At 40.1% G+C, this 144,179-nt stretch overlaps 7 protein-coding genes across 8 annotated transcripts in view; 5 read left to right on the top strand and 2 right to left on the bottom strand.

Annotated features, from left to right (window-relative positions):
- Positions 1-3,787, top strand: part of LOC139478099 (acetylcholine receptor subunit alpha-type acr-16-like) — an 11,121-nt gene extending 7,334 nt beyond the window's left edge. The window contains exons 3-6 of the mRNA XM_071260414.1: positions 959-1,003; positions 1,334-1,443; positions 2,130-2,668; positions 3,405-3,787. Of these exons, the coding sequence (XP_071116515.1) occupies positions 959-1,003; positions 1,334-1,443; positions 2,130-2,668; positions 3,405-3,787 (1,077 nt within the window). The remainder of the gene's footprint in view (positions 1-958; positions 1,004-1,333; positions 1,444-2,129; positions 2,669-3,404) is intronic.
- A 5,731-nt stretch (positions 3,788-9,518) lies between these two features.
- Positions 9,519-18,594, top strand: LOC139478141 (acetylcholine receptor subunit beta-type unc-29-like). Its single transcript, XM_071260472.1, has 6 exons — positions 9,519-9,682; positions 11,068-11,210; positions 12,058-12,102; positions 12,827-12,936; positions 17,304-17,842; positions 18,181-18,594. The coding sequence occupies exons 1-6, from the start codon at positions 9,625-9,627 to the stop codon at positions 18,567-18,569; spliced, it is 1,284 nt and encodes a 427-aa protein (XP_071116573.1). The 5' UTR covers positions 9,519-9,624; the 3' UTR covers positions 18,570-18,594.
- Positions 18,595-24,667: 6,073 nt separating this feature from the next.
- LOC139478103 (neuronal acetylcholine receptor subunit alpha-7-like) lies at positions 24,668-32,021 on the top strand. The gene is made up of 6 exons (XM_071260418.1): positions 24,668-24,726; positions 27,321-27,463; positions 27,919-27,963; positions 29,486-29,595; positions 30,604-31,139; positions 31,624-32,021. Exons 1-6 carry the CDS (start codon positions 24,675-24,677, stop codon positions 32,019-32,021), a joined length of 1,284 nt encoding a protein of 427 aa, XP_071116519.1. The 5' UTR covers positions 24,668-24,674.
- Positions 32,022-43,783: 11,762 nt separating this feature from the next.
- LOC139478102 (keratin-associated protein 16-1-like) lies at positions 43,784-45,696 on the bottom strand. Its single transcript, XM_071260417.1, has 2 exons — positions 44,839-45,696; positions 43,784-43,855 (listed from the first exon to the last, which is right to left on the bottom strand). The coding sequence occupies exons 1-2, from the start codon at positions 45,694-45,696 to the stop codon at positions 43,784-43,786; spliced, it is 930 nt and encodes a 309-aa protein (XP_071116518.1).
- A 4,271-nt stretch (positions 45,697-49,967) lies between these two features.
- Positions 49,968-75,228, top strand: LOC139478121 (zinc finger protein ZFAT-like). 2 transcript variants are annotated; one of them, XM_071260444.1, is made up of 18 exons: positions 49,968-50,052; positions 56,660-56,821; positions 58,487-58,675; positions 59,300-59,371; positions 59,748-59,843; positions 60,333-60,464; positions 61,234-61,323; positions 61,724-62,110; positions 62,944-63,139; positions 64,843-65,612; positions 67,775-68,215; positions 68,459-68,672; positions 69,450-69,553; positions 69,872-70,148; positions 70,915-71,254; positions 72,710-72,815; positions 73,124-73,203; positions 73,848-75,228. In XM_071260444.1, exons 2-18 carry the CDS (start codon positions 56,668-56,670, stop codon positions 74,073-74,075), a joined length of 3,876 nt encoding a protein of 1,291 aa, XP_071116545.1. In that variant the 5' UTR covers positions 49,968-50,052; positions 56,660-56,667; the 3' UTR covers positions 74,076-75,228. The 2 variants fall into 2 exon arrangements, with proteins under 2 accessions (XP_071116545.1, XP_071116544.1); XM_071260443.1 differs by having other exon boundaries at positions 61,231-61,323.
- Positions 75,229-80,168: 4,940 nt separating this feature from the next.
- Positions 80,169-117,248, bottom strand: LOC139478111 (ranBP-type and C3HC4-type zinc finger-containing protein 1-like). The gene is made up of 13 exons (XM_071260427.1): positions 115,901-117,248; positions 109,149-109,386; positions 107,227-107,491; positions 106,137-106,230; positions 104,397-104,571; positions 102,541-102,582; positions 100,840-101,249; positions 98,939-99,115; positions 89,531-89,712; positions 87,213-87,324; positions 84,409-84,687; positions 83,267-83,410; positions 80,169-82,669 (listed from the first exon to the last, which is right to left on the bottom strand). The coding sequence occupies exons 1-13, from the start codon at positions 116,246-116,248 to the stop codon at positions 82,589-82,591; spliced, it is 2,547 nt and encodes an 848-aa protein (XP_071116528.1). The 5' UTR covers positions 116,249-117,248; the 3' UTR covers positions 80,169-82,588.
- Positions 117,249-132,392: 15,144 nt separating this feature from the next.
- LOC139478114 (repressor of RNA polymerase III transcription MAF1 homolog) lies at positions 132,393-142,329 on the top strand. Its single transcript, XM_071260429.1, has 7 exons — positions 132,393-133,014; positions 135,259-135,405; positions 138,229-138,388; positions 138,842-138,966; positions 139,529-139,648; positions 140,686-140,763; positions 141,668-142,329. Exons 1-7 carry the CDS (start codon positions 132,932-132,934, stop codon positions 141,684-141,686), a joined length of 732 nt encoding a protein of 243 aa, XP_071116530.1. The 5' UTR covers positions 132,393-132,931; the 3' UTR covers positions 141,687-142,329.
- The last annotated feature ends 1,850 nt before the right edge of the window (positions 142,330-144,179 follow it).

The following is a 144,179-nucleotide window of genomic DNA, read 5'->3' as shown; positions in this document are numbered from 1 at the left end:
ACCTGTAACGATTTTACTGCAGTCTCCCTAGAAACAGCCACAACAGAAGCTGATAATTCTGGCTGGCTTAGTGCAGGGTCAGTTATTTTCTTGGCTAATTCAGTTAAAATATCATTCTGTCCTTCACTGACGTTTTCCCCTGTTGCCACAAGCCTAACAGCTGTCCCCTGCCTCTCAATCTGCATTGCCTTCTTTACTAAGTTTTCAAAAGTAACATCATCTGCAGTTATCCGAGATAATTTTTGTCTCACCCCTGGATTTAGTGCTCTCCTGTGGTGTGTTATTCTGAGTGCTGCTCTAGCAACAACATCAGTGACGTTAGGAAATGCCTTTGACACAAGATCTGTTATGACATATTTTAGTTGCATAGCCGTTTCACCGACTTGAACCTGTCTAGAAACGCCTGTTTCATACCCGAGTACAATTGCTGCTGCTCCTCAGATAATGTTGTGAAAAATCGTTTGGCTTCTCCCTTCAGCGCTAAGTGAACGCACGCCACTGTCTTAGCTTCATCAGTGATGTCTCCGACGACGAATAAACTTTCCAATTGACTCAAATGACTCTCAATATCCCCCTCTTCACAGTCGCCCCACTGTGATACTTGAGTTCCTGTATATATAACATGTGCTGTTGGCCCGTGGCATCTCAATAGCAGATATAAATGCTACTGTTTGAAAGCTTTAAATACCAGCCACAAACACCTTTCCATAATCATGAAATCTAAAGGCAGAATCTTTTGTGCTATTCTGACTGTAGTATAAGCATATATTTATGAATCACAATCAAATAGTGATGATACCAGATATTCGCTAAAAGGTGAGCGTATCCTACCCGATGACTTGACTATCTGCATTGTTACAGAAAAGACTAACCACATGGTAACTAGCTTAATTCCCATTCTTACCTTCCATAAACATGCACGATTTAGATGAATGAATGTTTTGATTTTCAATTTCAGGATCTAAAAAGTCAAAAACTGATATGGAATGGGTGGCTTGGCCTTGTAAGTATACAATTTTTTCAAAAATAATCTGAAACAAGATGACCTCATGACAAGCTTAAAAAAAGCTTATGGTTGCTGTTTAACAAATGGCATAGAGTAACATGATCATCCTTTGCCACACGAGATATATTGGGCCACAGTCGCCACTATAAATGAAACAAAATTAGAATTGAGCGAATGTAAATTTGTGACATTCAAAACAGCACGAGTAAACATGTTATGACGTTGCAAAATATGTGACAAATTTTATTAAGATGAACATATTTACTGTTTCATTCTATTTTGTTTGTGTTTTTTGGTCGATATAAATGCCACATATGTACTTGGCAGACATGGCATGATATGCTTCTGACCTGGAACGCCAGCCAACATGGAGATCTTGACTTCATTACGGTGCCACAGACGAAGATCTGGCTCCCTGACTACGTCATTGACAATGAGTATGTATAACCAGAGATGCGTACAGTCAAGTGTCATTATTTCTAGACTATAGAGGACATCATTTGGATATGTTGGTGGTAGTTACTGAACCAATTTGTAAAAGGAAATCATGTATAAGCTCAACAGGGCACAACGCTCCAATGCTAATTGGTTCACGTTGTGTCAATTTAGGCATCGTGAAGACTTCTTTACCATACTGTTACTACAATGAAACTTAGTAACTTGGACTTTATAACTCCATGTATCGTTTGAGTCTTTAAAAGTTCATTGGCCCAAATGCTATTTATTCAATATTTTTATTTTAATATTTTAAAATTGGTTTGATGTTAAGCTTGGCTAGTTCCCTGGCCGACATATTTTATGGGTCCCCACAAACTGAGGTTTTGTTGTATTTTTATTGTTAACGTATTGTACAATCTTTCATAGTGGCCTGACCCCATTTTCCTTCAATACAGTTCCTCTTTTTCTTAAAGGTTACATATGCCTTCGAATATATAGTGCGTGAGTATAACTTTACGTCGCATCAGCATTAATCCAGCCATATAGCGAGCGACTATTAGGCCTTTCTATTAGTCGGAATCAAACAATTGACTCTGCTTTTGACAGAGATTTGTTATGACTAAGAGTGAATAGCCATGGTCAAATATTTCCTAGTCAAAACGCTTTAAATGTCTTTCTCCATCAGCGTTTCTGAGAAAAGATTCTTGGGAAACTCGGACACTCTCGTATTTATTAGGAGCAGCGGATTGGTCACTTGGGAACCAGGGATGGTTAGTGAAACAAGCTGCAAAATTGACACCAGAAAGTACCCCTTTGACACCCAGACCTGTTCCTTTGAATTTCTTCCCTGGATGACAACAAGCAAGTTTTTGAACACTACAGTTTCATCCAACAAGATCCGAATGTCAGGTTTCATGCCACATGGAGAGTTCACAATAGCAGGGTCATCAGTTGCGTTGGCTCGCTTTCCGACAACATTTTCAGATGATGATTTGGTGGGGATAAGCTTCTCTATTGTGCTCAGCAGACGTCCGGCATTCTATTGGATGATCATGGTATTTCCAATGGTGACATTTCCACTGCTGAGTCCAATCAGCTTCCTCGTACCTGTAGAGTGTGGGGAGAAGATAACTCTGTCAATCACCGTGTTGTTGTCCTACTTGGTATTCATTGGGTCACTGAATGATGCGATGCCAAAGTTGTCCGATACAGTCTCTTTGATGGGTATGTATAAATGCGGATCCTACAAAGTGAAGATTCGATTTAAGGAGTTAGGGCCACTGCCACTTTTAACAGTTAAATGGTAAACCTCGGACAATTGAAAACTATTTCACGCGGGGGGGGAAATCACCAAAAATAAAATATCCTGTAGAAAACGTTCATTCAGTATTTTAATAACCTCATTAAGTGTCTCGTTTTGGTTAAAGTTTCTTTGTTGTTTAACGCCGCATTCAGGAATAATCCAGTCAATAATCTGTAAATAATCGAGTCTGGACCAGACAATCCAGTTATTGACATCATGAGAATCGATCCACGCAATTGGGATCGATGACATGAATCAGCGAGCCTGACCACCCGATCCCGTTAGTCGCCTTTTACAACAAGCTTGATTGCCCTTTACGGCAAGCATGGGTTGCCGAAGACACATTTTACCCCGGATCTTCGAGATTAAAGGATTTGATCTAATAACTGAAACGTGATGTTTGTTTTGCCTTCAAATTATGGTTGTACAATGAAGATCCGCTGACTTGGTTGCTGCATGTCATTGTATCTTGATTGCGTTGATCAATGCTCATGATATATCAATCACTGGATTGACCGCTCCAGACCCGATTATTTACAGACCGCCGTCAAGCTGGAATATTGCTGAGTGTGGCGTTAAACAACACTCAAACCAAAATCATACATTTGCACTTACTGAGACTTATATGAGTAACGTTAACAAATACATTCTTTTCAGTAATATATGCCTCCTTACAAACAACTGTCAGCATCCTCATAGTCGTCGCCAATGGGATCATCATATGTGTTCACAAACTGCCCTCAGACTTTCAAGTCACATTTCCCAAGTTTCCCAAGATGTCCCAAATGCTTGTGGCAATAGGGGAACAGAAGAAATACCTGGCCAAAGGAGAGTCCCTTCAAAGTGTTACGGGTAGCTCAGTGGTGTTGTGTCCAGATGACCAAAAAACAGATGGGGCGTTTGAAGTAGAAAAGAATGCTGTGTCCAGAAGTGACAACTGGATTCTATTTGCTCGTAGACTCGATAAGATTTGTTTCTCATGCTTCTTGTGTCTTACTATATTGGTGTCAGTTATATTCGGGATTCTTATTTCCCAATGAGTGGGTGAGTAAGTAAATGCTGGTTAAGACTGTAATCTGCAATACCCCGTCTTTGTCATAGTGGTCTATACAAATAATGGAGCCTGGGCCTTGCCGACCAGTGTTCGATATCCACAAGTACTGGTCAGAAGCTATGTTTGTATGCCACTGGGTTGATGTCATGGGGAATGGTCAACGGTGAAGACGTACGAAGTCACAAAATTAGAATGATATTCGAACACTGGCAAGCTTTTTAAGTCACCTAATTATCATTTCAAAATGATTGATCAACTCGTGTGGATTCTGGGTAAGGAAATATGTGCCCATCGATTAGGGGTTGTGGAAAGAAGCGACTGAATGGATCGAGAGGTCAGACTCGGTGGGCAACGGATGGTCAGCTCGCTGATGCATTTCATCGCATCCCAATTGTGTAGATCGATGCGCATGTCAATCACTGGATTGTCTGGTCCAGGCTCGATTATTTTCAGATCGACGTGATATAGCTGGAATATTGCTGAGTGCGGCGTTAAACAACAAACAAACAAAACTTAGTTGATTACATTTATCATGATAACAATCACTGGATTCGATTATTTACAGAACAAGACGAAAAAAAAAAAGAATGAAATATTATTGATGAATTTTCCCAAATCAGCCCACTGAGATATGTTGATCGTGAATTCTCATCATACTCATCTGTGTGAGTAAGTATTCTCTGTGAAGATCCGGGTTAGAATTGGTCTTCGGGATCAGGTGGTCTGGCTCGTTGACTTTATTGATGAAGACTGCTGTCATATTGCTGGAGACCCGTGAAGATCCGGGATCGAATAGGTTTTCAGCAACCCATGCTTGCGATAAACGGCGACTATGCTTGTCGTAAGAGGCGACTAACGGGATCGGATGGTCAGACTCGCTGACTTGGTTGATGCATATCATCGATCCCAATTGCCTGGATCGATGCTCATGATGTCAATCATTGGTCCAGTCTCGATTATTTACAGACCGCCGTCTTATAGCTGGAATATTGCTGTACTTTCTTTTGCCCAGCAGTTTTTTGTTCCTGAGTTAAACAAGCATGAAATACACACATCCGCCGCCAATCTGACATGTCCGGTTGTGTGCAATGCATTAGCTCCTGTGAACTATGTTCACTGGACCTTTTTTAAATGGCCTAATTGCAGCACTAAAAAAAGTTGTTACTGATGTTGTTTGCCATCTGTAGTTGTAGTTTATGATAGAATATGTAACTGAATTTGTAATGAGTAAGGATGAGACATATGGACGAACAACTTCTTTATTACTATTAGGAGCGATGGTTTCGGTGTAGGTTCTGTAGGACCCTTATCTAGCAAGTGAAGTACAGAGTATAGTTGACAAGAATATATAGTGTTTATACAGTTGAGTAGGTTTAAGATCAGTTACACTGTTGTACTTGTAATGAGTTGTGTTTCTGCATGAAGTTAGTCAGTGAATGCAACAACTGTGTCCATGACACTTTTGGAGGAACATACACTCAAGCAATACGGAACTTACCAACAAGAAAGGAAATGTATTCAATTCTGTGAGATGACATTATGCGCCAAGTTTGGTGAAGAAATATGGTACGATTTTCAAGATCTGCTCCGGTAACTAGGACTACCGCCATTTTCGGTCTAATTCAAAGTCGTTGCCATGGAAACTAGAAAAAATAACTTTTTTTTAAATCCATAATTATCAAAAGGCACCAGTTCACCACTAGACCTATCAATGTGCCAAATATGGTGAAGAAAAATGGTACAGTTTCCAAGATCTGCTTCGGAAACGAGGACTACCGCTATTTTCAGTCTAATTCAAAGTTGTTGCCATGAAAACTAAAAAAAAATTGTTTTTAATCCCAAACTATCAAAAGGCACCACTTCACCACTAGATCTATCTATGTGCCAAGTTTGGTGAAGAAATATAATACGTTTTTCGAAAACTGTTTCGGAACGAGGGCTACCGACATTTTCAATCTAAATCAAAGTCGTTGCCATGGAAACTCAAAAAAAAAAATTAAATCCCAAACTATCAAAAGACACCAGTTAACCACTAGAGCTATCTTTGTGCCAAGTTTGATGGAGAAATATAGTACGGGTTTCAACATCTGCTCCGGAAACGAAATGTGACGGACGGTAGGATGGAAGGACGGACGGCACCCATTCCTATATCCCCCTTACACTTCGTGGCGGGGGATAATAATGTCATAGATACGCGAAGGTCCGGGTTAGAGTAAGTCTTCAACAACCAATGCTTGCCTAAAAGAGCCAAGTATGGGTCGTTTTGTTGTAAGATCCTTTTTTTCTATTTTCACCGCTCTCTCAGCAGCAGCCGTTGGCCTTAGGATAGTGCTGGCTTCATGTTGTCCGTGTAAAGTTATATTCTCTGACGTCAGACGACACAAACTGTGTACAGGCACCAGTTCCTCTGGCACTCCCTATCGTGCGAACATTGCTTTCATCTTCCCGATGACTTGTTTGCTTGACATGTTGCTGTGGTCTGTTTGGATTTTGAAATCATTGAGTCCAACTAAGTAGCGCTCAAAATTTTCACAAGCCCATGTACGAGCCGGGTACTCTTTCTCAATCTGGGCATACTTCCGTACAGCTCCAGTTAGTGAGCGAGATGCAAAGGCGACCGGCTTCAGTTTGTCACCATGCAATTGAAAAAGTGAAGCACCGAGTCAATAGCTGCTGGCATCTGCAGCAACTATTATTGGCAATGAATGATCATAGAAGGCTAGAACGGATGAACTTGTGATGGCTGTTTTAATCTTGGCAAATGACGCCTCTTGATTTGGGCCCCTCGCCCACACAGTCATCTCTCAACAGCTCTGTCAGTGGCTTCATGGTGGTAGCCAGATCTGGTAAGAACTTGCCTAGATAGTGTACCATGCCTATTATCCTTCGAAGTTCCTTTGCGTCGGTCGAGGGTTTCAGATTGCATATGGCTGCCACCTTGGCAGGGTCAGGACTCATACAGTCCTTGTTCATTTTGTGTCTGAAATAGGAATTTTCTTCCTGTGACACTTTGCACTATTGTTTGTTCAACAGTAGGCCTGACTTTCTGACAGTTTCTAGGACACGTGTGACATGCTCATCATGGTCCTCCTGATCCTTTCAGTGAATAAGGATATTGTCCATAATTGCTTCTGTACGTACCCTGATGGTTCGACAGCAGTTCATTAGGTCTCTGAAATATCTCAGGTGCTGACGTAATACCAAAAGGTACCCTCTTGAAGTAGTAACGCTCAAACGTTGTCATAAAAGTTGTAAGCTTCTGACTGTCTTTGTGCAATGGAATTTGATAAACTCCAATTGCGGCATCAAGGGTTGTGAATATAGTCGAACCAGATAACGTGGGTGCACTATCCTCCAAAGTTAGAACCATGAATCTCTCACGCTCAACAGCTGAGATCAGTCTTTTCAGATCCACACATACCCTTATCTGTCCTGAGCTTTCCATACTGGAACCATAGGCGCACACCATTTCATTGGCTCTTTCACTTCTTCTATGTCAGCATCTATCATTCGCTTTAACTCCTGTTCCACTCTTCCCAAAAGCGGAAATGGAATTCAACGTGCTGTGGAAATTGGGTATGGCTGAGCATCTTCTCGCAACTTGATTTTAACTGCATCACAATCCAGCAATCCATGTGTTCCAAATAAGTCACTGGAAATCTATGCAACATACTCTATCAGTCCCATTTTCTTACAAACATCTCTTCCGAAGTAAGGTTTCATGTCCCCTGATGACAACAACACGGAACCTGCAAATGTCCCCTCAGTATGATGTAAGTGGACAGACCTGGCCAAGGTATTCAATTTTTCCCCAATACCACACAATTTTGTTGTTGCGTTCTCCACCTTTGGAACAATGTTTAGTTTCTTATAAGTTTCCACATTGATCACTGTCGTATCAGCACCAGTGTCAATCTTCAGAACCACACAGGTGTCTTGAATCCTTAATTTTACGTACCATGGTTACTCTGAATCATCACAGTCCACAGATCCAAGGAAGAAATATTTTCCTGACGCAGGACATCTCCTACCAATATGATGACGAGTACAACGTCCACATTGTTTGACATCTGTAGATTGCCTCTGCCAATATCCGTCACTATGGTAACGGATGTAACGGGCCCGTAAAGATTCAGGTTAGAATAGGTCTATAGCAACCCATGCTTGCCGTGGAAGGCGATTATGCTTGTCGTAAAAGGCGTCAAATGGGATCGGATGGTCAGGCGAGCCTACTTGGTTGATACATGTCATTGATCCCAATTGTGTGGATCGATGCTCATGATATCAATCACTGGATTGTCTAGTCCACACTCGATTATTTACCGACCGCCGTCATATGGCTGGAATATTGCTGCGTGCGGCGTTAAAACCAACCAACCAACCACTATGGTAACGACTTTTGCCACCAAATCCAGGATTTCCATGGAAACCAGGATAAGTCCTTCCACCACGTGAACCTTGTGAATGACTGGCTCCTTTTGTTGGCTCAGAGCGACTTCTTAGCTCCCCTAAGTCTTTCCAACTGTTGTCCTGGTCCTTAATCTGTGATTTGATCAATTCAAACTGTCGAGCAATTTGTTTTGCATCTTAAGTTTTAGATTAGGTTTCAGCTGCATTTTCTCTGACCCTTCCTTACCGAGAATGACGATAACTATTCTGGCCCTGACTGCTTCCCCTTTCTTGTCACCGAAATATCACTGTTCAGTTAGTTCATATAAGTTCTTAATAAAATACTCCGCAGTCTCTCCCTGTTTCTGCAAGCGTTGATAGAATTTGGCACGTTCGTGAATGTTATTCCGCTTTGGAATGAAATCTGCAATAAACTTTTTGACAGGATTATTATAAGTCTGGTCCTCATCAGCTCCCGATGTAAAAGAGGTCAGAATTGTGTATGCTTCCTTTTCCATGGCATACACTAATGATGAGACTTGTACATCCTCGGACTCCTTGTTCAGTTTCGTGAGTGAGGGTGAGTGAGTGAGGGTGAGTGAGTGAGTATGGTTTTACGCCGCTTTTAGCAATATTCCAGCAATATCACGGCGGGGGTCACCAGAAATTGGCTTCACACACTGTACCCATGTCGGGAATCGAACTCGGGTTTTCGGCGTGACGAACGAACGCTTTAACCACTAGGCTACCCGACCGCCCTTTCAGTTTCGTGGCGATACGAAAACGCGATAATGGCTGTCGCCAGTCAGGCCATTCTGCGGGATTCGTGAAATTAGAGTTCTCTGGTGGGTGAAATTTCGCCATACTTATCGTTGACAGTCCCCTTCTGACACCATGTCATATAACGAGGCCGTTGTCACAATTGAATGAACTCTATTCTTCAAGTGAGCTACACGTTTTCATGTTTCGCGGTCGTGCTCACGTGCTCGACCCTAACATCCCATAATTCATTCAAGGCGGCATAACTCCTGAATGGACAACCGCTAAATACATTTGCCAATACACGACAGCAACCGTCAGGAATGATGCGAATGACGCTGAAAATAAATCTTTATACATTTACTGGTGCTTTAATTGGATTCTGTGGACTCATTGGAATCGCTAATAATGTATGTTTAGTGCGAAGGACTATATTGTTGGCGTCAGTAATACTCCCCCTGTTAGATCAATATGTTGGAGTCAATAATTACTGGATACGGTCACAAGAGACACCGTGCAAACAAAAGAGAATCGAATGCGTATATGAACGAACTGAAAGCAAATGTTCATCTGACGGAATAGACGTTTTTTGTTGCGATGGTCACAGAGACCTTTCATGATTCGTTCGTTATGGAACCACGAGGAAGCGAATATTAGAAAGGACCTGAAGACACGATGGAAATGTGGCGCCTACTTCTAGCTTGTCTGTTCTGTGGCTTACATCGTTTGTGTGGTAAGTATTCCCTATTATCTGACGAATTCATTAATGTAGATCATAGTCAACGAAATATCTTTGATGTCCCTTCCTTATCCAAATGCTGTATTCAGACATCCGTTCAAACATCCTTTTGTCTTTTTGCATACTCAAGTTTTTAGCTGTTGTGTGAGAGGGATTCAAATTTCCAGCTGTTAAAACCCGTGGAAATTACGGATAAACGTGTAGGTATGTGTAGGTATGCTTGTCGTAAAAGGCGACTATGCTTGTCGTAAAAGGCGACTAACGGGATCGGGTGGTCAGACTCGCTGACTTGGTTGATGCATGTCATCAATCCCAATTGCGTGGATTGATGCTCATGATATCAATCACTGGATTGTCTGGACCAGACTCGCCTATATACAGACCGCCGTCATATAGCTGGAATATTGCTGAGTGCGGCGTAATACAACAAACCAACCAACCAACCCTTCCTTATCCAACTGTTGTATTCAGACATCCGTTCAATCATCCTTTTGTCTTTTTGCATACTCAAGTTTAAGCTGTGTAGTGAGAGGGAATCAAATTTCCAGCTGTTAAAACCCGTGGAAATTACGGGTAAATGTGTAGGTTTGTGTAGGTATGCTTGTCGTAAGAGGCGACTAAACGTATCGGCTGTTCAGACTCGGAGATTTGGCTGTTTGCATGTCATCGTATACCAAATGCGTGGATCGATGCTCATGATGTCAACCACTGGATTGTCTGGTTCAGATTCAATTTTGACAGACCGCCGTCATAAGGCTGAAACTTTGCTAAGTGCGGCGTTAAACAACAAACAGTCAATCAGCTGTTAATTATTTCCATAATAACACAATGTCTCAGTTTCACACATAACAATCGACCCGTGAAGATCCGGGGTAGATTAGGTCTTCAGCAACCTATGCTTTCCGTAAAATGCGACAATGCTTGTCGTAAGAGGCGACTAACGGGATCGGGTGGTCAGGCTTGCTGACTTGGATGATACATGTCATCGCATCCAAATGGCGTAGAGACACGTGAAGATTCCGGGGTAGAATAGGTCTTCAGCAACCCATGCTTGGCATAAGAGGCGACTATGCTTGTCGTAAAAGGCGACTAACGGGATCGGGTGATCAGGCTCGCTGACTTGGTTGATGCATGTCATCGTTCCCAAATGCGTGGATCGATGCTCATGATATTAATCACTGGATTGTCTGGTCCAGACGCAATTATTTACAGACCGCCATCATATAGCTGTATTATTGCTTAGTGCGGCGTTAATCAACAAACAAACAAACAAACACTGATGATGACTGCAATGTTTAGGCCTAGCTTTGATACCCTGTATCCTTCTCGACTTTGTATGGTACTTAAATGCTTACAGTGATGTGAGTACTTTGTTCCAGTCAGAGGCGCTAGCCCGGGGGACATCATACAGGTGAAGAAGCAGATCTTTGATGGATATGACAGATACGTTCGTCCCGTTCACAGCCATGAAGCACCAATACAAATGGATATGCTGTTTTCTCTTACCAGCATCGATTCCCTGGTAAATATGTTTGCATAATATATGTTCAAAGTACTACTTACATTATTTGCATGAAATGGTGAAAGATTCACAAGATTCACTAACTGTTACAAGGGCCATCAACGTTAGATAATAACGCAATTAGGATAGATGACATGCATCAACCAAGTCAGCGAGCTTGACCACCCGATCCACACAATTGGGATATGATGAGTGAGTGAGTGAGTATGATTTTACGCCGCTTGTAGCAATATTCCAGCAATATCACGGCGGGGGACACCAGAAATGGGCTTCACACATTGTACCCATGTCGGGAATCGAACCCGGGTCTTCGGCGTGACGGGCGAACGCTTTAACCACGAGGCTAGCCGACCGCCCCTTGGTACATGATGACATGCATCAACCAAGTCAGTGAAAATTAAAACCGCGAACCCCTTTTCATTACCATAAGAAGTCTAAAAGCAGAGTCCATTGTATATATAATATTGTTCTGCTCAAATATGTTTGATAAATTGTTTCTAAATATATTATTCTCAAATATGTTCCACAACTTGTTTTTAAATAAAAAATTGCATTAAAAATAACTCAATTTTGAATATATTAACTTGGTCTCTTCGCTATGTAGCTGAAATAATGCCGATGCGACGTTACATTTTAACTCACTCACTCTATTCCGAGTATATCATGAGCATGTTTTAATGAATCCCCATGAACTAGTGATGATACCAGGTGTTTGCGAAAGATGAGCGTATACTGCCATATAGCCGTTTCAGAGAAACTAATCAGGTGGTATCCAGGTAACTCGAACAACGTTCATTCAACAAGCATGCACGAATAAGAAAGGAATGGTTTGATTTTCATATTTCAGGATCTGAAAAGTCAAAAACTGAAGTGGAATGGGTGGCTTAGCCTTGTAAGTATACATCTTTTTCAAAAATAATCTGAAACAAGATGACCTCTAAAGAAGCTTTTTTTTGCCGTGGAATAAACAGCAATAAAACCCTCTGCCAAGAGCAGTATGAACGATTCCGATTACAGCATGAGCTTGTGTCTACGAATCACAATCAAATAGTGATTATACCATGTGCTCGCGAAAAGGTGAGCGTATCCTGCCCCACCGATGGCGCCCCTCACAAACACATGCAAAGGCAAGTCAATTGGTCGCCTAATAAAAACACAGGAACATATGGTGCAAGTTAAAATAGGGAATTGCACCGGACATAAGTTTTGTCACCGATGCGTCAAATTTGGAAATGTCCTCCACTTGTCCACTATGAAACCTTTTGAAAGCTTTCCTAAGGCCTTGGGTGTTGTAAACTTGATCAAACTACTTCTGAGAAAGAGTCTTATGACGCTCTTTGAAATATTGGTAGAAAGAGCATGCTCGAATGTTTGTCAAAAATTATGAAATGTAAACACCAAAAGCTGGAGCAGCAAATGGCATACCAAATGGCTTTTAACAACATTATCTTTTTACTACACTAGATAAAGAGTAGGAACAGCTCCCACAATATGTGAAACCTAAGACCTTTGTGAATGTAAAGATGTGACATTTAATACATGAGTAAAACATGTTGTGACGAAAAGTATGATAAACTTAAATAATATGATAAATGTATTATGTTTTTAAAACACAGACATGGCATGATATGCTGCTGTCCTGGAACGCCAGCCAACATGGAGATCTTGACTTCATTACGGTGCCACAGACGAAGATCTGGCTCCCCGACTACGTCATTGACAATGAGTATGTACAACCAGAGACGCGCACAGTCAGCTGCCATTATTTCTAGACTATAGAGGACATCGTTTGGATAAGTGGGTGGTATTTACTGAACCAATTTGTAAAGGGAAATATAAGCTCAACAGGGCACAACGCTCCCATGCTAATTGGTTCACGTTGTGTCAATTTAGGCATTGTGAAGACTCCTTTACCATACTGTTACTACAATGAAACTTAGTAACTTGGACTTTATAACTCCATGTATCGTTTGAGTCTTTATAAGTTCATGGACCCAAATGCTATTTATTCAATATTTTAAAAATTGGTTTGATTCGTCGTTTGTGGGGAATTTTAGTTTCTTGGACTTGATAACTTGATCTATCGTCGTTCAGGGGTCGTTGTAAATTCATGGACCCAAATGTTACTTTCAATATTGATAATTTAAACGTTGGTTTAATTTCAAGCTCTATTACTGCTCCTGTCGACTTATTTTACAGGATCCCAAGAACTGAGGTTTCATTTAATAACAATTGTCAAAGCATTTTATAATAGTCAATAGCGGTCAGATTCCTTTTACTCCAATAGCGTTCAGACCCATGAAGATCCGGGGTAGAATAGGTCAACACAACCAACCAACCATCAATCAATAGCGTTCAACCTTGGGGATAGTTTTTTTTAGGATATATGTATAAATAACAGCGTCAAAAACCTGTCCATATTCATAAGAAACCTCTGCCAATAGCAGGGCCAAATGTATTATTCCGACCATACCATGAGAAAGTGTTCATGAATCACTATCAAATACCTGTTACATCAGAAACACATGCAAAAATCAATTGTTCACCTGACAAAATACGGGATCATACAGTACAAGTCTATAGTGAGTGAGTGAGAGTATGGTTTTACGCCGCTTTTAGCAATATTCCAGCAATATCACGGCGGGGGACACCAGAAATGGGCTTCACACATTGTACCCATGTCGGGAATTACAAGTCTATAGGGAATAGCTGCGGACATCATTTTGGTCACTGATGGATCAAATTCTGAAATACCCTCCCCATAGCTACCATAAAACTTTTTGAAAGCTTTACTGAAGCCTTGAGTGTGAACCTTGATCAAACAACTTCTGAGGAAGATAAAACTCATTTGCTTTTATTGAAAGTTGATCTGCATTCATTGGAAAGGGATGACACAAAATGGCTAAGCATGTATTGTTGTCCCTGGTGTTCAATAAACATTAACAAAGATATGAACTGAAAAGACGTTTCGATTCGCGTTTTGCATCCTGGAATATCTATATGCCTTCGAATATAGAGAGGAGAAGCAGGCCTAAAGGGGCATTCACCCGGTACAACTAGTTGAACACAATTTGTTGCATATATATAAAGTGACAAAACCTTTTCCATATCCAATAGAAATGTCTGCATAAAGCAGTTGAGTGTACAATTCGGACTATATCATGAGCATGTGTTTTTGAGTCACTATCAAATAGTAATGATACCAGGTGTTCGCGAAAAGGTGAGCGTATCCTGTCCAACCGATGGCACCATCACAAACACATGCAAAGGCAAGTTAATTGTTCACCTTAAAAAAAACGTGTCTACCATAAAACATTTTGAAAGCTTTACTGAGGCCTTGAATGTTGTAACCTCGAGTAACTATGAACAAAAGTCGTATGACGCTCTTTGAAATCTTGGTAGAAAGAGCATGCTTTATTGTATTCCAAAAGTTGTGAAATGTAAACCCCAAATGCTGGAGCTGCTGGAATATTGCTCGACATGAAGGGAAAGATGACTATTGGAAAGTTGAAGTGATCCCTCTTGTCTTGTGGAGAGTGTTTTGTCATTCTGAATCTTTATGCTTAGATCTTAATATGAAACAGATGAGGCGGTCTCACTGGTCTCCTTTATTTCATGTTCCGGTTGGTACATCAGTAGAAGGGAATTGGCCATTTGATTGTTATTGAACGATATCAGGTCATCGTGAGTTGTACGAAATAGGACCAGTTCTATTTTCATGCAACAAGTTGTAAACAAGTTGAGTGACTCCAATCCACGTCGGTAAATTTTGCTATTCGGCATCCTAAGTGTGACCACTCAATAATGGACCTATGAATAGCAGGTACGTAGAAAAGCCCTGTAACAAATTAGACACAAAGAAAAAAGTTAAGCACACCCCTATTTCTGGGCCATTGTAATTGGACTTTGACGTCATAGCGGAACTCATATTTTTGCCTAATAAAACAAGTACGTTTTTGTATCGAATGATCCACGTTATAAATAACCGTACAATTTCTAATATAATATATTATCTGTTATAATGTTGTTCGGGTATATGACAGTATTTTATTCGCTCAGAGTTTACATAAAGTTGTCAAATATGACATTTCGCCGCAATGTACTTTATACATGTATGATAAGATGTGGCTACAAATTTTCTAGGCTTCTTCGTTAGCAAAACAGAAGCTTGGACATTTAGTACTTTTGACTTTTCAAACCTTTCTTTAAATTTTCACCATGGTGTAGAATATTCAATAATATACAAGTCCGTTATTTTTCTTCCCGGGGCAAGAGAGTTAACCGACTTAAAAAGTCCAGTTTCCACCCTTGCCGAACTAGGCTGGAATTTCTGGGCTCGATCGTAGCGCCACCAGTGGCTATTACGAGTTATGTCCCTTCCATGCCTCTCCGATGGACCAATCAGATTCCACTCCTCGTATCACTTGCAGTTGCTTCAAACAAAATGTCGGCGCCCAGTCAAGACGATCTGATCGATAATCAAGATCTATATTGTGATAACACGGAACTTACATCGTAAAGTGCATCAAATCACGTGAGCACCTTGATTAAAAACATAAAAAGATTATCTGTTAACACCGAGTTGGCGGTGCACATGCTTTGCAAATCCTGCAATCGGCCGAAATCTGCATGACAGTTTAAGAACCGGATTTCGATTTCATTGCACGATTTTGATTGGACTAAGCATAGACTCGTTAGTCCAGCCAAAATCTAACTCCATCATACCAGCCTTGTTCGGCAAGGGTGGAAACTGGACCTTAATAGCAGGTTAACTCTCTTGCAAGATGCAAAATCACATGCTGGCCCTGTATGGCGCGACCGCAGTTCTCACACAGCCTTGATTTTTCAAAACTGTCTGAAAATTAACCCCTTCAAAGTATACCTGGGTAGATTCTGGGGCCTACCCCGGGTTATAACTATAATGTAGAAGCTCCCAGAATCTACTCATGCCCTGTTTAATTTAAACATTATTTTAATTTCATGAATGTACATGAAGTTTTCTTGGGGGGGGGGGGGGGGGGGGGGGGGGTCTAACTCAGTCTTGATCTCCCCTGGTCAATTGGTGTAACAACATTGTCATCTGAATAAGTTTACATAAACGCCTATTCAGTACACATCTAATCAGTTTAAAAATTCATATCCTGTTATTTAAATTGCCACAACAGTTCAAATATAAATAACATAAAAACTCGGACTGAGAACGTGAAATTTATTACACCCATCTAACTATATTTATAAGAATAAGAATGTAAATGGACAAATAATCAGATGCTTTTAATGATTTGATGTCTTCTACAGTCAAAATTTATTCTTCATACTGTGATACATGCCTCCCCAAACAAAGGTACTTACAGACACAAGTGCATACCGCCGTCATATAGCCGGAATATTGCTGAGTGTGACGTTAAACAACAAACCAACCAACCAACCAGGTTAGTTAGGTCTATTCACAAAGCATATTGGGGGCGGTCGGGTAGCCTAGTGGTTAAAGCGTTGGCTACTCACACTGAAGACCTGGGTTCGATTCCCGACATGGGTACAATGTGTGAAGCCCATTTCTGGTGTCCCCCGCCGTGATATTGACTGCTGGAATATAGCTAAAAGCGGTGTAAAACCTTACTCAATCACTCACAAAGCACATTAAAGCTTATTTAATAACATAAGTGTAAGCCATTTCCTCACACAATTCTCAACACCAACTTTCGAACTTGTCAATGTGATTTGTAAGATATTTTTTATTAGATTAAACAGTTTTTCTTTCTTCTTTGCATGTTTAAAACAACATTTCGAATTTTTGGATTCGATAACAATTTATTATTTCTACAACGGGATAGAGAACTTCCCCAAAATATACCCCGGGGTAGATTCTGGGAGCTCCCAGAATCTACTCAGGTATACTCTGGGGGTAGATTTTAGCAGCTTACACCGGCAACCAGGATTCCAGCAAAATCACAAGCTTTTAATCAGAGATCTCGCGAGTTGCTGGGACCTACACACTTACCCGTAATTTCCACGGGTTTTAACTCACTCACTCACTCACCGCATAATAAAATGTTTTTTTTTCAAAACACTTTTAATATCTTTATTCACCAGCGTTTCTGCGAAAAGAGTTTTAGGAAACTCGGACACTCTCGTATTCATTAGGAGCAGCGGTTTGGTCACTTGGGAACCAGGGATGGTTAGTGAAACAAGCTGCAAAATTGACATAAGAAAGTACCCCTTTGACACCCAGACATGTTCCTTTGACTTTCTTCCCTGGATGACAACAAGCAGGTTTTTGAACACTACAGTTTCATCCAACAAGATCCAAATGTCAGCTTTTGTGCCACATGGAGAGTTTACTACAGCAGGGTCCTCAGTTGCGTTGGATCGCTATCCGACAACATTTTCAGACGATGATTTGGTGGGGATAAGCTTCTCTATTGTGCTCAGCAGACGTCCGGCATTCTATTGGATGATCATGATATTTCCAATGGTGACATTTCCTCTGCTCTGTCCAATCAGCTTCTTAGTACCTGTAGAGAGTGGAGAGAAGATAACTCTGTCAATCACGGTGGTGTTGTCCTACTTGGTATTCATTGGGTCAATGAACGACGCGATGCCAAAGTTGTCCGATACAGTCTCTTTGATGGGTATGTATAATCACATGCAACAAATTTAAGATTCGGTTTAATGAACTGGGTTAATAGGTTAACCTCGGACAATGTGAAAATAATTTCACTCGGGAAACTCCTGCAATATCCCATGGAAAGTGTATATTCAGTATTTTACAACCTCTTTAAATGTCTCGTATTGATTAAGGAGAACTTGGCACGTGATGTTTGTTTTCCCTGCAGATTATCACTGGGGAATGAAATGATACCATCTGCATGAAGCTATTACAATGCCAATAATCAGATATTAAAGATGATCATGCATTTGCAGTAATTGACACTCATATGAGTAACGATAACAAATACATTCTTTTCAGTAATATATGCCTCCTTACAAACAACTATCAGCATCCTCACAGTCGTCGCCAATGGACTCATCATATGTGTTCACAAACTGCCCTCAGACTTTCAAGTCACATTTCCCAAGTTTCCCAAGATGTCCCAAAGGCTTGTGGCAATAGGGGAACAGAAGAAGTACCTGCCCAAAGGAGAGTCCCTTCAAAGTGTTACGGGTAGCTCAGTGGGGTTGTGTCCAGATGACCACAACACAAATGGAATGTCAGCGTGTGAAGAAGAAAAGAATGTTTTGTCCGGAAGTGACAAATGGATCCAAATTGCTCGTAGACTTGATAAGATTTGTTTCTCATGCTTCTTGTGTCTTACTATATTGGTGACAGTTATATTCGGGTTTCTGATTTCCCAATGAGTGGATGTAAAAGTAAATGTTTGTTGGCGATGAGCCTTACGCTTGCAGACAGGTGAGTGATATTGCAATCTAAGTCCCAAGCTGTAGGGGTAAGATTATTTACAGACCACCGTCACATAGCTGGACTATTGGTGCTGAGCAATAAACAAAATTATAAAAACATAAAATCTTAAATTTGTTGATGGCGATTTTCATAATTAAGTGATGACTTTGGGGTATAAAATAATGGAACAGGGGTATTACCTTTCGTCAAATAATTTAAAAGTATTATCCCGTCTTGTAACTAAACAAAAAAGTTCCTGTCGAAGCATTTTTGTCGATTATCCTTTTTTTGTTTCTCTATCTGCAGTACATTGCTCAATACCCACTAGTCGTGTAGCATTACCAGTACACTTTCCTTGAAGGTTTTATGTCTAAATAATGTATAAATAATCATGTAAACTTTTTTGTTACCCATAACCCTATTCTCGTATTGTGCTGGTTATATAACGATAACACCGACCTTTTAATTTGTTGGTAAATATCTTCGGGTGGGATTATTTTTTTGCTGTAAAATACTCAGCTGAACGGGGTTTTTTCGATTCTCGTTTCTGAAATACACTTTAGAGCAACTATTTCCATATTCATAAGAAATCGCCTCTGAAAACAGAGTTCATTGTCCGAGTCCCACTTCATCATAAGCATATGTTTATGAATCACGATCAAATAAAGATGACACAGGGGTTTTCGCGAAACGATCAGCTTGTCCTGCCTCACGTGTTTATATTATCAAAGGGTGGCTATAAATGTCGTCGATATATTGATTACGAAAACAATTTGCTATTTGAATAAATAAACAGGTAGCTCCTCGACCTTTCGCATTGACTTGGTTAGGAAAGATGTAAATATCAATATTGATTAATTGTAAAGGGATTATGGAGACATCTTGAAACAAGCTTATTGAAATGGGAGAAAAACACACTTCGTTCAATCAACTTTATCAGAAAATGTTAACGTATATCTTTAACAGCTGAGCTTACAGTACATACACAAGTAAACTCAGGGAGAAAAGAAAGTGTACCAAGTTTGTTTTTTATGTTATTGAAACTAAAAGAACTAGTGATAATTTGATTATGTCTATGTAATCATCACTCATTCCTGCAACAATTTGTAAACAGTAATCTGTTGATAGGTATTTTTGTGTAAAAATAAATTGGTTCAATGAAGACTGGGATAAAAGACAAATATGCAACCACATGACCACTAGCATATTTGAATTGTTATAATATTGTGCCGGAAAAAGCAAATTTATTGATTTTCAGATATGTCTCAGATACCCATCAGCGGTTGTGTATGTATTATGCGAGTGTGTTCTCTTTAATCTTTCAAGTTTTAAATCAAATTATTACCGTATTCGACGTAATAAGCGCCCCGCTCTAATAAGCGCCCACGGCGATATTAGCTAAGATATTGGCAAGTGAACAATCCCAATTAGCACCCCTTCCGATTGATCAATGTACACAAGACTTTATTATTCGCGTATAATACGCACTCGTGTGTTATATGCACCCTTAATTATGTGCAATTAAATTCTGGAAAAATATATCTGTCGTACATAAACAGTTCAGACCGTCAGCATAAACCACGAAATTTATCTTTCAACTCTGTTTTTTTCCACCAAAATAATATTCTGATAAGAGCCCCCTATTTCTAATTTTGAGAGCGCCCTAGGAGCTTATTACGTCGAATACGGTATTTCAAAAATAAAACCATGTAGAAGTATTCCTTGAGTGCTGACAAAACCCCAGTCAGTTCATTTTGGGGAGTATCGCTAAATAAGATATTTTCAAATGAAAATCAAACATATGATAAAATCAACTGATTGGTATAGTTGCTTTTGCTTCTCAGTTTAGATCAAAAGTTTTCATATTGCATGTCATATAATGGCTGTCTTGTCATAGTGGTTCTGCAGATATTATTTTATGTTGATTTTTCTTATGAAATACATTTTTGATATTAACATTACTTGCAACACCATTAAAGGATAATGATGAGGTTACTGAATATAGGAACTAATGTAGTAGTCTTTGGTTGTGACTGATTTTGTTCATCAGATATACATCATCATGTTGAAAATCAACAAAAATGGAGTCACATTTACCTTATTTATCAAGTATAACCCCAAGGAGGTCTCCGAGCTTTGGTTACTGGTGGCCTATGTTCTGTATATTTAATATTTTTATGCTTAAATATGTTTCATAAATTGTTTCTAAATATAGTATGCTCAAATATGGTAAACAAAATGTTTTTAAATATAACTTTGCATACATAACTCAATTTTGTGATTATATTAACTTGGTCTCGTCGCTATATGGCTGAAATAATGCCGATGCGACGTTAAATGTTAACTCACTCACTCATTCAAGTATAACTTCGTTCATAAGATAAGACCCGTGAAGATTCCGGGATAGAATAGATCTTCAGCAACCAATGCTTGCCGTAAAAGGCGTCAATGCTTGTCGTAAGAGGCGACTAACGGGATCGAATGGTCAGTGAGTGAGTGAGTGATTTGGGTTTAATGCCGCTTTTAACAGTATTCCAGTTATATCGCGGCGTGTCAGCTAAATGTAGGAGGAAAGCCCGCAGTGATGCAGGTCTCAGACGTTTACCACTTCGGTGAAACCCACGAGCACGGGTATGGTGCTGACAAACCTAGAAACATAATCGGGGCGAACCGGGATTCGAACCCACAATCATAGGTTTCTGGTGTGCCCAAGGGACGCAACTCTGCACAGCGAATCGCGGCGCCGTAGACGACTTGGCCACCCGTGCCCCCTCGAATGGTCAGGCTCGCTGACTTGGTTGATGCTTGTCATCGATCCAAATTGCGTGGATCGATGCTAATGATATTAATCACTGGATTGTCTGGTCCAGACTCAATTATTTACAGACCGCCGTCATATAGATGGAACATTGCTGAGTGCGACGGCTAACCAACCAAACATAAGATAGAAATGTTGCATGTTTCCAACGTGTGTTTTATGTAGTATTTGTATTGTGTAGTAATGTTCTAATCTGATGTGTAACTTCTGATAATATGTTAGAAAAGTAAATAAATTTAATTAAATTTAGAATTCCTTTGTTGGTTCGATCACTCCACTTTAAATGTTGGGATATCAATAGCCATCAATGGACACTGAAACATCGCACAAAGCAGAGGGCTAATGTCTACAAATATTGACCTTGGTCCCTCTGGAACAAAACTACTGGCCACATGTTTGGTCTAACTTAATGATCCTTTGACGCCTGTTTGAACTGGTTGGATGACTGGTAGGGAATGATTATGGTATTGTTTGTAGAATAGGTCTTCAGCAACCCATGCTTGCCGTAAAAGGTGACTATGCTTGTCGCAAAAGGCGACTAACGGGATCGGGTGGTCAGGCTCGCTGACTTGGTTGATGCATGTCATTGATCCCATCAATCACTGGATTGTCTGGTCCAGACTCGATTATTTACAGACCGCCGTCATAAAGCTGGAATATTGCTGAGTGTGGCGTTAAACAACAAACCAACCAACCAACCAAACCTGATCGCAAATCCATACCAACCGAAGGAGATCAGTTTGAAACATCAAAATCGACAGATTAAGTCGAAACACACATGCGTGATGGGGACGATTGACACAGGTCCTCGTTTCATCTACCACCCTTTATCTGCTTATGGATTACTTACATACATATAGCATACCATAGATCTGGGCTTGTCCTAAATACACATACATATTATTCGTACTCTGACATTAAAGGTATCAGGACAAAAAACATTGTATTGACTGTATTGATTTTTCCATCACAACGGATATATATTTCCACGTTTCATCCATAAAGGATCTTTTTTACTGTATGTTCTCGTTTAATTCTTGGATTTGTAAAAGAAATTGGGTTAATAGGTAAATTTTGATCATATGTAATGTAAAAAGTGTGTGATTTTAATTTGGTAGAATGATTATATAACTGTGATTGTGAGTGGATGCACCTTCAAAGGGGGTTGAAGTAACGTAAAATAATTGTCCCTGTGAGAGGTTCGTAAGTCCCATTTCATGTAAAGTATTTTTGATTTTCCATGGTTTTAATTGCGGAATACTTGTTGGTTTTAAATGCTTTGGCTTAAACTTTCTAACAATCACCAGTAGCCAGAGGGATGGCGTAAATCCTGCTGGGGTACCACGCAGGAAGCTGATGTACCGTAAGTCCCCGTGGTCCCTTGTATGGTGGCTTAACTTTGGTTGCTGGTGATCTCTAGCCCATATTTATAATGTATTGTTCTGGACAGTCAAAATTTTTAATTTTTAATGTCTATGTTTATGTATTACTACTGTACAACTTGATTTAGTCACGATATAGCTGAAATATTGCCGGTGTGACTATAAATTTGAACTCACTCACCCACTCTTATGGAAGGCGCATTTGGATAACTTAAATACACATAACGTATGTTAGAGATCTTGGTTAGTTCAAAATGCACTTACATATCATTTCTAAGCACTCATTTAATAAAAAAGGAAGTACAAATCAAGAATATCATCGATCTCGGCTATTTCAAAATGCATATACATCTAATGCAATATTGTTTCTGGAATTAAATATTTTCTCACTGCCATCAACAAACCTACACTGGAAAACAAGCTCGCAAGAATCAACACCAAGTGTCAGCAGCATACAGTAAACTACGTTTATAACGAACACGCTTATAACGAACTGACGGATATAACGAACTTATTTTATAATCCCGGCCATTTGATGTATATATGCTGTATATATGCTTATAACGAACTACGGTTATTACGAACTAAAATTAGTGGTCCCTTTGAGTTCGTTATAACCGTAGTTTACTGTATTTAGTTTTAGAAATAGATTCTTAAAATGGACTATCGAGTCATATCTGTTATTCCTCTGTGTCAGCAGATGACCAAAACGTTACAAGAAACGACCATCATCAGCGACAACATATTAAACAAGGTCGTTTTTCAACCATTGGTCGCAAAAGTGGGTGGGTAAGATGCCTGATTCCTGCTGTTTCACGGCGGTAGAGACCAGAAATGGGCTTCATAGATCACACACCTTTAGGGAATTGAGCAAGAATTGATTGGTTGTCTTCTTTTGATGTTGCTGAAATATCGTTGTAACTGTGGTTAAAAAGGAACTTTGTGTTATTAACTGCACATTTCATGTATTCTTGATAACTGATATTTTATTAGTCGACTTCAAAACAAAACAAAAAACGCTGGGTAAAGTATAACCCTTCAGACATGTACCAGTGTATCCACTGAACCGTATCCTATCGCACTTATTCATATTGGTGAACACCTGGTGTCATCATTAATTCTCAGTGATCTATTCATATATTTTTCATCACAGTGGAATCTATTTCGCCCGATAATTGTGACTGTGTTTTCTCTGGCGTTGACGCTTTATATTTAACATTTTGAAATACCATCATTTGGTGATGTTTCATTCCGGGTGAGAATGGGTCTTCAGCAACCCATGCTTGCCGTAAAAGGCGATTATGCTTGTCGTAAAAGGCGACTAACGGGATCGGGTGGTCAGACTCGCTGACTTGGTTGATGCATGTCATCGATACCAATTGCATGGATCGCTGCGCATGATGTCAATCACTGGATTGTCTGGACCGGACTCGATTATTTACAGACCGCCGTCATATAGCTGGAATATTGCTGAGTGCGGCGTTAAACAACAAACCAACCAACCATTCCCACAGCTCACTCCCATCGATCAGTTCTAATGGTTTAAAAGTACAATACTAACTGGGTTGTTCTTCTTTAGTCAATTCGAGACTCATGTACTGATCATTAGGTCTAATAATACTGTTTCCAACGTTCATGAATCACCATCTAAGCGATTACCATCAAACAGTCGTCAAATATGTGAACAATGCATGGCAATGTTCAAATAAAAACGTATGTCTTTGTTCTGTTAATCGATTTGTCCGCAGACACGGGTAAATATGTTCATTGATTGGTGGACACACTTCGTGCATGAAGTTGAGACTAGACGCTGTGTCACACGGCTACTTTGTCGACGGAATTGGAACCCGGCACGAGGGAATATGGCACAAACTGTTTTTGCATGTGTCCTTCTACTCATACACCTTTTTAATGGTAAGTTCTTGTATTCTGGTGACGTGTACTTTACTAATCAATGTTCACAGGTATAACGTATAAAATACCCGTCGTATTGATCAATATGCTAGGATGGCAGAAACTATTGATGTTTCAATACTGATACAATTGTCCCCAATATCATTTAGTATCGAGGTATATATAATTAAAATCGTTGTGTGATACTGTTTGAGCCGTATGTGTTGTCTGTTGTCTTCATTGAATGTTTTTGGTTGTTGTCTTTGATTGTTGTAACACCACACTAGCTAGAATTTCAGCCATATCCATGTTCTCTCTGAAATATTCATGAACGCAAATCTAATCTTGAAGCTACGATTCATCCATATGTAATTAAGGCGTGTGTGTGTTATCCCTCTTTCGGGGGGCGGTCGGGTCGCCGAAGACCCGGGTTCCATTCCGGACATGGGTACAATGTGTGAAGTCCATTTTCTGGTGCCCCCCGCTGTGGTATTGCTGGAATATTGCTAAAAGCGGCGTAAAACCATACTCACTCAATATCCCACTTTCGCGATTCTGATTGGCTGACATGGAGACAAAATTGAATGTTATTTTTCGATAACTACAGAAAAGAGTTGCGATCCGGAACTACTTTCTCAAAAGGGATTCCCGTGTCCACCGTCCGTGCTTCAAATTGCAACATTCGAAACAATGTATAGAAATAGTATCGGGACCTCCCATATATCGGGCTGCCAAAAAGAACGATGATCCTGTTATAAGCTACCAATGAATCACTTAAATATACTGTTCAGAGAATATGTTCTTGCGGTAAAGCTGAAAGCACCATACACAACATGTTTTCCTTGCAGTCATCATATCAGTCCAACGGCCTTCTGTTTCGTTTCTGGGTCCAACTTTGATCGGCTGGGTGCTGTTGACAGCCGGTCTGCCACTCTAGGCCAGTCTCTCTTCCCCCCAACTCTGCTTGAAACAGGCCTTCGCCTCGTGACTGTCATTCGCATACAGCCCAAACTCCTTGCGTTAATCATGCGTTAATCATGCGATGCTCCATCATACCAGCAGCCTTTTCTCTCTGTTGTAACGTTATTTGGGGCGGTCGTGTAGCCTAGTGGTTAAAGCGTTGGCTCGTCACGCCGAAGACCCGGGTTCTATTATAATTGTCATAATCTAGATGTTATGAACGTTATCATGCCAATGGCGAACTTAACTAATACAGAGATATCCTTTCTGCTTGGTGGGGCTATACAGCCAGTCTTCGGAAACTACCAGCAGTAGTTTAAAAACCGGAAATATCTGGCACAATGACCTAGCTGCTAATTCCCAAGATGGAATGAAAAGGGAATTCGATATATAATTGATATTTTAGATACATCAGGACACTTTTTGACCTGTCAAAGTTTTCTAAATAAGTAACAATTAAAAAATATCTTTCTAGAATACGTGGGAGCTGTGAGCCCAATCATAAAGAGCTGTTATTAAACTCTATTGTTTTTTTATTGTTGTTGTTTAACGCCGCACTCTGCAATATTCCAGCTATATGACGGCGGTCTGTAAATAATCGAGTCTTGACCAGGCAATCCAGTGATTAATATCATAGGCATCGATCCACGCATTTGGGATCGATGACATGCATCAACCAAGTCAGCGAGCCTGACCACCCGATCCCGTTAGTCGCCTCCTACGACAAGCATAGTCGCTTTTTAAGGAAAGCATGGGTTGTTGAAGATGGTTGAGGACGGTTTGCCTATTCTATATATAATCTATTAAAAACACTGAAAGGAGCTAAAAATTACTACAAAACATTCATTTCGAAAATCCTAAAGAGTAATCAACATAGTAGAAAATGGGAAGGATTTCTGGTAAATAAGATATATTGGGAAATCTGGCCTTTCTATAACTATGTATCGTTCCGATGTTCACGTGATGATATCACTCTTAATCTTGAACCACATTTTACCGACTAATACAAGAACTTGTAAAAGTGGGAATAACCGACAAATATACTTGCATTTTTTGTTCCGTTGAAGCAGATACGGCTTTGCATATATTTTCCGATGTAGCAGGGTAACCCAATGTGTTGGAAACTGGAGAATTGGATTTTTACAAAAACAGATGGCTGGGAATTTGTTACGGACGGGATCTGTTTTCTGTCACTGCTTCCAAACAACCATTTCTTAACGGCCAAAGTATGCGACGAATATTTTCATTTTATTCGCCACACATCTTTTTCAGAGGATTTGGCATGTCCTGCTTGTCGTAAAAAGCGACTAACGGGATCGGGTGGTCAGGCTCGCTGACTTGGTTGATGCATGTCATCGATCCAAATTGCGTGGATCGATGCTCATGATATTAATCACTAGATTGTCTGGTCCAGACTCGATTAATTACAGACCGCCGTCATATAGCTGGAATATTGCTGATTGCGGCGTTAAACAACAAACCAACCAACAAATCCTTTGTTGTACACTGCCAAAGCAAAATAACCCGCAGTTGAATTGCAATGGTGTTTGATGTGTTGTTGAACACATTTTGGAAGAAGAATCACATCTGTTTATTGAATAAACACACAAATATACAGACATGAAGGCTATACTCGTTGAACCCTTGTGTATCAGTTGTAGCCGTTACCCCAAATGACATCAAACAATTAAAGAAAAGAATCTTCGAGGGATACGATGTTAACATTCGGCCTGTTCTCAACCAAACAGAGTCAATAGACGTGGATATGAGATTCATCCTTGCCAGCATCGACAACCTGGTATGTATGTATACTTAACAATGAAATGTATTATGTATCTCGATAACATTCCTTGTATCTCGTATAAATATGTACACACAAATAATTAATTTGGATCATTTGTATAAGTCATCATTATCATCATCATTATGATTATTATTATCATTATTATTATTAGACCTGTGAAGAGTCTGGGATAGAATAGGTCTTCAGCAACCCGTGCTTGCCGTAAAAGGCGACTATGCTTGTCGTAAAAGGCGACTAACGGGATCGGGTGGTCAGGCTCGCTGATTTGGTTGATGCATGTCATTGATCCCATTATTATCATTATTATTATTCATTCATCTTTTTCTTATGAAATTATCCCCTTACCATATTTATTTCCTATCATTTGACTTACATGCGTAGTTCAGATTAAAGATATATGGTATACCTATACCTAATTTTACAATATATAATTGAATGTTCAAATTCAGGATCTGAAGATTCAGAAACTAAAATGGAACGGCTTTCTGAGCTTGGTAAGTTCAATGCTTGTAAAAACCAACAGTTTCTCTTACATGCCCCTTCTCAACAACATACAAATATTAATTCGTTTACACTTGTACTTTGAATATAGAGGGCGGTGGGATAGCCTCGTGGTTAAAGCGTTCGCTCGTCACACTGAAAACCTGGGTTCGATTGCCCACGTGGGTACAATGTGTGAAGCCCAATTTTGGTGCCCCCCCCCGTGATATTGCTTGAATATAGCTGAAAGCGGCGAAAACAATACTCACTCACATACTTTGAATATAAACACTTTAAATCAGAGAAAAACGATAATCACTGTATACTTCATGCAAAAGCATGCTTGTGATGGTTACGTCCTAACTATGACGAATCCCTGATAAATCTCCGAACGTGTTGCATATACATGTTCAGCCCAAAAACATACCATTGCAGATATGCATCTGAGCGAATCCATCGAGCAAAAAACAAGAATTCAATGTTTTGAACGTTACAAATCGTTACAAAGAAATAATGTTTGCTTCGTTTTGGGATTAAACAACCCTTTGGATGAGTGTTCGATTGCTACCTTTAAAAACTGAAATTGTCATGGTCTTAAACGATTTATCGAACTATGAAATTGTCACGGTCTTAAACGATTTATCGAACTATGAAATTGTCATGGTTTAAACGATTTATCGAACTATGAAATTGTCATGGTCTTAAACGATTTATCGAACTATGAAATTGTCATGGTTTAAACGTTTTATCGAACTCTGAATTTGACATATTTTTTTTTACGATTTCTCGAAGTATCAAATTGTCATGGTTTTGACTATTTATCAAACTATCAAGTTGTCATGGTCTTAACGATTTATCGGAACCATCAAATTGTTATGGATTTAACGAACTCTAGAACCAGCAAATCTTTATGTTTTTAGCGATTTACCAAACTATCAACTTCTCATGGTGTTAACTGTTTATCTAACTATCAGGTTGCCATTGGTTTTCAACGATTTTTCGAGCTATTAAATTGTCATTAATTTAACTAGGTGTAGAACCAGCAAATCTACATGGTTTTGACGATTTATCGAACTATCAAATTGTCATGGTTTTAATTATTTATCGATATATCAAATTGTCATGGTTTTATCGATTTAGCGACCTATTAATTTGTTATGGTTTTAGAAATTTATCGATCCATCAAATATACGTTGATACAACAAATTATCATATTATCAATTTGGCCGATGACAATATAATGAAGTGGTAATACTGACACTTGACATTGTGTGGTACAATGACAAACAATGATATACTCAACGACCCTAGTTAGTTACGTAAAATTCATTTAAAATAATAGCACGTTCCTGTACATCTATAGAGTCAGGTCTTTTTATCGAAACTCTCTTCTGTTGACTTATTTACGATAGACTCACCGACATGTTAGTGTGCACACCACTGTTGTGTAAAGACACACAACACAATAATGCAGTTGTGGTAAAAGTTAAGGGAATATGTTCAATGCATCGTTTACTCGTATTTAATTTCATACAGCGTTGGACCGACATAACGCTATCATGGAACGCCAGTGAGTATGGGGGCCTGGACTTCATAACGGTGCCACAGTCGAACATATGGCGTCCAGACTACGTCATCAACAATGAGTATGTATGTGACTATTGGTCTAGAGATCACTATTGCTATAACTATTGATACTGCAAGCAACTATTGTGATAAATATCGATAGTTTTCAGTGTATCATTTTAGATGGATTTTAGAGTTGAATTAAACCTTGGAACTGAAGTTTCCTTTGAATGTGATATCACAACCATTACAACAAATAAAAAGAAAAGTTTGAGATATGACTGATTTGGGGTTTTTTCTTTACCCTAATAATTTAAGAGAAAGAAACTTCCACATTACCATGTGTAAATTACTACCACTCATGATCAAAAGAAAAACAAATTGGAACAGAATTGCATGTATTTTATTGATATGGTAACTACAATCGAAACTATCGACATTCCCAACTGAAATTGATACTATTGATCGCAAACTGATTTAACAATCGAATAGGTCTTCAGCAACCAATGCTTGTCGTAAACGGCGACAAACGGGATCGTGTGGTCAGGCACGCTGACTTGGTTGATGCATATTATCGATCCCAATTGCGTGGATCGATGTTCGTGATGTCAATCACTGGATTGTCTGGTCCAGACTCGCTCATTTACAGACCGCCGTCATATAGCTGGAATATTGCTGAGTGCGGCGTAAAACAACCAATCAGCCAACCAACTTCGAGAGTGCCAAGTAAACAGTTAGAGACAAACCAGTGATTAAACAACGTCACATGCCGTCGTGGTGGAAGTCACATACCCGACCACCACGGCTCTTGCGATAATCAATATAGTGTACCTTGGAATGTCTGAATATCATTTTGAATAGGGTGCGAAAGTGAAAAAAATGTAACAGCACAAAACAGTATTCAGCCATATCGTGACTATAGCTCGAAGAATGTCGACAGTATAGTGAGTACAATATTACAGATCGCCAGCAGCCAAAGTTAGACCACCATGCTTGGTGTCATTGGGACTTGCAGTTCCTGTGCTACCTCATTTTGATCTGTTGCTTAATTTAAAAGCTCAACTTATGTTTCTTTCCATTTTTCAAAGTGTTTCTCAGAAAAAAGCCCTGGGAACCTCGGATACTCTGGCTTTCATCAGAAGCAGTGGATTAGTCACTTGGGAACCAGGAATGGTTTGTGAAACAAGCTGCAAAATTGACATCAGAAAGTACCCCTTTGACACCCAGACCTGTTCCTTTGACTTTCTTCCCTGGATGACAACAAGCAGGTTCTTGAACACTACAAGTCTCAATAAGATCGACATGGCATCTTTTGTCCCTCATGGAGAGTTCACAACAGGAGAGTCCTCAGTCCATTTCGATCGCTTCAATTTAGTCTTTACGGACGATGTATTAGTGAGAGTAAGGTACGATCTTGTCCTCCACAGACGTCCGGCGTTCTATTGGATGGTCATGGTATTTCCAATGGCAACCTTTCCACTGCTGAGTCCAATCAGCTTCCTCGTGCCTGTTGCGAGTGGGGAGAAGATAACTCTGTCAATCACCGTGGTGTTGTCCTACTTGGTATTCATTGGGTCAATGAACGACGCGATGCCAAAGTTGTCAGATACAGTCTCATTGATAGGTACGTCCATACTAATTTTGTTTTCTTTTTAAAGACGAGACTTTCAAGGTATATATATATATATTTATATATATAAAATCAACATCACTGGCAAATTAGTTGTGCATTTGAGCAAACAGTTGTAAAACAAATGTTTTGAAAATTTGGGAATGTACATATGTTTCCAACTATTCAGATTAACATCGTTTACATATGTGATATACTCATATGCTACCCATGAAGATTCCGGGGTAGAATAGGTCTTCAGCAACCCATACTTGCCGTAGGAGGCGACTATGCTTGTCGTAAAAGGCGACTAACGGGATCGGGTGGTCAGGCTCGCTGACTTGGTTGATACATATCATCGATCCCAACTGCGTGGATCGATGCTCATGATGTCAATCACTGGATTGTCTGATCCAGACTCGATAATTTTACAGACCGCCGTCATATAGCTGGAATATTGTTAAACAAATAAACAAAAACTCATTTGCATCTATTTCAGTGATATATGCCTCCATTCAGACATTGATTAGTATGCTGACAGTGGTTGCCAATGGAATTATCATATGCATACATAACCTGCCCCCGGACTTGCAAGTCACATTTCCAATATACAAAGAATCACGAAAACTTCACTCATCAAGGAAAGAGAAGTATGATCTACAAAATGGAGAGAGTTTCAAAAGTATTTCTCCAAAGTTTGAGTTGTGTTCAATTACTGGGAAGACTATGGCAGTACAACTGGCAGAAGAACGAGTGAAGGCCAAATCACAAAACAATTTGCTTGAAAAGGACAAATGGATCCTGCTTGCTCGTCGACTTGATAAGATCTGCTTCGTATGCTTTTTGTTTCTTCCGATATTAGTGTCGGTCATATTCGGTTGCCTTTTTGCATATTGAGGTGGACGTTAAATAATAATTCATCGTGTAAATAGATCTACACAGTGTTACATGTCGATTCCCAAATTAAAACAGTATGTTAATCTAGAAATATGTGTGTAAAAGAACTGTGTGTGAAACCAACAAATGGTGTACAATCAACAAATATATTTCAAAATGTACTAATGTCCCGTTCCCATGCACAACATTTACTTACGTAAGTAATTTCGCACACGTGTAACTGTACATACGTGTGTATATGTAAATTTAACATGCGTTCACAGGAAAACTAGCTAAGGTGTGTAAATTAGGCATGTAAATTGTATAAGGCACACCTATTCATCAGTCTGTTCATGTCTTTCAGCATGAAAGGGTTGTTTCCCTTCAAAGTCGAATGAGCAGAGAGTTATCTTAGAGAAATCTTCACATTAAGCAACATGTTTTAAATTTAATTTGTAGCCAAAGTTTGACTCCTTGAAACCAAAAGAAAACACAGTCCGCGTTCACATGACGGGTATACTCACGTATGTATATTTAAACGTATAGGCAAATTTACACACATATGTAGAGGTGCATGTGAACGGGGTATTAGTTTACAAATCAGGACAATTACAATGGCAGTAAACAATAGATTGTACAACAACAATGGTAGAACAATATTCAAATGCAAAATATAATATAATGCCAGTTGTCAGTATCAAATACAAAAAAAAATGGTGATAGCAAAAGTCAGTGATAATAATGTTTATTACCTGGCGTGTTTGAAGAATTAATCTGTTAAACTCAATTGGATTACTTTGTGGATCGTGTAGGTGTCTGCCTATTCATACACGACAGTGAAATTCTAAAGAAAGTTATAAATGGCAAGTAATGAATAAAATACTAAACTCGCTCCCGTGTAATACCAATTTTATGAATCGAGTGAATAGTTCTGGTATCTGACTCGCTTTCGCTCGTCAAATACAAGAACTATTCACTCGTTTCATAAAATTGGTATTACCAGGGAGCTCGTTTATATATATTCACCGAGCGGCGACGGTTTCAGACTTCCGAGATTGGCTGGAAAGAGAATCAGGGATAATGAGCGATCCTCACGTGGAAGCTGGTTCCAAACCGATGAAATGCGTGCGAAACGAAATGTGTGCGAGATGAGGCAGGCACCACTTGTCCCACTATTTATATATATTGTCTATCTGGCTACCACAACTTTCCAGACAATGCTGTAAAACATTACGCACCACACCAACATCTAAATATAGTAATTCCCTGACGACTGCTTAGATTAAATGGCACAACATTCCTGGCAACAAATGAGTATCTACCGAATCTCAACAGAAACAATCTAACACAGTTACAACAGGATCGCCAATCTAAAATCGAAAATATCTCTGAGAATATGATACAGTGATTCTGGTGAATTCAAAGTTTTGGAATCTTCGAAATAAATCGGGTTGTCCATATTTAAAGTTTTGTGCCAAATTTAAGGATTGAAGATGTATTTGTTGACGTTCATCAGCTGATGAAGACAGTGCCTCGCGTGTTATGAGCAAATTCCATGATGAGCGAAGTTTTCCTTAATTATTTTTAATGTTATTTTAAGACATTGAGGAATTCCCCTATAGCAGTTCTGTTTGTCTCCGCGCGATTGACAACGTAATCACGTCATCGGGAATCATCGGGAAGTGAACGACAGTCAGTTTGGTAGTGTTCACCTAGGCGAGGTAACCCACTACTTTCAGTATTACAAAGTGACACCTGTCTGTGAGAGTTCACGTGGAGAGAGTTCTACCGACAATACTAGTAACTGATAACGTTTGCATTTTACAATGTCGACAAGCGCCGTTGTTTCCAAATGCCTGAACATCAGAAAATCAATCACACACAATGTTTATCTCTCATAATAACTCAGGGATAATGTAAATAAATAGAATAAACACGTCTCAATACATATTTGCTCTCCTGATTGTTATTGGAGTCGTTATTGTGTTTGGCGTCCTAATGGGTTTATGTTAGCTTTTTCCTCGTTTGCTTTCAGGAATACGATGATAGAATGAGTGTTTCAGTTACGATGAGTGATTGTAATTTCAAGCTCCACCCCTGCACTATACAACATTCAGGGTTAGGGTCCCGACAGCACAATAGGATAATTGCTATAAATGTGCGGGGAAACAAACATGAAAGAGTAGTTAGTGATAATGTTTGTGCTGTTTCTAATCTGAACCGGACCCGTCAAGATCCGGGATGGAATTGGTCTTCAGCAACCCATGCTTGCCCATGTTTAACGCCGCACTCAGCAATATTCCAGCTATATGACGGCGGTCTGTAAATAGTCGAGTCTGGACCAGACAATCCAGTGATTGATATCATGAGCATCGATCCACGCAATTGGGATCGATGACATGCATCAACCAAGTCAGCGAGCCTGACCACCCGATCCCGTTAGTCGCCTCTTACGACAAGCATAGTCGCCTTTTACGGCAAGTATCGGTTTCTGAAGACCTATTCTACCCCCTCAGTTAACTGCAGACTGGTGAGTGCGAGCTCAAACGAAGATTCCCGAGATAAAGAGGAAATGATTTACAACTGTTTCTGAGGGCGTATATTTCGCCTATTGTTTAGATTCATTTACTACAGTATGACTTTGTGAATACTTTCATTGTAATTATGTTTAAAGCTAAACACCTTGTCCCATGATACAGTGAGTGAGTGAGTGAGTATGGTTTTACGCCGCTTTTAGCAATATTCCAGCAATATCACGGCGGGGGGACACCAGAAATGGGCTTCACACATTGTACCCATGTCGGGCTAGCCGACCGCCCCCTCCTTACCTAAGCACTCTCTACTAATCCTAGGGTAAAGTACGGGGTATAGTTATGTAAGGTCTTTAGTGATAGGTCCAGACACAGCTTAGCCAGTGATTGCCTATTCTATTGTTTCTGTATCATGTGGGGGTGGTCGGGTAGCCTAGTGGTTAAAGCGTTCGCTCGTCACGCCGAAGACCCGGGTTCGATTCCCGACATGGGTACAATGTGTGAAGCCCATTTCTGGTGTCCCCCCGCCGTGATATTGCTGGAATATTGCTAAAAGCGGCGTAAAACCATACTCACTCACTCACTCAGGTAAGGAGCTTTTACCACACTTAACGCAATTATTTACCTAAGTTTAAAATATGTAAGTTAAAATACACAATATTTACATTCTTCTACAGTAGCATCACTATTTCATGGCGATTCGTGGACGCATGCTCACAGTCCATCGACTCTGCTTTATGCATTGATTTCTTATGGACATGGAAACGGTTTTGTCGCTTTTATTTGTTGAAAAGGGCACATGCTCTGTTCTTGAATCAAGGAAACAGGCAGAAAAGTTGGTGTTTTCCGATTGGTATATACCAAAAGACGTTAAAAGATGGTACTTGTTGTTACCCTGTCTAACACTCGGCATTAAGGGGCTAAAACAAGGACTGGTCGGCTCGGAGTCAGTATATACTGTGTCTGAGTGGGGTATTCATGTTAAAACTGCGGCATGGTATCTCAGTGGGCTAGCACTATAAATCGGCATCAGCACGGACTATTACAAGCAGCCACACACACACACACACACACACACACATACACACACAAGTGTTCATGCATGTCGTTACATATGTGAAAGAATCTTGAATGCGACGTTAAACCCCATTTCACCTCACCGATAGGTATACCGTCTGCCCTGGGCAAATAGATAAGTCACAAGTCAAGTCGAAGAAGGACTTGAAGGTTTTGAATCGCGATCGTCATGCACTTACAGTTTGCCTCCGAGAAACTGCTGCCTAGAAAGCGCCAAGAACGACTAGACTAGACGTCGTTTTCCGAAAATTGATAACTGTAAACAACTCCTCACAGCGGAGTTCACTTTTTCGGAAGTGTTATGGAAGTGTCAAGTGCTGAGACGGAGTTTGGGCGATAAACAACCAAGGGAGGTCACTCTAAATCAAGGTCACTACTACAACTCAAAGTACCAGCACTACAATCAAATTGATGCCACTTACAATCATTAGAAATATAGTTACGCTGCCACATAACACCTGTATGACTATCTTTATCGGCGTTCATTCAATGTTTTAGGATCAATCGTATCTAATTAGGTGTTATAGAGAATAACGATAAGCTTGGATGACAGAAATTTCATCAACATGGCTTAACATGACGATAGAAATCTACAATGGACTCTGATTTCATGTTTTCTGAAATGTTTTGTCACCTAGCCAAGTCAAGCTTGTGCCCCTGTTTTTTTCTATGGCCAGCACATATATTTTTTATCTAATTGTGTTCTCTTATGTTGATAGAGCTTCAAACTAATGTGCTATTGTAGTATAAAAGCATTGTCACATAGCTGTTGAAACATGTTTTGATTCAAGCCTGATTGAAATTAGAAATTGTACATTGAGTCAGCATGAAATGTTAAGGTAACAACTGTATGCACAAATATAGTCCAATAGCAATTAAGGAACAAAAGACGTGCACCGTGGGAAAGAGTTTGATCAGTGCGCATATTTACAAAACGGTTCAACAACACATCAAATATAAATAAAACGTCAACGCAAGATAGTGATCTTCCGAAATAGATTCCAGTGGGCGTAGAAGGCCCAATAGCGGTGACTGCAACATGAAAGTGTCGCTGAAAATCAGACATGACACCAGGTATTTGCGAAATGGGTAAGCAAGTCCTGCCCTTCCGGTGGAACCATCCACTCACAAAATTTGCATAAAATAGTGAATCATTGTTTGTATGCCAAACGCCACACATCAGTACTCCTGCCATGTAAACCGACCAGAAACTAAAAACGAAATGCAATTTTGAATCACGTCTGCTGTGTGGAAAGGATGAGATTCTACTGTTTCTGAGTAAGAAAAACGTCTAAGTACTAATATATTAACATTTCTTTTGTTTGTTTGTTTGTTTGTTTGTTTGTTTGTTTGTTTTAACGTCGCACTCAGCAGTATCCCTGCTATAAGACGGCGGTCTGTAAATAATCGAGTCTGGACCAGACAATCCAGTGATTGACATCATGAGCATCGAGCCACGCAATTAAGATCGACGACATGCATCAACCAAGTCAGCGAGCCTGACCACCCGATCCCTGTAGTCGCCTCTTACGACAAGCACAGTCGCCTCTTACAGCAAGCATTGGTTGCTGAAGAACGATTCAACCCTGGATCTTCACGGGTCCATTTCTTTTGTAGTCTACGAGCTGAAAGCCTCCACTCACACAATTTGAATAAAAATGACAGGTGTTTGTTCAAAGCCTATCGCTGCACCCAACAATACTTATACCATCAGACGGTGGCCTCTAAATGATTGAGATTGGACCAGATAATCCACTGAGCAGCAATTTGAGCAATGATCCACGTCGTCGAGGTGTGATGCCACGCTGTCAACCAAGTCAACAACCAAACAGTACCCTTATGACAACCATGTCAACAGCCAAACAGTACCCTTATGACAACCAAGTCAACACCCAAACAGTACCCTTATGACAACCATGTCAACAGCCAAACAGTACCCTTATGACAACCAAGTCAACAACCAAACAGTACCCTTATGACAACCAAGTCAACAACCAAACAGTACCCTTATGTCAACAGCCAAACAGTACCCTTATGTCAACCAAGTCAACAGCCAAACAGTACCCTTATGACAACCAAGTCAACAACCAAACAGTACCCTTATGACAACCAAGTCAACAACCAAACAGTACCCTTATGACAACCAAGTCAACAACCAAACAGTACCCTTATGACAACAAAGTCAACAGCCAAACAGTACCCTTATGACAACCAAGTCAACAGCCAAACAGTACCCTTATGACAACCAAGTCAACAGCCAAACAGTACCCTTATGACAACCAAGTCAACAGCCAAACAGTACCCTTATGACAACCAAGTCAACAGCCAAACAGTACCCTTATGACAACCAAGTCAACAGCCAAACAGTACCCTTATGACAACCAAGTCAACAGCCAAACAGTACCCTTATGACAACCATGTCAACAGCCAAACAGTACCCTTATGACAACCAAGTCAACAACCAAACAGTACCCTTGTGACAACCAAGTCAACAACCAAACAGTACCCTTATGACAACCAAGTCAACAACCAAACAGTACCCTTATGACAACCAAGTCAACAGCCAAACAGTACCCTTATGACAACCAAGTCAACAACCAAACAGTACCCTTATGACTAAAAAGTCAACAACCAAACAGTACCCTTATGACAACCAAGTCAACAACCAAACAGTACTCTTTTGACAACCAAGTCAAAAGCCAAACAGTACCCTTATGACAACCAAGTCAGCAACCAAACAGTACCCTTATGACAACCAAGTCAACAGCCAAACAGTACCCTTATGACAACCAAGTCAACAGCCAAACAGTACCCTTATGACAACCAAGTCAACAACCAAACAGTACCCATATGACAACCAAGTCAAAAGCCAAACAGTACCCTTATGACAACCAAGTCAACAACCAAACAGTACCCTTATGACAACCAAGTCAACAACCAAACAGTACCCTTATGACAACCAAGTCAACAACCAAACAGTACCCTTATGACAACCAAGTCAACAACCAAACAGTACCCTTATGACAACCAAGTCAACAGCCAAACAGTACCCTTATGACAACCAAGTCAACAACCAAACAGTACCCTTATGACAACCAAGTCAACAACCAAACAGTACCCTGACAATCACGTCAACAGCCAAACAGTACCCTGACAACCAAGGGCCGATCATACATTTAAGAGTTATGTTAAAAGGAAATATTAATATCGTTTATTTTAATTTTCATAATAATTATGTCCCTAAATCTAGAGTCGTATTCATTCGTATTTGAATATTTTAATAAAACATGGGTAGGTATTTATCCAGCTCCGATATCAAACACACAATTTCCAAATCACGACAGTATCAACACAGACAAATAATGAATGCCATCATCCAAGTAATCGTTTCCTTCAAATAATTGGGACCTTTTTTCAAAATTGAGCGGGATGCGATGGAGGGAGTGTTGTGTGTGGACACATGTATCACTAATGGTATGCGCGTTTGCAAACACCTGTACACAGGAGACAAGTTAAAGATATTCGTACCTCCACTGTTGAAGATTTCGATCTTAGCTATAACGCCATCTTAACTCCAAGCCGTTTTACACTCGCGCTAAGACCGGTTTGTGCAAGTGGTATAGAACAATGGTATGGTGATTGTAAAGTTGATTGTAGGTGCCCAGGATCGACTGTAACTAAGATTGCTCTGTGCAAGTAGGCCCTGGTGCACCGCTTAGCCTTGACACTCGTTGGTCATCGGAGAGCCAAAGTACAACGTTCTAAAGAAGCGCCTCAAGTCACAGGAGTCTTGACCATTACCCTTCCCTAATATTTCTGCTGACATGGGCAATGATAGATCCATCGTGATTATTTCCTGCCTCGAAAGTAATACATTCTTCAAGAAAAGAAACCCACAGATAGTATGTAGTTCATTGAACTAAAGGTCCGGTATATAAATTGGATATATGTTAATTTGAAAATGTTGGTGGCCTGATATTCAAGAAACGGTGCGTCAAAACGCAGCCATTGTTGATTTGCAATGTCTTAAACGGCACTGTTTTTACACTTGTTCAAAAACAGTAAAGCAAAATGCACGTGCAAGTTATGGCATTCGTAACTCGTGGTAGCGGCTATAAAAAGACAAGGATAAGCCAATAATTTGTCATTCAATAGTCAACATTTTTCAAGTTCGAAAATGCCGATCGGAACATCGCCATAGGACGTATCCAAAGAGAGGGTCTTCTGTTGCACGCCACTTCAACGTCCATCACAGCACCATTTGCCGCCTTTGGGACCGATACACACAGTTCAATTCCACTGCAGACCGTCCGAGAACCGGCCGACCAAGAGTTACCCCAGCACAGGATCGCTACATTCGACTGTTCCACCTACGTCATCGCAATGCCACAAGCTACGGAGACTGCAGAACACGCATCCCTGGTTTGAGGAGGAGGATATCGGACCAGACTGTCTGGAACCATCTTCGCGAGGCTGGAATCCGACCAAGAAGACCAATTATCGTTCCTGTTTTGCAACAGATCCATCGACAGAGACGCTTGCGTTGGTGCCATACATTATAGGCTTGGAATTTGAGAAACTGGAAACGAGTGTGGTTTAGCAATAAAATGAGCGTTTTGCCCCACATTGTGTACGTGAATTCGACAATTTCGGTGGCGGTAGTGTCATGGTGTGGGGGCCATATCCTACATCCTGTGCTGATCTATTGCTAAAAGCGGTGTAAAACCATACTCGCTGACAAGACTAAGAGAGCACAGCAAAGTCAAAGCAAATTTTAACACGAGGATGTCTACGATTTCTTAAGAAAAAAAACACTGCTCACATCCTAAATATACTTCAGTTACACGTTTATTTAGGAAAACTAAACTTAAAACGCATCCTTGACGGAATCACTCCTTCCCAGATCTGTTTTTATGCAGACTTCAACTGATTCATACATGTTCATTTAAACTGACAATTTCCTATGACAGGCTATTGTAATGAACAAATCATTACAGACTGGTAATGTACGAAAGCCCATCAGGACCATATTGGTATTTTGTTTTGTTTTTACGAGAAAAAAGGCGTAATTACGACTTTTCAAAAGTGGTAAAAACCAGAATAAAGTAGTAATTACGAGAAAAAAGTCGTAATTACGATTTTGCAAAACTCGTAATTACGAGAAAAAAATAGTTTATAATTAGATTCTATTTATTGCTTTGTCATTATATCACGGTGATTTTCATCATTATTGTAAAAGTCGTAATAACGACTTTGTTTCTCGTAATTACGAGTTTTGAAAAGTGGTAATTACGACTTTTAAAAGAGAAAAAACAACAAAATACTAATATGGTCCTAATGGGATTTCGTAGTAATGGCACTCGGTTGCACCTAAAGACCTGGTGAAGTATTGTCAAGGATCAAGTCTTCGAAAGGCATTTAGAAGTGATACACATAAAGAAAGAGAATTTATTGATGTCAACTTCTTTATTATGAGGAACAACACCTGGTGTTTACCCCTTCATCAGGTGAATTAAGGGGTAGGCATATACTCAGAAACGTTATGTTCCTCATAATAAAGAAATTGACATCCATAAATTCTCTTCATTATTGCCAAGGTTGTCCTCCTGGCATAATCTATTAAATACGATAGCTATTTTTGACTATTTTGGTGATTTTGAACAAAATGTTGTGCTCTGGTCTCAGAAAGAAGATTCTAAAACAGCACCTCGTAACAAGATTGCAACAGCTTGTTTTTTCCTTACATGCCTTGTTTTATGGGTGATCATTGGTAAAGGTAATCGTGCCCTAAAATAGCCGAAATACATGGCCCTTGGTGAGTTATTCCAAAAACAACGGAAAAGCCCAACATGAATTAGGTCATTGAACATTTTGCTTATATGAAATCATGGTGTTGTTTATGAGCATTCGCAGCATGAAAAATGCAACATTCTGTAAAATGCGATCAACCTCCCTTGGTTTTGGTCGATGAATTTTGATTAAATATAAAAATGTGCACATTACATTGGTTTCGTATTTTCTCATGCGTATTTGACGTAACAAGCGCCCCGCTCTAATAAGCGCCCACGGCGATATTTGCTAAGATATTGGCTAGTGAACAACCCCAATTAGCACCCCTTCCAATTGATCAATGTATACAACGTATATTATTCGCGTATAATACACACTCGTGTGTTATATGCACCCTTAATTATGGGGAATTTAATTCTGGAAAAATATATCTGTCGTACATAAACATTTCAGGCTGTCAGCATAAACCACGAAATTTATCTTTCAACTCTGTTTTTTTTCACCAAAATAATATTCTAATAGAAGCCCCATATTCCTAATTTTAAGTGAGTGAGTGAGTTGGGTTTAACGCCGCTTTTAACAGTATTACAGTTATATCGCGGCGTGTCAGCTTAATGTGGGAGGAAAGCCCGAAGTGATGCAGGTCTCAGACGTTTACCACTTCAGTGAAACCCATGAGCACGGGTATGGTGCTGACAAACCTAGAAACATAATCGGGGCGAACCGGGATTCGAACCCACAATCATAGGTTTCTGGCGTGCCCAAGGGACGCAACTCAGCACAGCGAATCGCGGCGCTTTAGACGACTCCTAATTTTAAGAGTGAGTGAGTGAGTTAAAGTTTAACGTCACATCGATAGTATTTCAGCCATATCGTGACGATAATTTTAAGAGTGCCCTGGGCGCTTATTACGTCGAATACGGTAATATGGATTTAGAGTTTAGGTCCACAGTGCATTCAGCACATGGCTGTCTTGGTCGTTGAAGATATCATTATCACAAATTACAGCTATATTATTAGTCTGGCCTTTGTCTTACAACACAAGCTATATTATTTGTCACAGTCACAAAACCCTGTCCATATCCAACAGAAATATCGATTGTACATTTCCGACTATATTATGAGTATGTGTTAATGAATCACTATCAAATAGTAATGATACCAGGTGTTCGCGAAAAGGTGAGCGTATCCTGCCCCACCGGTGGCACTCGTCACAAAGGCAAGTCAGTATGGGAACATATGGTACAAGTTAAAATAGGCCCGTGAAGATCCGGGGTAGAATAGGTCTTCAATGCTTCAACCAAAACTTGCCGTAAATGGTGACTATGCTTGACGTACGAGGTGACTAACGGGATCGGGTGGTCAGGCTCGCTGACTTTGTTGAAGCATGTCATCGATTCAAGTTGCGTGGATCGATGCTCATGATATTAATCACTGGATTGTCTGGTCCAGACTTGATTATTATAGACAGCCGTTATATAGCTGGAATATTGGTGAGTGCGGCGTTAAACAACAAACAAACAAATCAAGTCAAAATAAGGATTTGCATCGGACATCATTTTTGTCACTGATGCGTGTGTGTGTGTGTGTGTGTGGGGGGGGGGGGGGGGGGGGGGGCACCCTCAATACTACCACTCCAAAATATAGATGTTATTAAAATTTAAAATTACAACCGAACCTAACAACACAACAATGAAGATTACTCCTAAAAGAAAAAAACAAGAAATGGTTATTCGATGGTGATGTATTTGATACGGGTACCATAGTTGAGTTTTGAACCTTACATTTGGCAGTCTTTCGGCGACTGTTTTCAGAGTAACGTTTTAATAACTTTTGTAATGTTTGGGTCAAATCCAATTTTCAAGCGTACACATTATTTACATACAGTTTATATAGATCTATTGTCCTTACTCCTGTATATTTAACGGTGGCCTAGCTCACTGTGTGAAAAAAATATGTAGCGTAACTATTTTAAAATATTGGAGTTCTTGGTCAAACTACTTAAAATGTGGCCTTACTTTGTGTCTCCTTGACAGTCTCTAAATACACGCCATATACTCATTTTTTTCCGGACATGGTAATGTTAAATTTTAGAAACTTTGACAAAAAATACCCAAATATTTAAATGACAAGTTTTCTTGCAATGTTACTTGGGATGACGTTTCTTTTGCGGTTCAGTGTATCTCCACATCAGTTGTTTTGTGTAATTAAATATGTTCTATAAAGAACCAAACAAACAAAGATGCCTTTATACCTTATATTTGTTAACTTTTAGGATCTGAAAAGTCCAAAACTAAAGTGGAATGGATGGCTGAGACTTTTTTTTGTTTATTTCAACATTGTAATGACAACAATATTGCTTTAAGACAACATGTTAATCGTCAATCAGCTTCCTGGGGGGCCTGGAATTTCTTGAAGGATACTTTTTTCCGTCACTGTGTCAAAACACGTAATTGTCTGTAAAATGGGGAGATGAATAATTATTTTGGGTGTAAAATCCGAGGACAGCTTATTGTATTTTCAGTAAAAAGAATTCTACAACTTTGTGTGTCACTGTGTATAATGTACTATATAATGAATCATGTTTTCGATTCGGTAAACCGACTTGGTATGTAGATCCGATAATTGTGCAATGAGGTTCCGCATCAGGAAGCACTTTGTCTGATAAATCAATACATTACTGTCAGATGATCCCAGAAAGTTGAGGTACCCTAAAGTATGTGTGTTTCTGTAAACAAACATGGCTATAACTAAATCATTTCACACTATATAATAAATGGGGCGGATCTGTCAAGCATTGTATTTATACGCGCTTTTGGGGGGGAGTAAAAATACGTCTTCATCATGGATTATTTTAAGAATGACGTTATAGATATGATAAAGAGAGTATTACCCTCGGGTATTTCCGCATCGTAAAAGTTAAATATTACGAATAAGCAATATGTACAGTGCTCGCAAAAAGCAGTCCACAAATTCTAAACACCCGTAAAGATCCGTGTTAGAATAGGTCTTCAGCAACCCATGCTTGCCGTAAAAGGCGACTAACGGGATCGGGTGGTCAGGCTTGCTGACTTGGTTGATGGATGTTATCGTGTCCCAATTGCGTGGATAGAAGCTCATGATGTTAATCACTGGATTGCCTGTTCCCCACTAGATTATTTACAGACTGTTATATCGCTGGCATATTGCTGAGTCCGATAAACAACAAATAAACAATTGTATTCCAAACGTATGGCATTTACGATACAGGAACTCACTCAGCTATAAAACTTTTTCAATAATATGTGTAGTGTATATTATAATAGCATATCGTTTTTATTATTTACGGTCCAAGACAAATGTCCTTGGCAACTTTGATACTCATGTGTACTTAAAAAGCAGTGAGTTGGGAGCCAGGTGTTGACATTGAAACAAGCTGCAAAATTAACATCAGAAAGTACCATTTTGACACCCAGACCTGTTCCTTTGCCTTTCTTCCCTGGATGACAACAAGCAGGTTCTTCCCTGGATGACAACAAGCAGGTTCTTCCCTGGATGACAACATGCAGGTTCTTCCCTGGATGACAACAAGCAGGATCTTTCCTGGATGACAACATGCAGGTTCTTCCCTGGATGACAACAAGCAGGTTCTTCCCTGGATGACAACAAGCAGGTTCTTCCCTGGATGACAACAAGCAGGCTCTTCCCTGGATGACAACAAGCAGGATCTTCCCTGGATGACAACAAGCAGGTTCTTCCCTGGATGACAACAAGCAGGTTCTTCCCTGGATGACAACAAGCAGGTTCTTCCCTGTATGACAACATGCAGGTTCTTCCCTGGATGACAACAAGCAGGCTCTTCCCTGGATGACAACAAGCAGGTTCTTCCCTGGATGACAACAAGCAGGTTCTTCCCTGGATGACAACAAGCAGGTTCTTCCCTGGATGACAACAAGCAGGTTCTTCCCTGGATGACAACAAGCAGGTTCCTCACTGTATGACAACAAGCAGGATCTTCCTTGGATGACAACAAGCAGGTTCTCCCCTGGATGACAACAAGCAGGTTCTTCCCTGGATGACAGCAAGCAGGTTCTTCCCTGTTTGACAACAAGCAGGTTCTTCCCTGGATGACAACAAGCAGGTTCTTCCCTGGATGACAACAAGCAGGATCTTCCCTGGATGACAACAAGCAGGATCTTCCCTGGATGACAACAAGCAGGTTCTTCCCTGGATGACAACAAGCAGGTTCTTCTCTGGATGACAACAAGCAGGTTCTTCCCTGGATGACAACAAGCAGGTTCTTCCCTGGATGACAACATGCAGGTTTTTCCCTGGATGACAACAAGCAGGATCTTCCCTCGATGACAACAAGCAGGATCTTCCCTCGATGACAACAAGCAGGTTCTTGAACACTACAGTTTCTTCCAACTAGATAGACATGTCAGGTTTTATGCCGCTCGGAGAGTTCATCATTAACGGCTCATCTGTCCGGTTCTATAGCCTAAAGTCTGCCTTCAAGGACGATGATGTCAGGTTTTATGCCACATGGAGAGTACACAATAGCAGGGTCATCAGTTACGTTGGCTCGCTTTCCGGCTGCATTTTCAGATGATGATTTGGTGGGGATAAGCTTCTCTTTTGTGCTCAGCAGACATCCGGCATTCTATTGGATGATCATGGTATTCCCAAATGGTAAATTTCCCTGTGCCCTGTCCAATCAGCTTCCTTGTACCTGTTGCGAGTGGGGAGAAAATAACTCAATAACTGTGAAGTTGTCCTACTTGGTATTCATTGGGTCAATGAACGACGCGATGCCAAAGTTGTTCGAAACAGTATCTTTAATGAGTACGTCAATTAGTATTAAAACCACATCTAACTTTTCTTTGAATGTATCTGGGAGATTTGGGAAATTTTGAATATAATATTCCAGAAAATATAGAGAGAGAAATATTGCCTCGTTAGACATGTTGGATTTCCTGAAAAATAAGCCTATTATCTTTTGTAGAGTGATGTTCTGATGTTAGAGAGATGTTCGGGGTGATTAGCAAGGTCTTGCTCTGTGATATACCTAATCTGGGGAATCCTGTTGGAGTTATTCCATCATCCCAACGCTGAAAGTATATTTTTCTATTTATAAACATATGCTTAACATATAGTCGGACTCGTGCAATGGATTCATCTTTTAGTAGGGATTTATTTTGATTATAGAATGTTTTTGTCGCTTAAAATGTACTAGTATGTACAAACATTGAAAGTGTTGCCTACAAACAACAATAAGTATTCTAACAATCGTTGCCAATGGAACCAATATATGCATTGACAAATTTCCCCCGGATTTCAAAGTTACACTTGAAGAGTTAATGGTGGAACTCAAGAATGAAGTTGTCCGAAGCGAAGACAGTGGTGTTCAACATGGAGAGTCATGTAATACTGTATCTTTGAGTTTGGGGCTTGACCAAGGCCAGGTTCCACAAAGCGATCGTAACGCTATGACTGCCAAAAGGCAATGTTAAAATATGGGAGTAACGATCATCTTAGCGGAACGGAGCCCAGGACGGTGTGACAGCAAGCGGTATAACTACAGTTGGGGAACGAACAACATTCAAGCCTTCTGAAGAAGCATCCAAGAGGGACATATGGATCATGCTTGCTCGTAAATTGGATAAGATATGTTTTGTATTCTTCATATTTATTCCTGTAGCTGTGACAGTTATATTTCGATGTGTCGTAGCTGGTATAAAATTATTGACAGTGAGCAATGTATTGGATGATCTCAAGGTGATTTTATTTGCTCCCTGTAGGGCTTCATAGCCGACTCAATGGATCGGGTGGTCACGCTCGCTGACTTGGTTGATTGCATGTCATCATTTATTTACCAGCCACCGTCGCCCTTTTGGCTTGTCTGGACCTCATTCAATTTATGTGTTTCATATCGTCACTGTCACCTTCGTCTCCGTCCACTTACTATGAAATTGTGTGTTCACTCTTGGAATTCTTGGTGTTTCTTGTTGATTTGATATATTCTGAACTGTCCAGTATCTTCTATTTTTGTAATGAAAATTAGCTGAATATGACCCTAGGGGTGCATCACCATGGTGATTCATAAACTGTCATCTTCTTATATTCTTACACATGCTTAGGAGATCTGGCTTCGACAATTTGAAACAATTGATTTATTATTTGTTTGTTAGATGTTTAACGCTGCATTTAGCAATATTCCTGTTATATGACGGCGATCTGCAATTAACCAGGTCTTGGCTCGACAATCCAGTGACTGACAGCATGAGCATCGATCTACGCAATTGGAATACGATGACATGCATCAGCCAAGTCGGAGAGCCTGACCACCCGATCTCGTTAGTCGATTCTTATAAGCTTAGTCGCCTATTACAAGCATAGTCGCCACTAACGGCAAGCATGGGTTGCTGGAGACCTATTCTACCCCGGATCTTCACAGGTCCAAATCGTCAAGTACTGATAGCCAGTTTGTAAAATTGTCATGCACCTCCCTGATGGGTAGATGATTATGTCCCCAGCAAGTGGGATGCAATGACATGCATCAACCAAGTCAGCGAGCCTGACTACCCAATCCCGTTAGTCGCGTCTTACGGCATGGGTGTTGAAGAAAAATTCTAACCCGGATCTTCACTGGTGCAATGTTGTGAGTACTTCATATATCATCTGAGGTTGGAAATAGACGCCGTGTATAACTATTGGACGCATGTTTGCAATATTAAAGACGTAAATATGTTCCACACTCATTCAATACATACATACATGCATGCATGTACGCACGCACGCACGCACGCACGCACGCACGCACACATATGTCAAAGTGCCCTTATGCTCTTTCATTGTTCTGGGAAAATAACCCGAGCAATCGATATGATGCGCACGTAAAATCTATTACCTAGCCCGCACAATGCAAGTTGGCATTCGAGAACTTCCCAAAGTCAATGCAACACACCGAAAACTTTACAATAACTCCTTGATTGTCAGTTGCAATTGAAAATGTCCGAGAAAACAAATATGTCATCGGTTAAATATATATTTCAGGCATGACTTTTTTGTGTCTGGTATTCGTTCAATTGCCCTCTTGAAACTTTCTCAAACCAAATACAAAAATGGCGCCGTGCAATTACGTAAAATCTCTTTTGCCAACCACCCAATTACTGGTCAGTTTTACACAAGCCTTAATTGAGACGTAAAATTGTTAATGTGGTGTAACGCAATTCTTTTCAAAATGTTTATCTTGATTGAGTGAGTGAGTGAGGTTTTACGCCAGAAATGGGCTTCACACATTGTACCCATGTCGGGAATCGAACCCGTGTCTTCGGCGTGACGAGCGAACGCTTTAACCACTAGGCTACCCGACCGCCCCGTTTATCTTGAGAGATGTATGTCGAATTTTGCGATAGGCCGTGAAAAGTTTACTAAGTATGTCCGTGGACATCCGTTGCTTGTCTTAGTGTCGGTTTAAGGTTAGATCGGATCTATTTAATATTCGAATAGCTAAAGAGATATGGTAAAATATAAAAGCCTTTTCAACTAACATAAAGTTTTAATACCTTTTTTTATTCATTCCAGCAATATTTTACAGAAACAGAAAGTGCATGGCATGTGATACAGTACGCTGTAGACATCTTATAATATTATATATTGCAATATATTTTATGTTACAGCGTGATGGGGTATTGTTTTATACCAGATATATACTCAAACATTCAAATGTGACCACAGCATACAAATAGTGAGTGAGTATGTTTTTACGCCGCTTTTAGCAATATTCCACTTATTTCACGACGGGGGACACCAGAAATTGGCTTCACACATTGTACCCATGTCGGGTCTTTTAACCACTAGGTTACCCACCGCCCCACCATATTAAGAATATATGTGGACAAATATGTAATTTACAATTATGTAAAGTTATACATTCTTGCTACAAAAAACAATACTGAGGAAAGTATAACCCCCAACTGGCGAGGCGATTCTTGAGCGAGGACTAGTTCAACGTATGAATTGTTTGATAGGCATTACTTAGAAGTTGACGGATGACAAAGTAGACACAAATTATGGATAAAATCTTCTTTAATACGGTAAAGGCGACGTTTCGGTATAGATCCTTACAATAAATACCGTTGTCAAGCAACGGTATATACTGTTAAGTTAAACGTAGTGTTGAAATCATATAAAGATGTCCTGGCGCACACTTCAAATATGATTTAACACTTATCCTGATGATAAAATACAAATATAAACTCAATATTTATAAGTTATTTGATCAAATTCCAGTATGCATTAGCATTCCCTTTTCTAACCATTAGACCTATAGATCTACAGTATAGTTTCCCTAAATATATATCACTTGTCCTTGCTTGTCTGTGCGTACATACAATTTGCATGTTTCTACATTAGAGAATCCGTGGTAACGGTTAGATATACAACGTACTTTGAATTCCTTATGGTGAAAGCGAGATAGAAGAGCAACGGGGGTAGTTAAAATACAGCCCGAAAACATGGATCCAACTGATCTAAGGGAAATAACTCGTGAGTTGAGAAGTTTTCACGGACATGACATCACAGTGGCCGCCATTTTTGTAGCCGCCGACTGATAAAACTCAGCTATGATTGTTTCCTTTTCTTCAACGGAAAGGCCACTTATGTAGTCAATGGTAAGCTGTTATGAAATGTTGAACTAGGCAGACAATTTTCATCAAAGTATTTACAGTCGATACGAATTCCTTGTCTTGTTTAGTTACGTATCATCACTAAATTTGAGCTGTTTGAAATCGACTGTTTCGCATCTGTTCGGTAGACTGCAAAATAGATCATGAATATACTTCTAACCGCATATTGCACCACGCGTATTTTTCATGATAAATTTCAGCTCATTAATAAATTGTGTTTAGTTTTGGTTATGCCAAGTTCAGATTTGAATGCAGAAATGTGACAGGTTGAAACTGAAAGCGTGTACGATGGGCGGTTGAACTTGCCTAATTTTGTATGCAGCTTTGCATGAAAAGCCTGAGTTGAGACTCCTCAATGTCTGAGCCAAAACATGATATTAATGAGACTAGTCACAGCTTGTCCATAGCCATACAGAGTTGTATCTCAATAACAATGTTTCCCCACTGCAACACAACTGCTTCAGAAAATGTTAAATTGCACTTATGCGAGTTTCAATCCAAACTTCCAACATGTTCAATGAATAAAAAGAATAAAACCTATTAATTTTTTAGACTGTGACTGAGGTCTTCTTTAATGATTTTTTTAGCCAACTGTAAGTCTGTAGATAAATATGATAAATAAAGCTAATTTGGAAATGACTTCAAATTTATGAAATGGTTTTATAATGTCATATCAATATTCATAATGTTGATGACATTGTCATGACTGTAAATTACACTTGGTAATTTCCCTGATCAGTTATGTCTGTAATGCAACCGAAAAAATATGAGTTTCTCAATGCCATAAATTATTGAGGGTAACGAAGTTTTGTTTTGGGAGGATTTCAATCACAACATACTAGGGCTGCAATGAATACACTATGAGGCGAATACGATTTGTATCATGAATATAGGGTAACGAAGACGAATAATAATTCACGAATACAATAACAAGTCAGCAGTTGATGTATCATTTGTCATATTCAGCATGTTCAGTGAGGCAACAACAACATAAATTATTTGACATGGTTTGTTAATTTTTAATGTATTTTTAGATATATTATTCATTTATATACTGCATTTATCCAGGTACTAGTATCTGCTCAAATGCAACAATGACCAGTGACCACAATACTGTCAAATTAAATGGTAAAAGAGTGTTGTCGTATGAAGAAATCTATGCATAAAATATGTTCTTATGGGTATTTTTTTTTATGTAAATGCATATGCTTGCATATTCATAAATATTCGATACTAGTGGCCACGAATAACGAATTCAATTCATGAATGGATACGGTTCAATTCACCGAATACGCGAGTAAATCATAACAGCCCTACAACATACTGTAATTATCGTTGAACAGTTCGAAGGGAAGGGACTCTTAAAGTTTTCTCAGATGCATGGTATTTGAACCAGGGGACCCTGAAATATTAACTTTTAACATTAGCATGTTAGGGTCATAACAACTACATCTTGATTTTAATGCTTTATTTTAGACACTTGTAACATCGATATTGGCTATAGCCTCTAAGTAGCCATCAGTGTCTTACTTCTCAACTGAATACAGAATTTCTCTGAGACTGGGGTAGGCATTGGGTTTGATTAATTTAGAGATTAACATACTGTGTTTTCCGTGTACAGCCAGGTTACCTATAGGTTTAATCACGCTGAATCAAATTCGGAACCAAACATGCGTGAGGTTTCAAACGTTAAATTTAGCTCATGATGACGCAAAAGATCATGTGAATAGGTCTTCATCAACCCATGCTTGCCATAAAAGGCGACTGCTTGTCATAAGAGGTGACCAACCAGGATCGGGTGGTCAGGCTCGCTGACTTTGTTGGTGCATGTCATCGATCCCAATTGTCTGGATTGATGCTCATGATGTCAATCACTGAATTGTCTGGTTCAGACTTGATTATTTACAGACCGCCGTCATATGGTTGGAATATTGTTGAATGCAGCGTTAAACAACAAACAAACAACAACAACGGCGGGCTGCAATTAATCGCACAAACCGCAACCAAAGGTTTCTGTCACACCTAAGGGAAGCAATTCTGCACAGCAAATGATCATGTTTGACTCAGAGACAATTTGGCGACAGATGCTTTCCACAGTGTTAGAAATTGGCACTAGTCCTGTAGTCCTTGCCAAACTGCCCAATAGTAAAGGTATCGTAAGGGACTAGTAGAAATTTGCCCTTTTTAAGGGTTTTGCTATATGTTATCATTATAAGGACGAGTGGACGAAAACTGTTAGTTTCTAATGCTGTTTCCAAATACACAGGTGAGCTATTGATGCGGTGATACTTGATTATAATTAAAGGTGGATGGGTTAGCCCCAACCAAAGCAATGATTGATTGAACATGCCCATAATTTTCAAAAACAAACTCTATACAAACATAATTTGTTTGAATCCTTTGATCTATAATAATAATCACACATACATCTATGGACAGTCATCAACAATGTTACAATAAGCAACTAATCAAGTATATTCATTTGTCAAATAAAATTCTATAACTTCAGATCAAATTTGACAAAAATTATAGAAAAGGGACAAGCAATTATGATAAATTATTTGAGTGGTTACGTGAACCTGATTATGGTTGGATGATACTATTCCAATGAATGCCCGCACAGGGTCGTCCATCCTTTTCAACTCATATTATTTCGAGTTACAAAACTGGTTGGGGCGGTGGGGTAGCCTTGTGATAAAAACGTTCGCCTGTCATGCCAAAGGTCCGGGTTCAATTCCTTCCAGTGGTACAATATGTGAAGCCCATTTTTGGTGTTCCCCTCAGTGATATTGCAGGATTATTGCTAAAAGCGACGTAAAACAATACTCACAAGAAAACCAGTGAGGCATGATAATCCCCAAGAACAAAAGGTGTCTCATTTATTTCACTAGCCATGGAGTAGACTAACATCTAGTCTCTGAAATGAACATATCGTACAGAAAAAAACAGTTGTTCAGTTATCTTAATAAAAATGTAATAAAAAGGAGCCCAGTGACTCTCTTCATTTACACTGCAGTAATCTAGACTTGCCAAACATTATAGACTTGCATGGGCTGTATTTGATATATATTTGTATCAGGGTCTGTAAGACAGACTAGCCATGGAGTAACACGGATGACTATATGTAATGAGTACAAGAACTATATATAAGAAGGCAGATTTTGCAATATCTTATTAATCACTTCATCAAGAAATGCATGACCATGTTATATGCATGCAAATTAAATAATAATATAATTACCCATATATAATTAGTACCAGCATATTTTACAATTCTCAAAATCCAGTAAGGCATGATACAGCATCCATATATTCAATCAATGTCTTTTCGCCGGAATTCAGATGTCTCTTGTACCTGTCGAGCACATCACCAAGCTGGACATACCAGCGCTTGCTAGGAGGGGATCTGTCTCCAGCTCTCGGTTTTATGGTCGCAATAAGTAATTATGTGCTCGGTACCAATGTACATTGATCATATTTTGTGACGCTAATTCAACCCTGAACACATGGTGACCAGGTCACTGCTGATTCATCACTATTATAGCTAAAATGGATAGAATTATCATTAAACCACCCACATGTTAACAGAAATGACCAGGCCACTGTAACTTGATAATGCCCTCATATTGCTTGACGACGGGCCATTATTATGCCCGTTGTTGGGTGACGTCATAGGGATAGGGATAGGTGACGTCACGTTCGATAGTGACGTCATCTAGTTTGTTCAATGGCGTTCCCATATTTATAAAGGTGGCTCAGTGTCATTTGCGTTGATTGCAGTAAATGTTTCAAAACTTATATTGTTGTTTCTTTTTATTTGATAACAAATTCCATCCATTTTAGCTATAAGAATGGTAACGCTATGTTTCAGCATGTTCAGGGCATTATCATTTTCAGAAGCCCTCAGTCTTTTCAACTGACCTCCTTCGTTAGGCAGTTAATGGAAGACCTCAGGCTTCTGCAAATGATAATGCCCTGAAAATATAACATTACCCTTATAGTACAGAACTCTTATCCCTCGGCTTGCTTGGTCATTTTGTCATGGTCAACATACTCTGGACAATGACTCAGGCATAACTGTTAATCCCTGCAGCAAGTTGGCTAAGTGGGAGTGAGCCAGTTTTGTTACTCAGTCGCTTTGCTAAGTAATATATAATCTTCATTTTCTGTCCTCAAGATCATCAATACGGACCCTTCTCTGCAGCCCCTTGACCAAACTCTGCCCTAGCCTACAATGACACAGGGGCACCCACTTTCGTGCACAGTTCATGTCATCTACAGTGTTATCAAAACATTTTTAGTTATGCACCTCTGATAAGGGGTTACCGGTACTACGCTGACCCCTTCAGAAACATAGTAGACAAGCCTGTGTAGGGTAAGATGAAGAAGAATAAGAGAGTTGAATATATTTATTATATATAAAGACCAAATATAACATATCATAATGATCTATACCATAACACTGCTATTACAGTATAATAAAGAAGCTGTTATCCATAAATTGTGTCTACTTTGTCTTCTGTCAACATCACCTCTCAACATCAAAGAAATGCCTACTTAAAAAATCTTTTTTAGCTGTATGCATATTGTGAATAAAACACTTCTATACCGTCAGTTGTGGTAAGTTTCTAAAACAGATTCCAAACACATTCCGATAATTAATTGTGTTTTTCAGAAATCTGTTTATACAAAGAAAAAAAAGTAAGTTAATCCTTGGCTATGAACCCCTGTAAGTGTAAATAAATAATCCTTTTGTTGTTATCAGTAAGCCACATGTTTGGCATGATCAGTGGTTAAATGTTTCTTGTACTAAAATAATTCAAAGACTTGTGAGAGACTACTCAGGAGAAGAGGTAACACAATTTTTTAAAATGACTATGCAATTAGAAATTTTGATGTTAGGTTTCAAACTCTTACATATTTATTACAACAGCTAAATAAATCTTTTTGTGTTAATCTTTTTATTCTCTTTGGAATTATAACTATGTCATGTGATAGGGTCATCTCGTTGTCATTAATGATCAACTGTCACCATGTGGCGTGGTCAGCTTGTAAATGGAATGTACTCTGGTATCTTGAAACCCACAATCTCTGCTCAAATCCAGGCAAATTCCAACCACTGGAGGGTATAATATATTAGTGAGTGAGTGAGTTGGGTTTAACACCGCTTTTAACAGTATTCTGGTTATATCGCGGCGAGTCAGCTTAATGTGGGAGGAAAGCCCGGAGTGATGCAGGTCTGATGTTTACCACTTCGTTGAAACCCACAAGCATGTGTATGGTGCGAGTAAATTAAAGCAGAAACAGGATACATTGAAACTAAACATTATGTTAGAAAGGTGTAATCTATCATCAAAGGGATTGAGAAGAGACTCAACCTAAACACATTTAATCAATTTAATTGCATCAATTGTTTCCCCATGGGGAATCATGATTAGAATATGTGATCAGTCTCAGGGAATTGGGGGGCACATGTGGCCCAGTCGTCTAAGGCGCCGCAATTCGCTGTGCAGAGTTGCGTCCCTTGGGCACGCCAGAAACCTATGATTGTGGGTTGCCCCGATTATGTTTCTAGGTTTGTCAGCACCATACCCGTGCTCGTGGGTTTCACCGAAGTGGTAAACGTCTGAGACCTGCATCACTTCGGGCTTTCCTCCCACATTAAGCTGACACGCCACGATATAACCGGAATACTGTTAAAAGCGGTGTTAAACCCAACTAACTCACTCACTCACCAAGGGAATTGGTTGATTGTGTGCCATTGTAACAAAAATGGCAATCCTCATATCATTCACTGGTTTGTGAAAAAACTACTCTTGTTTACAGGGCATCACCACATAGCTCAGAGCTCCAGAAAGGCTGCATATATTTATACCTGATTCAACATAAATCACCATAACCAAATATATTTTGAGTTGCCTCTGTAATCACATGAAATAGTTTGACCCCGCGTAATTACCTAATGTACCCTATTCAGCTTTCATAACTATGTCTTTAAACAGTGTTTGAAATATATATCAAGAATTACTGTATTCGATGTAATAGGTGCCTAGGGCGCTCTCAAAATTAGAAATAGGGGGCTCTTATTAGGATATTATTTTTGTGGAAAAAAACAGAGTTGAAAGATAAATTTCGATTTTTATGCTGACAGCCTGAAATGTTTATGTACGACAGATATATTTTTCCAGAATTTTATTGCCCATAATTAAGAGTGCATATAACCATGATAACACACGAGTGCGAATAAATAAGTCTTGTGTACATTGATCAATCAGAAGGGGTGCTAATAGGGATTGTTCACTAGCCAATATATTAGCAAATATTGCTGTGGGCGCTTATTAGAGCGGGGCACTTTTTATGTTGAATACCTTAGTAACTTTCGGCAGGCCCTTGCTTCATGTTCAGGACTTGCGTGGTGGGGAGGGGTAGCCTTGTGGTTAAAGTGTTCGCTTGTCACGCCGAAGACCCATGTTCAATTCCCCACATAGGTACAATATGTGAAGCCCATTGCTGGTGTCCCCCTACCATGATAATTGCTTGAATCTTGCCAAAAGCAGGATAACACCATACTCACTCTCACTCACTCCTCCAGGATGACGGATGCCAATGGACACCTTCATCTGTGGTACCTGCCAGGGTGCCTTCAATGAGATTGAGCTGTTCATGCGACACAAGGGGGAAGGGTGTGAGCCACAACAGCCAGAGGTCATCCAGGTGCATGTCAACGGATCAGGGGAGATAACTGAATATACAGGTGAGGGTCAGGGATACATTTGCACTTTTACTTATGTAGAACAGATCTTCAGCAACCCATACTTGCCGTAAAAGGCGACTATGCTTGTCGTAAAAGCGACTATGCTTGTCGTAAAAGGCGACTAACAGGATCGGGTGGTCAAGCTCTCTGAGTTGGTTGATACATGTCATCAATCCCAAATGCGTGGATCTATGCTCATGATGTCAATCACTGGATTGTCTGGTCCAGACTTGATTATTTTACAGACCTCCTAAATAGCTGGAATATTGCTGAGTGCGGTGTTAAACAACAAACAAACAAACTTATGTAGTTTTGCATTTATGTCATCTTGTTACCTTTGCATATATTTCCTCTTTATTGTTACCTTTGCATATCGATTCAAAGTTGGTTGTCACGAAATGATTTTTTAAATCTTCACTATAAAAATCAGTTTCCATCCTTTGAAATGATTCAGAGTCTGGGAAGTATATTAGTACAGTCATGTGTAACCCAATACCCCCAGAGCTCCAGATAAGCTTTTGGTGTTGTGGGTATTTTACCCATGCATGTTAAGATCATTGGGTATCAGTAATTCTATCTGGGTATTCAAATTTCAGGTTACCCACTAGTTTTTACACGTGTGGGTATTTAAGTTAAATATTTAAAAACACTATTCATCTAGTCCCTGCAAACTGGTGTGGTGTGGGTTCGAGAGCTCAGTAGGACTCAAAAATATTGCGATACTTCCACAAGAAAGTGTGATGGCAAATGATCATGATGTAACTGTCATCGTGGAGTTAGGCAAGGTTGACAGAATGTCCGTATATAATTTCAAAATAAGTTGCTGATTTGCTAATCAGGGTTACTTCACAATATTTTGATGATACGCACAAGTTTTATTTTTGTAGAGTATCTGTAATGTTCGTTGCATATTTGATACGCTTGAATTTTATTTCACTGCATATTTCTGCATTTCTGATGCGTATTTTACGCAGATACGCAGATACGCAGATACGCAGCTTATCTGAAGCTCTGTACCCCTGTTAAGATCCAGGTTAGATTTGGTCTCCAGCTGATCAGAGATTTTACATAGACCTGCACAGAGACCAATATTCAGCTGCAAGTTCCCAGTTCATGTTAATATGTATATAACTTATAACTTTTAAGGCTTGGTAGAGATAACCTGTACTTCAATGATAACAGGACCAATTTGTAAGGGATTTCAATGCTTAGTTAAATGTAATTGCATTGAATACAATCTCAAAATATAATGTGTAAATACCTCTGACTTTCAGAAAATAAGAAATTAAGAATTTCAAACCCAATTGGTCTGCCAGGGGCACTTAGTTTAATAGCATCCTGGATAAATCCCTGCAGGATCAGGTGGTCAGGCTCACTGACTTGGTTCATGCATCTCATCATATCCCAGTTGTGTAGGTCGATTGTCATGAAGTCAATCACTGGATTGTCTGGTCCTGTCTCAATTATTTACAGACCACCTGGATATATTGCTGAGTGCAGCTTTAAACAACAAACAAAAAAACAAATTGTTAAAACATGCCATTTCAAGGTGTGGCCTTTAGGCATTGAAAACTAGAATTAACTGCAACATAAGTATTTTAGCCATGACATTGGCACTCCCAATACGATCAATTTTGAAGCCTGTCAATCCCTGTCTCCGTGTAGATGCGGCCGGAGATGGAACCACCACTCTTAACCTGTTCAGCGACACCATTGACCAGGGCATCAGCGTGGAAACGGGGGATCACATAGATGAGAATGGTACGCCTACTCTAATTATCCTGGATGAGGGTCAGTCCCTGGTCACACAAGCAGTCACGGACAAGGCAACATGCACTCCCAGCACAGAAGCATGTAAGTTAGAAACACGAGTTGTTACCATGGGAACAGATTTGTATCGCAATCATTAAAATTAAATTGTTTTTGTTTTTTCACTAGTCCACAGCTGCAGAGTTGCACTCTACCTAATGGAAAAGACCTATGAAGATATGGGTTAGAATAGCTCTTTAGCAATCCATGCTTGTCGTAAGAGGAGCCTAACGGGATCAGTTGGTCAGCCTCGCTGACTTGGTTGATGCATGTCATCGTTTCCCAATGGTGTAGATCGATGCTCATGATATCAATCACTGGATTGTCTGGTCCAGACTCAATTATTTACAAACTGCCGTCATATGGCTGGAATATTGCTGAGTGCGGCATTAAACAACAAACACACGAAACCTAATGGAAAATGTTGTAGACTACATGAAAAGGTAATGAGCCCGTTTTGCATTTTATTAGTCTTGGCGTAGCAGACTTTTGTTTATTTTATACTCTGATTTATACTATGGTTTTGTGTTAGGAACTCCAGAAATACTTTCAGGAAGCATGTCCTTAACAGACATCTACGTGTTGGAATAAGAACGAATTATTTTAGAAACATTTGTACTTTGATATTTCCTTGAATAACTGTTTATGCTCATCTGGGTTCTGTTGCAGCAGGTGTTGTGACGTCACAGTACGCCGCTGATTGCACATGTCGTCAACCGGTCACTCAGACTGATGTCAAAGGTACAACTGACGTGTTAACATTTGTCATTTTTAATACAGGCCACATTAAGATACTTCTTGGTGTTTGGTGTGTTGCATGTTTTCCGGGGGCACAAGTGGCCCAGTCGTCTAAGGCGCCCCGATTCGCTGTGCAGAGTTGCGTCCTTTGGGCACGCCAGAAACCTATGATTGTGGGTTCGAATCCCAGTTCGCCCCGGTTATGTTTCTAGGTTTGTCAGCACCATACCCGTGCTCGTGGGTTTCACCGAAGTGGTAAACGTCTGAGACCTGCATCACTTCGGACTTTCCTCCCACATTAAGCTGGCATGCCGTGATATAACTGGAATAACGTTAAAAGCAGCATTAAACCCAACTCACTCACTTATTTGTTTTCCAGCCAAAAGAAAAGGTCGACCAAAGAAGGGAGAAGAGAAGAACAAGGTTATTGATGCTGTTAGCAAAGAAGTAGGGAAACCACCTCTTCCAGAGAAATGTGAGTTGTCATAGTTTCCATTGAATTCAGTTTGGGAAAATAAATTGCCAGCGATTCTGTGGCCTTTGATTTGCAAACCAAACAACTTTCTTAGTTTGACTCCTTAAACCAAAAAAATAGGCCACACTCACTAACAGACTTACATTTTTCACTGAATGGATGGGGTTTGTGTTGTATTATTGGATGAATGATGTCACTGGATCGTATTGTTGGCTGCGTTTTTTTGTGTGCGTGTTCATGATGAAATAAGCTGTCTGCGAAGTTATTATTGTTGACTATAGGAATTAACTTCAATATGTTTTTGTGTTTATGGAGGTATAAACATACTTATCGGTGTACACACTGTGCTCACTCAGATCGGTTTTTATGTTATACCTCCATAAGCCAAATATATTGATGTCAGTTCTTAAGCATCTTTCATTTTAGAGAAGTTGTAATTTCATAGTTGAGTTTCAAACACTGGAAATTAACCTTTAGTTTGTTTTTCAGCCAAAGATGGCAAGTTTCACTGTGTGCGCTGCAAGAGAGCTTTTACCAAGGAGCGCTTCTTCAACACCCACAAGTGTCTGGCATCGTCCGACTATGTTATCATCACCAGTAAGGATGTCAAGCTGGACTCAGGTACTGTCCCAATCCTTGCTCTTCATGTCCTAGGGTCAGGGGTCCTCTTAACTCTTTCACAACACAGTGAAAAGGAAACCTTTCTTTTATAGATCAGTTCTGTTTCTCTTGCATAATACTCTCCTGATATATGTTACTAGTCTTCTTGTTTTGTTCCTGTCAAACATTTTGTACGGAAGGCAGTTGTCAGCCTTCCAAATTCAAACTAGTCCACTAGTCTGAGACTACCAAATTGTGCTGATGACAAATAAAAATCCAATAATTTTGCTACAAATTGGAAACGTAAACTAAAAGAAAATGAAGACATTTTTGTCTCATTCTACATATAGAATGGCAGTTAATGAACATAGTGCTAAATATGAACTAGGCTGAACATTAAATGTGTAAAACTTTCTGCCTTCTCATCGTCCACGGGGCGGTCGGGTAGCCTTGTGGTTAAAGCGTTCGCTCGTCACGCCGAAGACCCAGGTTTGATTCCCGACATGGGTACAATGTGTGAAGCCCATTTCTGGTGTCCCTTGCCATGATATTGCTGGCATATTGCTAAAAGCGGCATTAAACCATACTCACTCACTCTCATAGTCCACCTTTACCATGTTGATCTTAACAAAATTAATGTCATAATTTTTGTGGCAATGAATTATTAATGAATATAGTATCAATATTCATAACTGTGTATCAATACAGCATCAACATTAACAATTTACCAATATTGCTATCATGGTACTTCAACTTCATGGGGTGTACTGACAGAGGTTTGTGTCAGCAGGAGACGACTCTGATGAGCTGGAGGATGTAGGAGCGGAGGAAGTAGAGGACGCCGAGGAATACACTGCTCCCGCGGACCTCATCATTGCAGGTGTGTGGATACCGCTAGAAACACAACATGAAGGCTTGTATCCTCATGAAAAAAACACGGATGTTTCACTGATTTTAAACTGGGTGCCCTTGCACAAGTTGCAGATGAATTGGGGAAAGTAATCATTTATTTTTTGCAACAAATATTATATTTGGATAACACTTTCTTAGTAAAGTACAGACTCTAGTACCTTTTTGGGTTGGGTTGAGACCCATCCGGGCTTTGAACCCACACTGCCAGAGTGAGGCACCTAATCACCAGCACACAAAGTCAGCGATCTAACCACTCAGCCACCAAGGCTTCCACAAAATTGAAATAACGTCAAGATCACGTCAGACTTTCATTTTTGTGTTTTTTAATTTATCCAGCAACATTTTCAAATCGCTGTCTGTATTCGTAGATGAACACCGGGCCAAGAGGTTTGACAACGTTCTAGTCAGTGCTGACCCAGATGGCGATGCCTACAACTACAACTCGGAGAAACCCACGGATGAGATCGATGACATCCCAGTTTTCCGTACCCTTGAAGAAAAAGTAGCGTTTGAGACAAACCTGAACGTGGACCTCAGCAGCGTGGATCAGATGTTCAAGATTCACATGATCGAACAAGACCTGAACGAGAATGCAAGTTCGGTGCGGAACATGTCGACGTCGCTGTCGTTGTACAGCTGCAACATCTGTGACAAGGTGTTCAAGACGTTGTCTCACATGAGACTTCACTGTCTCATCCACACTGAACTAAAGCCCTTCAAATGCTTCAAGTGCTCCTATGCTTCAAACTCTAAGGGTGTGTGCAGTCATGATAGAAATTATTTTACTACTTTCATATGTGTTGGGTTTTTTTAATTTATACAGGGACAACTCCTTTAAGGAATGTTGCATTGCCAAACTATAGTGAACACTAAAAGGGATGTATAATATATATAATATTTTTTTAATTTTTTTTATGAAATTGTTGGCTCAGTCTTCACTACAAAAAATATCCCCAAAATGTTCATGATCCCTAACTTTTTTGTTCAGTATACTAAAAAGAAAAAAATTATTATTATCCAAAGGATACTAAAAAGTTATGAATCTCAAATGCTTCATTTGTTCATCATAAAGCATTAATTATTTGTATTGTAAGAAGATTTATGAGCAAATTACTGATCATGGGACAATAATGCCATTTTATAGTCTTCATTTCAGATTTCTTTGGATAATATGCCATGTTAGAGAAATACTTGCTTACAGACAACCATTTCTTTAAATCTGTTTACACATAATGGAGGCATTTACTCAGAGAATATGACTTTCCTGAATAATGTAAAAATGTCTTGCCTGTATGTCAGCTAGGAAACTAATTTTCCTAGACTTATAAACCGTTATGAATCGTACAAATATAACTTGCACGGACCTCTATTTATGAGCCTAGGAAAATTAGTTTCCTAGCTGACATACAGGCAAGTCATTTTTACATTATTCAGGAAAGTCATTTTCTCTGAGTAGCTTTGATTTGTGAAATGGCTGAAGCCCAATTTTGTTGTCGGTCTCTCACCCCCCCAGGATCAGAATTGTTGGAATAGTGATAAACAGCTTTAAGCCAGCTCCACTCACTGACTCACTGACTCCTTGATGCAGGTAATCTGTACACACACATGCGGAAACACACAGGTCAGTTCTACAACTGCAGCAAGTGTTCCTTCCGGACAGTGAACAAGAGTCACCTGCTGGAGCATGAGGCCACGCACAGCAATGTGCGCAAACAGTGTCAGATGTGCAAGAAGGACTACAACACACTCAAGTCACTCATCAACCATGTCAGGAAGTACCACAAGTAAGTCATGTCATGGAGATACTATGTTTACAGTGGGGTACAAGTGGGCCAGTTGTCTAAGAGGCTGCAATTCATTTTGTAGAGTTGCGTCCCATGGACACGCCAGAAACTTATGATCAGGGGTTCGAATCCCGTTCATCCCAATTATGTTTCTATGTTTGTCACACCATACTTGTGTCCGTGGAGAACGTCTTGAGACCTGTATCACTTTGTGCTTTCCTCCCACGTTAAGCCAACACCCAGTGATATGACTGGAATATTGTTAAAAAAGCATTAAACCCAACTCACTCACTCACTCACTCACTCACTCACTCACTCACTCACTCACTCACTCACTCACTCACTTTACATTTGACAGCATTGTACTTCAGTAATTTCAAATTAGACCTGTGAGGTTGCAACACACTTTCTTTCAACTTGCTATGTGCAATGTGACCTGAATTACAAAATAAACTTGACAGCAAAAGGCATTGTTGCTAATTTTCTACATGTAGTTCAAACTAGATGATTTGGATATTGCACACAGAAAACGTGTCATGAATTTATCGAAACCTGTAAATGAGAGATAGGCTATTCAGTAATAATTCTTGATGGCCTTAAGTCAATGTGATAACTTTTGAGATTGAAAAGTCATAAAAATTAAGTTATCCTGGTTTCTCAGTTTTTGAATTTCCTTCCAAACTATACTGGCTGTAACTGTTTCTGTTCTACCTGAACCCACAGTTGTGGCTCCCCAGCAAAAGAGATCCTTAATACTCCTTTAAGTCCTTATGTACTGATGGATATCACAAGTTGGCTTGATCAAACCATGAATATCTACAGGTTGCCATGGGCGATCTTGTAACCTAGTGGTTAAAGCGTTCGCTCGTCACGCCGAAGACACGGGTTCAAATTCCAACATGGGTACAATGTGTAAAGCCAATTTCTGGTGTCCCCCGCCGTGATATTGGTGGAATATTGCTTAAAGCGGCGTGAAACCTCACTCACTCACTCACTCACTCTCACACACTCACTCACTCACTCACTCACTCACTCACTCACTCACTCACTCACTTACTCACTCACTCACTCACTCACGCACTCACCCACCCTCACGGGTTGCCATGTGCCTTGAACGTTGCTGCCTGTGAAAACATTATCAGTGTAATGGGATGCTTTTGACAAATCTCCGTCAAGCCTTAACGTAAAATGTTGTAGTTGTATTGACAAAGATGACGAGGACCCACTAACCCACTCACTCTCCTCATGAGCAAGGGGGCACGGGTGGCCCAGTCGTCAAAGGCGCCATGATTCACTGTGCAGAGTTGCGTCCCTTGGGCATGCCAGAAACCTATGATTGTGGGTTCTAATCCCAGTTCGCCCCGATTATGTTTCTAGGTTTGTCAGCACCATACCCATGCTCGTGGGTTTCACCGAAGTGGTAAACGTCTAAGACCTGCATCACTTCAGGCTTTCCTCCCACATTAAGCTGACACGGCACAATATAACTGGAATACTGTTAAAGCGGCGTTAAATCCGACTCACTCACTCACTCACTCCTCATGAGCAGATGGATATTTTCGGAGTAACTCAAAGTGTGCACACAGGCTTTTACATTTCTACCTCCATAACACAAAGACATTTTTTTTCAAATATGTTTCGTTAGCCAATTAAATGTCACAGAGTCACTTGCAACATTTATGTGGAAATGTTCTCCCTTGCAGGTTTTCAGCCAAAGGGAGGGAATACCTTCAAACATTCCTCCAAGGGAGACAATCCAGGGGGGCAACAGTCATCCACCAGTGTCATGTGTGTAATCGCAAGTTCAAGAAGAAGATTGACAGAGATCGCCATCTTTTTATCCATGACATCAAAGACATCCCCAACATACAGCACTGCCAGCTATGTGACTACACTGCCAGTAGACGGACATACCTGGAGAAGCATTACCTCAAGCATCGCGTCATCTACTGTTGTACATTGTGTGACGAGAAGTTTCTCAGTACTGTCCGGCTTATTGACCACTTGACCAGCGTTCACTTGAAGGACGATCCTAACCAGTGGGAGAACTTGTTCGAGCAGAGCATCAATAACAGTCTCTATTTACCGGAGCCTGATGAATCTTTTGATGCAACCGAAAAAGAATTTATTAATCTTCCCGAGGAATTATCGAGCACAAGTTTGAAGAAGACATGTGTTGAAACTCTAGAGAGCGAGTCAGAGCAGAAGGAGGGGGATAAGACTTCAAACCCTGAAACAGTTCTTAACACAGAAGGCTCTCTGATCTGTGAGAACCAGCTTGATAAGGACGCAATTATGGATGCTTCAAACAAGGAGTGTGTGGGGTTGGTGCTGGACCCAGTGAAGGACAGTGTAAAGGGAGCCAGTGATCAGATAGATACGGCTGCAGATGAGGACTCGGAACCAATGGATACTGATCTACCCATGCCGGGCCTGGGGGAGGAGGTGGAGATGGAGGGACAGAAGAAGGAAGGTAGGCTGGATAGCAGAGTCAGACATGCTTGGCTCATCATTTGTTTCTTGTTTTTTCATTGTTGCCTATTGATCTAGTTATTTGTGTTACATAATCTTTTGCAGACATAAGGTGTACATGAGACGTCTACCCTCTCTTGTATGCAAGATGGGTGCTGTCAGTGGGATTCAGTGAACTGCTTGACGTTAATTAATTGACCCTGATAGGCCTACTCAAGTGTGGCTCCAGCAAGAGTCATTTAAAATCAGTGTTCCCGCTGGCTTTTGAAACTGCCAGTCCTTGTGGACAGGCAACTCTAAAAATTACCATTCCCCCCTAACTTTGTCAGTCCCAACTTTCAACAAATCAAAAAATGTATGAAAATTATTTAGTTTTAATTCTCTCAACATCATGTTCAGTGCAAAGATGTCATCTCTGAAGTAACTTAGCTATGTCATTCACACAAACTTCAGTTACAATTTTCTCTCTCTTTTTTTTTAATATTTCAAGACGAAGTTGCTACAAATGGATATTTAACCCTTAAATAGACCAGGGGAAACCCTTATGGTAACAGACAAGTTGACTTTGTTTTAAAAATGTACTTATATGAATATCACCAATGTTTTGTTCAACAAAGATTTATAAGATACTTCATTTGCCGGTCCACAGGGACTGGCAGTCACATGAATTACCGGTCCAAGCCTAATTTTACCGGTAAAAAAACTGGTAATTACCGGTAAACGGGAACGCTGAAAATCCTATAATAATTATTGATGATAACCACTGTTGGCTTGTTGGTTTTAACTCTTGGAATGTGCCATTGGATAGGTTGTGAAAACTGTTGAAGAGATGTAAGGATCCATTTTGTAATATGCATTGAAAATGTGTGGAGTTCTTGCTTAAACATGATATGTAGTGCAGTGTTGAAAGTTAGAGTTGAAAGTCTTTTCGTAATTTTGATGTTAAAAAAATCATTGTTTGCGTCATCATGTCATGTCACATCTTCCCGAGGCAAGAGAGTTTACTGACTTTAAATGTCAAGTTTCCACCCTTGCCGAACTAGGCTGAAATTCCTGGCCTCAATCAAAGCGCAACCAGTGGCTATTAAGAGTTATGTCCCTTCTAAGCCTCTCCTAAGGATCAATCAGATTTCACCTCTCATATCACTTGCAATGAGTTGGCGGTACACATGCTTTGCAAATCATGCCATCAACCGAAATCTGTATGACATTTTACGAATTGGATTTTGATTTCGTTACAGGATTTTAATTGGACTATGCATGGACTCAGTCCAACCAAAATGTAACTCCATAATAACAGCCTAGTTCGGCAAGGACTGGACTTTTATAGTCAGTTAACTCACTTGTCAAGGAAAAATGGTCATGTCATTTCAATCTTTATCTGGTAATCCTAAGTATATGCAGTGTTCAAAATTGAGTTTGTAGTATTGGTGCTTAAATAGTTCTAATCATATGCTATCACTCAATGTGTAATCATTTTGATTTAATGAGACAAGAGAAGTTCATTCTAATTATTGCTCTTATCATTGATGTTACAATGCTTAATACACTTTACCCCGTGGGGACCCATGGTAGAATGCGTGCCCAGCATCCCACTGCTAGTCGTAAGAGGCGAAGAAACTGGGAACAGGTGGGGATTCCTGGTTAGAAATGGTCACTTGCAAACTAGTCTGGTCGTAGGAAGAGACTCAATTCACATAGAATAGGGTAGACATCATGCATTAGACCCAACTAATCCTGATTTGGTTTCAGACATTAGGTTTTTGGAAAATACTACTATTCACCCGTGAAGATCCAGGTTAGAAAAAGTCTTCAGCAACTCATGCTTAGCATGAGAGGCGACTATGATTGTGGTAAGAGGCAACTAAGGGGATGGGGTGGTCAGGCTCGCTGACTTGGTTGATGCATGTCATCGTATCCCAATTTTGTAGATCAATGCTCATGATGCCAATCACATGATGGTCTGGTCCAGACTTGATTATATAAAGACCAGCGTCATATAGCTGGAATATTGTTGAGTTCGGCATTTAGAAAAAAACAAAACTAGTCAACTTTTGAGTTGATTCATTGGTGGTTCTACAAAATGACTCTATTGGTAGTAACCATGGAAACAGATTATTTCTGTAGGAATAGCCTTGATAAGATGCTCATTTATTACTTCAGCTGACAAAGAAACCGATGGAGCAGCCAGCCAAGAAACAGGGAATAAAGCAAACAGCGAGTCTTTGAGAGACGGGTTAACAGAAGACAATGAACTGGACAAAAACAAACAGAGTGACAACCCCAAGGAAGTGAAAGAAACTGTTGAGGAAGCACCAAAACCCTTGGAGGAAGAAGACGAGGCCATGGATGTACAAGAAGAATCTGAACCTATAGATGAAGAGGAGGAGACTATAAACGAACAGGATGCCAGTGAGATCAGCGAGCCCCAGGACGACAAGGACAAGACTATTGTGAGCATTGTGAAAAGACTTGGCTACAGGGAAATGTCCATGGAGATATTCCACAAAATGAGGGAGACTTTTGGCTGTGAGGAGTGTGAATACTGTGGACGATTGTTCTACAACAAAGCAGATTATGAACCACATCTACGCACTCATACAGGTTAGTTTCATGGATGATGATGCTTACTTAGGAATATAGAATGACTTTTGCCAGCTTTATCTACACCTGCTCAGAGCCAATATTCGGCCCAAGTCTTAATTTGAATAAATAAAAAAAAGTAACAGTTCATGTCAAAATAGCTGGCATCAACTTTTGTTAACACTTACCGGAAAACTGTTCACCACATATCCAGGTGAGCTACAATGCTGTGAGAGTTTCCATGTCAATTGATTTTTTTTCCAGGCGACAAACCTTTCAACTGTGAACACTGTAACTACCGTGCCATTTCAAAGGACAGCTTGAAGCGGCATGTAGAGAAGGAGCATCTAAAGATGACGTTTCCGTGCAAGGAGTGCGACTATGCTGCTCCGTCCCGCACGCAGCTGTGGAACCATCAGCTGAAACATCTCGGGGTCACAGGGGTTGAGTGCAATGTTTGCCAGCAAAAGTTTGATACGTAAGTTCCTCAGATTAATAGATTATTGACGTTAATTATTCTTGGCTGTTGGTCATACAGACTAGAGCAATTTCAAATGAAAAATACTTCAAGGGTATAATAAGGCCTTATAATATGAAGCAGCAATAGAAACTAATTGTTTGTTCCCACTGGTCCTTATAATGATAACATATAACAAAACACTCATTAATGGCAAATATCTACTAGTCCTTATGATACCTAAACTATTGGACAGTTTGGCAAGGACTATAGCACTCATGCCAATTTTTTTAGCGCTGATGAAGTACTTTCTTTGTTTCCCCACGATGATATTGATATTCCTACTATATTAGAGTGGAGGAACAAAAACTCACTCACTCACTCACTCACAGAAACTGGTTTATCATGCCAAGGTTTTCTCACCGTCATATAGCTGGAATGTAATATATTTCAAAGGAATTATCAGGGAAAACATGGATGGAGATCTAATGTTCTGTCATGAAATTAATGCCAAATATGCCTTGGTTACATTCCCTGAGAATAATATCATGGAAGATCACATGTCAAGTGGAGGAATGTGAACGAACTGCACCATACTATCTGCACCATATTACAGCATGGTATTCAAAGTCTATGTACAGTCTTGGTTCTATTCTGATAAGTTGTTTTACATTTCAAAGGTATCACAACAGGTATTAGTTTTATGCACAATTCAGGCAAGGGATCGGCCCTCTCATTATTTTGGTGATGCATTAATTTCATGATTTCCAATAAATAACAAGTCATTCCTGTGAACAGAATCAAGAAACTGCGGAACCACATGATCCTGGATCATCCCGAGACCGACCGGAACTATCTGGATGCACTGTCGGGGGTCAGACACAGGATGCAAGGCAAGATGGGTATGTCTGTGTGTCAACAGTCACCTGCTTCCCAGGCTTGTCATCAGTGCTGACTGAGATGAGTGTCTGGTGGTCACAGTGTGAGACCTTGTTCATTGTGTTCAACAGGCTCAATTGTTGCTCATGTAGTCAACCATCGGTTTGTGTGGACTAGACCCTGTTATTATTATATTGTAAATTTATGTACTGCAGGTATCCAGGTAGTAGTATCTTAGCAGTTAACTCCTTTGCCACGGGAAGAGGGTCCCCTTAGCAAAAGACAAGTGTCAAAATGTATGGTTACAGACCTAATGATATGTTGATGGTTTGTGTTACCAGGACGCAGGTCCTACAAGTGTCCGTACTGTGACCGTGTGTTCATCCGAGCCAACTCGGAGCTCCAGAAGCACATCTGGGTCCATGAAGGCATCAAGCCCTACAAGTGCCCCATCTGTCCCCACGCATGTCGCAGCAAGACCAACCTGCAGGCACACATGCTGCGCCACTCCAGCGAGAAGCCCTTCCAGTGTGGCGACTGTGGCAAGGCCTACAAGTCCAAGACGGCACTACGCTGGCATGTGCGCTCACACAAGGAGGGCAAGTTCAAATGTGACAAGTAAGTGAACGATTCTTGGTTTGCTAGCACCATCCTCAAATAGCACCAGCCACATCAAGCTGACAAACCATGATATAACTGTTCAAAGCATGGGTGGCTCAATCATCTAAGGTGCCCCAATTTGCTGTCCTGCAGTGTGTGCCTGAGGCATGCCAGAAACCTATGATCATCGGTTCAAATCTTGGTTTGCCCAATTATGTTTGTAGGCTTGTCAGCATTATACCCGTGCTCAAGGGTTTTCACGAAAGTGGTGCACCTCTGAGACCTGCTTCACTATTTGCTTTGCTCCCACATTAAGCTGGCACGACATGATACATCTCATTCAGAGCTGTGTAAAACCCAACTCACTTATGCCAGTTTTTTATCTCAGCATATGTCCAGTTTGTGAAGCCTATGCTGTGATATGGCTAGAATATTGCAATCTCACTCGCGCGCTTTACAATATTTAACACTGTTTTGTTCATGTAAATTTAATTACTTCTAACATCTCTGATGTTCCCTGTGGGGATTGCAGGCTAGAATTTGTTCCCAGCAGTCTATGCTGGTAAGGTTGGCCAGGCTCAGTGACTTGGTTGATGGCGTGGATCGTTGCTCACAATATCAATCTCTGGATGGTCTGGTCCAGACTCAATTATTTTCAGGCCAATGTCATACGGCTGGATTATTACCTAGTGCTGCAATAAACAACAACACACACACACACACACATGCACACTCACATACACACACCCTCTATGATGTCATGATGAAATCCTCTCTTCCTAAGATGTCCCTACGAGGCCACACAGAGCAGCCACCTGAAGCGGCACATGGAGACCCACGACATAGTGAAAAAGTTTGTGTGCCAGCACTGTAACTACTCCGCCAACACCCCCGGCTACATGAAGATCCACTACACACGCAACCACAAGGGCATGACCTTCATTGAGAAGCCCACTGCTGAGAGTGACAAGCCCCCTCCAGGCGAGGCCAGAGTCTACAAGTGTCTCAGCTGTGATTACCTGTTCGGAAATATGTCGGACCTGAAGCGCCACCTACGTGTCCGACATCATGTACAGGTTCAAGACATCTCGTGCATGGATCAGATGCACGTGTCAGAAGTACAGGTAAGATACGGATACAGAAAGTATATGGGAATCACGCACACACGAATATGGTGTTAGCATTGGGTGTCTCAACATGCATGATTCCCGTGTACCCTTTCGAGTTGAGTTGATTGGTTCAACTGTGTCATAGGCCCTGTGACGCAGGGGTAGCATTATGCAGATGGCTGTTTCAATGAATGCACGTTCCACCCCTGACGAACAGGTCTGGTTGTTGATGAAATATAGTGACAGCTAAATAGACAGATTTTTTATTCATGCACCGATTGTCTTTAAATGTAATATCCAGTTATGTATGACTGTTTAATAATCTCATACCAACTTTGACTGGAGTAGGTCAGATAGTTTTTCAGATATTGTAGTAAACGTCGGTATCTTAAATTACCTTCCAGACTTTAAGTAGAAAAACCTCTTATATAGATATTTTCCTTTGGACCAGGCAGTCTCACTATATAATTACCATTATTTCATATCTGATAAGGAGAACCCTTCAAGTAGAAAAACCTGTCATCTGGATATATTTCCTTAGCCCTCCCCAGAGACATGTTCCATAGCAAATTGGATTTGATAAGTAGAATAGCAGTGTGGTTGTAAACACACTACAGAGTAAATCGTCACCACCCAATTGAAGTGACTATGCTTGTCATATGAGGCGACTAATGGGATCGGGTGGTCAGGCTCGCTGACATGGTTGCTGCATGTCATCGATCCCAATTGCTCATGATGTCAAGATTTGATTATTAACAGACCGCCATCATATAGCTGACATTGACTTCATCCTGCTAATGAGCATAACGAGATGATAAACAGCCAAGGTGTGTTCTGGAGAAGCAGTGATAAAACCAGAGACCATATCAGACCTTACAGAACTAATTTCTGAAATCAGTAATGACCACACAAGAACAATGAAATAATCAGTAAATAATATGGAAAAACACAGTTTTAGGTTTTCAATACAATGGGTAAAGTTGGTTGTGGCAGCAATAAGTAACAGGCCATAGAATTAATGGAAGTGCACCCACGAAGGGTCAAATTTTGTCATTGTCGAATGTCCTGTCTCAATTGCCGATTCCAGACCTGTGTTGGAAGCTGGTTGGAATATGGTGTTTTCAAATAGGTATCCAAGTAGATAGTATGCCAGTCAGGCGGTAAAAGGCCTCAAAATGCCCCCTTGTCGTAATCTAGGTACAGCCAGGCTTCTAGAAACTGACAAAGTAGACACCTCCTAGAAACTGTCCCATCCAGAGACTTCTCAAGCTATCAAGCCTGCCCTGTTCTTAAACAACAACCAGGGGCTGATGACTAATCTCTCACTGCCGCTGACTAGTCAACCAGCTGACATTTTACTAGCACTTCAATCACTGGCTGCTAGTGAAAGTTGCCACAAATATATTTTCAACAGTCTTTATCTTCAGCCACACATATATATATATATATATATCACTGTTGTCACTCCAGGTGCTGCAGTGTGGTGAGGAAGCCTTCGCTACAGAGCAAGAGGCTGGGACAGAGGTGACCTCCACCATCACCACCGTCCAGGACAACATCCACATACAGCCTGCAGGTACGTCACAGCAGATGACAGACCGCGTGGGGGGTTAGGGTAAGAATGGGTGCTCAGAACATGTTGGTCGAAAGAGTTGGGTGGTCTGACTCGGTGACTTGTTTGATAGTATGTCATCGTACATCGATGGATTGATGTTCATAATATCAATCACTGGATTATTATAGATTTCCGTCACATAGCTGGAATATTGCTTTCTTGATGGCTGAAGGGTCCTACATGGATCTTTCAGTTCACTCATAATGGTGAGCTGCAGTACCCAGGGGCTGTTGTTTGTATTGGAGTTCATAAATGGTTTGCCTTTTCAGTGACCGGTCAGTCCGAACTGGACGAGAAAACAGCATCAGCGGTCAATCTCCTACAGCAGATCATCGACATGTCCCAACAGGTGAGATGACATCCTGAACAGCTGGTAAGGCTACCTTTTTAGTGTGTCGTGGACTTCCGTTGAACCAGACTACCTCCTTGATCTAGTGGATAGAGTGTTTGGCCAGAAAGTGGAAGGTCGGTAATTCGATTCCTGGCTGCAGCATGATTAAAGACGCTAGAGGATGGTACTTGCTGTTACCCTGCCTGGTGCTCGGCATTGAGGGCATAACTGTTGCATTGTATCTCAGTGGGCTAGCACTATAAAATAGGCATAAGTCCAGACTAGTACAATCAGCCACACATGCACGCACACACGCACACGTGTTCATGCTTGTCGTTATATAAGTGAAAGAATCTTGAATGAGATGTTTAACCCCATTTGACCTGACCTCAGTCAAGTTGGCCATGGGCCTAGAACACTGACAGGGTTCCCTGTTGTGACCTTGTAGCTGCACTCAATCAAATGCCCACTCTTTGTTGTCTTTTGAATGTTTCATGTCAGAACTCGGATAGGAGTTGTCTGCCATGAGAAAATGCTGTCTGTCAACTATTCCGAAATCAGAGAATGAGCTTTGAACTTTCACTGAAGTTATATCTCTTTCAATTTTCAAGGAACATACAATTATATATGAATCAAGACCAATATTGCTCTGTCTTTTCCAGGGAGCATTTGGCCAGCAGCAGCAGATTACCGTCCAGGCGGAGGACGGTCAAATGGTGGCCGTCAACCCTGAGACCATCATTGTCCAACAGGACGGAGAGGAAGTGTTGCTGACCGACGCAAATGCCGGGGTGGAGGGGGGACAGTACGTTATACAGTATGTTAGTCCCGACATGCATCTTGACAACATCCCACTGGAGATACAGACCCTGGAGGAACAGACATCTTAGTGGGGATGATATGGGGAGATCCCGACTTCCATTAGTGTGAGTGAGTGAGACTAGTTTTACATCGCTTTTGGCAATATTTCAGAAATATCACAGCAGGGACACCAGAAATGGGCTTCACACATTGTACACATGTAGGGAGTCAAACCTGGGTCTTCGGTGTGATGAGCGAACGCTTTGACCACTAGGCTACCTACTGCCCCACTTCCATTATTGAAGGCAGAGATGTGATGGTGTGTCTTCATTCAGATCATCGTACATGCTGGTATTGCTAACAGACATCATAGTGTATTTCCAATGTATGCCATACCATATTAATGTGCAGCAATATATTTGAGGATACCGCATCATCATACACAATCAGTGAGCACATTGGTTGTGATTCCACAATACCTCTTCGCATTGTGTCAGAATGCTCAAGGGATTGAGAATCTTGCCTGGCAATACCACTGTGTTGTTATTAACATATCCAACAGTTTGGTAGACCAGTAGGTGGTGACCCAACCACCCAAGATTATTTGTACTGCAGATTGTGAACATCAACAGAAATCTTGACAAGACGCCAAAACATTTATCTCAGTATCACAGGGATTTATCTAGACCTGCTCAGATGCCGTGTTCAGCTGACATCTGAAGCATTTGTCAATAAAAATTCCTAAATTGGAATAAAACATTTGGCAAGTTATTTTATGATGCATGTTTTTTTATGCATGTGACTTGCATTTCATGGATAACAGGACCAATAAACATGAAGAGCATTTTTGCATTGACTGAAATATTTATATACACCTGAATTCAAGAAAGTAAGGACGTTTTAGAAAGTTCTATTTTAGGGAAAAAAATGTTTTTGCTCCTATTTGTCTACCAAGGGCACTTAGTTTGAAATCCTAGATAAATCCCTGGTATGGTGAACCTCCAAACATACTGGTGTGATCACAGAGAGAAACGTGTTGAAGCAACAGTTTCTGTGAAATGTGACTAAATATCACAAAACACAAAATGTCCTCCGTAGAATATTTGTGTTCCATATCAGGGTTCTGTTATACTAAACAATCTGCTAGGAACGACTATCATAAGCATGATAAATCTGCTAGAACATGGGAGATACATGACTGTGTGGGACAGGGCTGTTCCCCAAACATGTAAATCTGTATGAAAAATTCCCCAAACATGTAAATCTGTATGAAAAATTTACTTACGTGAACAGTTGTCATGGTATCATAAACAAAGTGCTACAACTACCATCAACATGAAACACAGTTACTAACATAGGCTGAAGCACCATGCAGATGTAACTATGGTAACAAGGTCTTCAGCAGACATCGGTGGTATCTTTGATCGTGTCCAAAAGAGATCAATGTTGTGGTAATTAGGAATATATAATGCAGGATGCTGCTTATCTCAATCTCATTAAAATCAGACCTCAGTTCTCGCTACCGCTAAACAAAGATCTGAGGACATCCCATTAGGGGTCATGTCAGAACGACCTTTCATCAGACCAATCAGAGCATCACTTACCAGATTATAAAATGACAGTCGGAATGTGATCATGCAACCTCGAAACTTTAACTCTGAACAATAGTTACGGGTTTAACGACTGAATCCATACAATCTAGACCATCCATTAGCCATTCCAGAATGTTGTTTTGTTCAGGTTTCAAATTTGTAATCGAGAATTTGTCAAAATATGTTTCGAAGGGTAGTCGCCATTTTGAAATTAGTGCCGTAAAGCACGAGAAAGCTGCCTTCTGATCGGTCATTCCATTAGTCGGTTAAAGTTTCCACACGGTCGGTCTGACGTGACCCCTAATGGGATGTCCTCAGATCTTTGTTTAGCTGTAGCGAGAACTAAGATCTGATTTTAACGAGATTGCTGCTTATCTGTTCCCCAGGTGTATATATTATGCATCATTTTTCTGGAGCCTTGTGGTATGCTTGACTTATCGCTCCACAAGGGCCCTTTGCAGTTACTGCCATAAAATTCTAACTGATAGCATCACGTTTTTTACATATTAATCTCATTTCTGATTACAATTGTGTTACTTTTGTACACTATTCCACACAACATTATACACTCATTTATGTATTCAGGACCCCATTCCAAAAAGTGATGTTAGCGCTAAGTTTATGTTAAAGTAGGTTACGATCGTCTTCTCACAAAGATAGCTTTGTGGAACAGGTCCCTGGTCTCTAACCGAGGTCGTTAAAGGTGACTAACGCTGACTAGGTGGATGCATCTCATCGATCCCAATTGCGTGGATCGATGTTCATGATAATCACTAGATTGTCTGGTCCAGACTCGACGTCATATAGCTGGAATATTGCTGAGTGTGGCGTAAAACAACAAACCAACCAAACCAAACCTCTAACCTAAGCCATCTACCTGAAACAAGCATCATATTTATTCTGCCAAACTCCAGAGCAGGGGTGCGCATCCCTTTTTTTTTCAAAAACCTTACATGTTGACTGCGCCCTCGGCCAAGTCAGTTCTTGATTTGGGTATTATGTCAACCCCTCCCTGAATCCTATATCTGTAGAGAAACTTGTAAATTCTTGATCCCAAACAATTTAATGGCCAGTGCCCTGAGAAATAAAAGAGGTTAATGAACGGATATGAGTTTGCATTTTCTGGAAAGGTATTGGAACAATAATGAACATGAGTATTGTAAATCACTATCACTATCAACAGTATTTATTCATACAATTGTACATAAAACATGGATGCCTTTGTATTTTGTCATCCATATTTGCATGGAGATAACCCAATGAATAAAGTGCATGTTGAGCATGCTGAGAAAACTACTCTTGTGTTTTTGTAACTGATAGAACTACGAGGAGTGCACAGTATTATCGGTATACTGCAATATTCTTTTTAAACAGTATGTACATGTATTGAAATATTAGTTCTGCGTTCAATAAAACAATAAAAAGTTTCATTAATGTATGTATTGTCTAACCAAACATCTACACACAATTCATTCACAAATGTTTCCCTTCGAAATTGATTGCTGATACGCGGAAGCGATTATGTCATGTTCTTTTCTCCCCTGTATCCAAACTTCAAAAATGTGAGTGATAGACTATTCTGAGGTGAGATTAGGTGAAATGTGGTTCATCGCGTCCAAGATTATTGTACTTATATAGCAACCTGACTGCTCGTCTTTGTGTGGCTGCTTGTACTAGTCCAGACTGATGCGTGATCTTATGGTGCTAGCCCACTGAGATACCATGTTGCAGTTTAACATGAATACACTCAGACACATCATACTGACTCCAATCCGACCAGTCCCTGTTTCAGCCCCTTAATGTGGAGCGCCAGGCAGGGTAACAACAAATACGATCTTTGTCTTTTGGTATGATGTGTCGAACCCTGGACCTTCCATTGAGAGTGGATGCTATACCACTAGACCAAGGAGGCGGTCTGACTAATCTGAATAATATTTATTTAGGTATGTAGAAATAGGAGCTGCATGTACAATCACTGTCAAACACTTTAGCTCCCAATATATCGCTATACAGATACCTGTATCACAATGTATTTCAATACAATTTTGGGCCGATACTCGACCCTATAACAACCTGAATAATAGTTCAGAATCAATTTCTTTCAATTACTTCATAAAAATTCTTTTAAGTTATTATATTGGGATTTTTTTTAACTAAATCACTGATAGATCTGGGATAAAATGTGTGTACAGCTGATTGTTATTTTCAGCTTAGTTTTTGAGACAAGTACTTAAAATGATCTTAATCTCTGTATAAATCAATTTCTAGCATAATAGGTAAATACATATGAAATTGTAATTATCTTGTCTTGTGTTTCTGACAAATTTCACATTTTCATTTGCCAAGTTTTTCTCCAGTTCATTACCTGAAGCAATACAATGTAGTTTTTGACTGCACACTATATACGAAATAGCAATTTTCCCACCGAGACTCGTACCCAAGAATGGGGGGGTGTACATTATACTCAAGTGCACACTATACACACGGAATGTGGTGTTAGATAAACATATTGACTGTTTCATGCCTCTGTATTGTTGAAGGCCAGAGGTATCTTTACATACAGCCAGACAGTATTCAAATTTGCCGCCTGCTATTGCTCCAGTTTTACAGTAATGCTTTTTTAAACAGGACACAGGGCATGTAATCTTTCAATAGGGCCATCATATCTGTTGGAAAATACATAATCACTTTTGTAGTGAGGCAATTAAATTATAATGGTACATCTTCAAATATATTGAGTTGTCTAAGGTACCACAAGTAACTGTGCAGACATGACATGACATGACAGGAACCTATGATTGTGGGTTCAAATTCCGGTTTCCCTGATTATGCAGCAATGTTTGTTCAGTACCATACCCATGCTCGTTGATTTGAGTAAGTGATAAATTTCAGAGACGGAAAAATATACAGAGACACCGCAATATAACCGAAATACTGTTAAAAGCAGCTTCAGTCTCTTACCTGAAACGGAAAAAACTTTCTGAACATATTTATTTGCCTGTCGATTTGGAATTTTCCAGGAATGTGTAAACAAAAGTAAACCAGGGTAAACTAAGAAAATGCAAAACAAATATCAACAATGTTTATTGAAAAATATGGTTGGAATATATACACACAATAAATTAATAAGGCACAATATAATAATAATCCTGATAAGGATAATGAAATGATTCTTCTATTGTAAAACAGCTAAAATGAAGAGGTACATTGTATGTTCAGACTAATACATCGTATGTTCAGACTAATACATCGTATGTCGGCTAACTGCCAATACTACTGGTATGTCCTGTGTTTAGACTAACAGTTCAGGGTTGTCCTCAATGCACCCATGAAGATCCAGGGTAGAATGGGTCTTCAGCAACCCATACTTGCCATATAAGGCGAATATGCTTGACGGAAAAGGCGACTAACAGGATCGGGGGATCAGACTTGCTGACTTGGTTGATGCATGTCATCGATCCCAATGGGTGGATCGATGCTCATGATGTCAATCACTGGATTGTCTGGTCCAGACTCGATTATTTACAGACCGCCGTCATATAGCTGGAATATTGCTGAGTGTGGCGTTAAACAAAAAAAACAAATAACCTTCAGCAATGGTGTTAGGGATGGGTTTCGGAACTCTCCTGACAGGCTCAACATGGAATAATAACTCACACACTGAACGCGAAAGTTAAACAACAGTAACAAAATTATGTTTGTCTTTTTCGAATAAGTCAACAGTGACCAAGAAATGCTATTTCCAGTAACACTGCCCACCCATCATTTAATTCCGAAATGTTTATCACATCAAGAATGATAATATTGTTGTGCCTTCATAATGATCCATTTCATTTCCTGGCTTGTAAATGGAAGACAAAACATTTTGTTGTATGGCAGTAAAAACAGCTTTAAATTGATCTTTCAGTAATTGTTAGTGGCAGCAAATGATTGAAGCGCTAGTAAACTGTCGATTGCTGTTGGCGGCAGTGATTGATTAGAGTTATCTGCCCCTGGTTGTTGATGAACATGGCAGGCTTGATCATTCGAGAAGTTTCAGGGTGGGACAGGTTGTAGAAGACTGGCTGTACCTTTAAAAGAGGGCTGTTTTTAACCTGACTTATTTCATATGTACTTCCGAAGAGCAGATTGTTTGTAAACCCGGAATTCCTGAGAGCTTCCAACACTAACCTTGATTCAGCAACGGACATAGGCCTGTTCCAAGACATTGAGCTGTGACAGAAATCTGGACATTGGTGAGTGCCCCTTCGTTAATTGTTGGGCCTGTTACTTACTGCTGCTGCCCCTTGTTTGAGCCTTTGTACTGCCTGTTTGGTAACCTAAATGTGTGTTTCAATGTAATTGATTGATTATTCCCACCCCTAATAGAAGTATCCCTCTATTGATTAGACACACCCCACCCCTAATATAAATACATAGTCTTCTCTGAGTCTGATGATAAGGGAGATCGCCTTCGTGGTCCACCCGGATAGCTGAAGGTACGGGGTTGTCCCCGACCACATCATACCAAAAGATGTTTGAATATGGTATTCGTTGTTACCCTGCCTGGCAGTCAGCATTTAGGGGCTGAAACAAGAACTGTTTGGCTTGGAGTCTTGGAGACTGAGTGGGGTATTCATGTTAAACTGCAGCATGGTATCTCAGTGGGACTAATTCTGCACTAGTCAGGACCAGTACACGCGGCCACACACACATGCATGCACGTCGCTATGTAAGTATTTTGAAACATACTCACAACCCCAACAAAAACTGAAAATGTTGAATTCCTGAGTTTAGTAGGCTTTTTGTCACTCAATCTCATGTTTTGCCCATTTTTTTTCAGAATGTTTGATAACAGAGTAAGAATCTACATCGAAATGTAGCTATATGCAATAAACCAGAAGTTGTTATCCATAAAGTTGTACGAACATTTTCTTCATATTATGATGGAACTTCCACATTGTTCTGGAAAGTTAAAACTGGAGTAAGTCTTTATAGATATCTTTAAAGTATCAAGAGCCTTTTGCCTTGTACATGCACCAGACAAGCACACGCCAGTATCAGTTGACTGCACCATGTATTGTACATATAACATTTTTATGTATAACATATAGTCAATGGATAAGGTCTTGGTTAAATATCAAAGTCCACTTTATGATATTATTAAAGTCATGAATGTAGTTGTATGTTGATCTATAATAATCTACTGATGCTGAATTTAATTGCCAAGTTGATTTAATTTCACAATTATCAATTTCACAAATACACATTTCCATGAAGCACACGTATGATGGATAAAAGTGACTTCATGCTGTAATTGATGAAGTAGATCATAATGTGCACTTCAATCAAGGTTATCAGTTGTTTTCATCACAAAGTGCTTTGATAAATCAAAATGATTCATACAATTATCTGGGGTCAGGGTTGGCACATTTGTGTCCCTTGGGCACGCCAGAAAGCTATGGTTTTGAATCCCGGTTCGCCTGATTGTTTGTAGGTTTGTCGTCATTTCGGAGTTTCCACACAACGTGATATATAACTCAATACTTCTCAAACCAACTCACTCATAAACTTATGTTCCTGGCCCCAGTTTTAGGGGAGATAACTCTAGTTACCATAAGTCTCACCATGAAGATCAGCATGAACAAACGTTTTGTTCACAATTGTTTCAGATTCAAAGGGTCAATGATCCCTGAAAGAAATACCAGCCCTGTATTTCTGATCAATGAGGATCTCCAGGCTGAATATTTCTGTTACCTACCCATCATTTTAGCAGGTAAAAGGTCCCTAGCTGTGGCCACATGTAATTACACCAGTAGGACTTATTTGTACACATCTCATGGTTAATAATACTTATCTCATAGGGAGAAGATCTGGTACTCGCTTATAGGAATCTGTCCGATGTTAACAGTTTCTTTTTGGTGAGTTGAGAGGACAAGGTCTGAAAAGGGCCCTCTTTGGCCGATTACATTTGCAAACTTTTCAAATGGGGATTTTAAAATGTCGTTATCACTCAGAATTGTTCATAAGATTGAGGACCTAATTATTTGTTCTTTCCAAAACATCAAAAATGAGCATCTCGCATATGTCTACTACCTTTCGAAAGATATTTTAACATTTTTCTATTTCCAAACCGTGGGCATAAAGGCCTTTATCATATCTAGTGCCTTCTTATTATTTATAGTTAGCCTATATGTTGTCACCATTCCTCTGCGTACTGGAAAATATCTTTATCATATCTAGTGCCTTCTTATTATTTATAGTTAGCCTATATGTTGTCACCATTCCTCTGCGTACTGGAAAATATCTTTATCATATCTAGTGCCTTCTTATTATGTATAGTTAGCCTATATGTTGTCACCATTCCTCTGAGTACTGGAAAATATCTTTATCATATCTAGTGCCTTCTTATTATTTATAGTTAGCCTATATGTTGTCACCATTCCTCTGAGTACTGGAAAATATCTTTATCATATCTAGTGCCTTCTTATTATTTATAGTTAGCCTATATGTTGTCACCATTCCTCTGAGTACTGGAAAATATCTTTATCATATCTAGTGCCTTCTTATTATTTATAGTTAGCCTATATGTTGTCACCATTCCTCTGAGTACTGGAAAATATCTTTATCATATCTAGTGCCTTCTTATTATTTATAGTTAGCCTATATGTTGTCACCATTCCTCTGAGTACTGGAAAATATCTTTATCATATCTAGTGCCTTCTTATTATTTATAGTTAGCCTATATGTTGTCACCATTCCTCTGAGTACTGGAAAATAGAGTCATATTCCCTGATCTGTTGCAGAAAACAGAATCAAACTATTGCCCTGAATGTGGCCCCAAATACACAATAATTCTTCAACCAGATACAAATGATCCTCGCAACCTCTTCACTGCATTCTTCTCCTTTATCCTGACTTTCGGTCAACTAAGATGCCTCAGTACCATCTGGGATGGTGGAGACACTTTTAGAGTTCAAAGGACCTGGAGCTGAGGTCAAAGTAAACAATGACCATTATTTGATGTCCCATCAGTGACAGTTGTTACATTGTGGATCACACTTCGCACCATTGACACGACAACCACAGCCACCGGTAATGTCTCCTTCACCCTGAAATGACATACAAAATGGGTAGTTGAGTGACATGTTATGTTGATCCAGCAATATACAAGCAAAATTGATGAAGAATCTTTATCTCTGTCTGGTAGAGGCTTTACTAGGTATAACAACCACCTTTGGGCCCTACCGAGGGCCTTTTGTCACCCAACCGAACTCTGCCAGGCAGAGGCCTTACTCTAGGTATAACACCCATCTTTGAGCCCTTCTGAGGGCCTTTTGTGACCCAACCAACCTCTGTCTTGCAGAGGCCTTACTCTAGGTATAACACCCACCTTTGGACCCCACCGAGGGCCTTTTGTGACCCAACATATCTCTGTTTTGCAGAGGCCTTACTCTAGGTATAACACCCACCTTTGGCCCCCACCGAGGGCCTTTTGTCACCCAACCGACCTCTGTCTTGCAGAGGCCTTACTCTAGGTATAACACCCATCTTTGAGCCCCACCTAGGATCATTTGTGGCCCAACATATCTCTGTCTTGCAGAGGCCTTACTCTAGGTATAACACCCACCTTTGGGCCCCACCAAGGGCCTTTTGTCACCCAACCGACCTCTGTCTTGCAGAGGCCTTACTCTAGGTATAACACCCACCTTTGGGCCCCACCGAGGGCCTTTTGTGACCCAACATATCTCTGTTTTGCAGATGGAGCACTTGATCCAGTCACATCCGTCCTTTTTCTGGACAATCACTTTGCACTGTGGACATGGCATAGCCTCCCCTTCTGTCACCAGTCTCTGTAAGGAAGATCATGGTGCATGTAGATTGTTCGTATAAAATTATTTTGTTTTCAGTTTACTGTCAGGAGCCATGGTTATAGAGGAGTGTCAACCTTATGCCTTTATAACGGTCCAGATTCTGCTGCGACTACAATCACAGCACTTAAGCAATAAAGGACTGACTGACCGCTGTGTTTGCAAACAAGTGATGACTGTCATGATGCCGAATACGCTTCCCTCCATTTATCTATTGCTTTGTCATTTTGAATATCATACACAAAAATAAAAATCAACTACCTTTGGGGTTAGAGGTCAAATTTCAACATTCTTGTAATGGCCGCTTCCACACTATTGGCAGAGAGTGTAACAAAGGGGTCCCACACTTGTAGCTGGTTTGTGTGGTCATGGTTGCTAATATTTCCAACATCAGCGTAAAACAACCCACTCACCCTCTGATACATCTTCCTGAGGCAAGGGTGTTAACTGACTATAAAAGTCCAGTTTCCACCCTTGCCAATTTAGGCTGGCATTATGTAGTCATTTTTATTTTGGCTATTTTTGCATAGTCAAACCAAATCGCGTAACAAAAACGACATATGGTTCGTAAACGGTTACTGATTTCGGTTGCTTGTAGGATTTGCAGAGCATGTGTACCGCCTACTCGTCGTCATCAGATAGTTTCCAAATCATTTTATGTTTGTAATCAAGGTGCTCACATGATTTGATGCATTTCGTCAAGTAAGACCCATTCTATTACAAAATAAATTTTGATTATCAATCAGATCGTCTTGACTTGGCACTACCATTTTGTTTGATGCAAATGTAAGTGATATGAGAGGTGGAATCTGATTGGTATAGAAGGGACATAACTCGTAATAGCCACTGGTGGCGCTACGACCAGGCCCAGAAATTCCAGCCTAGTTTGACAAGGGTGGAAACTTGAGTTTTGTAGTTAGCTTACTCCCTTGCCTCGGGCCGATGCCACAAGTACAGCTGCACCGGTTACTGATTCTTACTTCAAGCATCTTCTGCGTCTGCTGCGCCGCCTTGTCATTGGAGGATCTCCGCTTGAGGTCTTCCTGGTACTCGCGGCAGTTCATGTCCTCATGGATGGCCTTGCAGGTGAGACAGTTCTCCTTCTTACACACAGGACATGCGAAGAAGTTGACGAGGTCCTCGTAAATGCACCATCCGTGGCAGTCGGGTGTCTTGCAGTGGTAGCTGTTGCTAGCCTGGCTCTCCGCTGTGTCCAGGCTACGCTGCAGGAAGCGGGCATAGATCTCGTCACTCACCAGCTGCAAGTAGTGGTACATGGTACAGTATGATACATGGTACAGTGTGGTACAGTGTATAGTGTGGTACATGGTACAGTGTGATTCATGGTACAGTGTGATACATGGTAAAGTGGGATACATGGTAAAGTGGGATACATGGTACAGTGTGGTACATGGTACAGTGTGATACATGGAAGAGTGTGGTACATGGTACAGTGTGGTACATGGTAAAGTGGGATACATGGTAAAGTTGGATACATGGTAAAGTGTTATAAGTGGAAGAGTGTGATACATGGTAGAGTGGGGTACATGGTACAGTGTGATACATGGTACAGTGTGGTACATGGTACAGTGTGATACATGGCACAGTGTGGTACATGGAAGTGTGATACATGGTACAGTGTGATACATGGTACAGTGTGGTACATGGCACAGTGTGATACATGGTAGAGTGGGGTACATGGTAAAGTGTGATACATGGCACAGTGTGGTACATGGAAGTGTGATACATGGTACAGTGTGGTACATGGAAGTGTGATACATGGTACAGTGTGATACATGGTACAGTGTTGTACATGGAGTGTGATACATGGTACAGTGTGGTACATGGTACAGTGTGATACATGGAACAGTGATACATGGAACAGTGATACATGGTACATGGAAGAGTGTGATACATGGTACAGTGTGATACATGGAAGTGTGTGGTACATGGTACAGTGTGATACATCGAGAGTGTGATACATGGTACAGTGTGATACATGGTACAGTGTGATACATGGTACAATGTGGTACATGGTACAGTGTGATGCATGGTACAGTGTGGTACATGGTACAGTGTGATACATGGTACAGTGTGGTACATGGTACAGTGTGAAACATGGTACAGTGTGATACATGGAAGAGTGTGAGACATGGTACAGTGTGGTACATGGTACAGTGTGATACATGGTACAGTGTGGTACATGGTACAGTGTGATACATGGTACAGTATGGTACATGGTACAGTGTGATACATGGTACAGTGTGGTACATGGTACAGTGTGATGCATGGTACAGTGTGGTACATGGTACAGTGTGATACATGGTACAGTGTGGTACATGGTACAGTGTGGTACAAGGTACAGTGTGATACATGGTACAGTGTGGTACATGGTACAGTGTGATAAATGGTACAGTGTGGTACATGGTACAGTGTGATACATGGTACAGTGTGAAACATGGTACAGTGTGGTACATGGTACAGTGTGGTACATGGTACAGTGTGATACATGGTACAGTTTTGCACATAGTACAGTGTGAAACATGGTACAGTGTTATACATGGAAGAGTGTGATACATGGTACAGTGTGGTACATGGTACAGTGTGATACATGGTACAGTGTGGTACATGGTACAGTGTGATGCATGGTACAGTGTGGTACATGGTACAGTGTGATACATGGTACAGTGTGGTACATGGTACAGTGTGGTACAAGGTACAGTGTGATACATGGTACAGTGTGGTACATGGTACAGTGTGATAAATGGTACAGTGTGGTACATGGTACAGTGTGATACATGGTACAGTGTGATACATGGTACAGTGTGGTACATGGTACAGTGTGGTACATGGTACAGTGTGATACATGGTACAGTTTTGCACATAGTACAGTGTGAAACATGGTACAGTGTTATACATGGAAGAGTGTGATACATGGTACAGTGTGGTACATGGTACAGTGTGATACATGGTACAGTGTGGTACATGGTACAGTGTGATACATGGTACAGTGTGGTACATGGTACAGTGTGATGCATGGTACAGTGTGGTACATGGTACAGTGTGATACATGGTACAGTTTTGCACATAGTACAGTGTGAAACATGGTACAGTGTTATACATGGAAGAGTGTGATACATGGTACAGTGTGGTACATGGTACAGTGTGATACATGGTACAGTGTGACACATGCATAGATTCAGCTTCAAAGACCTTGTAGTTTAAAAATGTTTAGAGGAGATGTCGAAAATGTCTGCCATACATATGATAACCAGTTGGAGTGCTTGCCACATTCACCCACTTGACTCAGTGGGTCAGCTACCAAACAAAGGTATTGCACTGCAAAAATCGTGTTCATTCATCCACACCTTTAAAATTACGCAAATCCAAAATAAATCATTTCCTTGATTTTTTAGAATTGACTTGCACGCCACTTTTTACATTATAACTCCATATAGGCCAAACAAATAATGAAATAATGATTTATATAAATAAATACTTCAACAAAATAATAACTTCACAGACTGCTGATTTAATCCGTAACACAAAAATGGAGACAATACGAAATCAGTGACTTCATTCAGCACAACAAAAGCCTGCACACCCTCTTATCAGCCATTCAAGTAATCCGATGGTGGACATGGCCTATTTTAACACAGTTTATGGAAGCATAATCACACAAATCATTGGTTGGTTTGCCAATCAAGTGACATGGAATCACATGCAATTTATTGACACTGACATACTGAAATCTTTTCACATTATAATCTGTAGTGTCACTGACCGCTCGGACTTCTCGGTCCTGCAGCATGGCCTCACAGGTGTACAGCTCATCCTGGAACGGGCACTTGAGACTTGCCTCCTCCGTCGTGCGCACAGCGTTCATCAGGCAGTCTCTGTCCACATAGGAACACTTACTTACTGAATACATACACATACTAACATGGAAATATCTCACAGCGTTCATCAGGCAGTCTCTGTCCACATAGGAACACTTACTTACTGAATACATACACATACTAACATGGAAATATCTCACAGCGTTCATCAGGCAGTCTCTGTCCACATAGGAACACTCACTTACTGAATACATACACATACTTACATGGAAATATCTCAAAGCGTTCATCAGGCAATCTCTGTCCACATAGGAACACTTACTTACTGAATACATACACATACTTACATGGAAATATCTCACAGCGTTCATCAGGCAGTCTCTGTCCACATAGGAACACTTACTTACTGAATACATACACATACTTACATGGAAATATCTCACAGCGTTCATCAGGCAGTCTCTGTCCACATAGGAACACTTACTGAATACATACACATACTAACATGGAAATATCTCACAGCGTTCATCAGGCAGTCTCTGTCCACATAGGAACACTTACTTACTGAATACATACACATACTAACATGGAAATATCTCACAGCGTTCATCAGGCAGTCTCTGTCCACATAGGAACACTCACTTACTGAATACATACACATACTAACATGGAAATATCTCACAGCGTTCATCAGGCAGTCTCTGTCCACATAGGAACACTCACTTACTGAATTTCATACACATACTAACATGGATATATCTCACAGCGTTCATCAGGCAGTCTCTGTCCACATAGGAACACTTACTGAATACATACACATACTAACATGGAAATATCTCACAGCGTTCATCAGGCAGTCTCTGTCCACATCGGAACACTTACTTACAGAATACATACACATACTTACATGGAAATATCTCACAGCGTTCATCAGGCAGTCTCTGTCCACATAGGAACACTTACTTACTGAATACATACACATACTAACATGGAAATATCTCACAGCGTTCATCAGGCAATCTCTGTCCACATAGGAACACTTACTTACTGAATACATACACATACTAACATGGAAATATCTCACAGCGTTCATCAGGCAGTCTCTGTCCACATAGGAACACTTACTTACTGAATACATACACATACTAACATGGAAATATCTCACAGCGTTCATCAGGCAGTCTCTGTCCACATAGGAACACTTACTTACTGAATACATACACATACTAACATGGAAATATCTCACAGCGTTCATCAGGCAGTCTCTGTCCACATAGGAACACTTACTTACTGAATACATACACATACTAACATGGAAATATCTCACAGCGTTCATCAGGCAGTCTCTGTCCACATAGGAACACTTACTGAATACATACACATACTAACATGGAAATATCTCACAGCGTTCATCAGGCAGTCTCTGTCCACATAGGAACACTCACTTACTGAATACATACACTTACTAACATGGATATATCTCACAGCGTTCATCAGGCAGTCTCTGTCCACATAGGAACACTTACTTACTGAATACATACACATACTTACATGGAAATATCTCACAGCGTTCATCAGGCAGTCTCTGTCCACATAGGAACACTTACTTACTGAATACATACACGTACTTACATGGAAATATCTCACAGCGTTCATCAGGCAGTCTCTGTCCACATAGGAACACTTACTTACTGAATACATACACATACTAACATGGAAATATCTCACAGCGTTCATCAGGCAGTCTCTGTCCACATAGGAACACTTACTGAATACATACACATACTAACATGGAAATATCTCACAGCGTTCATCAGGCAGTCTCTGTCCACATAGGAACACTTACTTACTGAATACATACACATACTAACATGGAAATATCTCACAGCATTCATCAGGCAGTCTCTGTCCACATAGGAACACTTACTTACTGAATACATACACATACTTACATGGAAATATCTCACAGCATTCATCAGGCAGTCTCTGTCCACATAGGAACACTTACTGAATACATACACATACTAACATGGAAATATCTCACAGCGTTCATCAGGCAGTCTCTGTCCACATAGGAACACTTACTTACTGAATACATACACATACTAACATGGAAATATCTCACAGCGTTCATCAGGCAGTCTCTGTCCACATAGGAACACTCACTTACTGAATACATACACATACTAACATGGAAATATCTCAAAGCATTCATCAGGCAGTTTACTTTTTACGTACAGACACAATTAGTACTTCTACTTACTGACAGAACACATGTAGACACTCCCTGAGGACCACGCCCTCTGCCGGCAAAATCGTATCAAAGCATATCGGACAGTCAAACTCGTCAGTATTAGGGACAAGGTCTCGGTTGTCGAGTTCAAGTAGCTGGTTAAAGTTTTCTGTACTTTTCTGTCTCTGTTGTTGCCTGTTAAACTCTTCAGCCTGTAACAGAAATAAAGTAACCATGTCAGACATGCATCTCTATTACAGTGAGTGAGTGAGTGAGTGAGTATGGTTTTACGCTGCTTTTAGCAATATTCCAGCAATATCATGGCGGGGGACACTTGAAATGGGCTTCACACATTGTACCCATGTCGGGAATCGAACCAGGGTCTTCAGCGTGACGAGCGAACGCCTTAACCACTAGGCTCCTCGACCGCCCTCTCTATTACACTGCATAGTGGATGAGTGTATTCACACATAAAGAAAGTATTCATGATGGATAAAGCCAAACTCTTGTACTGTCCTGAGCCAGTGTGTGAAATAATTTGTCAACATCACCAGCCATCCGGCCTAGCTAGAGTGAGTGAGTTGGGTTTAACACCGCTTTTAATCGGGGAGGAAAGCCCAAGTGATGCAGGTCTCAGACATTTACCACTTCGGTGAAACCCACGGGCACGGGTATGGTGCTGGCAAACCTAGAAGCATTATCGGGGCGAACCACACAATCATAGGTTTCTGGCATGCCCAAGGGACGCAACTCTGCACAGCGAATAGCAGCGCCTTAGACGACTGGGCCACCCATGCCCCCCGGTCCAGCTTGATGCTTTATCAATAGCCAAATGGAGAGTTAAGTGACCAGGGTTTTTTACCCTACTAAATACAAGGAGAAATTTGGTAAAAGAGAAAATAAATCTACTTGAAGTTTCAACAAGGCTAGAACTTCAATCCGAGACAATATCAATTAATTCGGCAGAGCCTCCGTCTTGTGGCATAAAACCTGACGCATAAACCCCATGTACCTCCACGATGCTGCTACAACTTATAATATTGTTTTTAGAAATCTGTCTTATTTCTCAAGTGCACCTTCACTTTTTGAGATAGGGGAAGGTAGTTTATAGATTATAGCTGACTCGGCAGGAAATAAGTCAGCCAGTCAGGAAAGGTCACATGTCGCGTCCAAAATTATTGCACTTATATAGTGACGCCCGTGTCGTGTGTGTGTGTGTGTGTCTGTCTGTTTCTGTGTCTCTGTGTCTGTGTGTCTGCGGCTGATTGAACTAGTCCGGACTTATACTGATTTAGAGTGCTAGCCCACTGAGATACCATGCCACAGTTTAACATGAATACCCCACTCAGACACAGTATACCGACTCCGAGCCAACCAGTCCTTGTTTTAGCCCCTTAATGCCCAGCACCAGGCAGGGTAACAACAAGTACCATCTTTAAATGTATCATGCAGCCAGAGACTGAACCCCGCGCCAGTCATCCTCCACTATATTTTCACGAACCAGGAAGTAATGAAACCAGCCAGAGGCTACTGGGCAGGTGCTTCTTTCACACATTGTCCTGAGTGCAGCACAGTGGTGTGATCAATCTCATTAAAATGTGAGTCAATCTCATTAAAATGTGAGTTAATCTCGTTAAAATGTGAGTCAATCTCATTTAAATGTGAGTCAATCTCATTAAAATGTGAGTCAATCTCATTAAAATGTAAGTCAATCTCATTAAAATGTGAATCAATCTCATTAAAAAATCAGATGTTAGTTCTTGCTGCCGCTAAACAAAGATCTCGGACATCCCATTACGGGTCACGTCAGAACAACCTTTCGCGATCTTTTACCGACCAATGGAATTAACCCCAGTCAGGAAACACAGTACTTCATTTATAATGAAATCAAAATTAAAATGAAGTACACACATTGGGTTCCTCTTGACAAAGATTCAAAGAAAAACAAAATCAATCTGTGAATGTATTTTATTGTCAACACAATCATTTGAGTTGCAAATATAAATGCAATAACATATCGTTACTGGGTCTTATGTGTATAGTCATGGATATTCCCAATATGATACTTTGGTAGATCTATCCAGAATCAGATTCAGACGAGGACTCGCAAATCATCCCAGGGGACCTCCATTTTTCTTTTTAGTCACCTCAAATATCATGCTGGTAGGGGAAACTGTTCTCTTGGAATAATCATAGGGTTTTGGACCAGGTGAGGTGATATTGGGTTTAACGTCACATCCAAGATTATTGCACTTACATAGCGACGTGCATGCATGACTGATGCCGATTTATAGTGCTAGCCCACTGAGATACCATGCCCTGTTTAACATACAGTATACTGACTCCGAGCCGACCAGTCCTTGTTTTAGCCCCTTAATGCCAAGCGCCAGACAGGGTAACAACAAGTACCATCTTTAAACGTCTTTTGGCATGACGTGGCTGGGGATCGAACCCCGGACATTCCGCTCTCCGGGCAGACGCTCTACCACTAGACCACGAAGGCGGTCTTTTGGACTCTTAATACATCAATAATACCTAAGTTTATATTGCAAAATACAGTGTAGTCATGTAACAATAGCATGTTTTATGTGACATATAAAAAACTTACAATGTTGGGAGAAATACCCTGATGTGAAACATAAAAACTCTATCATCCCAGAGAACATATAGTAGATTTGAGCTACTTAATGAAACAGTGACCTGTTGAGACTTCTTGCATATACTGGTAAAAATGTCTATTTTACAATTAATTTTCATGCAATAATACATCTGTAATGTTTTATCATGTTTTCAAATAGATCTTCATTCTGGTTAATGACAAGTGGTGTTATTCCCACAATGGAGCAATAATTCATTATTACAGACCATCAATAAGATCTATGTCTTTTATCAATCACAAAACTATAGGTTTCGATCACCACATTCGAACACACTGGGCATAGCCAGACATCAGCAATCACCAGAACATAATACAACAATGTATGGCACACTAATCAAGGCAACAAATCTCCCATGCACATTTCAGTCAGTGACTAGAAGCAAGGAAAGAATGGACTCTAACCTGACCTAAACTCAAGTACCATTCTCCACCCCTCAATCATCCTCAATTATCCGACTCTTGAAAATCGGGGTAGAATTGGTCTTCAGCAACCATGCTTGTCGTAAGAGGCGCTAACGGGATCGGGTGGTCAGCCTCGCTTACATGGTTGATGCATGTCATTGTATCCTAATGTTTTACATGAACCTGGGTTAGTTGCCTCTAGCAACAAGCAATTCTAACCAATTCTAACCCTGATCTTCACGGAATTCAAAGACAGCATCAGTATTAAAAAACATAATGAAATCATGCAACGTTACTACAAACACTGCATAGGCATGGTGTAGATGACAGAACAAGCCAAATGGTGAGGTGAGGTGAAATGGGGTTTAATGTCGCGTCCAAGATTATTGCACTTACATAGCGACGTGCATGTACATGTGTGTGTTTGTGCGGCTGCTTGTACTAGTCCGGACTGATGCCGATTTATAGTGCTAGCTCACTGAGATACCATGCCGGAGTTTAACATGAATACCCCACTCAGACACAGTATACTGACTCCGAGCCGACCAGTCCTTGGTTTAGCCCCTTAATGCCGAGTGCCAGACAGGGTAACAACAAGTACCATCTTTGAACATCTTTTGGTATGACGCGGACGGGGATGGAACCCCAGACCTTCCGCTCTCCGAGTATGGTTTTTCACTGCTGTGAACAGTATTTCAGTCATATATCATTGTGTGTAAGCTTGATATGGAAGAGTGAGTGAGTACGGTTTTACGCCACTTTTAACAATATTCCATCAGTATCATGGCAGGGGACACCAGAAATGGGAATCACACATTGTACCCATATGGGTAATCGAACCCGGGCCTTCGGAATGACGAGCGAGCGCTTTAACCACTGGGCTACCCCACCGCCCAAGAAAAGCATGAAGTAAAGCAGATTGTAACCACATTGGTATGATAAGGAAGAGGCAGAAACCTAATCAGGGGTTTCAAATCCACAATCATAGGTTCCTGGTATGTCTAAGGGACACAACTCTGAATAACACACTGTGGTGCATTTGGCGACTTGGCCATTTGTGCCACCTCCATATGGAACAGTGAGTAGAAATGACAAGTGTGATGACCAACAACATCATCAAGGCACCACTAATAAATATAAGCAAACTGTTACAAAATCAGGGGTTTCTCACATTCACATCTGTCAAGTATAATTGCCAGGAATAAACAAAATTACAATTTGATAGAAATTCAGAGTCTGTCTTTTTGGCGATACCACATCCTCACAGAAAGGGTGATGCTGTTCACACAGTTTCAGATCATGTAATGAAGAACTGTTTTGACAAACAGTGTTTTAGATTGCCAGGGGTAAAATCAAGTGCACAGTCGCTTTGTAACAAAATGGGTCGTCTGGCCCAATATTTCTGAAATCTTGATCATTTTCACAGAAAAAGGTTCATCACTTGATTCCATGAATACTCAAATCCATCAAAATCAGTGCAATACACATATCATCCTTCTAGATATTGGATACGACATCGTAGCATCATGCCCATGAATTGTTGTCTTCATCTGATGGAGCATGGGAGTCATGATCAGGAACATCTTCGCCTCGAGGAAGTGGTTGAACACTGCTAGCCAGTCGTTGGAGTGGATTTTGTAAATTGTTCTGGCCTACACCCTGCTCCCTGGCCGGCTGCCGGTGCTGAAGGTCGACTATCGCGTCATTGAATCGTAAAATGAGATCGAGCTGTTCCTCGGTGAGTTCCTCGTTGTTGCCCGTCTCCGCGTTGCCTACCTGGCCACCTCTCTGTCTGTCAGCCTGGAAGAAAAGACAGAGAGGTGGCTCAGCATACACCAACAATCAACAACCAAAGCATGGGAATAATTTGTTATAAATATTTCATAAACAGACACAGGAAGATTCATGGGCAGACATGGGGGAGGTGGTGCGTCGCCCATCTTCGGACACCTCATGTGTCCACCTGTGTCAGTCAGTACCACCATCATGTGTTTTTGTTCACTTTTGGACATGAGTTATGTCCCCTTTTGTCCAAATCCGGGATCCGCCTCTTTAAAGAAATACACGCTGTGTCGGTTCTTAACCTATAGTCAGCGGAATTTCCAGCAATGCTGTTTTGACACTTTGAGAAGTTTTTAAGTTGATGAAAATAATTGAAAACACTAGTTGTCAGGAATATGTAAAGTCCATTTTTTGTTTCCTTCATTGGAAGAGTTCCGGCACGATTCTGCTCATCTTTGGGCATTTTCCCTTTTGTGACATGTAATCACTCGATCCCTCCTCTATTTCCGCATTTATTTCATTTGTGTTATTCTTTCATCCATATCCTGCTTTCTTCTTTCTTTCCTGCTACAAATTTCTTTCCTTGATCATGTGAACAGGTTAAATAAAACACAGCTCACTGAGTTCTGACAGAAATCAATAGTGGTGATAACCTCGATGTCTGCAGGCTGTTTTAACACCACTGACTGGAGTCCAGTTCACCATCGTAAGACTTCCAGTGTGCTTATGAAGGACATTGAAATACCATCACCAGAACCTTTAGTCCAAGTGATCATGAACAGACATAGAACACAATAGCACAGTGACCCCTACACATATGTTCAGCATTCCCCTCTCCACTCTCACAACCCCAACATCCCACTCTCATAACCCCAACCTCCCACTCTCATAACCCAAACCTCTCACTCTCATAACTCAAACCTTCCACTCTCACAACCTCAACCTCCCTCTCTCACAACCTCAACCTCCCTCTCTCACAACCCCAACCTCCCTCTCTCACAACCTCAACTTCCCTCTCTCACAACCCCAACCTCCCTCTCTCACAACCCCAACATCCCTCTCTCACAACCCCAACCTTCCACTCTCACAACCCCAACCTCCCTCTCTCACAACCCCAACCTTCCTCTCTCGCACCCCAACCTTCCACTCTCACAACCCAACCTTCCACTCTCGCACCCCAACCTTCCACTCTCACAACCCAACCTTCCACTCTCACACCCCAACCTAACACTCTCACACCCCAACCTTCCACTCTCACACCCCAACCTTCCACTCTCACACCCCAACCTAACACTCTCACAACCCCAATCTTCCACTCTCACACCCCAACATTCCACTCTCACACCCCAACCTTCCACTCTCGCACCCCAACCTTCCACTCTCACACCCCAACCTTCCACTCTCACACCACAACATTCCACTCTCACAACCCCAACCTTCCACTCTCGCACCCCAACCTTCCACTCTCACAACCCCAACCTTCCACTCTCACACCCCAACCTTCCACTCTCGCACCCCAACCTTCCTTTCTTACACCCCAACCTAACACTCTCACAACCCCAATCTTCCACTCTCACACCCCAACCTCCCTCTCTCACAACCCCAACCTAACACTCTTACAACCCCAATCTTCCACTCTCGCACCCCAACCTTCCACTCTCACAACCCCAATCTAACACTCTCACAACCCCAATCTTCCACTCTCGCACCCCAACCTTCCTTTCTTACACCCCAACCTAACACTCTCACAACCCCAATCTTCCACTCTCACACCCCAACCTCCCTCTCTCACAACCCCAACCTAACACTCTCACAACCCCAATCTTCCACTCTCGCACCCCAACCTTCCACTCTCGCACCCCAACCTTCCACTCTCACAATCCCAACCTTCTGCTCTCGCACCCCAACCTTCCACTCTCACAACCCCAACCTAACACTCTCACAACCCCAACCTTCCACTCTCACACCCCAACCTTCCACTCTCACACCCCAACCTTCCACTCTCACAACCCCAACCTCCCACTCTCACAACCCCAACCTTCCACTCTCACACCCCAACCTTCCACTCTCACAACCCAACCTTCCACTCTCACAACCCCAACCTTCCACTCTCACAACCCCAACCTTCCACTCTCACGCCCCAACATTCCACCCTCATGACACCAACCTTCCACTCTCAAAACCCAAACCTCCCACTCTCACACCCCAACATTCCACCCTCATAACCCCAACCTCCCACTCTCACACTCCAACATTCCACCCTCATGACACCAACCTCCCACTCTCACATCCCAACATTCCACCCTCATGACACCAACCTCCCACTCTCACACTCCAACATTCCACCCTCATGACACCAACCTCCCACTCTCACACCCCAACATTCCACTCTCACACTCCAACATTCCACCCTCATGACACCAACCTTCCACTCTCACACCCCAACATTCCACCCTCATGACACCAACCTCCCACTCTCACACCCCAACATTCCACCCTCATGACACCAACCTCCCACTCTCACACCCCAACATTCCACCCTCATGACACCAACCTCCCACTCTCACACCCCAACATTCCACCCTCACACCCCAACATTCCACCCTCACACCCCAACCTTCCACTCTCACACCCCAACATTCCACCCTCATGACACCAACCTCCCACTCTCACACCCCAACATTCCACCCTCACACCCCAACATTCCACCCTCATGACACCAACCTCCCACTCTCACACCCCAACATTCCACCCTCATGACACCAACCTCCCACTCTCACACCCCAACATTCCACCCTCATGACACCAACCTCCCACTCTCACACCCCAACATTCCACCCTCACACCCCAACATTCCACTCTCACACCCCAACATTCCACCCTCACACCCCAACCTTCCACTCTCACACCCCAACATTCCACCCTCATGACACCAACCTCCCACTCTCACACCCCAACATTCCACCCTCACACCCCAACATTCCACCCTCACACCCCAACATTCCACCCTCACACCCCAACATTCCACCCTCACACCCCAACATTCCACTCTCACACCCCAACATTCCACCCTCACACCCCAACCTTCCACTCTCACACCCCAACATTCCACCCTCATGACACCAACCTCCCACCCTCACACCCCAACATTTCACCCTCATGACACCAACCTCCCACTCTCACACCCCAACATTCCACTCTCACACCCCAACATTCCACCCTCATGACACCAACCTCCCACTCTCACACCCCAACATTCCACCCTCACACCCCAACATTCCACCCTCACACCCCAACATTCCACTCTCACACCCCAACATTCCACCCTCACACCCCAACATTCCACCCTCACACCCCAACATTCCACTCTCACACCCCAACATTCCACCCTCACACCCCAACCTTCCACTCTCACACCCCAACATTCCACCCTCATGACACCAACCTCCCACCCTCACACCCCAACATTTCACCCTCATGACACCAACCTCCCACTCTCACACCCCAACATTCCACTCTCACACCCCAACATTCCACCCTCATGACACCAACCTCCCACTCTCACACCCCAACATTCCACCCTCACACCCCAACATTCCACCCTCACACCCCAACATTCCACTCTCACACCCCAACATTCCACCCTCACACCCCAACCTTCCACTCTCACACCCCAACATTCCACCCTCATGACACCAACCTCCCACTCTCACACCCCAACATTCCACCCTCATGACACCAACCTTCCACTCTCACACCCCAACATTCCACCCTCACACCCCAACATTCCACCCTCACACCCCAACATTCCACCCTCACACCCCAACATTCCACCCTCATGACACCAACCTCCCACTCTCACACCCCAACATTCCACCCTCATGACACCAACCTCCCACTCTCACACCCCAACATTCCACCCTCACACCCCAACATTCCACCCTCACACCCCAACATTCCACCCTCACACCCCAACCTTCCACTCTCACACCCCAACATTCCACCCTCATGACACCAACCTCCCACTCTCACACCCCAACATTCCACCCTCATGACACCAACCTTCCACTCTCACACCCCAACATTCCACCCTCACACCCCAACATTCCACCCTCACACCCCAACATTCCACCCTCACACCCCAACATTCCACCCTCACACCCCAACATTCCACCCTCATAACACCAACCTCTCACTCTCACACCCCAACATTCCACCCTCACACCCCAACATTCCACCCTCATGACACCAACCTCTTACTCTCACACCCCAACATTCCACCCTCACACCCCAACATTCCACCCTCACACCCCAACATTCCACCCTCACACCCCAACATTCCACCCTCATGACACCAACCTCTCACTCTCACACCCCAACATTCCACCCTCACACCCCAACATTCCACCCTCATGACACCAACCTCTCACTCTCACACCCCAACATTCCACCCTCACACCCCAACATTCCACCCTCATAACACCAACCTCCCACCCCAACATTCCACCCTCATGACCCCAACCTTCCACTCTCACAACCCCAACCTTCCACTCTTAAAACCCCAACCTCCCACTCTCCCCCAAGTAAGTACTGACCTCCTGGACCATCCTCTCCTGATCCTCTCTGTCAGCCAACCAGCACAGCTCCTCCTTGGTCATAATGTAACCAATGGGAACCTCATAGTCTGGGGGTCGATCTCCTCCACACAGCTCACACCCAGGCCGCGTCGGTTTGTTTATAAATGTACACGCTGGACACTCCCAACCAAGCGTCTGAAAACAAACAAGCTAGATTCAAACCAGCAATTGGATCCTGGCATGACTAAGGGAAGCAACTCCACACAGCGCCATGGACCATGAAGATTAGAGGATTGATATTTGGTTGACTGGATGTCATGAAACAAGAAGTAAATAAAAAATAAAAAACATTAAAAAGTTAATCATCTAATGGATTGTGATAAGGCAGTCTGTAAAACTTGGTATATTTAAAACTGACTTCAATGTTTTTTTGCATTATGGAGGCATAAAGTGAAAAAAACAGTCCTGCACACAGCATACATCTGCACAGCTGCCCTCAATAAATACAAAAAAATATTAAAAGGAACAGTATGTTGACGATTCCGTGTGTTTTTAACTCATGCAAGAAATAATTTCAGAGTGTGACGTCACATCAAGGATTCCATTCTCAAATCAAATCAATAGAGCTCCACACAGTGAAGCCGACAACGCAAGCACTAGGTAGAGGAAACTCATGTTTCTTATCAGAGGCTTTAGTGTGTCTTTTCTTACGGATGAGTTACAAGGTACTAATTGCCAGTTTGACCAGATAAGAAGCTAGTGTTTATCAAAGCCTAGACGACAATAAAATTATGTCTCAGACAGATGAAGCCAATCACTCTCTCACTCACTCACTCCTTGTGGCCTTGCACTTCTGTCATATTGTCACATCTTTCACATTCTGTTCATGTGTTTTTCAACTGTTTCATTTTGGATAAGTCTTCACATTTTGACAAACATACATTGTGAAAATATCCCAAAATTATTTCAATTTACGAATCTATCCACCATCGAAGACCTTCGGAGAGCGAGCAACAAATGGTCATTCTGATGTGTAAAATAATATTGTCATGCACCTTGCTGTTGCAGCTGTATTAGCACATCTATAAAATTACGCAAAACAATATGTCAAGCGCACTGAAAGGCTTGCATTAGGCCTGTCTGTTCTTAGTTCAGAAAAAGTGTGTTAGTTACAAAAAAAGAGGAAACTCTGGTCATGTGACAAGCCAACACACGCGGTGTAGACACTGGAGCAGGAATGGAATAAGGCGAGCAGAGACAAGTACTCTTGGATGTTATAGCTAAAATGGATAGAATTATCATTAAACTGCCCACTTCTTATCAGAAATGACTGGGCCACTGTAACTTGATAATGCCCTCATATTGCTTGACGATGGGCCATTATCACGCAGTTGTTAGGTGACGTCATAGGGATAGGGATGGGTGACGTCATGTTCAATAGCGACGTCATCTGGTTTGTTCTATGACGTTTCCACGTTTGTAAAATTGGCTCAGTGACATTCGTGTTGACTGCAGTAAATGTTTCAAAATCGATATTGTTGTTTCTTTTAATTTGATAACAAATTCCATCCATTTTAGCTATCATAACGGTAACGCTATTTTACAGGGCATTATCATTGGCAGAAGCCCTTCGTCTGGCAGTTAATGGAAGACCTCGGGCTTCTACAAATGATAATGCCCTGAAAATTAGCGTTACACTTTTATTGTTTACAAACAAATCTTCAGAATGGTCGACAACATGTACCTTTAAGGCAATTCATATCTATATGATATATATGATATATTAGAAATAATAATATGTGTTATGGTTGCCAAAGGCTCACATTATACAACTGTTATTCCTATAATATGATATTTAGATAAGAAAACACACTTTGGTAATAATCTCTATGTATGATAGTTTGACTTCCCGTCCTTACCTCTGCTGGTGACGCAGTGGAGCTGGCTGCGAGTAGACCTCCACCAGCTGCTCTTTGAGGACTGGACCCAATCAAAGCCGGTTCATCCAAAACATCTTGTGCACTACGAATTGGACCATGAGCTCCACCCCTTCCCACAAATTGACCTTGACCTCTGCCACTGCCTTGTCGTTGACCTCTGCCAACATTTTGACCTTGACCTTTGTTTTGGCCTACAGAGGGAGCTGAACCAGATGCACGTAGAGGGTCAGCAAAAGATTCTTGGCTGCTAGCTTCTGACAGGTGTGACAGAGTGCTTCCAGAGCCAGTGGAGGCATTTGACTGTTGTCTGCTTGGAGGCCTACTTGACCTTTGACCTGCTGCTCCCTGACCCCTCAAGGGCTGTCGGAGAGCAGTCATGGTCATGTAATCTGTAACAAAATATGTAAATGCCTTAGCAACATCTTTGCAAGCCAACAACCAGTGAAGATCCAGGTTAGAACTGGTTTTCAGCAACGCATTCTTGTCAACAGAGGCGACAGACGAGATCAGGTGGTCAGACTGGCTGACTTGGTGGATGCATGTCATCATATCCTAGTTGCGTAGATCGATGCTGATGATGTCAATAACTGCACTGTTTGGTCCAGACACAGTTCCGTACATACTAGGGCTGGGATGAGTCCAAATTTACTACCCGGGTACCCAACCCCCTATTACACCCTGTAGGTCTCAAGAGATACAAAATGTCCGTTTGGGAATTTTGTTTTAGCACAGCACTTGCAAAACGTATTTAGACGATCTGGTCATGCATACACTGAAGTTATATCTTTATTCAACCATATGAAAAGTCAGAAGGAATGGGTGCATAGTCAGAAAGAAATGCGAACATTTGTGACTTGCAGTGCAACCATAGAAGTCTAGATAATTTTTGTCATTAAACTATATATCACATGAATAACCACAGATCCGGGTAGTCCTGTGGGTACCAGAGTCCTACTCAGTACCCACCCGACCCGGGTACCCGAGTTACCCCTCCCAGCCCTAGTACATACCGCCATCATATAGCTGGATCATTGCTAAGTGCGGCATTAAACAACAAATGTAGACAAGAGTCATCAGAGGATGTCAAATCTCCACCTCCCTTCCCCCTCCTGCCTCAAATTCGAAAGAACAAATCATGAGACTATATATTACTTTAAGTCCAACTTGATGGGGGCGGTCGGGTAGCCTAGTGGTTAAAGTGTTCGCTCGTCACGCCGAAGACCCTGGTTCGATTCCCGACATGGGTACAATGTGTGAAGCCCATTTCTGGTGTCCCCCACCGTGATATTGCTGGAATATTGCTAAAAGCGGCGTAAAACTATACACACTCACTCCAACTTGATGACAGTATTTCATCTATCTGTCCTTATACAAGAGCAGTTATTGAGCTATCAAAACAATACCATGGAATTTGGATTTGAAACTTTGTATTTCTATGTCAGGTACACACCACCATGAACAGAGTCGAAGTCAAACTTGTTGCCATGGAAAAGGAAAAAATATAAATTCTACAAATCACTAATAGCTAAAAGGCACCAGTTGTGCACAGTTTCAAGAAAGAGTACTGATTACTTTTAGAGATATGGTCGGGACAAACACACCACTAACAGTCAAATTCAAACTTGTTGCCATGGAAACAGGAAAAAAGAATAATAATTGATTGAATTCACAAAAACTCACCCCCACTCATTTCTGGAGGAGGCCGTCCTCCTGTTGCATTCACTGAAACATAAAATATGCCATGTATTACACAGATCTGTAACCTAAAATATATCATACAGATCTGTAACCTAAAATATATCATACAGATCTGTAACATACAATACAACATACAGATCTGTAACATGCAGTGTATCACACAGATCTGTGACACAATGTATCATACACATCTGTAACACACAATAAATCATACAGATCTGTAACATACAATACATCAAACAGATCTGTAACATACAATATATCACACAGATCTGTAACATATATCACACAGATCTGTAGCATACAATATAGCATACAGATCTGTAACATACAATATATCATACAGATATGTAACATACAATATATCATACAGATATGTAACATACAATATATCACACAGATCTGTAACATATATCACACAGATCTGTAGCATAAAATATAGCATACAGATCTGTAACATACAATATATCATACAGATATGTAACATACAATATATCATACAGATATGTAACATACAATATATCACACAGACCTGTCACATACATCATACAGATCTTAACATACAATATATCATACAGATATGTAACATACAATACATCATACAGATCTGTAACATACAATATATCACACAGACCTGTAACATACATCATACAGATCTGTAACATACAATATATCACAGATCCGTAACATATATCACACAGATCTGTAGCATACAATATATCATGCAGATCTGTAACATACATCATACAGATCTGTAACATACAATATATCATGCAGATCTGTAACATACAATATATCATACACATCTGTAACACATCTGTAACACATCTGTAACACATCTGTAACTTGATTTAACTTGCACCAGGTGCATGTTGACATGAAAACCTAGTTGCATTTTGGTCTCATAAACTTATGAAAGTTGAAACATAGGTGATGTCACCCCCAAGAAAGCCTCACAAATTACACGCAACACAGGGATTAGTGATGGTAAATAAAGCTAAGAGATATTGAGTGTGTTCAAAGATCAATGTTGTGCAGAAAAGTAAGGGTTAGCTAGACACAAATTTGATTTTTTTTTTACATGCATGCACTTGGTGCAAGTAGAGATTAATATTAGGTTGCATTTTTCCATAACAGGTTGCACTGGTGCATGTTTTATATAGTTAAATCGAGCCATGCAGATACAGGGTACAGGCAGTCTCAGTAGGTGAGGTGAAATTGGGTTTAACGTCGCGTCCAAGATTATTGCACTCATATAGCGATGTGCATGCACGGGTGTGTGTGTGTGTGTGTTTGTACTAGTCCGGACTGATGCCGATTTATAGTGCTAGCTCACTGAGATACCATGCCGCAGTTTAACATGAATACCCCACTCAGACACAGTATACTGACTCCGAGCCGACCAGTATTTATTTTAGCCCCTTAATGTCGAGCGCCAGACAGGGTAACAACAAGTACCATCTTTTAACGTCTTTAGGTATGACGCGGCCGGCGATCGAACCCCGGACCTTCCGCTCTCCGGGCGGACGCTCTTCCACAAGACCACGGAGGCAGACCGGCAGTCTCAGTAACACATAGAGACAGAGGTTGCTGTAGTCATATCTTTGTCATATCCATCTGACAGACATGATAGATGGCAAAGTACAGCCAGTCAGACCACCTGATCCTGTAAGTCGCCTCTTACGACAAGCACAGTCACATTTTGCAGCAAGCATGGGTTGCCGAAGACCTATTGCACTCCGGATCTCCATGAGTAGCCACCTACAGATACAGGCCGGCTAGGGTACAGGAAGTCTCAGTGAGACATAGAGACAGAAGTCATTATGATCATATCTTACTCATGTCCATCTGGTTTGGCTCCAAGTTGACAGACCTGGCAGTGGCCAAGTACAGATACACAGTGTGGCCAGAGGTGCGGATGTTGCATCTGTGGAGGGTATCTCGGTCTTGGGGGATCTTCTTGCCGATTATCCACCTCTGGACTTCCACAGGGAACTCATACTCAAGGTACATCTATAACATGTAAACTCAACTTTACCAAAAAATATTTTGATATTTTGCACATAGAGTGAAAAGGGAATAACTCAATTGCAGTTAGGCCACACATTTTTTATCTTTTGTTTCACAGCCCAACCTCCCCTACTTAAAAGCAGCTGGAAAAGAAATAAATTAAACAAAACAAAATTTATTTTTATTATGTCTCTCGTTAGTAGTATAGACACTCTTATACAACAAAAAATGTTATACATTATTCCATGACTACATCACTATCAGTGATTCAAGAAGCCAGCTGCAGTTTTAACTCCACGGCAGCAATACTTTCATATAAATGAATAAACGATTGACATACCAGTAGCTATTTATGTTTATGGAAAAGCTGGAATAAATCTGTGAAACATAAAATTTAAAAAAGGGTCGTCTTACTGAGATCATATCCCACTAGTGACCGGGTAGTTATTTAGCCTTGGGACGAACGATGTTTACAGGTCTTTACAGTGATGTCACTACCACAAGTGTAAAGTACATTCACCCTTGTAATGCCTGCAGGCAGCAACTGTTTTATACTCTTGAGGTCCCCAGTATCTGAATACCTTTCTCATGAGGTGCCCTTGTGTCTGAATACCCTTCTCTTGAGATCCCCTAGTGTCTGAATACCTTTCTCTTGAGGTCCCCTAGTATCTGAATACCTTTCTCTTGAGATCCCCTAGTATCTGAATACCTTTCTCATGAGGTGCCCTTGTGTCTGAATACCCTTCTCTTGAGATCCCCTAGTGTCTGAATACCTTTCTCTTGAGGTCCCCAGTATCTGAATACCCTTCTCTTGAGGTCCCCTAGTATCTGAATACCTTTCTCTTGAGATCCCCTAGTATCTGAATACCTTTCTCATGAGGTGCCCTTGTGTCTGAATACCCTTCTCTTGAGATCCCCTAGTGTCTGAATACCTTTCTCTTGAGGTCCCCAGTATCTGAATACCCTTCTCTTGAGGTCCCCTAGTATCTGAATACCTTTCTCTTGAGGTCCCCAGTATCTGAATACCCTTCTCTTGAGGTCCCCTAGTGTCTGAATACCCTTCTCTTGAGGTCCCCTAGTGTCTGAATACCCTTCTCTTGAGGTCCCCTAGTATCTGAAAACCTTTCTCTTGAGGTCCCCAGTATCTGAATACCTTTCTCTTGAGGTCCCCTAGTGTCTGAATACCCTTCTCTTGAGGTCCCCTAGTGTCTGAATACCTTTCTCTTGAGGTCCCCAGTATCTGAATACCCTTCTCTTGAGGTCCCCTAGTGTCTGAATACCTTTCTCTTGAGGTGCCCTAGTGTCTGAATACCTTTCTCTTGAGGTGCCCTTGTGTCTGAATACCCTTCTCTTGAGATCCCCTAGTGTCTGAATACCTTTCTCTTGAGGTCCCCTAGTGTCTGAATACCCTTCTCTTGAGGTCCCCTAGTGTCTGAATACCCTTCTCTTGAGGTCCCCTAGTGTCTGAATACCCTTCTCTTGAGGTCCCCCAGTGTCTAAATACCTTTCTTTTGAGGTCCCCTAGTGTCTGAATACCCTTCTCTTGAGGTCCCCCAGTGTCTGAATACCTTTCTTTTGAGGTCCCCTATGGTATCTGAAGGCTTCACTTTCAGGTTGACAGGGCAGCCGGATGTCTCTCGGTCTTCCACATGGACCTTGACGCTGGAATCAAGACATGACACCATCAAGACATGTCCTTCCCTTCAATTACAGGTAACAGATGCCTACTGATTAACGACCTTCATGTGTTGGTAGCCATAAGTCGGACACAAGCGATCTATTTACTAGACCATGGAGGCGGCTTCAAACACACTTGAAATGAAGATCTTAAAGAGAGACTGTTGTCCATTGTCTAGGGTCCATTGTAATTAACGCCTGATTTGAAACATTGTCTATGTGTAAGTTTGATGAAAGAATGCAGCCAGGTGATGAAACCACCGACCTCCTGCTCTCCGGGCAGACACCAGACACTCTATCCAATTAGTCGTGGAGGTGGTTGACTCATCGTGAATGAAGGAGTGTGTGAATGAGTGAATGGGTGAATGAGTGAATGGGTGAATGGGTGAATAAGGGAATGGGTGAATGAATGAATGAGTGAATGTGAGAATGGATGAATGAGTGAATGGGTGAATGTGTGAATGGATGAATGAGTGAATAGTGAATAAGTGAACGTGTTAATGGGTGAATGAGTGAATGGATGAATGAGTGAATGTGTGAATAGATGAATGGATGAATGAGTGAAAAGGTGAATGAGTGAATGTGTGAATGGATGAATGTGTGAATGGGTGAATGAGTGAATGTGTGAATGGCTGAGTGAGTGAATGGATGAATGAGTGAATGGATGAATGAGTGAATGGGTAAATGGGTGAATGAGTCAATGGATGAATGAGTGAATGAGTGAATTGGTGAATGAGTGAGTGACACAGTCCAACATATCACAGTGGCCTATAAATACCTATTCACTCATTCACACATTCACCCATGTACCCTTTCAGTCATTCACACATTCACCAGGCAAACTAGAAACTGAAACCATGAGCTTCATCAGGATATAATGACATGCAATCAGCCAAGTCTCAGAGCCTGGCCAATCCCTATTTCAGTCACCTGTAACGACAATCCTCAACTACTGAGGGGTTGTGTACAAACGTTCCTCACCTAATACTTTGTTCATTTATCCTTCTTTGGTGCTCCGTTTCATCCACCTTAATATCAAGTCTCACTCTCTCCATCGCCAGGCGGTTGGCGATATGTTTGGCCCGGTCACCATCACCGGTGAGAATGGCTGCCTGCAGGAGGTCCACAATCTTCTCCAGGTGGTCCTGTGGGGTCGGCTGCATCGCCCGCGGCAACCCACTCTGCATCGACGGATCATCCATTCTTTCATAAAAGAAGACAGCTGGGAACCTTTCTTTTGCTATTTCTGGAAAAATTGACAAAAGACAATGCGTGAGGAAGTATGGTTTTAAGCTGCTTTTATTGAATATCGCTTTCTATAATACGACCCCAGCTGTAGCGCAACCTCTTTGTAGAAACCTTCAATATCTATGCTAATATATATACCTGTCTATAGTTGCGGACTGAAGCACATCACCTGAGAAATCTACCTTTTAATAGTAATCTTATACAATAAATATGGGTTTGTCTTCCAATGTCTTTTTCTACGATGCTCTGTCTCACAAATAACTTAAGCACCTGACTCCATTTTGTTTTGGCAAAGAGCACCTAATTGGTGATCGTAAAAAAAGTTTGTTTTAAAGTAATTAAAACAAAAATATGTAGCTATATTCTAGCAATACCTTGCGGGGGAACCATGGCCAGGGGGCAACTACTTCATGTCAAAATCAATGCAGGTGATACATTTGGCCCTGAAACCATAAATTCCAAAATCTCTACTAATCGACAGACACAAGAAACTACCTGGTGATAAATATTCCTAGATACAATCTGGGTACAGTAAAAGAAATGGATTGATAATGTTAAAATGAGGTTCATGTTGTTAAATAAACATGTATTTTTTTAAGAAAACATATCATTTATACTTATTCTGACTCATACGTGAGGTGAGGTGAAATGAAGTTTAACGTCGCGTCCAAGACTATTGCACTTACTAGTCCGGACTGATGCCGATTTATAGTGCTAGCTCACTGAGATACCATGCCACAGTTTAACATGAATACCCCACTCAGACACAGTATACTGACTTCGAGCCGACCAGTCCTTGTTTTAGCCCCTTAATGCCGAGCGCCAGACAGGGTAACCAACAAGTACCATCTTTTAACGTCTTTTGGTATGAGGCGGCCAGGGATCGAACCCCGGACCTTCCGCTCTCCGGGCGGACGCTCTACCACTAGACCATGGAGGCGGTCTGACTCATACGCTAAAGCAATAAGGATCAGTTAGCAAGAGATGAAATATGTATTACTTTAAAGTAAAAAATATCATTTATACTTATCCTGACTCACACTTATTGCTTTAGCATATAAGTCAGGATAATGTAAAATATGTTGCTTAATACAGCAGTCAGCAATATTCCAACCACATCACAGCAGCCTTTATATAATTCAATCTCCACTGAGAACACCAGTGAGTGATAACATGGACACCACCTCACATCATCAGATCCCCATGTTAGATGGTTCTTCCATTAGGTGCTGTCCAGCTTCCGGTTCCACAAAGCGAACTTAGCGCTAAGGTCATCGCAACTCCCATCCTTTAACCTCAACTCCCATCCTTTAACCTCAACTTAACATAGTTGTAGCGCTAAGGTCATCTCAACTCCCATCCTTTAACCTCAACTTAACATAGTTGTAGCGCTAAGGTCATCTCAACTCCCATCCTTTAACCTCAACTTAACATAGTTGTAGCGCTAAGGTCATCGCAACTCTCATCCTTTAACCTCAACTTAACATAGTCATAGCACTTAGGTCCTCATAACTTCCTTCCTTTAACATAGTCTTAGCGCTAAGGTCATCGCAACTCCCATCAATTAACCTGTGCCCACGATGGTACAGTGTGTGAACCCTTCTCTCGGTCTGCCCAACTTGATTGGACATATCTTCACTCACTCACTCACTCACCTGCTTCTTTATCATGCTGACGTTTCACATGACCTTGTTCTAATTCATGGAGAATGTCCTTCACCTTCTGTGTAAAGATCTCAGCTTGTTGTCCCCCTTGTTGACCTTTCTCAAGTTCAAACACAAATTCACGTTCCTTATTGTTTTCGTAGATGCACACGTAATGCCAGTATGGCCCTTTGATGGTGTACTTCAACCCACCACTGGTGAATGTCTCGAGGGAAAAGGTCAAAAATATCTGAAACAGATCAAAAAAGCTGTGAATCATGTTGACATGTGTACATAAACAGGATTTACAATCACAGCATTTTTATCATGACATGGAAGCTAACCCCCAGGTAACCATGGTAACCCCACTATAATATCTGGACTTCAGTCATGATCATCAATAAATAAAAAATATTTGCTTTGCTTGCCAAATCATCAGTACCCTGCCTTTGTTTTGAAGTCCCAAAATCTGAAGTTCACATTTCAATGTGAATCAGAATGTCGGAGTTTTATTCAGATATGATGATTTTGTTTTTACTGAGATGCAAGCATGATCATGACTTAAGACGTACGGTAAGTAGATCATTTAGAAAACTAAACTTGTGAAATCCTCACTAATCCAGGGTGATTTATCTTTGATAAATACCCTAGACCCGTCGCCGCCATAACTTCATTTTGTAACACTGGCATCTTGGCCTCTCTTACCTCCAACTGACACAGTGAGTGAGTGAGTGAGTTGGGTTTAACGCCGCTTTTAACGGTATTCCAGTTATATCACAGCGAGTCAGCTAATGTTGGAGGAAAGCCCGAAGTGATGCAGGACTCAGACGTTTACCACTTCGGTGAAACCCATGAGCACGGGTATGGTGCTGACAAACCTAGAAACATAATCGGGGCGAGTCGGGATTCGAACCCACACGAACCGACACAGAAATTCTGTCACTCCAAGCTTGGAATCAACTACCTATCCAAATTACTCCTCAGAACTAGAATTTGTCAATGATGTGATCTATATTGTTACCCTAGTCAGCTCTTTGTTACAACACTCATCCTCATCACCCTTTCACTGTACTCAATTGGTTTCCTCTTTCTAATTGTTAATATTTGTACATTAATCCTGCATTGCTTGACAGTCATTTCTTAGAAGACGACGGATGACAAAGTAGAAACAATTTATGAATAACAATTTCTGTATTATACTGTAATAGCGACGTTCTGTTTAGCTCCTTGTCTTCTGTGAAATGTATTTTTTCTGTCTTGAGAACTGTTATCATTCGCTACATGTATCGTTTTTTATGCCGAAACCAGAAATACCAAGTAGAAAATTTGGGAGACAGTTGCCTAAAATTGGGAGACAGTTGCCTAAAATATCAAGAACTTTCCTTTTGGGTTCTGTCCAGACTGACTTCTGCTTGAGCCTATAACCCAATAGTGAGTGTAGCATGAAACAGTTTGTTTATTTTAAAATAGAACAAGGTTTTACAGATGACCTTAATATTTCTGGCTGGCCCGCCATGATATAACTGGAATAATGTTAAAAGGGCCGTTACTTACATTCACTTACTTACATTTCTTGTCAAGAATTTTGGTACAATGAATGGGGGGCACGGGTGGCCCGGTCTTCTAAAGCGCCGCGATTCGCTGTGCAGAGTTGCATCCCTTGGGCACGCCAGAAACCTATGATTGTGGGTTCGAATCCCGGTTCGCCCCGATTATGTTTCTAGGTTTGTCAGCACCATACCCGCGCTCATGGGTTTCACCAGAGTGGTAAACGTCTGAGACCTGCATTACTTCGGGCTTTCCTCCCACATTAAGCTGACACACCGCGATATAACTGTAATACTGTTAAAAGCGGCGTTAAACCAAACTCACTCACTCACTCACTGGTACAATGAATGTTATTGTATGGCCCCTGGGACACAATAAATACTTTTTTCTGTGTCCATTCCATACATTTGTACATACTAGGCACACATTTATGGTTCGCGTAAAACCCTGATGATATGAGATTAAAAAGATTATGCAACAAATATACAATTATTCAAACAATTAATATAAAAAAACATAGAAGATAGAGAAAATGAATGGTCATTAAACTACACTTGATACATACATCACTGGCTATTTGGAGGGTAGAAGTTGCACTATACACAGCCAATGGTGAGATGAGGTGAAATGGGGTTTAACGTCGCATACAAGATTATTGAACTTATAGAGTGACGTGCATGCACCTGTGTGTGTGTGTCTGCTTGTACTAACCCAGACTGATGCTGATTTATAGTGCTAGTCCACTGATATACCATGCCACAGTTTAACATGAATACCCCATTCAGACACAGTATACTGACTCCGAGCCGACCAGTCCTTCTTTTAGCCCCTTAATGCCGAGCGCCAGACAGGGTAACAACAAGTAACATCTTTAAATGTCTTTTGATATGATGTGGCCGGGGATCAAACCCAGGACCTTCCGCTCTCCGGGCGGACACTCTATAACTAGACCACGGAGGCAGTCATACACAACCAATGGTTATTGTCAACCCATCTGATGAATCTAGTTCGTGGATACAACACTCAGTAATATTACAGCTATATGACACAAGACTGTAAATAATCAAGACTGGACCAGACAATCCAGTGATTGATATCATGAGCATCGATCTACGAAATTGGGATACAATGACATGCATCAACAAAATCAGTGAACCTGACCCACCTGATCCAGTTAGTCACCTCTTTCAACAAGCATAGTCGCCTTTTACGGCAAGCATAGGTTGTGGAAGACCTATTTTAACATGGATCTTCATTTTTAATATTTAAACAAATTTCAGACAGCATCAACTAAAAGTAAACACATGAACTCATTTTGTACATAATAATACACTAACTATTAAGTTGGCATGTGTGAGAAAACATAGGGAAAAAACAGCAGTACAAAAACACAATGGCGCCATAAACATCATAAAACTACAAGTCAATTGTTCAAACAGGATGTAACTGGTCATTCTGACGTGTGCTATAAAGCTACCTGTAGCACACAAAAAACATGTAATGTGAGTTGAGTGATTGGCACTGCTTAATGACACTTCTGACATATCATCTATCATTTGGGAGGGGAGCATTCGAACATGCAACCCAAGTTCGGTGTTGGATAGATTTACAACATGGAACATATACTAGTAGTCAGCAATATTTACTAGTAGTCAGTTATATTTACTAGTAGTCAGTATTATTTTCTTGTAGTTCGTAATATTTACTGTTTGCAAGGTTATGTGGTAGTCAGCAATATGCACTGGTAGTCAGCAATATCGACTGGTAGTCAGCAATATTTACTGGTAGGCAGCAATATCTACAGGTAGTCAGCAATATTTACTGGTGGGCAGCAATATCTACTGGTAGTCAGCAATATTTACTGGTAGTCAGCAACATTTACAGTTAGCAGGATTATCTGGTAGTCAGCAATATTTACTGGTAGTCAGCAACATTTACAGTTAGCAGGATTATCTGGTAGTCAGCAATATTTACTGGTAGTCAGCAAATATTTACTGGTAGTCAGCAACATTTACAGTTAGCAGGATTATCTGGTAGTCAGCAATATTTACTTGTAGTCAGCAATATTTACTCCCTCCCTCCATCGCACCTCGCACAGTTTTTAAACAGGTCCCATACAATTTTATTCAGGATTGATACTGTCTTGACTTAGGAATTGTGTGTTTGATATTGCAACTAGAGAAATACCTACCCATGTTTTATTAATATACTGAAATACTTATAAATACATTCATAAATTTGACTCTTGATATAGTCACATAATAATGAAAATCAAAATAAACAATAACAATACTTCCTCATCACACAACACGGAAATGTATCAGCCAATGGTTGTCATAAAGTCATTGTTTACTTTTGTAAAATGTTTACACAAATTTCAAATGTCTCATCATGTGTATTGCCTCGTTTGATGAATACGTGTATGTATATAAATTTCACATATTGACACTGCTCGTACCTTGCCCCACTTGATTTTAGGTTTGAGAATGAGAAAGAAACCTGTATGATTTGGCCCTTCAAATTGCATTTATATGTAGATTATTTTAATGATAAACTAAAGACAATCATTCACAAATGTCACCCACAAAAATACAGGCGAGCTCATCGATTTTACAACATTAAAACTTTGAGCAAGGTAGATTCTACTCTACGGCATATAGGCAATGGCATCAAGCTTCTTCCCAGCGCGTGACACCTTCGTTACACTCCCGTTAGCTCCGCGAATGGGCTATTGCTGTCAGGAGCTTGCAATGGCATATACAAAGGGAAACCACTCCCATCTAAAGTATAAACTAAGATTATCTGCCCTCGTTATCCCAAAGGTCACGGACATTACTAATCGCATGCAGACACCTTCCCATATTAGCTAAAAAGTATGTTGTTTCACACTTCTGTCAGCACTGAAACAGGTAATACTCTTACTTACCAATCGACTCAACAGTTATGTGGTTTGCTTTAGCAATTAACGGTATTTCTTTTGTTAAGTCGGTGGTGCGTTCTTCATGTTGTTGAAGTGCTGATTTAAATCATTAGGTCTAACAAAATATAAAGGCAATGTTTGAAGGTAATGCTGATGATGTAAGTGAACAGACCCTGTATTGCTCGCCATTTTGTCAAGTTTATTCAGGGACAACAACATTGGTCTGGACTGCAGAGTTCAACTGCAGCTTACAATTACCTTAACATACAATAGCTCATCTTCCTGAGGCAAGGGACTTATCTGACTTTAAAAGTCCAGTTTCCACCCTTGCCAAACTTGGCTGGAATTACTGGGCTCGATCGTTGCACCACCAGTGGCTATTACCAGTTATGTCCCTTCTAGACCTCTCCTATGGACCAATCAGATTCTACCTCTTGTATCACTTGCATTTGCGTCACACATAATGGTGGCACCCAGTCAGGACGATCTGATCGATAATCAAGATCAATATTGTGATAAAACATCTTACATCGCGAAATGTATCAAATCACGTGAGCACCTTGATTAAAAACATGAAAGGATTTGGAAAATATCTGCTGACGACGAATTGTCAATGCACATGCTTTGCAAACCCTGAAATCGATCAAAATCTGCACGACAGTTTACGAACCAGATTTTGATTTCGGTGCGCGATTTTGATTGGACTATGCATGGACTCGATAGTCCAGACAAAACGTAACTCCATAATACCAGCCTAGTTCGGCAAGGGTGGAAACTGGACTATAGCAGTCAGTTAACTCCTTTGCCTCGGGAAGATGACAATAGCTTAGACTTACATTTAGTCTATGAAATCTTATATTACACAATATCCTTCTTGACACTAAAAAAAAATTTAAAAGTGTCTGATTCTGATTTCATGTGGAATAGAGCTAGCTAGAGCTGGCTAGACCTGCTTTTGTATACGCTTCTAGATTGTGGTTTTTTTCATAAACTAAATATATTCCACAGTCATTGTGCAGGAATAACAATCGCTTTGTTCAAGTAGATAGCGATTGCAGTGAAGCCCAAGATCACAATCTCAAGGATTAACTGCAGCGCTAAGATTGTTCTGCGCAAGTGGACCCAGATAAGTTGCGTAATTGTGTACAAATACGCTTGAAATATTTAAGAAACCAAATACATGTATTTTACAACACAGTGAGTTACTACCCAACACAGCCTTTTCAACTTGCCTACCCACATATATTTACATATCGTGTTTGCTCACTGATTGCAGATATCATATGTACTTGAACTATGACTAATTCATACAAACGGTGGTACATCTCACATATTGAGTTGTGAGATTATGCAACATACAACGCCCTTGAGGCAGCAAATGAACAGGTGAAAACTAGGAGTCACCTGAAACAGCATTTTATGCAGAAAGAATTTTTTTTTCAAAATAGATCTACTCATGCGTATAAAAATACTAAACAGACCTGACCCAAGAGGGGAAATATATTGAATACCCAATCTCTCTCTCTCTCTCTCTCTCTCTCTCTCTCTCTCCTTTGAATATTGTCGTATCCACAACTTTGCATTTTGTTGCCTATAATTGTACACATAATTATCTAAATATTAATTTAAAGCTGTTACAATTCACTTGCGTATTCGCTGAATAGAACCGTATCCATTCATGAATTAAATTCATTTACCCCAGCCACTAGAATCAAATATTTATGAATATGCAATCATGAGCATTTGAAAAAACCTGTACCTAAAAATATCCATTAGAACATATTATACGCAATTAATTTGGCAGTACTGTGGTCACTGGTCATTGTCGCATTTGAGCAGGTATTAGTACCTGGATAAGTGCAGTATATAAATTTATGATATATTAATAATTTACAAACCATGTTATGTTGTTATTGTTTCACTGAAGATAACAAATAAAACATCAACTGCTGACTTGTTATTGTATTTGTGTATTAATATTCATATTCATTATCCTATATTCGTAATATTAATCGTATTGACCTCATAGTGTATTCGTTGCAGCCCTACTAAATATGTCTACCAACAATGACTGAAAAAGAAATACTATTCTAAAAATATTAGCTTCTGCAGTGAGGCGTCCATTAAACCAGGTGTTTCAAGCAGAGGAGGCTTATTGTGATTTGATACCTCTGGCTGACAAATCAGAATAAAATATTTTCCAATTCACGGTCGAATCTACATTTGAAACCTTTACATTTAAAACACAATCGGTTAATCTCCGAAGTAGAAATTGACAAAACAATCCAGATTATACCTCAGCATCTGTACCAGGTTTAGTCTTCAGGACAGTGATATGATAACACTGATCCTCATCACTGTAATATAGATACACCACATTATCCTTGGCAGACACCATTGGCCGAGCGTCTGGGTCATGGAGGGGCTTTGTGGTTTCCCACTCCGCATTCACAGGGACGTTGATTGGCTGGTTCACCACACAAGCACAGGACGCGATGCAGTTGGCTCGAGCTTCAAGGACAGTAGATGCACTGTACTGACTCAGGTGTTTGCTCCTCCGACGCGGCACTGCTGGTTTCTTACTGGGCGCTTGTCTTAAAAGTACTGGCGACAACGGCGCCTCTGTTCCTTGTGCAGATGCCATATCAACAGTTTTCTTGTTGACAAAATGGCGACTTCACAAAATGAGTTTAGTTTAGTTTCGTGTTATCATCTTGTTTAACTTTCAATTTGAAAAAAAATTGGTGCGATTACATATTAACCATTCTTCACAAGATTGAAATCAGGGTGTCAAGAAAACCAAATACAGGTACCACAATACAATGTTAGATCTTGGCAGACATTGGACATTCTGGAGGAATTTCTGAAATTATCTCATCCAAAACATGGCTGCAGTCACACACAGTATCACTTGAGAATATTCCTTGAATCAGTTAAGTGAAACGCCTGTTAGGACTTCACAAACAATTCTCATTCACATATTTTGTCACATATACTGCTGGTCACTTCTGTTCAACTTGAATCCATTAAAAGAGAATACTACTTTCCTCACAACAATCTTAAACTGAGACAATATCAGATCAGTTTGAGAAATCCTTGATATAGTCACATACACTTCCTGCGGCCTTCCTTTATGAGATTCTAAAGTTCATACTTTCCTCACAACAATCTGGAATTGAGACAATATCAGATCAGTTTGAGAATTCCTTGAAACAGTCACATAAGTTTCCTGTGGCCTTTCTTTAAGGAGATTCCGGTGTTACCCACCTCGATAAGATTCTCACCATTCACACGGATCGACTTCCGAAAACATCCAACTCGAAAATCCCACATCCAACAATGATATTATCCTTCTACCGGTAATTCATGTTAGGGTGACATTGATATCAACATTCGCGTTGCCACAAACCTACAAATCCAATATCTGCGTCTGTATTCCAGTCATAACACACAAGGTAGACACTAGACATTGTCAATGAAACCCATCCAGGAAGTGACAACAGGGATACTACGCAGGATAAATGGAATTTCCACCTTGTCACAAACCGAAACTTCCCCTGTGACAGCTGCGACCCACTTAGAAAAGTGTGTGGTATATGAATGCCTCTCTTATAGAGCAACTATAAGACAGCAAAATAAATGCTCCCCTTAGGGTAATATAGAGTGCACTAGGCGAGCTGGCTAGATTATTCACAAAACATCTGAGGTCTTAATTTATGTTATTTAGGAAACAGGATATAACATGGATTTTGTGACTCTGTACCTAAGTTCAATGATACCATTGTGACAGTAACCTCCATAGCAACAGTAGCAACACACCCTAATATGTCAGAGGACTCCATATCATAGGCAGCCGTTTAAATTTGATTTATCAAGACATGTTCAGACAACATATTTAAGTGTAATCATTATTTCACTAGTCCTAGCGGTTGTTTTTTTTGTCTGTTTTAAACAGTTCTAATTTGTAGCAACATGTAAGCATTCAGAACTGGTTAGAATTATAACCCTCAAATGCTACTTTGTTTGTTGTTTAGTACTGCACTCAGCGATATTCAAGTTATATGAGGCGAGCTGTAAATAATTTAGTCTGGACTAGACAATCGAGTGATAGACATCATCATGAGCATCAATCCATGCAATTGGTATACAATGACATGCATCAACCAAGTCAGCGAGCCTGACCACCCGATCCCGTGAGTCGCCTCTTATAACAAGCATGGGTTGCTGAAGACCTACTCTTACCCTGATTTTCACAGGTTTCAAATGCTACTAGTCAATGAGGACTACCATTATTGGATTTTTACTCAACACAATATAGAAGTATCGGGCTACCAAACTTCCATGAATTTGAAGGATGCATAAGTGTGCAAGTGCTCTTGATAAATCCCTGTCTGGTTGATCAAACCTCTACAATCATTATTTTTTTGTTGTCTTAACCGTAGTTTGATATGAGTATAGAAACAGCCTATATACAGCAAATGGACAGCACGACAACAGTTTGTTATTTCCGTCAGTTTGTTATAAGTGTGTTCGTTACAAACACAGTTTACTGTACTTATCTGTATGCAAATATTGTATACAATATCTATGAAATCTATATCTGAACTCTGTTTTCAAGTGGAACATTTTGTACAAGATGTTGACAATATAAACATGTTGGCAATATGGCTCTATGACAATGTAACCATGTTGTGAATATGGCTCTATGATGACAATATAACCATGTTGACAATATGGCTCTATGACAATATAACCATGTTGTGAATATGGCTCTATGATGACAATATAACCACGTTGACAATATGGCCCTATGACAATATAATCATGTTGTGAATATGGCTCTATGATGACAATATAACCATGTTGACAATATGGCTCTATGACAATATAACCATGTTGTGAATATGGCTCTATGATGACAATATAACCATGTTGACAATATGGCTCTATGACAATATAACCATGTTGACAATATGACTATGATGACAATATAACCATGTTGACAATAAAGCTCTATGACAATATAACCATGTTGACAATACGGCCCTATGATGACAATATAACCATGTTGACAATATGACTATGATGACAATATAACCATGTTGACAATAAAGCTCTATGACAATATAACCATGTTGACAATACGGCCCTATGATGACAATATAACCATGTTGACAATATGGCCCTATGATGACAATATAACCATGTTGACAATATGGCCCTATGACAATATAACCATGTTGACAATATGACTATGATGACAATATAACCATGTTGACAATAAAGCTCTATGACAATATAACCATGTTGACAATATGGCTCTATGACAATATAACCATGTTGACAATATGACTATGATGACAATATAATCATGTTGACAATATGGCTCTATGACAATATAACCATGTTGACAATATGACTATGATGACAATATAACCATGTTGACAATATGGCCCTATGATGACAATATAACCATGTTGACAATAAAGCTCTATGACAATATAACAATGTTGACAATAAGGCCCTATGGCAATATAACCATGTTGACAATATGACTATGATGACAATATAACCATGTTGACAATATGGCCCTATGACAATATAACCATGTTGACAATATGGCCCTATGACAATATAAGCATGTTGACAATATGACTATGATGACAATATAACCATGTTGACAATATGGCCCTATGACAATATAACCATGTTGACAATATGGCCCTATGACAATATAACCATGTTGACAATATGACTATGATGACAATATAACCATGTTGACAATATGACTATGATGACAATATAACCATGTTGACAGTATGGCCCTATGATGACAATATAACCATGTTGACAATATGGCCCTATGACAATATAACCATGTTGACAATATGACTATGATGACAATATAACCATGTTGACAATATGACTATGATGACAATATAACCATGTTGACAATATGGCTCTATGACAATATAAACATGTTGACAATATGACTATGATGACAATATAACCATGTTGACAATACGGCTCTATTACAATATAACCATGTTGACAATAAGGCTCTATGACAATATAACCATGTCGACAATAAGGCCCTATGATGACAATATAACCATGTTGACAATATGGCTCCATGACAATATAACCATGTTGACAATAAGGCTCTATCTCAATATAAACATGTTGACAATAAGGCTCTATTATGACAATATAGCCATGTTGACAATATGACTATGATGACAATATAATCATGTTGACAATAAGGCTCTATGATGACAATATAACCATGTTGACAATATGGCTCTATGACAATATAAACATGTTGACAATAAGGCTCTATGATGACAATATAGCCATGTTGACAATAAGGCTCTATGATGACAATATAACCATGTTGACAATATGGCTCTATGATGACAATATAATAATGTTGAAAATATGGCTCTATGATGACAATATAACCATGTTGACAATATGGCTCCATGACAATATAACCATGTTGACAATAAGGCTCTATGACAATATAAACATGTTGACAATAAGGCTCTATTATGACAATATAGCCATGTTGACAATATGACTATGATGACAATATAATCATGTTGACAATAAGGCTCTATGATGACAATATAACCATGTTGACAATATGGCTCTATGACAATATAACCATGTTGACAATAATGCTCTATGACAATATAAACATGTTGACAATAAGGCTCTATGATGACAATATAGCCATGATGACAATAAGGCTCTATGATGACAATATAACCATGTTGACAATATGGCTCTATGATGACAATATAACTCATGTTGACAAAACCCAACTCTGACAATGTCCAATTATCAAATGACACTAGTAACAAAGTCCAGGTGAGGTGAAATGGGATTTAACAACTCATTGAAGATTATTGTACTAATTTTGCAACATGCACGTGTGTCTGTATGCTTGTACTAGTCTGGACTTAAGTCAGTTTTATAGTGCTAGAACACTGAGATATCATGCCGCAGTTTAACATGAATACCCCACACAGACACAGCTTGCAGACTCTAGGCAGACCAGTCCTTGCTTTAGCCTCTTAATACCAAGCACCAGGCAGGGTAACAACAAGTACCACACTCAGCAATATTCCAGTCCATAAATAACCAAGTCATGAGCAACAATCCAGTGATCAACATCATGAGCATCGATCTACGAATTGAGATACGATGACATGCATCACCCAGGTCAGCAAGTGTGACCTCCTGATCCTGTTAGTCACTTCTTACAACAAGCATGGGTTGATGAAGACAAAAGTCTAACCCAGGTCTTCACTGGTACGTCAACTTTAGATACTAGCCCTGAACAACTAAAATGCAAATCAAGAATAAAAATGCTGAATTCTTACCTTAACTGTGAAAAATAAATCTTCAAGATGAAAATAAAGGGTTTCATTTTCATTACACATGGAATCAAGTTGTAGCTCTGAGATGTTAAACATTACAAAACAAAACTTGTACAAGAAGACTGATCACTCTGTCATGTTATATGTCACACCCTCGCACAAGACGGCCATGATAGACATGTGTACTTGGTACTAAGATAAAACAACCCTCTACTTCCTGGTGACCTATGACATCATACTATCATGTAACAGGGCTCAATTAAGCTATATAAACATGCACCTGTGCATCTAGTTATTAAAAAATGCAACCTAATATTTATGTCTACCTGCACCAAGTGCATGTCAAAATCTTTCAAATTTGCCAAAAACAACAAGCGTGGATTTTCAACACATTCAGTACCTCTAAGCCTTATTTATCATACATATCAACAATCACTCAGTTATGTGTAATTTGTCATGCTTTTTGGGGCTTGACACCATCAAACTGTGGGCACTTCAAGATTATGTGCATGTTTCAAGATTGATAACTGTATGGGACCAGGGTGCAACCTAGTTTTGTCTGGAGCAACTTGATTTTAATGTCAAGATGCACCTGGTGCAAGGTAAATCGAGTTCCTTAATTTGAGTCCTGTATACACTCAAAGCAACATGAAAATGCTCATATTTGGTTTTGATGCAATTGATGGTTCAATTGTTCAAAAGTTTAACTTTTATTAATATTTTATTTTATTTTATGTACATATCAATACATGAACAAATGATCAGGGGTTTACATAGACTTGCTCAGAGGCCACTATTTGGTTCCAACTCTGAAGCAAATGTCTGTAAATATTCAAAAGTCACGTCATCATAGTAATGTTATTGCATTGCAGAGATGACCTGCATTTCATTGATAACAATAAACAATTGCTGATCGCAATATTCCCCCATTTCAAACCGGGGGATAAAAATGACAGTTTTTAACAAAAGATTTGTTCCCAAGGGCATCTAGTTTGGAATCCTAGAAGAGTCCAGAGTGAGACAGCTGGGGTTCACACTGTCTTATGGAGTTGGTTGGTTGGTTGGTTTGTTGTTTAACGCCGCAATCAGCAATATTCCAGCTATATGACGGCGGTCTGCAAAATAATCAAGTCTGGACCAGGCAATCAAGTGATTGTTATCATGAGCATCAATCCACGCAATTGGGATCGATGGCATGCATCAACCAAGTCAGTGAGTGAGTGAGTATGGTTATACGCCGCTTTTAGCAATATTCCAGCAATATCACGGCGGGGGAAATAGAAATGGGCTTCACACATTGTACCCATGTCGGGAATCGAGCCCGGGTCTTCGGCGTGACGAGCGAACGCTTTAACCACTAGGCTACCCGACCGCCCAACCAAGTCAGTATGCCTGACCACCCGATCATGTTAGTCGCCTTTTACAACAAGCATAGTCACCTCTTACGGCAAGCATGGGTTGCTGAAGACCTAGCCTTATGGAGTACAACGTATGTCAGTTATATCAGGAATCAATGTAACAAGGAAGGAAAAGCCCAAAGTATGCCGGTTTAATTGAGATGTTTCCACGTTGGAGACTCCACAAACATGGGCATGACACAGATAGACCAAACATCCTGATGTTTCTCAATCTGGAATCCAAGCTGTGATATGTGCATTCATACACTCACTCACCTCATTTTCCTGTGCTTAAAGCAGACAGAGTAGAATGAGAACCCAAATTCTTGCGAACAAGTTTCAGAAAAAACTGCTGTCGTATTTATAAAGTGGCCACTTAAAAAATAGATCATACCTCTTCCGGTGAGCAAACATGAGATAAAAAACTTGATCAATGTAAAATAAATTTTATAATAAATGATTTGAACTGTACTTCCTGTTATGCTAGACATTGTTTTATAGGCAGAGATTAAGATTGTTTTGCAAAATTGTCAGTAAGCTGGAAATACCACACAGCTGTACATAAATTGTTCTCCCAAGATCTACCGGTGATTCAGTTTAAAAATACTCAAAATAATTACTCTAAAGAATTTAATGAAAACAACAAAAAATGCATTTAAATCTGAAAGTATTATTACACCAGGAATAACATATCAATAATAGGTATTGGCCTGAATTTCGTATTACAATTTATTGCTATAATGATTCATGTATTATGAATCATACCACACTATATTGCATGTGTTCTTTCATCTGTAATTTGTCATAAACTTGAATAAAAATTACCCAGATGACTTGTCCATACATAATTTTTGGGATGTTGCTATAGTCACAACCCATAAGAAATAGACACATACCTGTAATATACAGGAACTGGTCACGATTAGTTTTGCTTTTTTGATCACAGGAATCAGTTGCTAATATCTGAGTTTCGTAAATTCAATTCAACTTGTCACTTATGTAAAATAACTTCGCAAACAAGATGAAAATATGCATGATTTCTAAAAAATGCAATATACTGGTATTTTCTAACTGTATTGTGATACAAATTCATAAGTATTTCAAATTGTGGTATACTTGTAAACAGGTAATACCCACACCTCTATTTATTATGTTGTTACTATATCTATACTTATAATGAAAATAATCATAAAAGAAAACATTAGGTTTTTTACTGGTTAGGTTTTACATATATAACTGCTTGGCAACCAATTTCAATCAGTAAAACTACAAGTGGGAAGTTCTCCCCAATCTTTCTGTCTGTCTGTCTGTCTGTCTGTCTGTTCATTTTTCAATAACAGGTTGCACTGGTGCATGTTTTATATAGTTAAATCGAGTTAAATATCGAACCATGCAGATACAGGGTACAGGCAGTCTCAGAACACATAGAGACAGAGCTTGCTGTAGTCATATTTTTGTCATATCCATCTGTCTGTAAATCCAGATATCTGTTGACCAGATAATCCAGTGACTGACATCATGAGCATCGATCCAAACAATTGGGATACGATGCCATGCATCAACCATGTCAGCAATACTGACCACCCAATCCTGTTAGTCACCTCTTACGACAAGCATAGTCATTTTTTACGGCAAGTATGGGTTGCTGAAGACCTATTCCACCCCGGATCTTCACGGGTCTCTCCCTACGAAGAAGCAAAGTGAATATCTACTGAATGATAATCAATTGTAACACAATACTTATCCCAAAGATGACGGCCTCCGTGGTCAATTAGTAGAGCGTTTGGCCGGAGAGCGGAAGGTCCAGGGTTCCATCCCCCGCCGCGTCATACCAAAAGACGTTAAAAAGATGGTACTTGTTGTTACCCTGTCTGGCGCTTGGCATTAAGGGGCGAAAACAAGGACTGGTCAGCTTGGAGTCAGTATACTGTGTCTGAGTGAGATGTTCATGTTAAACTGCGGCATGGTGTCTCAGTGAGCTAGCACTATAAATCGGCATCAGTCCAGACTAGTACAAGCAGCCACACAAACACACACACATACATGCACGTCGCTATACAAGTGCAATAATCTTGGACACGACGTTAAACCCCATTTCACCTCACCTATCCCAAAGATATTCAGCATATTTGTCATGTGCTAAAAATTCCAAAACTCCTTACTGTGACTCTGACATTATATGACATCACAAGACAGGCAATCTCCTTGTCGCCTTCACCTGTGCAATTCGCACTCTACCTTACTAGAAGATAAAACCGAGTTCAGCTACCTCTTTTGTGATCGTTCTAAATTTGGTTTTAATAAATGGAGTGAGTGAGTGAGTGAGTATGGTTTTACGCCGCTTTTAGCAATATTCCAGCAATATCATGGCGGGGGACACCAGAAATGGGCTTCACACATTGTACCCATGTCGGGAATCGAACCCGGGTCTTCGGCGTGACGAGCGAACGCTTTAACCACTAGGCTACCCGACCGCCCCTTTAATAAATGGAACTTAAATGCAGAACAATATGGAAGTTGGGGAACACCACATTCAGCAATATTCCAGCTATATGACGCCTGTCTGTAAATAATTGAGTCTGGAACAGACAATCAAGTGACTGACATCATGAGCATTGATCTATGCAATTGGGGTACAATGACATACATCAGCTAAGTCAGCGAGCCTGACCACCCAATCCTGTTAGTAGCCTCACATGACAAGCCACCTTCCCGAAGCAAGAGAGTTAACTGACTATAAAAGTCCAGTTTCCACCTTTGCCGAACTAGGCCGGTATCATGGAATTACATTTTGGCTGGACTAACGAGTCTATGCATAGTCCTATTACAATCGCGCAACAAAAACAAAATTGGGTTCGTAAACTGTCGTTCAGATTTCGGTTGATTGCAACTCGTTGTTAACAGATATTTTCCAAATCTTGTCATGTTTTTAATCAAGGTGCTCACATGATTTGATGCATTATGTGATGTAAGACTCGTTTTATCACAATATAGACCTTGATTTTATCGATCAGATTGTCTTGACTGGGCGCCACTGTTTCGTTTGAAGCAAATGCAAGCGATACGAGAGGGGAAATCTGATTGGTCTAAAGGAGAGGCTTAGAAGGGACATAACTGGTAATAGCAACTGGTGGCGCTGCGGTACAGCCAAGGAATTTCAGCCTAGTTCGGCAAGGATGGAAACTGGACTTTTAAAGGCAGTTAACTCTCTTGCCTCGGGAAGATGATGACAAGCATGGGTTGCTGAAGGCCAATTCTAACCGAAAAATATGTGGTGTGATTATTCACTACACATAAGTAATTTACCCCTGATGATGCAATCAATATATGCCTACCCATGTATCAAATCATATTTTAATTTATCATCAATTTTCAAAATAAATATCTACAAAATTAGCAAAAATACAGGGTTTAACATGAGGCACACATGTGCATCCAGTATGCACAAAATGTAGAGAATTGACCAAAAAAATAAAATTATACTTCATCCTGAGGGATGCACAATAATATTGCAGAGCTACAGATAAGCAGCGTATTTGCGTAAAATACCCCCCAAAATATTCAAAACCCAATTACTTTCAATTAACTTGCGTACAGAAATGCATGCATTAAATGAAAAACTCTAAAGTATAAAAACAGCTCGCGTAAATACCCAATGAAGTTTTTACAGCATGTGTACAAAGAAGCTAATTTCCAAAACACAATTACGAGCTAATTTACTTTCCGAGTCAAGCCTATATAATTACAACAGTTATATATGTACATCTAAAACAATATTTCATTTTTTTTAGATCTTAAAATGTTCACTAATTTTGGGAAATAACCAAAAGAGTGATGAATAGATGAGTGAAAACATATTGGTTACCCAATTAAAAATGTAATAACCCAATGAGTAAAAATTCAATTGCTCAAAATGTTTTCTGGAGCTCTGATATTCATTGTACCTACAGTATATCAAGATCAATTGGGGCTGTCTGTTATTTCATCCATCAATCACGACCATTGTCCACATGACCACTGATTCATTTCAGGTTCTCAAGTAATTACCTATAAGCACATACACTACACCACATATTGCCTGCAAGGATCCTTAAAATTCATTATTATGGATCCCCTGGACCGCCACTTTTGTAAGTGAAGCTAAATGTCTGACACAGGCAAGATAATTGCACAGGCAAGTGTTACTTAAACGCTGATCACTAAACAAATACTAAATCCAGTGTTCCCGTTAACCGGTAAATACCAGTTTTTTACCGGTAAAATTGGGCTTGGACCGGTAATTCATGTGACTGCCAGTCCCTGCTGACTGGCAAATAGAGTACCTTATATAAATCATTATTGTTGAACAAGACATCGGCGATATTCATATAAGTATATTTTTCGAATGATGTCAGCTTGTCAGGGTTTCCCCTTGTCTATTATTAGTGCAAGGAAATAACATTTTGCTTTGGTTCAGGGTTAAATACATATTTGTAGCGACATAGTCTTGAAATTTAAAAATAAAAGAGAAAATTGTGACTTAACATTGTGTGAATGATGTGTAGATCTAACTAAGTTACTTTAGAGATAATGTCAAGTTGTATTAATTAAAACCAGGTAATTTTTACACGTTTTTTAATTGTTGAAAGTTGGGACTGACAAAATTCAGGAGGGAACTCGTAATTTTTAGTGTTGCCAGTCTACCAGGGTCCACTTGCACAAAGCGATCTTAGCGCTACAACTATTGTAAGCCCATGTTAAAGTATGGGAATTACGATCATCTTAGCGCTAAGATCGCTTTGTGGTAATTTTAGTGTTGCCAGTCTTCCAGGACTGGCAGTATCAAAAGCCAGCGGGAACACTGTAAATCTAATTAAATAATAATGTACTCACAATGTGAGTTTACATGTATAAACAGACTACAACAATCTTGTTAGCCAGACTACAGGGAACATATAGAATTTTACGTAAAAACTGTTGCAAATTAGATTGATCACGATCTGTATTGTACCGGGACTCGAGTATTGCGATGTGTCTCGAGAGGCGAATTGAGTACCTGTATACACCATTCACAGATATAGTTTTGAAAAAAGAAAGATAATACCAGCACACCACATTTCAAATGGAAAGAAGAAATCTCATGAAATCTGAGGAAGAGAATTTTAGATGTCAACTTCTTTAGTATGAGGAACACAATGTTACAGAGTATATGCTTCCTCCTCCATCGGGTGAGTGAGTTAACTCACTCACCTGATGAAGGAGTAAGCATATACTCCGAAACGTTGTGTTCCTTATAATAATTGTTTGTTTGTTTTGTTGTTTGTTTAACGCCGCACTCAGCAATATTCCAGCTATATTACGGCGGTCTGTAAATAATCGAGTCTGGACCAGACAATCCAGTGATTAATATCATGAGCATCGACCCACGCAACTGGGATCGATGACATGCATCAACCAAGTCAGCGAACCTGACCACCCGATCCCGTTAGTCGCCTTTTACGACAAGCATAGTCGCCTTTTACGGCAAGCATGGGTTGCTGCAGATCTATTCTACCCCCTTATAATAAAGAAGTTGACATCCATAAATTTTCTTCCTGATGTGTATCACTTCTAAATGCCTTTCAAAGACTTCGTTAAATCTGCTCTTTTATTCTGATACATTTCCTCATTTTGTGAAGATCTGACAACCCCTTGACACAAACGTTATGTAAGGTGAACCCAGGGTGAACTTTGACAGTCTGTCCAATCTAAATGTGTAGGTTCTTGAGAGCTCAGATGTCATCTTTCTAAAATGATTCTGCTTCATTTCTTCACACTAAGTGACCTCGATTCAAGCTTTTGATCTTGATAAAGCAGCACACAAATATGCCTTCATTGGTACTCACTTTTAGTGTAAATGCCATGGCACTCAGAAATGACTGGGTCCATAAATTATTCACAACAATAAAATATTGCAGTCTTTGTTATTAACATTCAGAACTGCCCACTTATGTTAGCTTTAAGACACTGAAATCAAATATGCAGTACTGAAACTATTGCTCGCTTGTACAAAAAATGTAGAAGACTAGACACTGATTGGCTTACTAGAAGGTTCACTTGAAGCGCCTTCCTATGGAGGTGTTGTCAGATCGTCACGCAGAGAGGTATCGTATCAGATGAGTATCGTATTATAGGTTTCTGGTACACCTGAGGGACACTACTCTGAAAAAATCTACAGATATAGACAGGAAATGGGCACCAAAGCACTGAGCATAAACCTTCCTTAACCATGTCAACAATATCAAATATCAAATTGACATCGTGACCAAGTCTGCAAGCCTGACCACCCGATCCCGTTTGTCATCTCTTACAACAAGTATAAGGCACCTTTTACGACAAGCATGGGTTGATGAAGAACAATTCTAACCCGGATCTTAACAGGTTCTCTGCTTAAGCAGCTGAATAGATTCAGAGGTAATTAAAATTTCACTTACGTGTTCATTTTCTCAGATAATGGACAATTGTCATTGCAAATATCCTGAAGATTGTTTCAAAATTTGGTAATGATATTGATGAATGTCCAATCAAAAGTTCTTCAGATCATGAACAAGTCTTTACTGCTATTAGACCAGCAAAATCAAACTGATTATTACAATACTGATAATATGGAAGTGTAAGTAATAAAGGTTTCCTTGTGTGATATATATAGATCTGTATAGATTTAAACAACTACTGCATATAAGACCAACAATACTAATATTACAAATCTTTATCATAAATTTGTTTCACCTATGGCTGCCCAACTTGGCAAGTCACACGTGTCAACCATTCTCACCAATATGACTTTTTACAGGTTAAGACTGGTTATTGGGAAAACCCGAAAGTTACAGATACTGGCGGTTGGGCGGTATGACTCACGTCCACGGTCATGCCATTACAAACAGTTGCAGGGCTCTGCACGTCTTGTAACTTTTGAACTTCTAATGGTGACACTAATCTTTACTATTGCCTCCTGACATACAAGAAATAGATTAAAATATAACCCCTACTCGTGTGAGACGTTAGGTTACAGCTGACTCTTCTTAGAAACTTCGTTAGATCTTGCGAACTGAAAACAGAAAGCTTGTAATATCTCGTTGACATGCAGTTTGGTATAGCTTCCGGGTTTGTTTGGCTGTAAAGGTCATTAAGGCGATCAGAGTTATCTGCCCTTGGAAGGCTGTTGATTGCTGATGAGATGTTGAAAACCGCAAAGAAACAAAAATCAAAATTATTTAATTCGTGTAATCATTTATAAAACGGCATGTTGTAGATGAAATTGTGAAAAACGATACATTTTTAAATATATATTATCCATGCGGAAATCATAATAATTCATAGTGCGTAATATTATTTCATGCGCTCTATAACATTTTTTAAGTCATACGTGCGTTGTACAAGACTGTTATCGGCGTAAAACACGCATCGTTCTCCGCGTAATGTTTAATGACAATAGTGACGTCACAGCGTATCATTGCTAGTTCTGTTGGTAATTTTTTAGAGGGAGTGGGTGAGATGGGGGTACGAACAAATTACGGTTCTATTTCTTTTCATAAATAAAATAAAATATTTGAACATTATTTAGGGGCTGGTAATTCATTATAGGGAGGGGGAGGGTCATGATAAAATGTTACATAAAATTGGGGTAGGGGGTGGCTGCAAAATATACTACAATCTGACCGCCAAAAAATGCGCTCTTTTTGTAAATTCAGCACGACTCCCACACTCTTTACCTGTATTCAGTAATTCATCATATAGTTCATACTAATGATCAAGTATTTATTTCAATTTATCCACTCTGGTTTAACATAATAAAAGTTTTTGACAAAGAAAGTAAATCAATTACTATTTTGGAAATATCTACTCTGACATTTGAGTCGATAGAGAATTTCGTCCCTTTACAGTCTCTGTAGGTATACACCGTTGTAAGTGGCTCGAATATGTTACAATGCGCTACCAATAATATTTGTATACAAAACACAATAATATGATTTATGAGTATTGACTTTTGACTAGGGAGTCTATGTAAGACCCTTTTTTGTTCCCTGATTCAGTCAGTTACTCTTAAAAACACGCATATCACGATTGATAATTATATGCAGCTAAGGTAATGACGAAACAAATGCCGGCGACGCACAAGAAGAAGAATATTGATATTGGCTATTGGGACTTCATTCAAACGGAACGGGTAGTCCGTAAGTCTTCGCAAGTTTGACAATGGGTTTTATTGTGAATAAAAAAGTCTTCATTATTCTCGTAAGTTACTTAAATTTTTAACTATGAGTTTAGTTCAATAATTTTATGAGTATACATGTCAATATATTATTTTAATAATACTTGAAATTTTATGTACATTTGTGTCTCGTAAGCTTTATGAGGCTGGACTTTGCTAGTTTTACCTATGCTACTATCATGATTTTATAAACTGTACACGCAAAGTGTAAATAAAATAAAATTATGTAAGCATAAAGCGTTGTTGTTTTTACTCTGTTTGGTGAGTCTAAATAGAAAATATTAATTTCTATAGACTCCCTGCCTTTCAGTAATAATTATGCACACAATTTTCTTCACAGAAGATTTCAATATATTGTGGAAACTAAATTAAACATTTGTCCACTATCTGACACAGATGGTGACTTCCATTATTTGTCTATCTTTAGAAAACGAAAGAAAACAATTTTTACACAAGTTTACATTAGACCCAAGACATAGATATAAATGTCCAAATTTGGTAATATCATCATGTCATTGTTTAAACCTCTTTAATACTGTGAAAAGCAAGCTTGACAACGGTATAAGGATCTATACCGAAACGTCGCTTTTCACATTCACAGTATTAAAGAAGTTGTTATCCATAAAAATTGTGTCTATCTTGTCTTCCGTCAACTTCTAAGTAATGCCTATCAAGCAATTTATTGTTTAAACCTTTCAAGTAACTTTCTCCCTATTTATTTGCACGTATATTTTGAACTCACTGCTTGGCATAGTTTGGTATTTAACCCATATTCACATTCACGTGTATATGTGATATTGCATTGATATTGCTCCTCTTAAGATCTTATGCCGCTGATAGAGACCTGAGTGTAAAATAAAGTTCAGTTCAGTCTCTTCCAGTTAAGACACAAGGCAGGTGCACCATGTCAGTGTCACGTTTGAATGACTTTAATTACCCTGCTGTAAATGTTGGTGACACGCCTATTAACAATTAGCTCATTAGGTACTTGGTGTTGATAGCTGTAACAACACTTGCTAATTAGGACATATTTTAGCACTCCTGTGATAAACAGATGTCAAAACAATAGGAGTAGCATGGGCGGATACAGAGCACCCCCCCCCCCCCCCTTTTTATTTCGAAAATATCTTTATTTCTGTATAAATTACCACCAAAGACAATAAATAGATCTTAATTGTGCACCCACCCACCCCCTTTTTAAAAAAAGCTGTATCCGCCCCTGAGTAGGACTGTAGGGAGGATGTCATTTTTATAACAGCTAAATCATTGCGCTTTAATTTAAAAATAAATAATTTTCTTCTTTTAAAAACCTATATCAATGATTTTCCGGAGGTGACACATTTCCCCCTTCAACAATAGGGACATGTGAACACACCATTTATAGCTCTAAAGTTGTGCAACATAGTCCTGAACAGTGGCTGATTTGTAGGGTGGACCCCCGCCCCCACCCCCAAAGTTATAAACGGCCCAAGTGGACCCCCCTCCCTCCTTTTTTTAAATCCCGCCCATACCGAGTAACATAAAAAAAGGGCTTAGAGCAACAAAATGTGTTTCGGTATCAGGTATGATGTTATATTCCATAAAACATGTGTTATTTTCTTACGTTTATGCAAATATAACGTATTGTTCAAAATGTTCGATATATTATGATTACTTGTGATATGGAATAAGTTACTTATTTGAATCACTGTTCGCTTTATCGTCATTCCCAAAACAAAAACAAATTTAGGCGTTATGCGCATGCGCAAATATTTTATCGTAGGGCATTGTGGGATATGATCTAAATCCAAAACGACTTCGAAGAAGTATATTTAGAAACTAGATTGTTTATTTTGCAGAACAAGACGAATTCAGTGTTGATTGACGGATAACCTGTGTTAATTGTACAGTCTACAGGACTGTCAGGGCAATCAACCTTCTCGGAGTCCTTCAACATTGTCGACAAAAGCATTATTGGGAGCGAAACGGAGGTTTTCACATCGGGGTTTGACAGCTGATTTTTCCATGGCTGTTGTCCATACACTTGAAGAAAAGGACATGAAATTCGTCGAAGATTCATCAACAGAACAAGTTGTCCTTGACAGAAGCAAACACAAACTTTCTACACTACCGCCGTGTTTTAGTATAACGAACTTATTACACCTTACGCCCTGTCACTTGTGTTGTTAAACAGGAAGAGATTTGTGTTTGTTATTGTTCTATGGGATTTCACAATCGACCGAAGGAAAGTGAAAGGACTGGTTCTTATTGGTAAATTTCGACAAATACTTTAACACGATTCCTGTTTGTGATTGGATGTGCTAAAATTGACAACCATGAAGTTGTTAGAAAATTCAAGATTTGAAGCGGTCAATTCGGCTCTTGCAATTGAGCTTGAGAATTGTAGAATTGACGGAAGGTAAGGTCAAGGTCATCTTTATAAATAAACATGGCTCATCTCTTCACACATGAAGTATTTTACCATTAATATACACAGATGTTACATGTTTGGAAGATTGTGTGAAAAACTGATTGAAATGTTAATCAGAATTACCTGTTGATCAAGTTATGATGTTGACACAATCCCAGCTGGGTCTAGCTGTCAATATTTTCCTGTTCCAGTTAAATTTATGATTAAGCATGTATTTTCAGACATTGTTGACACTTCGTTTTTCTCTCGTTCATTTATCAATGATGTAGCTTTTATGTATTTCTCACACAGCACTGCAACAGTGACAATGGGTTATCAGTATTTGAACTTTCCTCTGTTTGATGCTCATGATGGTAATCCACCTATCACTTTTTGGATAGCTTGCCTGAAAAATAACTCGAACTCGCAAACTTCGCATTGTTAACCCGATAGCCTGACTAAGTATAAATGCAACTGAAAATGTGAAAACAATAAAATAAACAAGAATACCCTGACAGGAGAATTTATTTGCACGCTTTGTGTCTTTGGCTCCCATGCTTGAAAATGCATTAGAAGGGAGCACAAGCCCTTTAGACCCCAGGGGCTTATGCAGGTGGTAAACATGATAAAGCTTCATATCCTTGTCATTACAAATTACAGTTGATAGATAGTGTTTGGACCAGCAAACATTTTTGATTAGTGCATTGTCAGAAAATAAATATTGATTTAACTGCGTTCTTGTGCATAATTATGAAAAGTACCATATCAACAAAAGTAAAATATGCATATCAGTGGTAGAAACTAACAGTTTCCGTCCATTAGTCCTTGTGATGAGAACATATAGCAAAACCCTTACAAAGGGCAAATTTCTACTAAGTCCTTATGATACCTTAACTATTGGGGAGTTTAGCAAGGACTATAAGACTAGTGCCAATTTAAATGCTGCATATTAGTTCCTATTTCTAATAAATTTGTCTACATGAATTAAGTTGAAACAGGAAAAAAATATATTTTGAAAATAAAGATGCATTCATATGCTGCAGGCTATATGTCGTAAGGAAATATTGAAAACTCCCAACATAGCTGTACCTATTCAGTGACACTACATTTAGAGATGATAGATCACTGAGAGGAGCTTATTCTCACTCAATGACCTATGTTTTCACCATGGACACAGGGCATTGTTTTACTGTGTATCTGAAAACAAAATGTAACAAATTACGTCATGGGGTATTGTATGAAAAGTTTGTGGGACTGTATTCTAAACAATGCTAAAGGTATGCCCCAATATCATGATCTTATTGTTTCAAACTGATTTTGTTGTTTGTTTATTTGTTGTTAATGCTGCGCTCAGCAATGTTCCAGAGATATGACAGAGGTCTGTTAATAATCAAATCTGGACCACATCATCCAGTGATTGCCATCATGAGCATCGATCTATGCAATTGGGATACAATGATATGCATCAACCAAATCAGGGAGCCCGACCACCCGATCCCATTGGTCGCCTCTTATGATGAGCATAGCCGCCTTTTACAACATGCATGGGTTGCTGAAGACCTTTTCTAACTTGGATCTTCACAGGTCGATTTCAGATTGAACATTATAAACAAATATCCCTGTGGTGATTCTGGTTTAAAATAGGTACCTAGCAGCCTATGCTGGTCGTAAGAGGCGATTAAATTGTCCAGGGACCCATTCCACAAAGTCATCATAGCACTAAGACTATCGTAAGCCTATGTAAGCCTAAGATTTGGGAGTTAAGATCAGATTAGCAGTACGATCGCTTTGTCGAATGGGGCCCAGGGCCCACTTACACAAAGTGATATCAGTGCTAAGGTGATTGTAACTCCCATACTTTAACATAGGTTTACAATAGTCTTAGTGCTGGGATCCCTTTGTGCTAGTGGGCCCAGGTGGTCAGACTCAATGACTTGGTCGATTACTTGGCAATCTACCTGACAACATGGAACGTTGCTCACAATAATTTTCCCATGCTTGTCCTAAAAGGTGACTATGCTTGTCGTAAAAGGCAACTAACAGGATTGGGTGGTCAGGCTCACTGACTCGGTTGATGCATGTCATCAATCCCAATTGCGTGGATCAATGCTCATGATATCAATCACTGGATTGTCTGGTCCAGACTGGATTATTTACAGACCGCTGTCTTATAGCAGGAATATTGCTGAGTGCGGCGTTAAACAACAAACCAACCAACCAACAATGTAAATATTGTATACCTCTTTGTTACAGGATTGAGAGCTATTCCTGTAAGATGGCAGGGAATGACAAACGTTTGTTCAAGCTCTTGTCAAGTGAGGCAAATGAAGGAGGCAATGCTACTGGTGGCCTCCAGGCCTTGTCACCACCACAGAGCACTCTGTCACACAGCCCTGTCAGGTACCAATACCATCAGCAGTGTTAGAAGTGCTTCCTAGCAACCTATGCTGTCATAAGAGGCAGCCAAATGGTGCCTTTTCGATAGCATGAGATAAGATAAGATAATATTTATTGCAGAAACGTTCCATTACGGCACAGATGCAATTTTAAAAGACAAGACATTATGATTCATATATACATATATACAGACATACATAATTTACATTCCTGTAGACACATACAAAAACAAAACAATCAATATCACATATTTGATGATATTATTATACATAAAATGTCAACAGTTGATTATGAAGGGGTATTTATTGTTTGAAATGATAGATATGGAAACAAATGCAGTTGATATTGACTGCTTCATTATTTGACAGGATGTAGTGAAATAATTTGTCTTCGTGGCTCTGGACATTTCAATTATATTTTGTCTGGATAATGTTCGAAAGATTTTGCTATGCTCTACATGTTCAACCATTGATGGCGAAAAACACTACTTACTTCACTGTATTAAACACACTCAAGAAAGAAATATACTCTTTGGAAAAAAATCAATCATTTGGTAAAATACGATATTTACAAATTCTCTCTGAAAGTTGCATAAGAGGCCCGGCATATATTTTAGACGACATAATATTAGGTTGCACTTTTCAATATTGCGGATGTGACCCAAATTCTTAACTCACTCACACTCAATATTAGGTTGCAGTAACTTGCATGTCATGTTTTACATAGCTAAATCGATCCCTGGGTGATAATCATTACTGATATCTTAAAAAATTACATTTACAAACTTCTGTTTCTCAATTCAAATTGTTTTGAATTTATCTAACCTTGATAACATCCTGCAGCTTGGGTCCAAAGGTTATGGGCATCAATAAACGTTGGTTACTTCAGGAACAGGATTATCTTGTTTGCCTGAGGCACAGCCAGGTGTTGCTGGACATAAGCTCTGGGTCAAGCTGATACCTCATGTGTGGTCAGCCATGTCCAGCTCACATTGGGATGTGTACTTGGTGTAGCCGAATTTAATATGGAATTTAACTGAGCAAAAAGTTCACAATGGTCTACCTCTTGGACATTATAATCTATCATGTGTCAGAGCTCCAGATGACTTTTTGAGCCATTGAGTTTTTACTCTAGGGTTTCTATTTTAATTGGGTTATTACATTTTTCATTTGGTAACAAATATTTTTTCACTCATCTATTCATCACTCTATTGGTTTTTTTCCAAATTTAGTGAACATTTTAAGATTTAAAAAAAAAATGAAATGATGAATTAGATGTATATAACTGTTCTAAGGGTTGATAGGCTTGATTCAGAAAGTAAATTAGCTTGTAATTTTGTTTCGGAAATTAGCTCCTTTCTATGCATGCTGTAAACAAATGGTAAAAGCTTCATCATGTTCATTGGGTATTTACGCAAGCTGTTTTTATATTATTTGAGTTTTTCATGAAATGCATGTATTTCTGTACTCAAGTTAACTGAAAGCAATTTGGTTTTGAAAATTTTACGCAAATACGCTGCTTATCTATAGCTCTGATTCGTGCAAATAAAGTTGATGGACTAATAATCACTGTTTTGATATGCTTTGTTTAGAAGATTATTTTATGTGATTCCTTTTTTCATCAACTTTTGAAACTTCCAGTCCCCCCTAATTTTTGCCAGTCCCAGCTTTCAACAAATAAAAGAAATATGAAAATTATTTGGTTTCAATTCTTTCAACATAATGTTCAGTGCAAAGATGTCATCTCCGAAGTAACTTAGTTAGGTATATACGTCATTCACATTAACTTCAGTCACAATTTTCTCTTCTTCCTTTTTAATATTTCGAGACGAAGTCGCTACAAATGGATATTTAACCCATAAATAGACAAGGGGAAACCCTGATGGTAACAGACAAGCTGACTTTGTTTGAAAAATGTACTTATATGAATATCACCGATGTTTTGTTCAACAACAAAGATTTCTAAGGTACTTTATTTGCCGGTCCACAGGGACTGGCAGTCACATGAATTACCGGTCCAAGCTTAATTTTACCGGTAAAAAACTGGTAATTACCGGTTAATAGGAACGCTGAGGTATTGAAATTGAAGGGGTCCTGGTCCTTGTGATTTTCAGCTGTTAGTGCAGCTTCCCGAGGCAAGGGTGTTAACTGACTACAAACATACAGTTTCCACTCTTGCAGAACTACGCTGGAATTTCGTGGTTCAATTGTAGCGCCACCAGTGGCTATTACGACTTGTGTCCCTTCTATGTCCCTCCTACTGACCAATCAGATTCCCCCAAATATCACTTGTATTTGCTTAAAATAAGATGGTCAGTCAAGACCATCTGATCGATAATCAAGATCTATGTTGTAATGAAATGGGTTTTACCTAGCGAGTTATATCAAATCATTTGAGCACCTTGATTAAAAACATGAAAAGATTTGGAAAATATCTGTCGATGCCCAGTTGACAGCACACAGACTTTGCACATCCTGCAGTCGATAGAAACCTGCACGTTGAAATCCATGTTGTTTACAAACTGGATGTCTAATTTGTTGCAGGATTTTGATTGGACTATGCACTCGTTAGTCCAGCCAAAATGTAACTATGAAATTCCAGCCTAGTTTGGCAAGGGTGGAAACTGGACTTTAAAGTTTTTTTGCCTCTGGAATATACTGTTAGTGTAGTATTTGAAAACTAGGGTCTCCTAAAACTTTAAGTGACTTACATGCTAGTTTTGAACATTGTTAGTATGTTAACATTTGAAACCTCCCAGGTCTCTTTCCCTAGTGTCTGTTCAGTCTCCACTACGAGTACAGTGAATACAGTGACTTTATATTTCAGACAGTACAGCCACAGCTACGAGGGTGAGAGCTATCTCTGTGATACGATATCCACGAAGACCCTATTTTACCTCATCTCCACGCTGAATGCTTCCTTCAACCCAGACTATGACTTCAGTAATGCCAAGAGTGATGAGTTCAGTAGAGAGCCAAGTCCACAGGTACAGCACTCTCTCTCTCTCTCTCTCTCTCTCTCTCTCTCTCTCTCTCTCTCTCTCTCCCTCCCTCCCTCCCTCCCTCCCTCTCTCTCTCTCTCTCTCTCTCTCGTCTTATCACTGGAATGTGTAAACAAACAAACAAACTAAAAATGCCATGTATTTATGTATGCTTGGTTAAAACCCTAACTCATGGTAATTTCATAGTTAAATTACGTTCCTGGTACTTGAAGGGCATCCTTTAAATCCTATTTCTTTTACAACAGTCCCTTGTGACAATGTTCATTACATGGAAGCACACTTCAGACTTTCAGAGTTTGATGATGGATAAAATTTATTTTTAATAATCTTTAATTTCGAAGGCGCAGCTAAACATCTATATGAGTGCCCTCTGACACACTTGAAAAACTATGTCTGTCCCTGCTAGATGTGGTGTTGCATCTTCGTTTGTTGTTACAGTTTGTGGTGAATGGTATCGACAGTCAGCTGTTTGCCTCTGCGGGAGACACATTTGGTGCTCTGAAACCTCATTTATGGGCAGCTATTGAGGAAGAAATCAACTTGCAGGACTGTGACGTGTACAGGTAACCCAGCCTCTGAGTGATACATATAAAGGACAAAAAACTGCTAAAGTATAGCATGTAACTTATTAACCATAATCATAGCTGGAGGTTCTTTTGCAAGGGATGAGACTGTTTTTGTGAATGCATTTTTTAATGCTTTTGTATATATAACTCAAATTTTACTCACAGATAATTTGAGGAAGACCTTTATGACACTTTTCAAACCATAGTTGATGTCATCAGAAATTATATCTGTATATACACTACATTCCCCTAATACCTGGGGCAGTCGGGTGCGTTCACTAGTCACGTCGAAGACCCAAGTTCGAATCCCGACATGGGTACAATGTGTGAAGTCCTTTTTCTGGTGTCCCTCGTCGTGATATTGCTGGAATATTGCTGAAAGCGCCGTAAAACCAAACTCACTCCCATGTGCTAAATACACAGACCCATTTCATTCCTTGACTAGAAACATGTCACTCTGTTGTTGGCTGAAGGTATTCACGTTGGTGTATTCAAACGTGAAGTACTGACGATGGTACAAGACTTATCATGCTAATACCTCACTTTCATCCCCGTTCAGCTACAACCCAGACCTTGCGTCCGATCCATATGGAGAAGAGGGCTGTATATGGTCTTTCAATTACTTCTTCTACAACAGAAAGATGAAGAGGATTGTGTTTTTCACATGTAGAGCTACCAGGTGAACATCTTTTTTACGTGAAAATACAACGTTTTACACCTACTACTGCACACTGTTTTTGGCCGATAGCTGATGTGGATGACAATAATGAAAGATTGATGGTACCAAGGAAACGATAGATCACGGGGAGGTAGTTTGAACAGCATCCAGACGTTACCCCATGATGACTTAACTCAAAACGTGTACCTTATCGCAGAATAAAGTGCAGTTGGTGCCTCTGATCTTTTAGTGAAGCATCTTAAAATATGTCTTTGAAAATACACTTTATGGCTTTGGAGAACATATCAAGGGAATATTAAACCCATACATTGAACAGCTTTAGAAATTGGCACTGGTCCTGTAGTCCTTGCCAAACTGCCCATTAGTTAAAGTGTCATAAGGACAAGTAGAAATTTGCCATGTTTTAGGGTTTTGCTATATGTTATCATTATTAGGACTGGTGGACTAAAACTGTTAGTTTCTGCCGCTTTTGAATGCTGACTGTCTAGATCATAGAAGTACGTACAAATGGATATTTGGTATTGGAATTTAGGACATAAGGGAGATAATTTACACTACCAGTTGTCCCCCCTTTAATTTAAGTGTCCATGTACATACTATTGTCCTGAAGAAAAGTAATGGTTTTGGCATAACACCTATGTGAAATGATTTTCGGATGTAGGTGATATTTGTTTTTGTCACCCCTATATTAAAGTTTCATGCCTATACAAAAAAAATTGAAAAAGGATGACTCCCTTTTGAAATGATCTAGACCTAACCCTGTAGGTTTGAGGGAAGAATTGGTCTCCAGTGTTCCAGACTTTTTAGAGTCCACAAGAGCATGAAGAGTGGATTTGGTGGTTAGACTTGTTGATGTCACTGATGGAAATTGGCATGAATTGTTGCTCATGATGTCAATCACTGGTTAGTCAGGTCCAGACCCTGTCATATAGCTGGGATATTTTAATACTGATATTATATATAAACGCAGTGTTAAAGAACATTGACTGGTGATGTAAGCTTAGGGTCGTTGTGATGCATGTGTATTGTTGTTTCAGTGCATCTGTGCCCTATGGAGACTCTGGTATTGGCACCGACGTCAGCATGGACTTGACTGATGACACAATGATGACAGAGTAGGTTACCATGGTTACTAGGTGTCCTGGTTTCAGTATTAACCCTTTCACTGTCCATGTTTACCATTAGGCATATTGTCTTATCTGGACAACACTTCAGTCTCCACTTATTTGTGATCGCCGTCATCAAAATCTTAATGCTTTGGAAATGTTAACAGTCAGTGTGTGCTTCTTGAAAATGTGACTTTTCATTTCGACTACAGATCCCAATGTAAAAGCACTGAAGCATGCATCAAGCACCCTCATTATGTTATACTTTCTGTTTTCTATGTCGCTCAGGGGCAGTCAGGTAGCCTAGTGGTTAAAGCGTTTGACCCGGGTTCGATTCTTGACATGGGTACAATGTGTGAAGCCCATTTCTGGTGTCCTTTGTTGTGATAATGCTGGAATATTGCTAAAAGCGGCGTAAAATCAAACTCATTATGTCGCTCAGTTGGTTTGTCACATTCGGTAATACAGAGATTTATCCAGGATTCCAAAATAGGTGCCCACAACAGACAATTTGGAGGAAAAGGTCATTATTTTGCTCAAATCGTATTTGTGAAATACGAGTCACCTCTTCAAAGCCATAACATTAGTTCTTAATATATAACAGGAATTGGGAAATTTGTTATTCCAATTTGGGAAAAAATTGCTGACATTTGCTGCAGATTTAGGTCCCTGTAAAATTACAGTAAAGTATGTTAATAACGAACACACTTATAACAAACTGACGGATATAATGAAATGGTTTTTGGTCCCGTCTATTTGCTGTATGCTATATGCTGTATATATGCTGTATATATGCTTATAACAAACTACGGTTATAATGAACTAAAATTAGTGGTCCTATTGAGTTGGTTATGACCGTAGTTTACAGTAAGTACATTTCCCAGTGTATTCACTCTTGTTTCTTTGTTTTCAGGGACGATGTTGGGATGTAAACAATATGGCTGCAGATATTCTCTGTTTCTTTGAATTCTGTTTTCTTTTCAAGAACTTTTGCTTAAAATGCTTAAGCTTCGGAGTACTGTTATCTGACAGTAGTGCCTGATGCTTTGGGTACAGAAGGTTTGCCAATGTCCTTGTTTCGCGAGTGCTAATGAATGCTCAACATAAACATCTTCAATCCAATTTCTTATCAGTATCCTCAACCATTTCACCAATCAAATAATTATTTCTTTTTCTTGTCTCACAAACATGACTGTATTAACCATGTTGAACCCAGTGTATATGTTGTAGAGAGGTTCACAACTAGAATGATTTAGTCTTGATAATGATTGATCATGATTGATTAATGTGCTAGATTTCTTTTTAACTGTCATTTCCTCTTCCTGCCTTATCTCTGCTTCTTTTGCCTTTCGTTCATTTAATTTCATTTACTCTTTCCATTTTATTATTTGATCATGTTGATATTGGATTGCACCTTGTTCTCATAGCAAGTTACATATTTGTTATGTTGCAAAGTTTAATGAATCATTCCATCATGAGTGCAGTGAAATATCTAATCAGGACTATATGAAATTGGCAAGCTGTTAATTTAGGGAAAAGTGGGTCATGGTTGTACAGTCATTTAAGGTGCCGCAATTTTTTACTCCCCCTGGGCGTGCCAGAAACCTATGACGGAGGGTTTGAATCCATGTTCACCCTGATTATGTTTCTAGGTTTGTCAGCACCATACTCGTGCTCGTGGGTTTCGCTAAAGTGGTTAATGTTTAAGACCTGCATCACTTCAGGCTTTCCTCACACATTAAGTTGACACTCCTTAATATGACTGGAATACTGTTCAAAGCAGCATTAAACCCAATTCACTCACTAACAGAACAGAAAAAAAATTAAATCCATTAAACATGTGTAACGTTCAACCAGAATATTGGTAAATTTTGTGTTTATCCTTTTCTAATATCTCAATGAGAAAATCATTTTGTTACCATGATGTATGTCTTCCGTTATAGGTTGTTATTTTGTGTTAGTATTACTTTATGAAAAAGGCTTCTGAAGGTGTTTTAGTGTGTTCAGTTATATATATTTTATTCCCACTCGACAATGATCAAAGACATCTGGAAGAGTTTCTACACAGGACCATGTGTTGATGGAAGTTTGTGGGACAGGATGGTGCTCTGTCATTGCAGTGGCTACTGGATACTGGCTACCAAATAGCAATGCAGGAATGACCTGGTTTCTTTCCACCATAAAAGACGGCAACTGAAATTTCAATTAGCAGTTTGTTTTTGATGTGCACACTGGCGAAATCAGAAAGGAACGAGTTTGATATGTGGCAACAAAGGATATCCTTGCTGCTTATCAAGTATATTGTTTGCAAAGCAATTGTTGTTCCGTAGATATGTGTGAAAAACAATTGCCATTTTGATTTTGCACCATTGAAGAAAACATTTATCTTGATTAACCCACCTTTGCAATGGTAGCTAATCTACAAGGCAGCATGTCTATGGTTGACTCTCTTAATGGAGGACAGTGGAAGATGACTGTGGTTGTCTTCACGAAGTGTAGGAAAACCAGCAAGAAGAACATTTGTTCTAGAAACTACTCTGGATCTTTGCTTTTGCAAATAAGACTTGCATGTGTGATTTCTCTGTAGAAAGGATATGGATAAAGTGATCTCAACCACAAACGACAAGGATTGGTGACAATGTTGAGAAAGTCATGCTTGCAGATGCTCATCTTTAATTCCATGATTACTTGTAAAATCAAATGAAATTCAACATAAGACATGTGATTTCTATAAGGACTGAAAGGAGAGGTGGGAAATCATTACCTGAAATTAAATTGAAGTGTCGATTTCCAAAAGCAACAGTATTACAATGAAATGAGAATCGTCACAAACCACGTACCAGACAGGAGGCTTCAAAGGAGCATTGGAGGACATTTGTTAAGCAAGCATGATTAATAAGTCTCACTACTGGAGGCATGTGTCTTCATGATGATGATGATGAAGATGATGGACATGTGATATACATGATGTACATTGCTGTTTAGCTGGTGTGTGGACCTAACGAAGGGCATGCCTGTGTAACCATGGTAATTGCAGAGATTCCGAGGAACTGTGATGTTGATCTTTTCACCTCTTACATTATAACACTCATCATTGCTGTATCCTTCTCATATGCATATCAACTGTTGCCATCGGTTTCTGTAACATATACCCTGATAGTTGAATGTCAAATTCGTTTTTGGGGTGGTTTTTTTTGTTTTTTTTGTATCACCAGAAAAGTATTTTGGTTGAATTTTCTTGACAAGCTTTGCATGGGATGTATATTTATATATATTGACTCGGGATTGTGTAAACCTGCTGGAGGGATTAATTAGGTTGTACATAATGATGTGGCCATGTTTCAAATACCCCAAACCAAAACTTTCTGACACTGTTTCTGAATCATGGGCTGTTGGATTTTTAAATTTAAATGAGTCTTTCCCAA

Source organism: Haliotis cracherodii, unplaced genomic scaffold (assembly GCF_022045235.1).
Source record: "Haliotis cracherodii isolate W230 unplaced genomic scaffold, xgHalCrac1.p SCAF_39, whole genome shotgun sequence".
Classification (NCBI taxonomy): domain Eukaryota; kingdom Metazoa; phylum Mollusca; class Gastropoda; order Lepetellida; family Haliotidae; genus Haliotis; species Haliotis cracherodii.
Note: the sequence above shows the minus strand (reverse complement) of the source record. Positions and strands in the feature narration are given on the sequence as shown.

Excerpts from the sequence above, each read along its gene's own strand:
- LOC139478141 (XM_071260472.1), top strand. The coding sequence starts at position 9,625 with ATGGAAATGTGGCGCCTACTTCTAGCTTGTCTGTTCTGTGGCTTACAT. Across the intron at positions 12,103-12,826 it reads GGAATGGGTGGCTTAGCCTT|ACATGGCATGATATGCTGCT; the intron begins GTAAGTATACAT and ends TTTAAAACACAG. Across the intron at positions 17,843-18,180 it reads CGATACAGTCTCTTTGATGG|TAATATATGCCTCCTTACAA; the intron begins GTATGTATAATC and ends CATTCTTTTCAG.
- LOC139478121 (XM_071260443.1), top strand. The coding sequence starts at position 56,668 with ATGCCAATGGACACCTTCATCTGTGGTACCTGCCAGGGTGCCTTCAAT. Across the intron at positions 60,465-61,230 it reads GGATGTCAAGCTGGACTCAG|CAGGAGACGACTCTGATGAG; the intron begins GTACTGTCCCAA and ends GGTTTGTGTCAG. Across the intron at positions 69,554-69,871 it reads CAGGATGCAAGGCAAGATGG|GACGCAGGTCCTACAAGTGT; the intron begins GTATGTCTGTGT and ends TTGTGTTACCAG.
- LOC139478102 (XM_071260417.1), bottom strand. The coding sequence starts at position 45,696 with ATGTTGTCATCCAGGGAAGAACCTGCTTGTTGTCATCCAGGGAAGAAC. Across the intron at positions 43,856-44,838 it reads CAGGTCTGGGTGTCAAAATG|ACAATTACGTGTTTTGACAC; the intron begins GTACTTTCTGAT and ends CCCATTTTACAG.
- LOC139478111 (XM_071260427.1), bottom strand. The coding sequence starts at position 116,248 with ATGGCATCTGCACAAGGAACAGAGGCGCCGTTGTCGCCAGTACTTTTA. Across the intron at positions 101,250-102,540 it reads TCCTCCAGAAATGAGTGGGG|ATTACATGACCATGACTGCT; the intron begins GTGAGTTTTTGT and ends ATTTTGTTACAG. Across the intron at positions 87,325-89,530 it reads TGTCTACATGTGTTCTGTCA|AGACTGCCTGATGAACGCTG; the intron begins GTAAGTAGAAGT and ends CTATGTGGACAG.
- LOC139478114 (XM_071260429.1), top strand. The coding sequence starts at position 132,932 with ATGAAGTTGTTAGAAAATTCAAGATTTGAAGCGGTCAATTCGGCTCTT. Across the intron at positions 138,389-138,841 it reads GTAGAGAGCCAAGTCCACAG|TTTGTGGTGAATGGTATCGA; the intron begins GTACAGCACTCT and ends TTGTTGTTACAG. Across the intron at positions 138,967-139,528 it reads CAGGACTGTGACGTGTACAG|CTACAACCCAGACCTTGCGT; the intron begins GTAACCCAGCCT and ends ATCCCCGTTCAG.
- LOC139478103 (XM_071260418.1), top strand. The coding sequence starts at position 24,675 with ATGGCACAAACTGTTTTTGCATGTGTCCTTCTACTCATACACCTTTTT. Across the intron at positions 27,464-27,918 it reads TTGCCAGCATCGACAACCTG|GATCTGAAGATTCAGAAACT; the intron begins GTATGTATGTAT and ends GTTCAAATTCAG. Across the intron at positions 29,596-30,603 it reads GACTACGTCATCAACAATGA|TGTTTCTCAGAAAAAAGCCC; the intron begins GTATGTATGTGA and ends CATTTTTCAAAG.